Genomic DNA, 144,179 nt, shown 5'->3' on the forward strand with positions numbered 1-144,179 from the left:
CCAAAAATCTCAACATCTACTTCACCTCCATGGCCAAAAATCTGGTCAATAAACTGCCCGCTCCATCTGGGCTGTTTGGTGTTAGGCACATCTTGAAATTCTACAGGAACCTTGGGGTATGCAAAGACAATTTTAAACTTGCCACGGTCACAACTGATGAAATGTTTAAAAAACTGCGCACCCTACCTCAATTCAAGGCCGCTGGCCATGACAAAATCGCCCCCAAGTTTCTCATAGACTCAGCTGCCACCATTGCCCCAATCATTACCCATATTATTAATCTATCTATCAAGAAGGGTTATGTCCCCCAGGACTTCAAATTAGCTAAGGTAACCCCCCTGCACAAAAAAGGCAGTAAACTTGACCCTGGCAACTACAGGCCAATCTCAATCCTTAGTTCCATCTCTAAGGTAATGGAAAAAATCACACCCGTGTGAACTGAGCGGTGGAGTCTGTGCGCACGCGTGTGTGTGTGTGTGTGTGTGTGTGTGTGTGTGTGTGTGTGTGTGTGTGCGTGCGTGCGTGTGTGTGAGTGTGCCTTGCCTGTTCTGGCCTGGCCTGAACAACAGCGCCCCTCCCTTAACATGTGTGGTCAGAAAAGATACTACACCACAGGCTTGAGGCTACATACAGACCCACCCACATACATACATACATACATACAAACAAACATACATACCTACACACACGGCCACGCTATGGAGACGGTGTGACCACCGCTCAAAAATTGTCTATGAACAGGTGGCTAAATATCTTGAAGAGAATAAACTGATCTACGAGTTCCAGTCTGGCTTCAGAGAGTCCCATTCCACAGATACATGCCTCATCTATTTGAATGATTACATCAAACGTGAAATTCACGATGGCAAATATTGCGGCATGGTCATGCTGGACCTCCAGAAGGCATTTGACACCGTCGATCATTCTATTCTGATTGAAAAACTCAAAGCTATTGGTCTTGATAGCACAGCAGTGAGATGGATGCACTCTTACTTGGTGGGGAGGGAACAGATGGTGGAAGTCAACGGAACCCTGCCCCCCCCCCCCCCTCCCAGTAAACTGTGGAGTACCTCAAGGGAGTATACTAGGACCACTGTTGTTCTTAATATACGTAAACGACATGTCATCTGCTTGTGACTGCAATCTGTTTCTGTTCGCGGACGACTCGGCTCTCCTAGTCTCAGGCAGAGACATATCGCAGGTTGAAAAGGCCCTTAACTGTGAACTTAATAAGATCTGCACCTGGCTCAATGACAACAGACTATCAATTCACCTAGGCAAAACTGAATGTATCCTCTTTGGATCTAGTCAGAAACTTAGCCTAGTTGAGAACTTCACAATTAAAGTAGGTGACACTGTGATAGAAAGAAAAAACTACATCTGCTACCTGGGTTGCATCCTGGAGGCTAACCTATCCAGTGAAAAAATGACCACCAAGGTAATCAATAAAGTCAACCAACGAATTCGCTTCTTGCAAAGGGTTGCCCCACTGATCAATATTAAATCCCGAAAGACACTAGGAGGTGCTCTTATTGGGCCCCTCATTGATTACGGAGTCCTTGTCTGGTATCGCGACGCCCCAGCTGCCTTAAAGGAGTAGTTCACCCCCAAAATGACCTTTTTCCTATTGATTAGTCATGCCATGGAGAGTGGAGTTCAATAATATTTTTTGGTTTTTGTCACATTCCTAAGACAAAAATTTGATTCGAGTAAATTTACCCCCATTGATTCCGGATGGTGACCCGTTTCGAAACAGGTCACCATCCGGAACGAATGGGGGTAAATTTATTGTTATCACATTTTTGTCTTAGGAATGTGACAAAAACCAAAAAATATTATTGAACTCTACTCTCCATGGCATGACTAATCAATAGAAAATAAGTCATTTTGGGGGTGAACTACTCCTTTAAAGTTAAAGCTCCAAACAGCCCAAAACAAACTAATTAGGGTTGTGCTTGGTCTCCCTCCTCAGACCCACCTTACCGATCATCACCACGAAAGCGTGGGATGGCTCAAAGTAGCTGACAGAGTACAGCATCTTGCAATGGGCCTGGTGTACAAGATACACTACACCTCCAAGATTCCCATGTACCTGACAAACTACTTCTTAAAGGTCAAGGATGTTCACAATCACAACACCAGAGGCAGCTCCACTAATCATCATCATCGTAGATTTAACACTAAACAAGGCTCTAACTCGTTCTCCTGCTACACCATCAACATGTAGGAACGCCCTTCCACAAGCCCTAAAGGAGAGCAAATCCCTAGCCTCCTTCAAAATTGGTATGAAAAGTCACCTTCAGACAGCTGCTACCCGTGACTTGTAAATAGACTAAGCCCCCATGCCCCCCCCCCCCCCCTTTTCTCTTTTTTTTTGTTTTTGATGTTATGCTTTTGAAACTGATATCCTAGATAAAGTACTATGTTCTATCCGTCTGTCTTTCAATGTTATATGAGATACTTAAAGTGTGGTTCCTGTGGAAATAAGCCTCGGCTTTCTAGGATCTCCTTTTAGTTGACCTTGTACCAGTGATTTGTACTGTCATGAAACTGTACTTTTTTCTATTGCAAACTTCGAATAAATTCTTCAATCAATCAATCAATGATGTTGTGATGACAAACCCGGACTGCCTCGTGAGACAGGACAGCTAAACTACAAATAAATCCCTTTAGCGTCAAATGAGTAAATAATGTGGGAGAAGATAGTTTGTTAAGATACATTTTAGACACATAAGTAGATTTGGTGAAGAGGGACATGGGGGATATTCTGTAATCTGTGGAAAGGGGGTAGTTTGGGTGTCTTAAACACAAAATAATATTCACATCAGATAAGCACAAACATCTAACGAGCACAGGTCTCCACCAGGCCACACAAATCGGCCTGTTACAGCGCCACCATGAGGCTGATTTAAAAAATGTGGGGCAGAGGTTCTGAATTAGCATCCAGGGAGTGTGTGTGCTCAGTTTGGCAGCGATCGGGCCAACGGCGCCGGAGATTAGCTGGTAACAACCAGGCCACACAAATCGGCCTGTTATAGCGCCACCTGCCACCATGAGGCTGATTTGAAAAATGTGGGGCAGAGGTTCTAGATTGGCATCCAGGGAGTGTGTGCTCAGTTTGGCAGCGATCGGGCCAACGGTGACTGAGATTAGCTGTTCACAAACTGCGAGGACGCACGGACGGACGCACGGACGGACGCACGGACGGAGGGGAAAACATACTCTCCCTCAGCCTTCGGCTGGTGGAGACAATCATTGTTTGTTCAGTAATCAGGGGGCCCAAGGGGGATGTGATAGCCTAATCATTAGCCATTAGAGCCTATACTGATATGCACCCTAACCAATATCAGCATAGGCTCTGATGTCTGACAGCGAGAAAATCTGTATATGACAATGATGTGATTTCATTGTATTCTTCTGTTGTATATGGAGTTTCTGTTGTATGTATTACTGTCTCATTTTATTTTGTCTATTGTTAATGTACTGTGCGGGGTTATATATAGTCCTGCTGTGGATGTAGCCTAGTATGTATTGTTGTTGTAACCTAGAAAAAATTAAAACTATTTCATAATACTGACAGCGAGTCTCTGGTTTGATTCCCAGGCCAGCTGGGCCATTTGCTGCACGGCACCCCCCTACTTTCCTGTCTTGTTTATCTGCATAAGATTAGGGCAGTGGTAAAGTCCCTGTCCACCACCACGGAGGTTGTGGTGCATTCGGCGAGTGAGTTAGTAGTAAACAACAGTGACAACAGGGGAGGAATTAATTGGCATGACAACTAAGTTTGGGAGGAAAGAAGGGTAAAAATAAGTGGCTACTTTAAATTGTTATTAAGTGATATGTCATGTTTTAAAATAATTAGTCAATTTGTCAACGATGAGGTATAACTATAAGGTTCCATGAGAGAGCTATTTATAATTAATTTCCAGCTTCAAGTAGTCTGCTAGTACTGTATGTAATCAAATAATTAGAACATAATAATAAAAAGAAAGATATCAGTTTCCCATTGGCTATATTGATGCTCAGAGGCGGTATTCTGTATCTCAATTGTTCCATAACACAAGAAACCAAGCTGCATTCACGTAAAGGAAGGGATATTATGGCCTACCTACAGTAACATTAACAAGACAAGTTTTATTAGATCTTTACTAAAACAACCAGATTTGAGTTACTAAAAAAACATTAACTGCCAGTAAACAAGAGTGTTTCAGCTATTTCTGGGGCGTGACATGTCAACCACCTTAAGTAATCAAAATTTGTAAATCGACCATATGGCAATCAGCAGAAGCTTGGAGATGGAAGACTTCTTACTGACACTGTAAGATCCAACACACACCCACAAGATTCTGTTTACTGTTCAAAATGAATCTCAGAACATTTTATCAGAGATGCAGAAGGAATTTTTATATTTAGCTTGGAGATGGAAGACTTATTACTGACACTTACTGTAAGAATCTACACCCACAAGATTCTGTTTACTGTTCAAAATGATTCTCAGAACATTTTATCAGAGATGCAGAAGGAATTTTTATATTTAACTTGGAGATGGAAGACTTCTGACACTAAGATTCAACACCCACACGATTCTGATTGCTGTTCAAAATTAATCTCAGAACATTTTATCAGAAGGAATCTTTATATCAAACTAGCTATAGATGGCAAGAATCAGATAAACATGTGAACCCACGAATCCTTTCAAATGGAAACATTTTTTTTCCTTTAAACTGGCTATATATAGACGCACAACCGCGGTTGGAAACTGACCACAGTGGTTTCAGTTTGCACCTTGCAGAAGTTGCACAGGGCACCTATTTCATGCAACCTCTTTATTCTCTTTACTTGTTCTTATGAATGTTGGAGTGAGATCATTCTGATTGACATTAATCTCCTAGAGGGTCAATAGATTTTGCAAACACACAGAAAGACAGGATGTAGATTGATTACACACATTAAATCTTTTTTCATCTTCTAGCTTTATTCAGTAGTAGTATAAATGACTTGAATCAGCAGACAGTGAGAAGCACCACTGGGCCTCTCAGTGAAGGGACCGAACACATTGTTTTCACATCTGAATCCACTTGTCAAAAGGTTAGGGTTACGTAGGATTACAGGTCAACTGAAAAAAAACTAACATCAACTGAACAAAAACATCAACTGAACACAGGGGAAAAAAATAAGAAAAAACTAAATCAGTTTAAAAAAAGAAATCCAAAACAAGTTAATGTAGTGAGAGAACTGACTGAAGCTACATATTAACCACTCCATATTATCACTGTCCTCTTGTATTTGAACATGTAAAAAGCAGCTTTGAAATCAGGTTTAGTTCTACTTCAGCTAGTATGTAGTACAGTCATCAAATAAGACCACTCCACCTTACCAATTGCAGACAAGCAAAAAAGAAAAAAAGCAATCACAACAGTGTGTGTGAGATGACTGAATCAGCAAGATAACGCAGCAAGAAATGTTTCAGCATAAAAAAAAACTACACTACAGTAAGTCACAATCGATGGAGGCTGTGTTTAGAAGGGAACACATGAATGAACGGCTAAAATGATAAAATGTTTCTATATTTTATTCAGAGAACAGAACAGGATATAGGACCATTCCCACTGGGCCAGATAACGGATACAAAAATCTCTTTCTCCAGATATTTTTCCATTCAAAGTGGATGGTAGATACAGATAAAAAAAATATCTACCACAGATATTTGCCACAGATACTTTTATCTGTGGCAAATATTTTTTGTATCTGTATCTACCATCCACTTTGAATGGAAAAATATCTGGAGAAAGAGATTTTTTTATCTGTTATCTGGCCCAGTGGGAATGGGCCTTATGAGAGAATCTTCTGGCTGGAAATGAACAGTAAGTCAATGCAAAGAAACATGGCAGAAAAATAAATACAAGGAACACCATTAATGGAGCAAAAATAAAGGAGACAAGATAACTAAACTGATGCCTCCAAATGTGACCGCACAAGACATGCTTACACAGAGTGAAAATAGCGGGAGAATGGTTAAGTTGTTCATACCTTCACACCATTTAAATATTTAACACATCTTATTGTTTAAATATAATTCTTCTCTATATATCCCCGTTCGGAATGTGTATCGGACAGTGCATTATTCAATAGAATATTCAATAATATGCATCTTATTATATTTATTATATCTTCAGGTCTATCACACAAGTCGTTACAGATCCTCCTGGCATTGAAGAGCTTGGGAGCAGGTTAGGAGAGAGACAGATAGGAGACGTATTAAGTTACTGAAGGAAGGTGGAGAAGAGGAGAGGGTGGTAGCAAGAGGCTGGAGGGGTGGGTGGGTTATTTAGCAGGACACCTCCATGGTCTGGGGTCCGGCCTGACTGTCCAGAGCCCCAGTGCCGCCGGTCTCCAGCAGGCTGTTAAGGTTGCTGCGGCTGCGACTGCTGTCCATGGAAGTGATGCTGGAGGAGGAGGCGGTACGAGAGCGAGCCAGACGAGTCATTCCTACTGAGGGCACTGGGAGGCAGGCAAACACACGCACAGTCACATCCACACACACACACACACACATACACACACACACAGTCACACACATTAGCATTCCAGTCACACAGCACAGGCTCATTGCAGTGCACGGGGAGTGCAATGATGTGACTCGGCTGGTTTATGGGGGACACACAACGGCTGCGGATGGCAAGCGTCAAGACAGCAGCCTCCCATTATTTTCTCGTCCGCCGCTCCAATACGCCACTGTTCTATTTTCCGCCGTTGCCACACGGTGAAAAATGTGCGCAGCGCTCCCACAGCCGGTGTGTGTTCCCCTTTTGAGTCACATTCCCAGTAACAACAATTTAACGACACGGCCAATATTCACCATGCAGACAATTCTGAGCAATTGTCATTTTCAAAATGAATAAAAAAAAGAAAAAAAAAGAAAGAAAAATAAAAAATATATACACAAAGAAAATATATTGCACGTGGGGATGAACGATACAATTCACTCTTTTTTTTAAACAAACTGAGGCAACAAAACACCAGAATACACAGCATTGGCAATTCCACTCAACTGAAAGGAAGCAGCAGTAGCACCTCATGCAACAAAATAGGATAGATATAGAACTGAATCCATGCTAGGGGACGTAAATGAAACGCCTACAGGGAGATGAATGTGAGTCAAAGTATGCAAAAGATTTAGTTGTGGACAGTTTAGAAACGATATCCACCACAACCCAATGCTAAAACTCTTTTCAGCGGACCTTCTATGCATACATTGACATTCATCTTTTGTAGGGCAGAGGTGGGCTAAAGTGGAGGTTGGCATGGGGTCAGAAGCCTTCCAGCCTGGCAGCTAAGCTCAAGAACTTGGTATACCTGATTCGGTGCTCAGGTGACTGAGGAGAACGTAGGGAACTGTAAGTGTTAGTTAAAGACAGGAAGAAAAGAGGGAGAAAATAGAAAAGTTGAAAAGGTAGATTTTGTGTTGCCATTTAGCACGTTGGTTTGTGCCCGATTCAAACAGATGGTTAATGGGGTATTGTGCCCACCACAGTGCCTTAAAACAAAAGGGTTTAAAGAAATTGCAGCAAATGCACTCTAACACTGTGGCCAGCAGTATGTTCAAATGGCTTTTTCTTTTTTTTAGACAATAGGTAAGAGATCAAAGTATGCATTGAATCCCATCTCTGATACTTGTGTAACTCGCCTTCCCTTTTTTCCATTTCACACTGTTGGCAATGTGTTAAGGGGGTGGAAAGCAGCTTTCAGAAGCACGCTGAGGTGTTCCATTTATTTTCCACCACTTTCTCTGCATGAAAACAGTCTTTTAATTTGTACTAATCCTGCAATGCCATTTCCTCAACAGGGGCAGTGGGTTGGGGTCAGGGGGCTTGGTGGCCTTTATCGCAACACTGATCCATGGCATACTAGATTTATTATTTATCACCCATGGGTGCCCTCCCAGGCTCTCACTCTGGAGGGTCGGGGGTGGGTGGGAGGGATGGAATTAAGAGTAACAAAAATATACACAGGCATTACATATAAAGCCAGAGCAAAAGCAAATCTACATATTCATGAATTTATCCATCCATGGACCAGCCTCTGGCTTGTGCACTTGTGCAAATCAACCTGATCTAAAAATAATGTTTTTGTATTATTTGGTTTTTGTTATGTTTTTGCAGATGAATGGGAAGGTAAAACCTGGAGGCCTGTTTAATATGTACGTTGAATGTCTCTGGAGGACACTGCGTCATTCAACAAATAATAGAAAATAGGAAAGAAAAGCACCCAAGGCAGAATAAAGTGAGTGTTTTTCACTCCCACTCAGAGCTGAACAGGAAGTATATCGCTGTTCAGCTCACATCTGTGTGATGCCACCTTCATTTCAGACATGCTAGAAGCACCTCACCTACTGAGGATTGGGGGTGCGACACGCTGCAAAGAGCAGAAAGGAAATGGTGTTAGCGACCACAGAGGCGCAAAAGGCTGCCTCTCCGTGTCCGGGGTGACAAAAGCTGGGTCTTTTCAATCGTTGTTGGCCACGATCCACAGCCCAAAACTTTGCACCGCATTGAAAACAACCCTCATTCAAGCTACATTCGTCATTGCACTCACGTCAACAGGAAATTCACCTAAGGACACAGGCTTCCACCACAAACACGGCGGTTCACAGACTTGTAAATATTATTTGACAGTTAGTGCAGAACAGGCCGATACAAAACATGATTAACATAACACACATGACTGTAGCAACACAGACCTCATACATTATGACAAAACTGCACTGAAAGAAATGCAACATTTTGAGGACTTACTGTATCCCATGCCCTGAACAAAGTACTTGAAGGCCTCTGCAAGTTTTCCAGGCTGTGAAAGTAAACAATAACATAGAAGCCATGATTTAGAATTAATTCAGGAAACATAAATGGTACTTTATTTGATTTTTTTCTATAAAAAAAGAAAACCCACCTGCACAACCTGGGGCATGCCTCCACAGTCAGCCATCTTAGAAAGACAGAACAATTTGTTAGGCTTGGTAAGTGCTTGATATAGACAGATAACTGAAGGTTGCATCAATAATGTTTACCTTTAGCAATGTGGTCTTGACAGGATTTAATCTGGAATTGCACTCCACCTGAAACACAGCCATACATTGTGAATTACATGGAGCGATACCAAAAACTGAAATAGCCAAGCAGATCTTCAGACGAACTTGTAGATCTGCTATTTTCTCTATTATTTCAAAAGACTTCACCTATAATAATAGGCTGAAAAACCTTTCGGTAATAATAAGCATCCAAAGTTTATTGAGAGATGATGCCATTCAACTCACCACAGCCTCCACGGCAGGTGACGTGTCCCCAACCACCAGCAGGGTAGGGCATCTGGGTAGGAAAAGAACAGGGACAGAAATGACTAAAACAGACGCACAAGTGAAACTGATTAATTATTGCTGTCAGCCGAGTACCAAAACCTACGTTAGTGTGTTGACGGTATCCTCATTCAGACCTACAATTGGCCTCTCAATCTCCAGGTCCCGACGGCTAGTAAACAGAAGACACGTTGTTAGCTTGGCCAAGATGGACTATTTGATTATGTCCTAGAGTAGGGAGAGATTTGTATTTTTTGATGTGTGGCATTGATTGCCGTTGCTGTGTTTTGGGTCTGGCTTTTTGTCAGCATTTTATGTGCTGACAAGGCAGGAATTTCAAAATCGATTAAATAAAATACTATCTTTCGGCCCGAGCAGCTAGTGTAGCAGCCCGGGCACCTAGGGCTGCTATTGCAGCATGACAGTGAGTTGTGGGTTCGATTCCAGATCCCGACGACCTTTTCTGCCTGTCACTCCCCACCTCTTTCTTCATTTCCTGTCAGTCTACGGTTCACTATCAATAAAAAGCAGAAAAGGCTAAAAAAATATATATATATATATATATATATATATATATATAAAAATACTATATAAATATAATATAAAATAAAATACTCTCTTTCCAAGGGATCAAGAACAGTAAAATACTGATCTGCCATTGAAAAGGATATAGACCAAAAATGTATATGTTACTGTATACAGTATATTGTCATACTATTGGTAGGAGCCGCAGAATAGGGCCAAATTGTCCTGGTTGATGTCCTGGGCAATGTGTAGACGGTAGGTCTGGATGAGTTCCATGTTGTCTGTCAGCTCCTCCTGAATAGTGTAGAGTAGAATAAAACTTCATTTGTGTTTCAACAGCTTAAAATTCAACTTTTACAGGTGGAATACAGACATATCTAAAAGTCCGGGAACAATTCTGAGCCTGGTAAAATAAAATAAACAAAATAAAATCTGCATTTGAGGAAACAAGCCAGGCCAAGTTTGTAATTGCATCTCACTGACAAAAAGCAAAGCTAACCGGTAAACACAAAATGAGTCATCCTGCAATCTATGCTAATCTCCATCACACAGTGGTAAGAGGACATAAATAACAGTGTCTAAGATAAAGACAAGAAACATATGCAGGAACAACAAGATGTTACAGTCACCGTGACTAACAATTCACACAAGGGGATGACATTGACAGGACTATTGTGTTAAAAACTCACAGTGCTGAAGTGGTGAGCCATCACAATGTCCACCACGTTACTAGTCCATCCTGTCAGCTGTCAATATACAAAGAAAAAAGCGTCTAATTAAAGCATGGCGGAGTAAAAAGATACACGACTATGGTAGACATCCAGCAGGCCACTCAACGAAACGTAACTTAAGCCCCTTTTCCACTGATGTGGCCCAACACCAGACCACTCCAACACCAGACCACTCCACACCACCCACTTGAACCAGGTTTTCCACTACAAGGAACTGGGTAGAGTGGTGTGAAAGTGGTACTAAACGTGGTATTAAAAAGTATCCAATCTAGAGTAGGTCTGAGCTAGGCCAAACAGAGCCAAATACTTCATAATGACTCACTGACTTTTCATTTAGACCACCAGGATATAGTTGTAATACATGATAATAGATTCTATTGTGTTATAACCACCATTATAATCTATTATAGTGTATTATAATTATCATAGTAATACATTAATACTTTATAGTGTATTATAATCACAGTTATAATCCATTATAGTGTATTATAATTAGGATAGTTGTAATACACATTTATATTGTATTATAATCACAGTTAAAAGGGTCAATTTGTTTTGAGGTACTTTTGTGTAAAGGAAAATGTAGATATTTGTGTGTTGTGTGGTGTGGTGTGGTGTGGTGTAGTGTGGTGCTAAAGCTGCAGTCGAAAAGGGGCTTTAGTGTCAATTGAACCCCAACGAGAATATAAATGGAACCAAAGGGACTTTCATGTGTCCGTTTGGTTCCATTTGCTCTCTTCAAACCAAAGGTTACAAGTTTTGCACACTCTTCAGAGCTAAATTAAGACTGAGGATTTAACGTTGTGCTAACCTTGGAGGCGGCCCAGTCAATCCAACCCTCTGCACAGGGGTCTATATCGATCAAAACGAGACCTTCCACCAGGGTGGGATTGTTCAGCTGTGAAGACAAGGAAAAAGGTCAGTTGTGGATGAAGCTTTAACCTACTAAGACATGAGGATTCTACAAATTCCTTCTAATTCAGTAGTTCTCACACGTCCAGGACCCTCAACTTGATATATATGGCACAGGCCACCATCTGAAAACTGAACTTAAAAACATATATACTTGCTATTTTTGAGAACGACTGTTCTAAAAAAAATCTAAATCCTAAGCGTTTTCTGATGATCCTATATCCACAACTTTCCAACATCCCATCGTGCATTGCGCAGAAGGTGATCGACAAGCACACAACGGTTGCATCTGCGACGCAACGTGAGCTTGTTTGTCTGCTGTTAACCGGAAGTGTCCTGCAGATAATGCTACAGTGAATTCTCGCGGAAACAGGTGGATAGCTAAAATCTAAAATTATACAGATGCTTTCTAGGCTTTAATGAGTTAAATTAGCTTACTCTGCAACAATTGGCAGTTCACACATCTTTAAAAATCCAGTATTCAATGGGATGATGAGATGACTTTTACTTCTTGCAAACATACAGTCTTATACCCGATTTGTACTTGGTAGCGCATTGTGTGGAGCAGTGAAAATAGCCAAACAACAAGCTCACAATGCATTGCTATTTTCTGTGCCCAACTAGGCATAAGTCAGGCTTTAGCATCCACTGGGCTACAAGCAGCCTACATGCTTGACACACCAAACTACCATGGCTTTCTTCCCACAAACAACAAAATCAGCAAATATGTTTTGTTTGTACTGTATAGGTTTGAATCAACACTGTACAGCTTAAGCGATGCCCTTTACACTGAGACAGACCAAGTGCACAGATGGAGCTCCGTGTTGCTCAATGAGGGAATTAACCCTTTTAAAACGGGCACACATTAGTGTGTATCGTTATTTTATGCTTTAACTATTGAAGAATAGCAGATATAGAAGCTCACAGCGCGGCACTCGTGCGAGCTTGTAGATCTGCTATTTTTGAAAAATCGTGAAAATTTGAATTTTGACCCGATTCTATAAGTGTCTTTTGAATCCTTCAAAGGTTTTTTTGAAAAACCTATGTTATATGTCAGCAATCTGGCCAGCCATCGTCAAAGAAAAGGTCCTTTTCACTTAACTGGAGCTCAGTTAGTCTGTTCTTGAGAGACTACTATGTCAGTGGTTCTCAAACCTTTTCATGTGAAGGACCCCCAAAATTATATTTATTTGGCCACGGACCCCCATCTCAAAATATCTAGTTCCAGGGACCACCCAGAAGCAAAATTTGAGTTACAAACATTTGCTTTAAAAATCCATATATTCAAAGATTTGCAAACATGTTCACGACTTTTTTTCAAAAATAGCAGATCTACAAGCTCGCAGCGCGGCACTCGGTGCCGCGCTGTGAGCTTGTATATCTGCTATTTTTCACTGGTTAAAGCGTTCGATAATTCTAGGCCTGAATGGGTTAAATGCTTAAATTGCCTGTAGAGAGTGACTGAGGAAACGTCTGGGGAGGACACGCTGCGGTAATTGGTTTCAACAAAGATGCAAATTCAATGCAGCAACAGCTGCTGCAAATCTATCAAGTTAAGTGTAAAGACATTTTGTTCCTGGCCAGTAATTGCATTTGCAAAAATCAATCTGAAGAATTCAGATTCTGAAGAAGACCAGTCCCTTCAAGGAGTAAGTCGGCTCAGTGATTACTAAAACCACCTACATAGGCCATAGCCACCAATGCTCTTTTAGACACTTCATTTTTCAGTGCTCTTCCTCGACCCTGCTAGCTTTCGCTTCTTTCTGCTCCATTCTACAGACATCCAGGGGCGTCACAAGGGGTAGGAAAGTGGGACTGAGTTACTGGGGCCCAAGGTTGGAGGGGCCCTAATAACTTTATCTATTGAAAAATAGCAGATATACAAGCTCACAGCGCGGCACCGAGTGCCGCGCTGCGAGCTTGTAGATCTGCTATTTTTGAAAAGTTGTGAAAATGTGTGAAAATCTTTGAATATATGTATTTTTTTAAGCGAACATTTCTAACTCAAATTTTGCTTCTGGGGGTCCCTGGAAATAAATATTTTGAGATCGGGGTCCGTGGCCAAATACATATCATCTTGGGGGTCCTTGACATAGGTTTCTTGCACACATTTTCACGATTTTTCAAAAATAGCAGATCTACAAGCTTGCAGCGCGGCACTCGGTGCCGCGCTGTGAGCTTGTATATCTGCTATTTTTCAATAGTTAACATTCATGGGAGGCCCGCAGTGAATCCTTGTACCCAGGGCCCAGAATTGTGTGTGTGACGCCCCTGCAGACATCACGCCTACTAGCTATTCTGCATGGAGAGTGCAGCAACATTAAAATTCTCTGCTTCAAATAAATGACACTGAGAAATTGAAGATCACCTGGGGGTGTTTTTTAAATGGCAACGTTTGGTAGATCAGCTCCATGACCTGTGTGGGCTGCCCAACCCAACGGCCGGGAGAAGCTGTGGTTAGGGACCCTTTTCACAGTCCGTGAATGTAATAGATGGCTTAGCTAAGCACAGCTGAAGGCAATAACACCTGCACGGAATGGACCCAGAAATGAATGCCATTACCTTCAGCTGTATTATCTGCTCTATGAGAAAGGGATTTATTATAACAGGCCAGACAGAGATGACGGACAGCAGGGATAGGGAGGTGGAGACGAGGGGTGGGGTGAATCAGTGGTCGAGCGTGTAGATGTGTGGACGTACCGCAAACCGGGAGAGGATGTAAGCTCCCGCTCCGACACCGATGGCAATCACACTGTTCACCCTGCGGGGAGCACACAGCCGGTTATTACAGGGACTGAAATGAACAGTCAGCGTGCAATATGCAGATTAGCCCTATTCACGACCCGCCCACTCAGCATCCCACGGGTGCTGAAGTCCCGTTTTGAAGGGGTAAATCCTACCATAGCCTATTGAGTTGGCACAGAAATCGCAAATTTAATGCAATTTCCGAATAGTAAAGTATAAAATACGGCTAGCATGATCAAGAACACAAGATACTAAACGGCACAATGCACTATAATTTACTTTACTGTTAGAAATAATGATTTGTTGGCTTTAAGTCCAGTATAGTTTCCCCTTCTAAATTGAAGTCAGCACCCAGGGAAAACTGAAAAACGGAAGTAGGTGGGCGGGCCGTGAATTAGGCTAATTGCCACTGATCGTTGATCGATTCTGACAGCGGGGTGGGGGGTGCAGCATGCACGCACTCACTTGAGCTGAGTCAGCACAGAGGGCAGCATCTCCGCCAGTTCCTCCATGGTGGGGTACTGGTATCTGGAGATGGACAGTAGAGAGAGAGAGAAATTATAAGTATTAACCCATTTAGAACGGGTACACATTTTGTGTTTCATTATTTTATGCTTTAACTATTGAAAAATAGCAGATATACAAGCTCACAGCGCGGCACCGAGTGCCGCGCTGCGAGCTTGTAGATCTGCTATTTTTTTTAAATCGTGAAAATTGGATTTTTGACCCGATTCTATAAGTGTCTTTTGAATCCTAAGGTTTTTTGAAAAACCTGTGTTTCTGTGTCAGCAATCTGGCCAGCCATCGTCAAAGTTTAGTTACAAACGTTCGCTTTGAAAATACATACATTCAAAGATTTGCACACATTTTCACAACTTTTTCAAAAATAGCAGATCTACAAGCTCGCAGCGCGGCACTCGGTGCCGCGCTGTGAGCTTGTATATCTGCTATTTTTCACTGGTTAAAGCAGTCAATAATTCTAGGCCTAAATGGGTTAATGATAAATGAATCACGAGGAATTAATATTGAAGGGAATAACCTATCATTTATATTTACATTTGCAGCTGAATTCATTTAACAAATAAGCCCTTCGTTGGTCTGCACTGCAGTGACATACAGTTCATTTTGCACGTACGCATGCAGGCACGTGCACACATAGACATCAAAGGGGGCTTGAGCCCCTGCCCTTTTACCTGTCTGTAAAAAGTGCCCTCTCCAGACCATGAATGCAGTTTTTTACTATGGTGAAAGAAATGCAATTGTCTCCTTTCCATGCCATACCTGAAGGCAGCATTCAAGAGAATTGCCTTGTCCAAACTACTCTCCTGAGCTTGAATGCAGCATCTTATGTTGAAAGAAATGCCCTCTCTGAGTAGAAATCCATGCCTTACGCCACATCTCCAGTATTGACTTGATTATGCTTAGTTCAGTGTGGTATCGAGCACCGAAAATAGCCGACCTCCAAGCTCACAACGCGTTGCAGCGCGGGTCTGCTATTTTCGATATTTTCACCAAAAGGCCCTTTTAGAGATTTCAGCCCCTGCCTCTCTAACATTCTCAGCAGGTCCCTGTACGCATGCCTATGCGCAGACACACACTAAGAGAATAGCACTGGAACACCCACCCGGCGGGGAAGGGTGGAGCGCCCTCTTGCTGTCCAGGTGCGTCGACATGGACTACAGCAAAATGTTGGGTGATCTCCTGCATGTCCTCATAGTTGAACAAGGTGTTGAAGCAAGACTTGTCTGTGGACACGGAAATAAAAGGGAAACGGTCACAACCATGAATCTAAAGTCAACAGTAGGACCCCCAACAATAGGTCAGAGACAAATTTGTCTCATGTAAGCTTTCTGGTCCCTGTTAAACCCCCATGGCCCTGGCTATGGTCTCAACTAAACAGAACAAACAACGTGTACTATTTTGGACAGCGGGTGCGTGCGCCGACTCACGGTTGAGGCCGATGTCATGGTACGTGAGGATGATAGGTCGGTTCCCCTTGGGCACGCCCCTCATGGTCACATGGAGGACGCCATGGGGTGTCTCAATGTCATGCTCCTGTATCAAATCAGAGAGAAAGAGCACACAATTCAGGATATGACAGACTCGCATCACCTTTTTAGCATTGGCTGATGGACAATTTGATTCGCAAATATTATTTGCGTTCTGTGTGGATGTACTCATGTCAAACTATAGTTGAAAACAAATATTTTCATAGCTAAGGGCGATAAGAGCGTTAAAAAATAAAGAGGGTCAAGTGATATTTTCTAAAAAATAAGTGGTAAATAGTAATAGCTCTACATTCTGATTGTAATCATTACTATAGAGTGCACAGTGGTCAAGTGGTGATTAAACAAAAGGATGATACTAAACATTTGAAGCTGAAAAAAGAACACTTCTAGCACCTTTAAAACAAAGACCTTTTCTATGTGGGTGGGAAATGATTCAACACACAACATATCTTATCTATGTATGTATCTATCTATGTATCTTATGTTACAACAACATTCATCACATGGAAGAAACCAATGGTCTGAGGGACAATCCAGTTACCAAAACAACCAGCAGGGATGCGTTCATATTTAGGGACAATCCAGTTACCAAAACAACCAGCAGGGGTGCGTTCATTCATATTTAGGACTCAATATTCAGTGCATGCACGCCTTGGCTCCCGGCAACAAAGCCCCAATACCCAGAGACAAACAAGTGCCTGAATGCGCTGTCTGGGAGTCTTTTAATTTCAGGTTCCTGAAACTGAAAGCCCTAAGCCTAAGTATGACTGCACAGAAAATCCCTGAGTCATCATCGCCACTTGAATGCAGCTGCAGGAGGCTGCCATTAAAATTCAGCGAGCTGAAAGTTGCTTCAGTTCAGTCCCATCCATCTCTCTTAGAATAGGCATTTCTATGAAGCTGTCAATTACCAGCACCATGCAGTAACACATTGAAAGATTAACCGGGGCACACAGACAGTCAGGGCCTGCATTCATAATGCACAGTCCAACGTTTCGATGTTAATGCATCTTCATTTGCAGTCAAGCACCTTCTACACAGGCAAGCGATGAAACGGCTGGAAAAAAAAGTGGGTATCAATTCACAATTTCACATCAATTTGCATTAAACGACATGAGCATATTTTTCCTACGACTAGGGTCAGTCGTGTCTTGCTTCAGGAAAAATGGAGGATGACACAGGAAAAATACACAGTGGTCCGCATTAGTATTCAGAAGGCACGAAAGAGGAAGTGACGCAATATACGGTAACTGAGACACAGTCATTATTTTGGCATGCGTCCAAACTTTCCTCGTGCTCAGCTCTCTGCTGCCCGTATCTCTACAGATTCACAGCATCTTTTGACGTCACACACTTGCACGCACACATGCACGTGCAGCTTCCAAGGTCAGCGTGACTTGGCGCTGCACGCAAAGGTGTGTGTGAGGAGATGGAACGAGAGAGAAAGAGAGATAAGTGGCAGCAGTGGCTCAGACGGTAGGGTGGCTGCCTAGGCCTGGCTGTCACTCACGATTATTACATAATCGTCTAATTGCAATTATTTGAGATAATCTCAATTATTTTGTCATAATCGTTTCCATGTTGACAAATGTTCATATATTTTCAATAAGATGCAACGCGTTGTGAGCTTTTAGATAGGATATTTCCACTATTAAGTATGAAGTTATTATATGTCAGTCATTTCTTTGTATATTTAGTTTGTGTCATTATCTCCCACGAGTCTATAAGCCAAATAGAAATGTAATTTTCAATGACAAAAGCACAATTAAATTGCTAATTGCTATTATTTGAATGGTCTGTTCTTCGGCAAGACACTGAACCCCAGCAGGTTCCTGCCCTCCATGGTTGCCTCTTATGTTGGTGTGTCAATGTAACACACATTGTGAAGGGTTTTGGATTAGAGGCGCACTGTAGATAATTTGCTATGAATTTGCAGACAATTAATAAGAATATTGTGTCACACACACACACACATGTCAATGTGCATGCACAGCACTGTGCATGGTGTGTGAGTGGGTGTTGGGTGTGGTCCAGAGCCTGCCTGCCTGCCTGGACTCAAGGCCCACTAGTCATCAATAATACAGTGCACAAGCATTGAGTAGGGACAGACACTCACAGACAGAGTGGCACTGCACTGTGACGGTTGTCTGTGCGCCCTCATTCCCCATCTTAGACATTTGGCTGATGGATTGGATACGTGTCACAAAGCTCTCGGGAGGTGTTGTTGAAGGTTAATTCCCAAGGACGAGTGTCGCAGTATATTTTACATCTGTGACTGCAGTGGGACCACATGAACGTCGTGCTGTAATGGAAAAACACTTCTCACGGCCATAGAATGAGACATCGCCCTCCGAGTGGGTGTCTGTAATTACGCACAGTAAACACAAACAAGAGAGACAAAAAATGGCCAGGAAAAGCTAAAGGAAAAACAAAACGAAAAAAACACATTCAGACAAGTCCACATTGATAGCCAGCAGTAGAAATACGGTACCTCTTCAATTTATAACTATTATCATGTAATTATCCAACTCCGTTACGGAGGCTTGTTTTCCAGGGCCTTTTCCATACACCTCAAAATTATTTCTGCAATGCCAATGCGAGTGGCACAACAAGCTATCACGGATGGAAAAGAAATTCTCAGTTTGCAGTTTGCACTGCAGTTTTGGAATTTGGGGAAGGACGGTGTCAAGGACAAACCATGTGAGAGGAGAGGATTTGTTCTACAGAAACGGGGCACACAGACACACTCAGACTCACAAAATAACAATGAATGACGGTGGCATGAAAGGGGAAAAGAGGGAGAGAACACCGCAATGGCTTTAGTCTGAACCCCTCATTTTCGCTTATAACGCAGACGGCCATGCTGGCTGACAGCTGGGGGGGGTTTGAGACGAGGCGGGGAGGGAGACCTCACTGGAATACTGAGCAGGAGTTTGTTTCTCTGAGGAGAAAGAGGGGAGTTTTATTATTTTTTTCTCCGCCATTCGCCGGAGGCTGTCGGACGAGGAGCCTCTGCAGTGCAACCACCCACCAGAGACACTACTAAGGTTTCATAGACAGAAAGCACACGGTCACCATAATGAAGGAGAAGGGGCAGAGGAGCTGCTGGAGCATGGGGATGATGACAGGGTGATGAGAGAGCACGGGGCATTCTACTCAACAGGCAGAGGGGGCGGGGGGGGCGAGGGGGGGGATGGTGGTGTAAGGAGAGATTGAGAAAAAGGGGAGCAGTATGTCATGCTTCATCTCCTCCAGCAGCCAAATCCAGCTCCTGTCTACTCCCCCAACCTCAACCCCCACCCATTCTGTTTACCCTGCCGTTGTGTTGACATCAATCAACTCCACCAGGGAGCATCATTACAGGGCAGAATCGTAGGGCTTGCAAATGACCAACCCATGCCTGGACACACCACACATACACATTCCTCCACAAGCATTGATGGGTGGGTGTCCACACGTCACTGAAGGTCCAGGCTGTAAACAAATTCAAGGTCTCTAAAAGGAGAACAAATGGTGATTCAGGGGTTCTGCTCTGTTGTTACTATGGGAGTGGGAGGGCTTGTCCCCTGCTGGACTAATGCAGTACATGGTACAACATACTGAGGGACAAGGCCATGTCATCGGTGATATCTAAAGTCAACCACCTCATAGATATTAATTTACTCTAAACGTATCCAGGCACAAAGGCGCGCGCACGCACACGCACACACACACACACACACACACACACACACGCGAATGCATGCATAGAAAAACACGTGCATGTGAGTGCACAGTCTGCACCGTCTGCACACATTTACCCTAATGGATGGAGTCGTAAACAGACATTGAACACCCTCACAAATCCACGCAGCACTGACCCGACACAAGACAGGCACGTACACACACTCTGGTCGTGGCATTTGCAAATTCAAAGACACTTAAACACACAGATATGCATCTTTCATATCATCATGTTACAATGCACCACTGAACAACACCCCCGGGTATGTTTTGGTTGCGCTGATAGTGAACAAGGGTGCTGTACGCATCCCGACTTACAAAATAGACACACACATAATCAGACACACAGGTTTTCCTGTGTGCCCGGCGTGCAAACATGCATAACATCAAATCACGACAAAAGTCTTGCAGGAAAACAGTTCAACCCAACCCAAAGCACCAACTGCCCAGAAGAAAACAGCTCAGGCTGTCTGCCTCAGGCAGTGATGGGCGTGCCAGGAAGACCCTGCACTCCACAGCTGGCTTCTGTCAACCTGGAGCCTTGGATAACGTGCCACAGAAACACCCCCTGGCTGAGCCAACCCCGCAGCTCCCTTCCCCGGCGAGGTGTGTCAGACAGGACAAGACGCACTTCACTCACCACTCCATTCCCAGAGCATGCAATCTGGTCCAGGTCCAGAATAGCAGACATGTTTTCCCACGCAGGAGAGGAGTGTGTTATGCTACGAGTGCGTGTCGCCAGAGGAGCTTTGAAGAGCTACAGCAGGGAGGGAGGGCAGGAGTGGGGATGCAGTGTGAGGCAGAGCTAAAGAGGTGTGAGTGAGAGAGAGAGACAAGAGAGGAGGGAGGGCGGTAGAGGCACAGGGACCGGCTGCACCCCTTAAGACGGCAGTGGGCTGAAGCTGTGCAGCAGCGGGAGGGCGAGCGAGAGGCGGCGAGAGATGCAGCAAAGGGAGAGAGAAGGAACGGGCGAATAACCTGAATGAAAGGAAGCAGTAGGAAGGACAAGACACAGAGAGAGGTGGGGGAGAGAGAGAAAGAGAGAGAGAGAGAGAGAGAGAGAGAGAGAATGAAAAAGATATAGGCAGAGGCGGGGGAGAGTGAGACTGCAGTTTGCACTTGGTAAGCACAGCGCGTCCGTGGATCCAGCCAGGGGCTGCTAATTGGATTAGAGATGGTCATGTGGATGAAAGATGGGCGGAGTTAAAGGGAGAACGAACGGGGCTGGGGGAAGGATGGATGGAGGAGAGTGGTGGGTGGAGGCAGGCAGCCCAGGAAACAGCCATGTGACGTCATGCAGCTCCTTAACGTGATGCCACAGGAAGGGAGAGGAGATGAGAAAGGAATAGAGCATGGTAGAAGAGGAGAGAAGAGGGGAGGAGAGAGGAAAGGAGACACTGTTGACCCCTTGGCTGCTTCCCGCATCAACGGCTGCAAATAGCAAGTGATTTACCACTAATCGTTTTCCGTTCACCAAACACACCTCATCTTTTGGTTTCAGATTCATTTGAATGATCTCAAGGTCCAGTTTTATGTTCAGAAATCATTTTCAGTAATGTGATTTCACAGCCTTGGAGGTCACCTTAGTTAACAGAAATTATTATATAACATAAACCTCCTACAAAAATAAAATATATTGGTCCCCATACATGTGGTTCCTTTCCACAGTAGTACATAAAATGGTGAAATTTAAGAATGAGGTATGTGAGGGGACATTTTTTCAGAATCTTTTCCTCTAATCCACATATTTTGTTCTCTAATTCCCAAGTAAATTATGTAATTTACAAAGAGCAAACGTTAGCTGCTAGGGTGAAGCAGTGCGTGAAGCCCGTCCTAGGTTAAACCCCTTGAATCCCAGCATTCCTATTCAGGGGTAACAATCGCCAAAAGTAAGACGATCTACAAGCTCACTTGTCTGGTTCTGAGCTTGTACATAGATCGGCTACTTTGATTAAGAGATTTGGTGTAGATAGTGTAGATAGAAAAAAGTGGTTCAAGTACAGTTGTAACGTGTCTATTTTACTAAGACTCAAGGGTTGAAATGGTTAAAGCAGCCTAGGCTGCTGTGTGACCAATGATAATCCTGTAGTCGGAGCAAAACGGCTGGGTTGGTGGAATCAAGGAACATTCCATTCATTCATTGGTGCCAGCTACACCTAACTAACTAGTGTGCAGCAGCAAGCAAGCATGGTTGTGACTCATAGAGTAATTCTATTTCCAGCACTGCACTACAGGTGGTTACACCACCCTAAGGAATCAGTGTCCTTTGACTCGCCCATCAACAATGGCACTTTACAATTAAATATGTGTTAAAGGCCACGATATGTTGCCTTTTCCACCTCGTTAAAGCCGTTTAAGCCCGTATCAGAGTGTACGGTGGAGAGCTATCCACCGCAAATTAGCTTTCCACCTCAAGTCAGAAAATAAGTGCAGGCCATCATAGTCACTCACGGTGGAGTCCTGTACACCGTGACTGACTGGTCTAGATCGACCAATCAGTGAACGGGGTGTAGAGCCTGTCTGTCTGATAGTAAAAACAAGAGAGATGTGTTGGGACTCATGGTGGAAAGCTCTCCACCGTGAGGAATGATGTAACGTTGTAGTTTCATGACTCAAAAAGACTCGAAAAGACTACACCGCGGTGTAAAGCCTTCCACCGCCCAGGCGACTATGATGCCGGCTTTAGTCTCATTCAATGGCACACGATTCTCCATGGTCTGCTCATGACTTAAAACTCTGTGTGCATCCTCCATCCTACTTTTCCCACGTAATAGGTGCTTGGACCTCACAGGTACACATATTCTAGTTGCCTCCACATTCTTAGTGACAAAGTGCATACCTTCCACATCCAGCAAATCAAAACATTTCCTCAACTTCTCCACTGTGTATCTTGCTTGAAGGTCAGACTCAGGACAGGAGTTGACACAAAGGTCTCATTGTCACTTGACCGTCGGGCAAGTACAGGGCATGTTCAACTTGCCCAAAGGTCATGTCCACTTGCCCGAACTCATCCATTATAAAATGATTGGTAAAAATGGAATTACTGATCATTACTGATCAAACCAGAAGACAGCCATGTCCACGTTCAGATGTTTAGACAGATATCTGGTGTTGTGTTTATAGACAGTTGTTGCGTTCCCTCTTAAATGAGCACTTGCCTGGTCGGGCAACCTGAAAGCAAATTTCACCTGCCCGAGAGTTTTATTTACCTGCCGGGTGCATGTGGGCAAGTGTCAATGCCTGCAGGAAATGTTCAGAATGCCTTAAGTCACATTTGGTCCTAAGGCTTGGTTTGGGAGCCTTGGGCCCATTGTAAAACCAGCAATTCAGCGTTCAGGATAGTCTCTGTAGTCCAGCTGACATAGCAGACTGGTATCTTGGTCCTAGAAGAAAGTCCATTTCTTGCCCATTCTTTTCCAGAACAGGGTGTTTTCTCCATATCCATAAGGAGTGCACCACTAACCGAAATGTGTCATTGTGGTAAGTGGTGTCGTGGTACTTGGGTCACCCAGAATTGTTAGGAAATTGTGAGCCGAGACGACAATGATGTTGTTAAGTTCCTCACAGTATGCGAAAAGGTTGCCAATTGAAATTTGTGATAAGAATCGGTGGAACAAAGCCCCACGCCACCTGTAGCAGCCAGCCCGGACCTCGTTTCACCATGGAGATGAAGTGATGAACGAGCATCTTACAATTTACAATTTAGGCATTTAGCAGACGCTCTTAATCCAGAGCGATTTACAATAAGCAAGCTAATAAATCAATACATCAACATCAAATACATAGAAATATCAATCTAGAAAAAAGAATGTAGGTAGACCGAGCACCTAATCAATAAAAAAGCTTTATATAAAAAAAAAAAAAAAGCTATTTAGCTTTCATGTATGGTCATTGGGGCAATGTTATTTTTGACAGCAAATTTTGATTTAGTTTTAGTCATAGTCTTTTGAATACAATCTCATTAAGTTTTAGTCATAATTTAGTCTCCTAAAAATGTTTAGTTTTAGTCTAATCTTAGTTGACTAAATCTACAGTTGATTTAGTCAACTAAAATGTATTGTGGCAGGCCTTGATGGCATCGTAATGACTGATTTTACACTTAGTTGCATGCTGAAAACAGCCGATCTACAAGCTCACAACGCGTCGCTCTGTGACGCGTTGTGAGCTTGTAGATCAGCTATTTTCAGCAAGCAACACCTGAGAGCAACCAAACATAAAATAACTTTCTCCTCCATTAGTCCCTCCCTAACATTTTAGTCTAGTTTTTATTTTGTTGACGAAATTGTCAATATATTTAGTCTTAGTTTTAGTCATCACAGCTTAGTTTTTATTTCGTTTTTGTCAGTGAAAAAAACACAGTCGACTCGACACAAATTTTTCGTCATAGTTTTAGTTGACGAAATCAACACTGCATTGGGGGAAGGCGAGTGCTACGGTAAGTGCTATGGGCCTAGGTGAAGTCTGAATAGGCGAGTCTTCAGGCCACGGCGGAAGCCATGATCTCCTGTGCTCCTGTGTGTGAACAAAAATCATGGGTGCTACTCAGACATAACTAGTCTGTGCTGGAGTCCACAGAGTAAAGGGAACATAAGGGCTTATGCCTACAACGGCCAGAGTAGGGCTGAGAGGAGTCCAACTCACAGAGCATTGAAACGGCCACAGGTTGGCTGGCTCAGGCTTACCCTGCTTGGACTAGCCCCCAGTTAAGCTGCTACAAGCTTAAACTGTTGGGGGACATACCCTGTTCCACAGAGCACCTTGTATTCCCTCTCTATCTGTAGGTATTCATGTCCCATCAATGCTTGGAACTACCGTGACAGCTAGGGCTGTCACAATTATTACATAATCACCTAATCGCTATTATTTGACATCATCGCAATTATTTTGTGATAATCGTCATAATCGTTTACGTGTTGAAAAATGTTTATACATGTTCAAACATTTAAAAAATAGTGGAAATAGCAGATTTCCACTATCAATGTTCTTTTTAAAGTGTAAAGTTGTCAAATGTGTCCTTCATTTCTTTGTATATTTAGGTTATGTGTCATATCAGCCATGTGCAACTTCAAAGTCTACAAGCCAAACAGAAATGTAATTGTCAACAACAAAAACACAATTAAATTGTTAATCGCAATTAATCGTCATGTAAAATGTCATAATCGTGACAGCCCTGATCAGAGATCTGGCTGTGGATTGAAGGTTTCCATGGACTATGACTGTGGACTGTTATTATAGTAGTTATTCTTGTCCCCCCCCCCTCACTCTCAACCCAACTGGCCATGGCAGATGGCCACCCACCTAGAGCCAGGGGAGTTTTTCCTTGCAGCCATTGCCAAGTGCTTGCTCATGATGGAATTGTTGCGTCTCTGTAAAGGGTATAGTCTTGACCCGCTTTATGTGTAAAGCATTCTGTTATAATTTGGCACAATAATAAGAAAATACTAGATATCAACAGACAAGATAGACGTAAAGAAAAGTTGATGAATGTACTATACTACATATGATTGAGTAGATAGAAAATTCTTATGTATGCAACAATATATATTTTTGTCGGTAACAATTCTATAAATTTGGCACAAATACAATTGAAATCATTATAATGTTATCATTGGCCGATCAATGATGATACGTCGCTGCTATTATGATGTCACACTGATCAAAGGTTGCCCAGTTTTTAGGAATAACAATTGGTGGAACAACATCATTATGATTTAATGACTTTGGTTCCCTGAGCCAAAGAGGCATGCCTTCACAATGCTGCCAAGTAGGACAGCATAAGAAAATTGCACGACAGCATACAAGGGAAGAGAGGTACGGTTGAACTGGCTCTTAAATAGGGCCAGGTTCAATCATACAGGTACCTAGAATGAGGATCTCAACATGAGTGGTTGACCTTAGGTCAGCAGTAGACTCTGCTCAACCCCTTGGTGCACGCACGCACGCACGCACACACAGACCTTAAGGAGTAGTTCACCCCCAAAATGACTTTTTTTCCCTATTGATTACTCATGCCATGGAGACTAATATCTTTTTGTATTTGTCGCATTCTAAGACAAAAATGTAATTATAGTAAATTTACCCCCATTGATTTCAGATGGGGACCCAAATGCATTTATTACATTTATTGTAATCCAATTATTGGCTTAGGAATGTGACAAAAAACTAAAAATATGATTGAACTCAAGTCTCCATGGCATGAGTAATCAATAGAAAAAGAGTCATTATGGGGGTGAACTACTGGATTTAACAACATTGGTGCATAGTTTCAATAATATGAAGACTGGAAGTGTCATACAAAGCCACAATCCTATACCTAAATATGCCCACACACACATACACTGACAAGCAAAAATAGTACAAGACCCCTGTAACAAAGAACAGCCTTATAGTGCCCTCTCCTGGCCTTTATGATACAGTGCTGCTAATTTAAGAGGCAGCAGCACTGCTCTAATGTGGAAGCACGAGGCTATTTTCTGTCTTTGTGCAATGATGGTACAAGGACGTCCATTACAACCTTCATATTTTGCATAAAGGGCGGATTATGAGGCAATATGTTAAGAACCCATAAAAGACAGATTAAAATGAAACATCAAAAGGAATCATTGAGCTCCAGTACTCTTGTGCTCCACAGTGATCTACATCCACCCTGAGCAGTTCTACTTTTAAAAGCAGTTCTATTTTTAAAAGTGCAACGTCTGCCATTTCCTTTTCTATAAAGTGACCCAACCTTGAGTGTGCACAATAAACCATACAGCCTTGTGAGTGGATGGTTGCCTCTAACTCCCCCCCAACAAATGATCGAAGGACGCCTTATGCTTAGGGGATGTTGAGACTGCACCATTGTACCACACCCTATTCGCCTTTTCCACCGCTTCAGGTGTACAGGGGCATGACCGCGCCCCTTAGTGGCGAAAATGAGAAACTTCTGGGAACCCCGATTAGGGCATGACTGACATGACAGCTGCAGTGCTTGTGGAATTCCTCTAGTGGGAGCTCTGGTAGTTCTGGAACAACCACAGAAAGGGGGAATGCAGCAAGGATACTTTAGCCAGCGGCTGCAGCAACAACACTGGAACATGAAGCCCTGGTGATACAATATGTGAACTGTGCATAGATGAGACAACTGTGTATTGTAAGTCTTGCACTTTACTTTTTGCAGTGTACGTACAGTGCACGCGAGACCTCTTGTCATACTCGTGTGACATCAGTATGTACTGTGATACTGTATAGGTAGAGCAAAGCAGGGCAAGGCCAGGCTCTGTTCCAAACTAATTATTGTGCATCGGTTGTGCTTGGCGACTTTTCAACTGGTGTCGGCCAGGACTGAATCCCACCAAGTTCCTATGTCTTAGTTTTAGCAGCTTTATGTTCAACTGGGTGACTGACTACTTAAAGTTCCAACACTTAGGACTGGATGTGGAATGAGTGTTTGTATGCACCATGTCTATGCCATAAACATCATGTCTATACATAATTATATTATGTTTAAGTGACATAAACACACATTTTATATATACACACAGCACGCACACAAACATATATGGTATATAATATACGCGCACACACAACAGGACACAGTCATTTTGCTTTGCTGTGGGTCACAGACAGCAGATTTTGTCGGTCAGGGTTCTCTCCCCCATAGCCAAACATGCACGGTGCACCCAGTAGGCAATGAGGCACCTTTAACCTTCGTCCGCCTTTCGTCCCAGACAGTAGTAAATCCTTACACACTGTACTTTCCGCACGCACACGCACACGCACACACACACACACACACACACACACACACACACACACACACACAACTGTCTGGCCAAAACCTCTTAACTCCATTTTTGAGGTTTTTTGGCATAAATCAGGGCTATTGAAAATTCTACATCTGAGTGTTGGTTAAAATAATATTGAACCAATGGAAAGTAGTAAAAACTGCTTAGGACAAAACCTCCTAACTTCCCACTTTCTGCCATACCAGCTAACTCCACCCGATTGGCCCTCTACTTTTTTCATAAATATGTGCTATTGAACATCCTTTACGTCTGTGTGTTGGTTAAAATAATATTGAACCAATGAAATGTAGTAAAAAGCCCTTTGGTCAAAACCTCCTAACTCCACTTGAGCTCATTTTCCCGAAAATGAACATTTTGGAGTTAGGAGGTTTTGGCCCGACAGCAGAGATATACTAGTAAGACGCTACATGGCGACATGGGCCTCGCCCTAAAGGGTGAGGTTGCACCAATTCTTGGCCATCTGGCCAGTTACCCATATATGGAGATCCATATACTGTATCTACTATTACATTTTTCTTAGAGCCGCATCCCACTTCCACGCCCATTTCGCCTCCACTTCAACTCATAGCCAGAGCAGATGTCGGTAGAGTGTAGGGAATCAGAGCAGATGTCGGTAGAGTGTAGGGAACCACTTCCACGCCCATTTCGCCTCCACTTCAACTCATAGCCAGAGCAGATGTCGGTAGAGTGTAGGGAATCAGAGCAGATGTCGGTAGAGTGTAGGGAATAAAACCGCCCATAACTCTATCATTGGCCCCCCGTTGCCATGGTGACCGCCGTCCATTGGCTCGTATTCCCAGCTATGGGACCGGCGGATCCAATTTCAACCGAGGGGGGCGTAGCCAGAACACACACACACACACACACACAAATAGCTAATAGTTAGCTCACAACTTTCCACTTTTCTCTTTCACCTCAATCGCAGTAACATCCGTATACCACGTCATCGCATCACCAATACGTTTTATTTATTATTATAAAAAAAAAAATCCAATTTTTTTTTTCCAATTTTTTTTTTCTCAAACATTTTTTTTTCTCAATTTTTTTTTTCTCTAAAATTTTTTTTTTCTAAAAAAAGGTTTTTTCTCAAAAAAAATTTCTCAATTTTTTTTTTTCTCAATTTTTTTTTCTCAAATTTTTTTTTCTCAAAAAAGATTTTTTTTCTCAAATTTTTTTTTCTCAATTTTTTTTTTCTCAAAACATTTTTTTTCTCAAAATTTTTTTTTCTCAAAAGTTTTTTTTTCTCTAAAAATTTTTTTGGGAGAACATTTTTTTTTCTAAAAAAATGTTTTTTCTCAAAAAAAATGTTTTTCTCAATTTTTTTTTTCTCAAAATATTTTTTTCTCAAAATATTTTTTTATCAAATTTTTTTTCTCTAAATTTTTTTTTTCTCAAAAAAATTTTTTTCTCAATTTTTTTTTCTCAAAAACTTTTTTTTGTCAAAAACCTTTTTTTCTCATTTTTTTTTCTCAAAAAAATTTTTTTTTCTCAAAAAAAATTATTTTTCTCAAAAAAACTTTTTTTCTCAAATTTTTTTTCTCTAAAAAATTTTTTCTCAATTTTTTTTTCTCAAATTTTTTTTTCTCAATTTTTTTTTCTCAATTTTTTTTCTCTCAAAAAACTCTCAAAAAACTTTTTTTTTCTCAAAAAACTTTTTTTTTCTCAAAAAAATTTATTTTCTCAAAAAAACCATCAGATCGTGGCCACCCTGTACCTCAGGGATTTGTTTTCGACGAATATTTACTCCTATAGACGCAACGCGACGACCTAGAGGGGAGGCCGGCGCAGCCGGCCGACCTTCTAGTATAGTACATCCCTTGACCCTTTTATGCCCATACATGGAGATCCCTGTCTGAACCAGCCACGCAGATATGGGCTGTCTTCCTCCATATACAGTATGGAAGGAGAGGAACGCCCGCACACGCCCGCGTACTTTTATTATAGACTGTTGTCGCCAGTCATCACATTCCCTATTATAGTTGCCTATAATAAAAGTAAGTTTTTGGAGCATAAAACAGTGTGCGGGCATTCCTCTCCTTCCATTACCAGATACCTTGATGTCCAGCACCTGGCCTGAATAGGCTTGAGATGTGTACACAATTTTGTCAATGAACTGTTCCTCCATATATGGGCATTCCCATATGAAGTCCTGTTAGATATGGGCTTAATATTGATGACATCAGGGATCTCCATATATGGGCATAAAAGGGATTCTGTTAGAGTGGTTCCCATGATGTCACAACATATAATATCTTTTATGCCCATACATGGAGATCCCTATCTGAACCAGCCACGCAGATATGGGCCATGTCTTGGCCATCTGGCCAGTGATATATATCGATGACATCAGGGTTCCTCATATATGGGCATAAAAGGGATTCTGGGGAATACCCATATATGGACATAGGTGATGTCACCTGCATGTGATATCACAGTGATGTGTCAAGGGAACCACAGTGTCAGGCGTGACCTGAGGTTCCCTCATAAACGGCCTCATTCCCTCAACATCACAGTGACATCAGAGCATGATGTCAGAGCGGCAAACCCATAGACCGTAAAAATGTGTACACGACACGTACGTCTACGCGCGGACAAGCTGTGACACTTCTCATGGTAAACTGCAACCTTCGAGCGCATTTACATACTGTACATACACAGTAGATACTAGGTAGTGTGTACACCATGGGCAGTGTGTGTAGTGATTACACAATGAAAGAATATGCCCATGCCTATTTCAGTAACAAAATAAGAGGGGGCAGTGCAGACAGGAGCACATATGGCATGAAACACATGCACAAAGCCTGCTGCTCTGCACTGGGTGCTCTTCCTCTCCGCTCATACCTGCAGTAGCTATTTATAGCCCAAATGGGATGCTGAGAGCCGGCGTGACTGCAGAAAGTAAGGGGGGTGGGGGTGGATGGGGTTTAACCCCTCTGAGGCAAGTGACTGATGAAAAGCAGCCGTTGGCTACATCTATTGACTTAGAATGTAATAAATGGAAGCTCATCGCTGAGAGAAAATCTAATTATCCCTCACATTGCCGTCCTTCCCATTGTTGAGCGACATTGGCGCTAGTGTGGAATTTGGCTCAACATTCCCGTTCTGGATGTGGGGCAGATCCTTTCCAGAAAAGGATATCGATTGCTGACATCCATTGCCAAACATTATTTCCCCTTAAAACATATCTCACCATGGAAAAGAGTGAAGGTTGTACACAAGAATTGGCTAAATCCCATTTTCTGTTACATGTGCCCGTCAGTAATGTACCTTGTACAATATGTGGTTCCATGTTTAGCGGAGTACATTATGCTATTCTTTTCACTTGTTAGTTAGGAAAGTAGTACAGTGTGTAAAGATCTGCTACTGTCCGTGACCCACAGCAAAAAGAGTCCTCATATCCAATTGTCACAGCAACATGCAGCTCTGCATAGAAGGAACTAGAGAATAACAGAAACAAAACTGTCAGATGACCATCTGGATACACTTCCTGAAATTAATCTAATATCAGTCTTACTTCGATTACATATACACTATATAGTATATATGAAATGTGCTATATGAATAAAACCGCCTTGGCCACCCACCCACACACACCCACACCCCCACACCCACACACACAGGTTTAGGCGTGTGAAAGCTATGAGTTGCAAAAATGTGAATCTTCTATGGTGACCAGTGACCACTCAGCACATACTGTACAATATTGATAATCTAGATGTGCCCCAGACAAGATGTTATGTTCTACATAGTGTTTTGGGTTGTTCAGTAGAGGTAGTGGGGTTCCTGTAAATTTACTATTTACACATTTTTGTCTTACGAATGCGACAAATACAAAAAATATATTATTGAATTCATGTCTCCATGGTGTGAGTAATCAATAGGAAAAAAAGTCATTTTGGGGGTGAACTACTCCTTTAAGCATATCCCAGTTTATAGAGCTAATCCTGCTTCTTGAATTACAGCCACAGGGCCGGCAGACCAGTGCAAGAAGAAGGGCTTTAATTGGGTGTTGATCAGCAGCAATGCTTAATGAGGCATGACTGCGATCTGACTGAGCTTTGAGGCCACCGAGAACAAGGAGTAAACAAAACACAACCTGATGGTTGTTTGTTATTGCAGTTAGGCCTCAACCTCAGCCATCACAGTGCAGAGCAGCCTCCAGTCTCAATTTCTTCCTTAAAGTTGAAAAAATCGAACCTCTGTTCGAAGTGGAGCTGTGTGTGTGTGTGTGTGTGTGTGTGTGTGTGTGTGTGTGTGTGTGTGTGTGTGTGTGTGTGTGTATTGCAGTTGATGCTCAGGGCAGGCTAGACTCAACAGCACCTCTCTGGTCACCCAGGGTTACTACATACAGGCTACATACAGACCCACCCACCCACCCACATACCCACCCACATACCTACACACACGGCCACGTATAGGGTAGCTTGTGTTCCACACAGCTCCAAAAAACTAAAACGGTTGTGTCTGTCTGTCAGTCTGTCTGCTTGTGAAACACACATGCGTGCGCCCCGTCACCCCTATACTCTCCCTAATCAACAGGCTTTAGTCCAGGCCTGGTGGAACAAATGAATAATAGCAGGCTTGGGGAATTACCAGGGGTGATCCAGCAGAATAAAAAACTAAAAGCAAACAAACAAACACACATTATGCTTTATGTGCTCCAAATACTTCCATTACCTCAACAAAACTCATAATATATTGACTTTAGCCCAAATTCCCAGTGGAATTGCACACACCTGAACACTCTCATACACATAGTCTGACTAATATCACTGCATAGATATAAGTCCAGAGTCTCTGTATGGAACCTGCATTTCTAAGGGGCGGATTTAAAAAAATGCCTCTAGTGATAAAGCAGACCCATATTTGCATACTGGGCACCGATTAGGGGACACAACTTTGGAGGGATTGAAATCTGCTGAGGGCAATCTTTTATTCTTTTTGCAATGGCAGATTGGTATGGTTTCCAGGCTAACACACACACATCTAGGACAAGAAACTAGCCCGGTTCAGAATGGGGTCATGTACCATTGCACCACCCCTCAAACAACATACAGCTACTGATAACCAACACTCACCTGGCAATCAAAGTCTTGGAAGTTCCGTGAATTCTGCAAGAGAGAAGAAAACGGGAATCAAGAAATGTCACATTATAGTGTCTTCACAAACTAGCTGGCTGCATGTTCTGTGTGTGTGTGCGCGCGCGTGCGTGTGCGTGCGTTCTTGTGAGTGTGTGGGGCTCGCCATCTTGGTTGGTCATCAAGTTGATTTGGTTCTAAAATTCTTCTGAACTGATGAGAATCAATAACGCCAACGGTTAAAAGATATCTCGTAGGCAATAGTGTTTTTTTTTTTTTTTAGCTTTGACTGTTTCTTTCTCAATCCATCACCTTCCTCTGAGGTGCATTAAACTCTGTCCAACTGGGTGTTCTGTTGAGGTTATTCAGGGTACATTGGGTTCCAGAAGTTTATGTCTCAACTATGGCAAAGTTGCAACACTCCTAGTTTGATTCCGGCTGGCGCACAGCGTTACACGTCTGTCTAAATAAAATATAATATAAACACAAATACTACCCCCCACCTGACAAAAAGGCAATAAACTGAAAGCAGCTGCATCCCCCCCCCATTCCCCCTCCCTGGCTCATATATATTTTTATATAGTGACCTCCATGGACTGTTGAGTTGAAATGGCTGATGATACATGTAATACTGAAATACATTTCAGGAGTCCATCTTATTACAATTAGAACATAGTGGATTTTGTGTGTTCAAACAGGGCCAAACAAAATGTGTAACGCTGCTTGTTACAGATTGGCCATGGTCAAGATGTTTCGGTAGATTCATTTAGGCCTAGAATTATTGACTGCTTTAACTATTGAAAAATAGCAGATATACAAGCTCGCAGTGCGGCGAGCTTGTAGATCTGCTATTTTTTGAAGAAATCATGAACATTTTTGCAAATATTTGAATATCTCATTTTTAAAGTGAACATTTGTAACACAAATATTTTGTTCTGGGGGTCCCTGATACGATATTTTGAGATGGGGGTCCGTGGCCAAATACATATCATTTTGGGGGTCCTTCACATTAAAAGGTTTGAGAACCACTGACATAGTAGTCTCTCAAGAACAGACTAACTGAGCTCCAGTTAAGTGAAAAGGACAATGGCTGGCCAGATTGCTGACATAGAAACATAGTTTTTTTTTTTTTTAAACCTTAGAGGGATTCAAAAGACACTTATAGAATCGGGTCAAAATTCAAATTTTCACGATAAAAAAAAAATAGCAGATCTACAAGCTCGCGGCGCGGCACTCGGAGCCACGCTGCGAGCTTGTATATCTGCTATTTTTCAATAGTTAAAGCATTCAATAATTCTAGGCCTAAATGGGTTAAAGTGAGGACTGTATTTGCTCTCCACCAGGACTTCAGAACATGTAAAAATTTTCATTTGTATATTATATTTAACTCATTGACTGCTCTATCATGAGTTTCCAGAGTTACTCCCGTTGTTTGACGCCGCCACGCCCAAGTTTCCTGAGTTTGGGCCGAATTTTCATTTTTGTTTACAGACCTGTTAAGGTTCCATTTGGTTCTTATAGCTGGGGTACTCCTGCACAGGTGATTTGTAGTGGCGTACAGAACTATTGTCGACTTGTCTACAATACATTGTTAGACAAGAAGCAATGATCTCCACTCCACCTATGTGCTTACATTACAAACACAAAGGAGTGTCAATGACCTTAGTCTACTACACATACCTGTAGATTTGAGAGGGGGTACCATTGTGCGATGAAAACAAGAGATATTTTGGGTGCTGGGCCGTGCGAGGCTATGCAAGGCCATAAGGCATGATGAAACGCAGCATAAGGTGCTAGGTACCAAACATCTTTTATTTTCAACTTTTCAATTATTTCTTGGATCATGGAGGAACTCAATTTCCATTCTGGCAGACCCTGCTCTGCCCCTCTTATTGTTTCAGCTGTCCTTGTCCCCCTCTGTCCTCATGTCTCTGCTTGTGATGTCTTTTTAATGAGCTGGCCACTAGGTGGAGTGAGAGGTCAGCTCTGGCATCATTCACTCAGATGGCTTTTATGGCACTTTGTCCTGATCACCACTCAGGAGTCTTTGACGGGACCAGTCAATCAACCTGGTGAAATGCAATCTGTTCATTGTGTCCCCCTTTGGCCCACCACTCAACAGTGATGCAGTCCCCCCCAGAGCTCTGTGAACTTGCCATCTGTGACAACTGATCGGGAGGTTGAGAGAACTGAGCTGCAGAAATTGACCATGGAAGAGAGGACAGGTGAAGAGAAGTTTAATGTACTATTGGAAGGGAATGATTGATTGATTAGTTTTTCTTTTCTTAGGCTTAGTCTGTCAGCCCATCCATCCATCCTGCATTCTTTCATTTTTTTTTCTCTCCTTTTTATAATTTTTATCCCATGATTTTGCAACCCTTTTTCACCCAGTGCCAATTGCCTATGTAATCCTGGGCTCTGCTCTCCCTCTGCCGCGCCTGGGGAGACAACGGACTGACCTCATGCTTCCTTCAATGCATGAGTAGTCCAAGTTGTTTCTTTTCACCTGACAGGGGGGATTTCCCCGGGATGGACGTAGCACGTGGAAGGAACACGTTATTCCAACCAGTTCCTTTCCCCTCCATCAAGCGCCCCGGCTGGCCAGGGGGAGGCATTATTGAGACCAGGATTACTGCATGTTTTTGTGAGGGTATCAACCCTAGGAGACACGGGGAGAACATGCAAACTCCACACAGAAAGGCCCTATCGCCGACCCCACCTAGGGTGTGGGCGCTGATGACGCGGAGGGAGAAACACGCCCCCAGCACCCACAGCGTCCCCCGGCGGGAATCGAACCCAGGACCTTCTAGCTGTGAGGCGAAGCGCTAACCACTGCGCCACCGTGCCCCCTGCATTCTTTCATTTTTAAGACTTTCCTTCACTAGATATTGTCATGTTCCCAGATATAAAAACAAAATATGCCAGCCCTTTCTTTGATCCCTCCTTAATTCATTATCCATGTCCATCCACCACCCGATCACTCTTCTCTTGCCCCCCTTGCCTTAGTGTGCAGTCTCCTGATTTTTCCTCCCTTTCTGTTGTTTCACTCGCCTCTTCTCTCTTTTCGACAGTTATACAGATATTATGAATTATTCACTTTGATGAACGGAGCTGAGGAGTGTGCATGCCCTGCATAATATGCATTTGCATTGCAAGGTTCATTTTTTAATTGTGTGTTCTACAAAGACAACTGCTAATTACTGTGTGCAGCTACACACGTGTTTGCATTCCTGTCAGCTCAGCAGGAGGCCACAGTCCCCGAACCCTCACCTTGTTGGTCAGCAGGGGCTTGATTTCGGTTAGCTGTACATCCTGCAGCTCATCCATCGTCCTGTCTGGTCAAATGTAGACTGCTCTGTCAACAGAGAGAGAGAAATACAACAGTTTAAGCTTAGCATCATCCATAAAGTAAAAATACTGCACAAACAACACTGTTGTTTATGTAGCTTATTAGTTGGTATGTTGTGGAATGCACCATCCATTCAAAGATGTAAAATCACTGGTTTCTTTCAAAACTGTCCTGAAAATTCACCTCAGGAGACCACAAAGGGAGGTAAAGAGACAAATTCCCATAGAAAGGAGATGTCATTCTCTGCCACAGTTTCCCTAAAAATATAAAGAATCTGGGTGTCCATGCCAGATTTATATTTTTGGAAGAATGTGGGTGATTGATTGACTTAATATGGGGCTGACAGAGGTGTTGCCACCTCCTGCCATCGCTCTACTTTCTGATGGGTCATGTCACATGTAGGTTGGCTGGAGGACATCTGCTCCATCAGTTCCTACAGGGAAAGGTCACCCTTCCAGTCCACACAGGTGTTTTATGCATGTGCATTCAGACGACCAAGCACACATGTGAGAAGAGGTGTTCGCGCGCACACGCACACACGCACACACACACACACACACACACACACACCCTTGAAAGCAGCAATTTGTCCCTGCAAAAGTCCTAAAAAGCCCCTTCCTCCTTGCTCTTGTTCCCCCAGTTGCCTTTTAATGCTACTACGTACGTCGCCTGAAAGCCAAAAACTGAGGGTATCTGTTCATCATCATTTCAGCTATGAAAATGTATTCATATATTTCAGAATTTCCATTTCTGCTCATTTGATTGATAGGTGGCCAAATTTACACGACTGCAAAGATTAAACAGCCGTGGGGGAAGGTCGAAATCCATTTCTTCGCATTTTCAGTGCTGCCATTACACAGACTATGGCGGAGCAATTTGAAAATTGTCCTCCAACAGTCTGTCTCGAGACACTACCAGTGACCTGGTCAGCCTCCACAGGGTGAGGACAGGATGGGGTTTTGGGTTACCTGGTGTTACACCAGCTAGTGTTACCTTATGGTATAGAGCCTCAACTCCCTCATCTTTCTAGGTCAGTACATACAAGAGGCAGAAGGAGAACACAACCTCACAATACACCACCCACAAACTCCTGCCCCCACCCCCAACATGTACACAAACACCATTACATGCAAGACACTGACAGAAATCCTTAATAGCGAGGCAGATAAAGTGCATATTACAGGTGAATCGTTCACTTGCGGATACAAGCACCAAAATTGGCACACATACTCCTTAGGCATTGCTCTTTTCAGAAAACCATCTGGCCAAAAAAAAAAATCAAGATGGCGGCCAATTTTCATGATGGCCGCCTTTGAATATACAGTAATCTTGCATTCCGCAATAAAATCCCATAGACTTGTCCTATTTGAATGATTTTGGTGTCAAATCATACATTTATCACTATGTAGAATCCAAATTTGGACCCATGGACTTCCTTGTACCATATATCAGTCCACGAATCTTAATATTCTGCTAAATTAGAGGTTTGTGTTATGTCTGACTCGGGTAAAATGGGTGGTAGTGTATAGTATTGTTAGAGGTTTATAGTGTGTATGTGTATGTGTGTGTGTGTGTGTGTGTGTGTGTGTGTGTGTGTGTGGGGGGGGGGGGTGGTAATGTAGTAATGTAGGATTTCAATGCACAGCGGCTGACGCGGCTAAAATGCAGATATAATAGCGCCGTGGGATCACTCTTTGTCTAGTCTCTATTCTTCGACCTTTTCGACTTGGGTAACCCTGCCAGGAGTACAAGACTCCTGCCGACATAGCTCTGGGGGTCATGGAGACACGCAAACTGCCTCACCACGATAAGGTGATGATCCCATCGAGCTAGGAGGTAGTTTTTTTTTTTGTCTTTTCTTTTTTTCTTTTTCTTTTTTATTAAAGTTTTTTTCTATCTAGGGCCTAGGCAGTATAGTACAATAGTATAGTAGGCCTAGACTACAACGCTTCTAAACCTCGCACCTGCAGCTGCACAGTGCCGTGCAGGTCAGACCAAAGCGGTAGCATTTGCATCGACTGCAGCGTTCCAACTTGCATCCACACTTGGTCAGCTGCTGGCAACTCTCTGCAATGGGTGGGAGCTCAGTCCAATCAATCTGCCACAGATCTCCTTTCTTGGTCCAGCCCCAGTTGTCAGGAGTCTGCATTTCTGGTTGACATACTGTTGACTGACTCCAGATGCAGGCCGCTTGATAGGAAGCGCGCTTCACATGTTGCTTCAGTGCTGCTTGCGTTGGAGGAATGGCTTCGTATGGCCTCTGCTTCCGAGCAAACAAGTCCAACCTCGCATCATTGACACCTTCAGCTGTGCTGGATCGGTCGTACATCATGACCACAAACTTCTCCAAGGTTTTCAGGTCTTCATCATCCACTACAGGTGGGTAATGGCTGAGTTTGCTGAAGACCTCATCACAAACATTCCAGGTTTGCCACACAGACTTCTTCCCCTTTCCGCGGAATGCTGAAACAACATCGCAGCCAGTGAAGGCATGGAAGAAGAGCATCCCTTTGCTCTTTTCTGCAAGAGTGCAACACAGGTCATGAACAGGAAGCCACCCCAGCCACATTGATAGTGATGTTGCTGAGAGCATCTTCTTCCTTGGTCACAATGACCACATTTGGTGAGGCCACACATGCTATCTTATCAGCCAGAAAGTTGAATAGCTCAGCTTTGTTGTCATTTTCTCATAAAGTTTTGCCATTTTGAAGGAATTTTTCCCAAGCCTGTCACCCTGCGTCTCACCCCACGTCCACGCTTCGATCTAGTTTCAGCTTTCAGACTAGATGGCCGGTAAACATCAAACACAGTGGGCCCGATTCATCAAGCACTTAAGACCAAAACTACGATCATATTTTGTTCTTACCGGCATTTAGGAGGATTCTCAAGTTGGGGGTCGAATTCATCATTGTATTTTGGTCTTGGATTTGTGCTGGAAATAGGATGGAAAATACACCACCTCCGACCATGGTGTAAATCTTTGCCTATATTTAGGATGCTTTTTTCGGTCGGGAAATAAGCCATCAGCCCACGGTGTATATTTAGAATGCTTTTTTCTTCATGCAAAATCAATTTTAAATTATGCCAAACATCAAATAAAAATATGTATTAGTCCATTCTGCCCAACATGTGCCAACACATGTATTTAAAAAAATAAAATAATATGTCAATTGTCAAACAATTACATATTCAGTCGTGGATTAGCTGCCACTGAGTTTGTAACCAAATGGACCCGCCGATGGGGGACCACTCACGCACCGCATGATGACTGCCCGCACTCGTCCATTTGGTTTCATTTTAAAGAGTTAAGGATCTATAAAGGCCCAAGGGTCTGTTTGGCAAGAGACCACCAGAAAACCCCAGCACATCACTGTGGTCCCTGGACCACTGGTTGAGACCCACTGCACTACCTAGGCCTACTGTATTTGCCACTAGCCTATATTCTTACCTCTGATGAAGCAGCGTTTCACTTCGTGGATATTTCCACATAATTGTTTTGTGTATTATTCTGTGATGGATTGAACCTTGTAAACCACTGTATTCTATTACATTCTATACATTAGAGCATTACGTTCAGCATCCATTTTGAAATCTGCGGGATCAGAACAGTTGTATTTCATATCCTATGTTGTCAATGTGTCGCCGACATTTCTTTCTTTCCTTTTTTTCCTCTGTTTTTTGACGAGACAAGTTGAAGTTTTTATATGCAGCAAGTCCAAGTTCAAGTTCCGTCTGCCGGCGAGAAGGTGGGGGGCGTCACGACCCTCCACTGATTAGGCTTTAATTTATAATAGACTAAGCCAGTGTTTCTCAAATGGGGGTACGTGTACCCCTTGGGGTACGCGGAGGTACTGCAGGGGGTACTCAGAAAATGCCCTCAAAAAAGGAAAACTAGTATAAATCATGCTTGTTCATAGTTAAAGAATGAACTACTATTGAATTGGAGGGGGAAAAACATTGTTATGTTTAATGAAGACATACGGAGAAACTTGATATGAGCCTGAGTTGTTAACCCAAATTACATGGTACCAGGCAACTGGGATGTGTTTTAAAGTTATTGAAAACTTGACTGAAATGTTATGACCACAGTGTTGAAAACGAGAAAAGGAAGCACCGTTTGAAACTCTTTCACCCCATTTCTTATTTGCTATTTTATATTCTTGAAATGGGGGGTTATCATAGCATCATATACCACTATTTATTTATATTTGAATTGGAGTTTCATAAGCCAAATGTTGTTGTCGGGTAAAGGGGGTACTTGGATTCAGAAATTATGGAAATGGGGTACTCAAGCAAAAAAAGATTGAGAAACACTGGACTAGGCTACTGTAGGCCTATTGATCACATCAACACATAAAGCTACACACAAAAGCAAAATAAGTGTTACCTTCGGTCTGATAAGAATACATGTGGCTTTACAGGACAGTGTTGAAATATTAATCCAAAAAAAGAATTTCCCCTCAGTAGCCTACATATATAGGATAAATAATCAATAAAGCTCGCAACCTGCTGGTCTGGTCCATATCAGAAAGCAGTGCGTGTCACAGCTCATACTGTATATTCCTTCAACATTATCTTTTTGGCAATGTTCAGTAGAAAAGGATTATAATATCCATCCCATGTTTATTATTTTGTGATTGAGGACTAATTGTACCCTTGTAAATGTGCCGATCTATAGAGAAGAAAAAATAGGCAGCCTATTCTTTTTTTTTCTCCCTCTCTCTTTTTTTCTTTTTTTTTCTTTTTTTTGACAAGACAATTAAGTTCAACAGCATAGCTAAGTTTAAGTTGTGATTCATTTCTAGTAGCCTATGGTGTGAATAGGTTCCCAGATCATAAAGTGCTTAGTCATGCTCTCTACCATATATGGTCCTGCCATAAGTACTATGGAAGCTGCTCTCTCGTTTTTACCCTTGTTTTTGCACTTAAATTTACGTCCAAATTCATCATGACATACACCTGTGGATAAGCACAAAATGGGATATACACACTGCGTGATGAATTTGACTGACGTTTGGACTTACTGAAATTTAAGATGAAATTTAAGGAAAAAAATACACCCTATTTATGACCAGATTGATGAATCGGGCCCAGTGTCTGTTCTCTTGTACTTGGTAGAGTATGCTTTTATTGTAGGAAGGACATCAAGCATTGCGTACTCTTCAAACGTCTTTGAACTCCTTGGAGGCAGACTGTCCACCAACGCTGCCCCATCAACTATCAATCTGGCTGGGGTGGCACCATGCAGTCACGAAGAAGCGGACACACGGATCTTTGTGCATGCCAGGCATGCCACAGAAGCAGGCAGCAAGGTCATCATGGTCAAAGCCAACGACACAGATGTTGTTGTCATCGCAGTCAGTGTTCTGCAGGCACTTCAGGAGCTCGGTCTGCAGCAGTTGTGGGTTGCCTTTGGCCAAAGACAGAACTTAAAGTGGATTCCTGTTCATGACCTGTGTTGCACTCTTGCAGAAAAGAGCAAAGGGATGCTCTTCTTCCATGCCTTCACTGGCTGCGATGTTGTTTCAGCATTCCGCGGAAAGGGGAAGAAGTCTGCGTGGCAAACCTGGAATGTTTGTGATGAGGCTTCCGGTGTCTTCAGCAAACTCAGCCATTACCCACCTGTAGTGGATGATGAAGACCTGAAAACCTTGGAGAAGTTTGTGGTCATGATGTACGACCGATCCAGCACAGCTGAAGGTGTCAATGATGCGAGGTTGGACTTGTTTGCTCGGAAGCAGAGGCCATACGGAGCCATTCCTCCAACGCAAGCAGCACTGAAGCAACATGTGAAGCGCTCTTCCTATCAAGCGGCCTGCATCTGGAGTCAGTCAACAGTATGTCAACCAGAAATGCAGACTCCTGACAACTGGGGCTGGACCAAGAAAGGAGATCTGTGGCAGATTGATTGGACTGAGCTACCACCCATTGCAGAGAGTTGCCAGCAGCTGACCAAGTGTGGATGCAAGTTGGAATGCTGCAGCATATGCAAATGCTACCGCTTTGGTCTGACCTGCACGGCACTGTGCAGCTGCAGGTGCGACTCGTGAGGTTTAGAAGCGTTGTATTCTAGGCCTACTATACTATTGTACTATACTGCCTAGGCCCTAGATAGAAAAAACTTTAAAAAAAGAAAAAAGAAAAAGAAAAGACAAAAAAAAAACTACCTCCTGCCTCGACGGGATCATCACCTTATCGTGGTGAGGCAGTTTGCATGTCTCCATGACCCCCAGAGCTATGTCGGCAGGAGTGTTGTACTCCTGGCAGGGTTACCCAAGTTGAAAAGGTCGAAGAATAGAGACTAGACAAAGAGTGATCCCACGGCGCTATTATATCTACCATGCATTTTAGCCGCGTCAGCCGCTGTGCATTGAAATCCGCTCTGTTGAGTTACTACATTACTACATTACCCCCCCCACACACACACACACACACACACACACACACATACACACTATAAACCTCTAACAATACTAAGATATACACTACCACCCATTTTACCCGAGTCAGACATAACACAAACCTCTAATTTAGCAGAATATTAGGATTCCGGGACTGATATATGGTACAAGGAAGCCAGTGAGTAAGTCCATGGGTCCAAATTCGGATTCTACATAGTGAAAAATGTATGATTTGACACCAAGATCATTCAAATAGGACAGGTCTATGGTATTTTATTGCGGAATGCAAGATTACTGTATATTCAATGGCGGCCATCTTCAAAAATGGCCGCCATCTTGAAATTTTATTTGGCCAGATGGTTTTATGAAAAGAGCAATGCCTAAGGAGTATGTGTGCCAATTTTGGTGCTTGTATCCGCAAGTGAACGATTATTTCTGTTATCTGCCCGGCTATAACTAGACAAGTGTGCTCCTCAGAACACAGGTCTGCAATCAGCACACCAAGAAACACTGATGTTTCATACATGTGTGTGTAGGTAGTTAATAAAGCGTTGAAGGTTTAATGACAGAACGAACATCAATTGTGTCGGCAAGAACACACTGCTATGGATCGTTTAGAAGCACTCAGCGCGCTACAGTGACATAACTGGGTTATGCATAAAGGGACTTTTATACAGTTAAGTGGTCCCCTCTCTTGCATTGTTTTAAATCTTAGTGGGGCTATCTGTAGTCACGGTTATAGTCTCAAGTCTGTACTAGATAATACATCTGTGTGTGTGTGTGTGTGTGTGTGTGTGTGTGTGTGTGTGTGTGTGTATAGAGCAATTGGTCACTGATTTAAAGCGTCTGGTTTTCGGTCAATCGGCCGTCAGACAGTCATATTGGTGCCATGGCATTGGTCTGAAATCTCATTGTTCCTACATCCCATTAGTCAGAATCTGGTGACGTTAACCTGGTGAAAAATACTATGCCTAAGCCTAAACCTAACCTCAGTAAAACTATGCCTAAACCTAACCCTAAAACTAGGGATGGTCCGATCAGGTTTTTTGGAACCGATCACTGAGCACCGATGACAAAAGTTTGATCACCCGATACCGATCAATCACCGATCCGATCAAGTTATTATTTATATATTATTTATATTTTCTAAATGTTAATGTTTTAACTTTAATTAATTAATTCACTCATGAATTCATTTATATATTTGCCTTACAGTTATTTACCAGCATTACTATGTATTTATTATCATAGCAGTAACTAATTATTCCTTCAGCACTGTGGAAATCAATACCCCAAAATGGCCTCAAGTGGGCATACTGAACGGCTGGTTGATCGGATGCACCGATCGGATTGGATCGGTGAATTTACCTTTTGATCTAAACCACCGATTATCGCCGATCACGCTTTGATCGGCCCGATCCGATCCATTGCCGATTGATCGGTAACATCTCTACCTAAAACCTAACCCTAACTAAATTCGGACTAATGAGATGTAGTAGGACTAATGAGATTTCTGACTTATGGGCAGTCCCCGTCATATTTACATGCACACGCAAATAATGGTTAGGTCACGCACACACCAGAGCAGAAAAGAACAGTTTGATTGAGTAGTTGAATTGCCTGGTAAGTGGCAACCACCATTAAAACAAGGAAATAATTGTTATTGCTTCACGCAACATTTGTGTGTGTCGCTGGTCAAAAAGATTAGATCTACAAGCTAAAATGCGTTGGGAGATGACGCCAGTGTTATCTTGAAGATCTAGTAAGTGTCGCCTAGCAGGCTAGCAATGACATCATCGAATGACATCAAATCTGTAACCTCTTGGTGGGTTTAAAGCGACAGACATACCTCCATGTCACTAACATATACCAAATTATTAATTTACTTATTGAAAAAATATCTTTGATATTTAGCACATTTTACCAAACTAAACATTTTGATATGTTCCAAGAATTAATTGAGTAAAGGAGAGAGACATGGGTGATTCTGGCCCAGCAGAGTTGATCTCTGACATCTGTCATACAGATGTCCAGAACCCATTCCCTGTTTTGGAGAATGGAACCATAAGCCCCTGTTTTAACCAGCTCATCCTGGGAGCCCTGCCTCATGCTGGCATGGCATTCTTCAGTGTCTACTACCTTTGCATACCCAGGAACAGACTCCCTCAGGGGTCTACTCCATGTAGCTGGATACTTAGGGTGGCATCGGCCCTGGTAGTGACACTGTTCTTCATTGGAGATGTATTAGTGACAGCCCTTCTCAAACAAGATGACATGTACCTAGATATTTTGGCTGATTGCTGTGCCATCTTGGCCTGGCTGGTACATTTTGGCACCATGATAGTCCTCCGAAGGTCCATACTCAGGGGAACGAGAGGCCCTCTGACTTTACTACTGTTGGTTTTTCTCACTGTTCCCAACCTTATGATCACCTTGATCGCTTATTACCATAGTGAGGCATATCTAAGCAAAGCACCCCTCAAAATCACACGATTAATACTTGCCTCAGGTCGGACATTCCCTCTCACAGTTTACATCCTAGTATTTATATTTCCCTGCATTGGTGACAGAAGGGAAACCATGTATATCGACACCGTGGATGGCACTGACATCATTCCGGAGAGTTCTCATCTGGATACAGGTGAGATGGTCGCAGAGGATGGTAGCAGCTGTGTCTCTAGGCTTCTGTACTTGTGGCTGAATCCCCTCCTTCAGCGAGGGCAGCGCGGGGAGCTGGACACAGCAAGCGACATCTATCACCTCCCTCAGAAACTGCGCACTGCTGTCATCCAGCGACACTTCTACCACTGCTGGGAGGCCAGCCAGAAGGATGCAGCAGCCCGGAGCAGAAAGCAGGATCAATGGCCCAGCCGAGTTGACAGAAATGGGGGGGAGGAGTTGGGGCTGGACAGTGAGGTAGTTTTGGTGAGGGTGCTGCACAAAGCCTTTGGGCTGAGGTACTACATCTTGGGCCTTCTGAAGCTTGTAGGTAACATACTGGGCTTCGCAGGTCCCCTGCTCCTCAGCAACCTGGTTAGTTTTGTGGAGGATGAGGGCGCCCCCGTCAGCCGAGGCGCCTGGTGTGCCCTGGGACTCTTTGCCAGCACCCTCCTTTCAGCCGTCCTCCAAAACATTTTCACATTTCAAGTGTCCAAGGTGGCATTGTCCGCACGCGCTGCACTTGTGTCGGCAATCTATGAGAAAGCCCTGCGAGTCAGCAGCAGTGGGTTGGCACGTCTCACCCTGGGAGAGTTGGTCAACTTCATAAGCATCGACACGGACCACGTGGTCAGCTTCTTCAACAGCTTCCATGAGCTGTGGAGTTTGCCCTTCCAGTTTTCCATAGCCCTCTATCTCCTTTACCTGCAGATGGGCGTGGCTTTCCTAGGAGGGCTCGGCGTGGCCTTGCTGCTTATACCACTCAACAAGATCCTCGCCTCCCGTATCCTTGACAACAACAAACAAATGCTCAGGTACAAGGACAGCCGCGTTAAGCTGATGGCAGAGGTCCTTTTTGGAATACGTATCATAAAGTTATACAACTGGGAAACTCATTTTACGGAGAAGATTGAAGACTGTCGCAAACAAGAGCTGTCCCATCTCAAAGCCATCAAGTACCTGGATGCTGTGTGCGTCTACACCTGGGCTGCCCTGCCTGTAGTTATCACCATCCTCACCATTGTCACATATGTGCTTCTGGGACACCAAATGACCGCAGCTAAGGTATTCACCACCCTGGCTCTGGTGGGCATGTTGATCCTGCCACTCAACAATTTCCCCTGGGTCATCAACAGCATCCTGGAGGCCAAGGTGTCCCTGGAACGGATCCAACAGTTCCTCAGACTGTCCAACCAGGACCTCTATGCATACTACACTCTTGTGTGTCCCGAAGACCCTCAGATATCCGTCCTGTTGAATCAGGGTTCCTTCTCTTGGCAGGATTCTGGTGGCACAGATAACACAGAGCAACATTTAGAAATGGAGACTTGTATCACTAAAGGGAGTCTACCATTACGCATTCTGAATCTCAGCATCACCAAGGGCTCCCTTGTGGTTGTGGTGGGAAAGGTTGGCTGTGGGAAGAGCTCGTTACTGGCAGCCATCACTGGGGAACTCAACAGGCTTGGTGGTACAGTGTATGTTGAGGAAAGAAAGAATGGCTTTGGCCTGGCCTCTCAAGAGCCCTGGATCCAACATGCAACAGTACAGGACAACATCCTGTTTGGAAAACATTACAACCCCACCTTTTATCAGACTGTGATCGATGCCTGTGCACTCACAGATGACCTCAACATTCTTCCAAAGGGGGACAAGACAGAAGTAGGTGAGAACGGTGTGACTCTGAGTGGAGGACAGAAGGCTCGCTTGGCCTTGGCCAGAGCCGTTTATATGGAGAAAGACATTTACCTCCTTGATGATCCCTTGGCAGCAGTTGACAATGACGTTGCACATCACCTTATGCAGAAATGCATCATGGGAATCCTCAGGAACAAAACCAGAATCCTTTGCACACACCGCATAGAGTTTGTGGACAAAGCTGACATGGTGGTCCTTATGGACAACGGGACCATCATTAAAACAGGCACACCAGCAGAGGTCCTGCCAATGGTGGGGGCAGTGCCTACAAACCGCAGGAATGACACCAATGACGAAGAAAAAGAGCAGGTGGAGGACTTGGGTGTGTCCAATGAGCTGCAAGCAGAGGAGGAATCTGACCTATCGGGGGAGGAGCAGAAGCAGGTGGGCGGGTTGGAGTGGAAGGTTTACCGGAGCTACTGGGTGGCTGTGGGCAGAGTGCTGTCTCTCTCCATCCTCATGTCTCTGCTTCTCATGCAAGCCTCAAAGAACGTGTCAGACTGGTGGCTGTCCAATTGGATCTCTGAGTTGAAGAACAACGGTCCCTCCTGGATGAATGGTTCCTCTACAGTAACCTACAGCTCACCACACCTGCTGCGATCACCTGGAGGGCTACAAGTGTCTCCATTGCCCTTTATGAAAAGCTCTCCTGTAGCCAAAATGAGCTCAGAGATATTCTATCTGACAGTGTACAGCTCCATTGCCATTGCCAACACATTGTTCACTGCAGTCCGTGCTTTCCTCTTCGCTTACGGAGCCATTTGTGCCGCAACGGTGATTCATAACAGACTTTTGGACACAGTCCTTAAGGCCACCATGACGTTCTTTGACACCAACCCACTGGGACGGGTCCTCAACCGATTCTCCTCAGACCTGTACACCATCGATGACAGCCTGCCGTTTGTGCTCAACATACTCCTGGCAAACATCTTTGGCCTGCTGGGAATGCTTGTTGTGATGACATACAGCCTTCCCTGGATCCTGGTTGCTCTGCTCCCCCTGGGTCTTCTTTACCATTGTACGCAGAACTTCTACAGACAGACCTCGCGGGAGCTGAAGCGTCTCTACAGCCTCACACTCTCACCCATCTACTCCCACTTCTCTGAGACACTGAGCGGGCTGGGCACTATCCGGGCCAGTCGAAGCTCAGCCAGGTTTGAGCAGGAGAACTTAAGGCGTCTAGAGCAGAACCAACGCTGCCTGTTCCTAAGCAACGCTGCCATGCAGTGGCTTGACATCCGCTTGCAGATGATTGGAGTCGCCGTGGTGACCGGCATCTCCATGATCACAGTCATCCAGCACGACTCCATAGACCCAGGTCTGGTGGGTCTGTCTCTGTCCTATGCCTTGTCGATCACAGGCCTGCTGTCTGGCCTCATCTTCAGTTACACACAGACAGAGATGCAGCTGGTCAGTGTGGAACGCACTGAGGAGTACTGCAGCAGCTTGCCCACTGAGCCACAGCACCAGAACCCACAGGTGCCACCATCATGGCCTCAAAAAGGCAGGCTGGAGTTCTGTGGAGTTGTGTTGGCCTACAGAGAGACTCTGCCCAACGCCCTGGATGGTTTAAGCCTGGTGGTGCATCCGGGAGAGAAGGTCGGAATTGTAGGCCGTACAGGGTCTGGTAAATCCACACTGTTCCTGGCTCTGTTCCGGATGGTGGAGCTGAACCAGGGACAGATCCTCCTGGATCACCTGGACATCAGCACTGTGGGCCTGGCTCAACTCAGGTCCAAGTTGGCAATTATCCCTCAGGATCCCTTTCTGTTCAGCAGTAGCGTGAGGGAGAACTTGGACCCCAGAGGGCAGTACACAGACCAAAGCCTACTGGAAGCTTTGGACCAATGTCACCTCAGCCATGTGGTCGACAGGATGGGTGGTCTGGATGCTGAGGTAGGAGAGAAGGGGAAGACATTCTCTCTGGGTCAGAGACAGCTGTTGTGTCTTGCCAGGGTTCTGCTGACCCAGGCCAATGTTTTATGTATTGATGAAGCCACAGCCAGCGTTGATCACGAGACTGATAAACTACTGCAGCAGACAATTAGACAAAGGTTTCAGAACAAGACCGTTCTAACAATTGCTCACAGAATCGACACCATCATGGACTCTGACAGGGTGCTGGTGATGCATGCTGGGAAGGTGGTGGAATTTGACACACCCTCTGCGCTGTACCAGATAGACAACTCAGTCTTTCACAGGCTAGTTGATGGAGGAGGAGACCATGGGAAGACATGAAGACATTTAGAAGCTTTAATTTGAAGGCAGCATTATTTATTTTCCAGTGAAGGAACCTGTACTTTCGACCCGTTCCACATTTACACAGTTCAAGTTGCTGAAAAGCAGTAATAATATGTAACAATAACTAGAAAGATACAATTCTGGGAAATTCCGAGTGTGGTTCCCGTTTTTACATTTTCCCATTCAAGTCAATGGGGTTACTTTATAGAGTAAAGTTATGCCAATAAGCAAGCAGCATAAAGATGACGTATACAACTTTAGAGTAACTTTTAGCCAGTGAGGAAGCTGCATAAAGGTGACGTCACAGGAATGCTGCTTCCTCATTGGCTAAAAGTTCCTCCATAAACTTGGAATAAAATAGGCAACCACACTAATTATGTGCTCAGTTTAATATGCTATTAACCAACCAGACAAATTTGAATGATTCAAATATTGTGAAAATGCAGTTTTCCAAATTTCATAGGATGCACGGTGGCACTCAGAAAATGTGGAGTTGTTTATATTTGTTTGGATATGGGAATGCGTCAGGGTTTTTAGGGATTGTTGTTATGGGACTTTGAGTGTAGTGTTGCATCATGGCGTTAATTTGGTGATTTGCGTTTGTTTTCTCTAGCCCCTCTGCCTTTTCCTTGAAATTGAGTTGCTGTGGTTGTGCCATGCATTATTCTTCGTTACACAACGCAGTATAAAATTGAGCTGATGGTGCTCGAAGGACAGTCATTGCGAAGCTGGCTGCCGCTATGTAACTCTCGTTTTGTGTATTATTTGAAATCATCACAAGCAATTAGCATATTACAGTATGAGTAGGAGGACACTGCTTGCCTGTTTTGCAACAAGCAGTATAGGGGAGTAATGCATATAGTATAGGGGAGACACTATAGTTCCTATGTTGAGCCCTAATGTACTGTAAAAATGTAATATGGCAAACCGGACAACGGGCGGACCTCCATAAACAAACCAGGGCCACGTCACTATGAAGTAGTAAACTGCCGTCCAACTTCCCTGCCCTCTGAGTACACAGCGGTGCCGGCATGAGGGAAAAAGTGAGGTGACATTGGTTGGGGAGGGTGTAGAGGGGGAGGTTGGGGAGGGTGTAGAGGGGGAGGGCGGAGTCAGGACGCTCACTGTAAGTTTTGGTGTAGCTCACGTCAAGTGATCTTCAGACTTTCTATTTAAGGGAAATTAGCCTATACTGAACTATATACTGACATTTAGAACAACATGAAACATTGCATTTCAATAAACATCACTTAGAAATAGGGAAGTCAGAACAAAATAGTGCACATATCAGATATTATACACACAGAACTCTTATGGGTTTGAAATGACAGACCCAAACCCTAATGGACCCCTGAATTTGGTTCCGAGATCCGAGTGGAGAAATGAAAAACAGCACCCATTATTTTATGGACCATAGGCATATAGGCGAGATGCCATCTATACTCCATAATCTAGCCTAGCTGTAGCAGTCTACAATAAGAGACATTGACCTTGATGAATAAGGAATCCATGATCACACATGCCATTGTGCACTTTTGATTCCACGATGCGCCATGTGTGGTGCTGTGTGCGCACTCTTGGCTCACCCTTTAACCAACGGGGGAATAACTTTGTTCCCATAGCCTATACTGCACGGCTGCAGTAATCTGATTCATGGTAAGTCAGCCTATCATAGCAGCACTGGATTCGGGTTCGGGCATCTGCTTCCTTCACTCCCACAGCCAGCATTCAAAGAACAAGAATTTGGAATGAGCGCCTCTATTCTGGGTAGCAAAGATGGCAGGCTTGGCTGGTAGGATGGATTATTCTTATTTGAGACACACTGATAGATAGATAATATGATACAGTAGTGCATCAACCACATACATGAAACTAGTTTGAGTGTAGAGAGCTGGAAGGACATGTAAATACAATATCTCCAGCCAGAATCAATTATCTTGTTCAAATGCCATCATAATCAGTGTTCCACCCCTCTGGACTGGTGCTGGTAAACACACACACTGAATTACAATCAGGATGTCATTAATTCAATTTCCCTACACAGCATGCAGCTACCAGCGGAGCCTCAACTCCAAAATGCTAAATATCACACTGCTTGCCACCACAATAAAGTGGCAATGGATGACAGACAGGCTATGCTGGAACTAACACCATGTGACATGCGACCAGGGTCAGCCTTCACAACACCATTTTTGCCACCTAGTTGATCGAGTCGAGAGCACAACCGCATGTAGACAGTAACAATCATCATTGCAGCCAGAGGCAAGCATGCAGCCAATACACAACAATGATTGCCCAACACAATGGGAACCCAAATATGGGCACATAAATAAATAAATAAATAAATAGACCAACAGTCTGCAAGTTTGACAAGTCGATTGCTAAAGAGTGGGGGCCTGGGGGACATTTTCAGGCCCTTCTGACCCCCCTTCCAGCACCTATGACTGATGCACGACACGTGTACTATGGAAAACACTGCACATACATTTGTTTGTATATCCAAACCATTTGCCTTCACGAACAAAACAACACCACTTTCTGTGGACACAGCTCCTTAGAAGCCAACCAACAACGGGAGGTTCCTGTGATGACGCATTCCAGGTTGCAGTCAGCAGGAATCCTGCAACCCTTCCAGTCTGCAACTCCCTGAAGTGAACGCCTGGTGGACAAGCCACAGCTGCCTGCTGACCAGCCCCACACAAAAAAAAAGCAAAAAATACATAAAAAGCAAAGGGCTCAGAGTAGGGCTGTCACAATTATTACATAATCGCCTAATCGCAATTATTTGACATAATCACAGTTATTTTGTCAAAATCGTCATAATCGTTTACATGTTGAAAAATGTTCATATTTTCAAACATTTTGAAAAATAGTGGAAATAGCAGGAATGTAATTGTCAAAGACAAAAACACAATTAAATCATTGATCGCAATTATTTGACTGACAAATACAATTAATCATCATGTAAAATGTCATAATCGTGACAGCCCTATTGACGAGCCACACTCACACACAAAAAAAGAAAAGCTAAACTAAAAATAAATAAATTGAAAAAAGCAAAGAGGTCAGAGGTTACAGTATCAGGAAAGCAGATGGGACATGAACAAGCAACAATCCTCAAATTACATAAAACAATCAGTGGGGGGTGGGGCCAACAAAACCCCGCCAACAAATCCAGCTCAAGGGGAGGGAGGGCACAGGGTAGTGACTAAATAATGTTTAGACAAGTAAACTAGGAAAAAACAAATACTCTGCATGCTTGAGCAGATTGAGCATATTGGCCGGATCAATCTCAACAACTTCCTCAGGCTGTCACAGAAAGTGGGACGGAGGCAAAGGCCAACTATAATCGTAGCCTGCTAACCGGCTAATTGAGGTGTTACCCCAACTGACAGACTGATGGCTCAACCCCACTGACCTCTTTACTACCGGCTTACCTAAGCACCACCAAACACGAAAGAGTAACGAAAAACAATGACATATGAAAGAAATCACAAAGGATTCAAAAGACAACTCAAAACAAGACAGCGCGGGTCATTTATGTCGTGTTATCTCCTAGTTTTTAAATGGATCAACACCCCTGCAGAGAACTTGCTAATGTTTGAGAATCAGGGCCTAAATGAATTTCAGGCCCTCAATGCGATTAAAACAGGCAAATAAGTAGTTTAAAATGTTAAAAGTTTAGATTGATCCCTTTCATTAATGTGCATAAATTGTGGTTGGAAACACAGTAGTTTTTTAATAACTATGAAAAAAAGAATGTGGTTCCTGGTTGGAGATGAAAAAGAAAATCACATTTTCAGAGTCTGTGATCAACAATAACGTCACTAAAGAGATCCATGTTGGTTGAAATGATCGTCTTTAAGAAAAATGTAGCTCTAATGTGCGTTTGCTTTAGTTTCAACCTGAAACAAACACTTCATAAGGCTCTAATGTGGCTCAAGAGTCGAGACCCATTCCATCCCATTTAGCCTGGTAACAAATAACCTGATATAACACCAGGCCCCATTATTCCACACTACCATCACCATCCACCTCCGTTTCCAACACAGTCACTTTCACCATGCTACTGTACAACATGCACTGCCGTTGCCATGGCGACAAAGCCCGTTGCCAATGTTTATTCTAAGCTAGTCTAGCCCCGAGGGACAAACCTGAGGCACGGAGACAAGAACACAAATGAGAAGAGGCAGGCATTCAGTGGTCTTGAAAATATATCCTTTCAAAATATGGTGCAGATTCTGTCTGGATTTGGCAACAAAGCTGCGATTGCAGTGCGGAAATCAGGAAAGCATTTTGTTTCTGTCCCAGATGACAGGAGATAAAAGTATTTGTTGTCTGTGAGATTTGCGGGGTTTGCCCCATATTCATCCCATACCATTAGCATGGATGGAGATTAGGGCAGATGGTGGGGGTTGGGAAGACGGACTACAACAACTGACAGTGTGGAATGAGCGCCTCTATTCTGGGTAGCAAAGATGGCAGGCTTGGCTGGTAGAATGGATTGTTCTTATTTGAGGCACACTGATAGATAGATAATATGATACAGTAGTGCATCAACCACATACATGCAACTAGTTTAAGTGTAGAGAGCTGGAAGGACATGAAAATATAATGTTTCCAGCCAGAATCAATTATCTTGTTCAAATGCCATCATAATCAGTGTTCCACCCCTCTGGACTGGTGCTGGTAAACAAACACACTGAATTACAATCAGGATGTCATATTGATTCAATTTCCCTACACAGCATGCAGCTGCCAGCGGAGCCTCAACTCCAAAATGCTAAATATCACACTGCTTGCCACCACAATAAAGCGGCAATGGATGACAGGCTATGCTGGAACTAACGACACTGTGTGACATGCGACCAGGGTCAGCCTTCACAGCGCACTCCTGTCTGTGTTGCTGCTGTAGCAACTTAAACCTACGGTACACTGTGTAGAACACAAGCCACCGACTTCCGTAAGAAGTTAATTTGCATTGTTTCTAAGGGGAAAATGCGCAGGTTGCTCAGTTGATCTCAATAAGCTTTGTTAACGGGGCATTTGTGTTGAAAACACTGTATCCACTGCGTGATTAAAATGTAGGCATAGTCTACTTTAACTTAAAAAAATATATATTTAAAGATTTTAACTACAAGCAAAACTTTTTGACAAGGGTTACTAGTGAAATGTATATTTGAAATGCAGTGTTAACATGAGTTCTTATTCCATAAGCCTATGGAGTATGTTAATGGATACTCACAATATGTGGGTTATTAGAACTACACATTAAACTTGGGGTGCAGATTGCTGAGGAGACTGGTATAATATTTGTAAGACAGTGCAAGGCCACAAGCTCTAGAGTGTGGAGGGAATTTTGCTGGAAAAAACGCCATTAGATATTTCATAACTCCAAAGATCAGAGGAAAAGTCACAGCAGAGAAACAACCACGCTGTAGATTATGCGGATACATGGATGCTGGCCACGAATTGTCCAAAAATTGAAGGTGCTGCTGGCAGCAAGCAAAAAAGCAATAACAAGATTGTGGTATAAAAGTGAGCCTCCAACTGAGCAGTGGCTGTGCATTGTGGAGGAAAGATATTGATGGAGAGATTTACACCCAAACTCAGGATACAAGAACTGAAATGGGGGAAATGGACTGAGAAAAAAGCAGGGGATGAGATGGACAGAAAATGTAGTCGCCTACAGTTTTAATATTGATTTTAGATCAGTAGAATTAGGTGGGTTAGGTATGAGGTCTACTGTATGCATTTCATATAGTATGTCTCCAACTGTACATCCTATGTACTACTCAGTGTAAAGTGCATGAAAACGATAATTTTACACGTCATGGAAACAGAGATACAGTAGATAGGAAGTAGGAATTAAAGAACAAGGCAGGAAAACGCTATGTGGAAGCCTGGATAGGGAATAATAATAGAGACTACAGAGAGATTTGGACGTAGAGGAAATAGAGACGTTTGCTGGTCTGGTGTTTTTTACAGTGCGGGACTCCCTTCAGATGATGTATTCAGTTCACGTTTAAGTCTGATTTATCCTGCGTCATACAAGCTCACAACACATCACCATAGAGCAGTGCATGACACCACCATGGGGAAGTATAAATAAAGATTTCCAGCGGTGAGGTAATGGGGAGGGGGGCTCGACTCGTTGCCTGTAGAGGCAGGCGCTCTGGAGAGGAGAGAGAACAGAGTGCAACAGTCACACTCACAGCCTTTAATAAAAATCCAAAATCAATATGCCGGCAATTTTTGAAGAATTCTGGTATTGAAAATGATATCTAACATATACATCAAAGTATTGTAGTGAAGTTAGAAATTCCAGTATCGTGACAAAGTGCGTTTTGAAGAAAACAACATTTTCGGAATATCTGGGTGGAAATGGGCAGGGCCTACAGTATATGGGGAGAGCCAACATCATCCCAATGAACGACTCTGCAGGAAGAGTCACCAACGTAGTTTTCTCTACCCCGCAATCCTTGCCCAGCATATACATCGCACTGGGTGGCAAATTCACACCGGAGGTTCGGTGAATAACATTAAGAGTCTATGAGAGCCAGTTGGACTGCTCAATGAACAAAAAAAAGATTCAGACGCAGACCTATATAAAATACTCAGGAATATGAAACACACATTGTTTTCTGCTGTGTTGCTTTTCGGTGTGTACGCTGTATAACTTTATAAGGTTTCTAAAGAGCACAAAGGTACGTTTCTGAACTAGCTAGTATCGCGAGACTCTCCACCATTTCCTGTCTGGAAACCATCTCTTGTGATAGCGCTGAGACAGAAACTATACCTGCCGCCGTTTAGATCCCTAAATAAAATGATGTGCTGTGCACATCGAAAAGCAAGTGATTGTAGAAATACCTGTGATATGTCTTCTTTTATATTCCTGTTATATGACAAAGGTCTCAGTCGTTCAGAAATAGTTTTTGTTCATGAGCTGGTCTAGCTCTAGTCAGCTCTCATAGACTCTAATTTGCCACCCAGTGTGACGAATCTGCAGACTGGAATCAAGTGGTAGTCATGAGTATCCTTTCCTGCTCATCTTGTCCCTAGCATCATCCAAGGAATCCAGGTACAATCCTTTTGATTGTACAACCTATGGTTCAAGAGTTATGGGACAAAACAAAGCCAGTTATAGCACCAGCATGAGGCTGAGTCAAAGAATTTGTGGTTGATGCTCTTCCTTAGCCTCCTGGGAGTGTGCGTTCAAAGTCTCATGTCAATTGGTCCAGTGGTGCCCGAGGTTAGCTGCTCAAACAGACAGACACACAGACTGGCGAACAAGGGCGAAACATGATCTCTGCCCCCAGCTGTTCCAGCCTGGTGGAAATAACAATCAGATACTTTACTTATTGCAGTCCTTGTTTATGAGATAAACCTGGAAAACCTTGAGCAAACCACATTTGTTGGGTCAATGTGACTCAACATGTGTGACAATGGGTTAGCTGTTCTTCGGCAGGAACTGAAAAGGTCATTGGCCGTTGCCTTTCATGGACATGACGGCAAGAAAATCTAATAGTTTTGATGTTATCACAGAGTTATCAGCTGTTAACAGCACTCATGGTCATGCGCTATGCCCTGCCTGTGATTTTCATAGCATAATTATGTAAATGAAGGCCAAGACTTAAAATCCTAGGGAAGATGTGTACATGGCATACTGTATTACTGGTCAAGACCTCACAGACATCGTCCAATGCCAAACATGGACACACTTGCCCAGGAGCACAGAGAGACAGAACGGCTCCAAGCATACTTGCTCACAGGAAGTCATAATCGCACCCACGCAGACACACAGCATATGCTGAGCTAAAAGGGAGTTGTGTTAAGCTCCCATGTCAGGAGCAGGTCCCGCATGATGAACGACGACTGGAGGATATCCTCCCCACAACCACCACATCTTTTGTTCTCTGTGTGTGTGTGTCTATTCATCTCACCTCGGGCCATCAAGATGTCTGGGAAGGCTCTGTGATGGAGGACGCAGACTCGGATCTCAGCCTTGAGATTGACCCCCACACCTCTTTTTTATCGCGTTCAATAAGTCTCCATTTCTCCATGGCAACGGTGACTTTAAGCATCCTGCTCATCATCACCATGGTGACTTCTGCGTCAGACGATGATGACCAGGGAAAGGCCCATGGTGAAATGTCACCGTTGTGACCTCATTTTGACCCGGCTGCATATCTCTGACTCAGCTATCAAACAGTAGGCTAAGGATGGGTACCTTTCACATTTGAACAAACGCGTTATCTGGAATTCGATATGGTAGCCTTTTCTGTACTTTATATACTTTATATATTTGTGTACCTTTTTTGGTATTTGACATACCATATTAACTCTTTGAGCGCCAGCGCCCTCTAGGGGCCAAAGAATGCCAGCGCATCTCTCATAGGCGAGCGCTTTAGCTTCCAGGACTTCAGCTTCCAGGACCTGACGTTCTCACGTTCTTGCACGGCATGGAAATGTCCCGGATGAAGATGCTAACAGAATGGCTATTCCCATTTTGTCATCTAAAAGATCATTTTTGGGCGATTTCGCCGTAAATAAACCTCGCGCCGCTTTCCTAAAACACAAAAAAGAGATATAAGCCTTTAAAGATGCAGTCTTTCATTGGATTAGGCGGAGATTGGCGATTGCGTTCGCAAATTACGGCCGGCCGGGACGTTGTTAGCTTTCGGCTAGTAGCTACAAAAATCAAGCCAGGCTTCAGAAGGCCTCTTATCATTTTATTCATTTAATTAAATAAAGCCGAACTACTTCGGGATCGGCACACTCGTGTACTCATCGGAAGCGGCGCCGAACATCGGGTGAACATTGGGGAGCTCAAAAATGTATTTTAAACCATTTTTAATGGAATATATCGTCGGACAGAGTAGAACGGCTAGCTGGCTAGCGGCTAGCGAGCCAGGACCACCCACGACTCTACAAGCAGCTCGGGGTAAGTGAATTAATAAAAAAAAGATTGTATTGGATTGAAATAAAGCCGAACTAGTTCGGGATCGGCACCAGATGAGTTAAGTTATAGAGCGTCGCAGCGGAAGTGGATTCCTGGGGTCACTTAATATTCCCCATTCATTTTCGCCATAGACTTTTACAAATATATTTATAACAATTATGTTAAGCCTCGAACCAAGCCATCCAGGATGGAGGTGAATCATGATCATAAAACCTTTGATCCTATGTGAAAACATATTTTAATATTACATTATTTGATATACTACATTTAATAACTACCCTTTGTTTAGCGATTTTCAAAATGTTCTTTTCATAGACAAAAAGGTTATATGGTCATGATTCACCTCCATCCTGGATGGCTTGGTTTGAGGCTTAACATAATTGTTATAAATATTTTTGTAAAAGTCTATGGCGAAAATGAATGGGGAATATTAAGTGACCCCAGGAATCCACTTCCGCTGCGATGCTCTATTATGGCAAGTTTTTAGTTCTCATTTTCTTTAGACTAGAGCAGGCAGCTCAACATCACCTTAAACTTGCCTCAATGTTGAACCGCTTCAGAACTACAGACATCTATGTAGCATAACTAGACTACCTTACCTTTTTTGATACGATAAACAATACTGAAAAAAGTTAAGGATTGAGCAGATAATTTCTCTCTCACTCACGGTCTATCACTCAGATGCGTTCAAGAGTACCGGAATTTCAGTAGTAGTCAGTAGTACAGACATTATTCGGTCGGTACTGGTCAAATACAAAGTTCAGTACATCCCTCTCCCTCCCCAACCCTTGTGAGTAGGGATGCAAATTAATAGTTGATAACCTTATCGAACGATTAATCGATTCATTTATTAAAGTTTCGTATTAATTGTAATAGTTTAAATTAAATAGAATTTATTAATTGCAATTAATCAATTTAGATTAATTGTTAACACCCCTACTTGTGAGTAATTAGATGAGTTTAGTTTTGAGAGCATGAAACACATTGATCTAGAATGCACTGCTAGACTCTCTTATAGTTTCATCTTGTCCAAATCTCTCTGTTCTGTCCACATAGTCCACATAGTACGTTTCTATTTTAACACTTCAGATTTTCTCTTGATCAAAGTAAAAAGCAATATGCTCCCAATTGGAAGAGTTGCATAATATGCTCGTCTGCTCCGGGCCTAAAATTATTTTAATGAAAGTTTAAAGCAAAGCTCATCTATACTCGTCTGGAGTTTGAATCTTATCACTCAGCCTGGCATTAAAAACACAAACAGAAATAGGCATCTACAGAGGTGAACCAACATACTGACCATGTTATGACTGAAAAAACAAAACAAACTAGAAAAGTGTGCTCCTCAGAGCGCAGATCCTCACCAGGCCAAGTTGCCTACCCAGGGCTATGTTGCGACCTGTTATAGTGCCACCATCTATACTATAATTTTGCGAATGTCTGAGTGTCTGAGTGTCCCAGCGTTTCTCCTCGGTGGCTGGAGCAATTGATCTGAAATCGCATCACCATCAGCATATGAACACACCTGACAAAACTGTGAAGCCCGTTTGTCACTTTCACAAATCGTATGCTGAAGATTAGCATTTTTATGGTGTATCTATATCTATATTTAGCCTACAGTACCTTTTGTGACCACACATGTTAAGGGAGGGGCGCTGTTGTTCAGGCCATTAGCACAATCACACACAAACCCCCCCACACACACACACACACACACACACACAGGGGGGGGGGGGGGGGGGGGGGTGTGCAGGCAGGCGGGCGGGCGGCGGGGGGGGGGGGGGGGGGGGGGGTTTCTGGCCCTGTTACAGATGTTGTCCAAAAATCATGCAGATCGGTACAAATGTCTGACTGAGTGAGTGAGTGAGTGAGTGTCTGTCTGTCCCAGCGTTTCTCCTCGGTGGCTGGAGCAATTGATCTGAAATCGCATCACTATCAGCATATGAACACACCTGACATAACTGTGAAGCCCGTTTGTCACTTTCACAAATCGTATGCTGTATATTAACATTTTTATGGTGTATCTATATCTATTTAGCCTACAGTACCTTTTGTGACCACACATGTTAAGGGAGGGGCGCTGTTGTTCAAGCCATTAGCACAATCACACACAAACCCCCCCCCCCCCCCAACACACACAGGCGGGTTCTGGCCCTGTTACAGATGTTGTCCAAAAATCATGCAGATCGGTACACAGTATCTCTGTATCCGTTAAATGGAACGGGTATTTCTTACATTGATGCTCCTACATATTAGCATGCAAGCACCAGTTAAAGTTACTTTCCATCCCTCATATACTGTGTGCACAGTGCACATCCCATAACCCACACACTGCACATCATTTCGGAGCTCATATCTTTGAACGGGTAAGGGCTAGTAAGGCTGATTTGAAACTTTGTGTTAGCGGTTCTTCAATGGCCTGCTGGGAGTGTGCATGCAAAGTTTCGTGAAAAGCAATCGTAGCCAATCAGAATGGAATCTGAAACATCTGACAGATACGCCTTTATCACACACTACAGAGATAATGTGTACTGATTTGCGTGAGGTTTGGACCAAGTCTGTAGTAGCAAAATATTTGTTTTGCAAAAAGTCGGACTCATGGTGGCACTATAACAGGCCAATATAATTGGGGTGGAGGTTCTTCCATGGCCTACTGGGAGTGTGTTTTGTGTGCAAAGATTCACACCAATAGGTTACCAAAACATTATCCCTCACCTTTGGCCGTTCCGGCCAGGCAGCAATAAAGGTATTTTACCCATTGTATGCCAAGTCCACTCCACCCAAAACTACACAACTAAAAATGTCTCTTACTAGCCAAGACACTATTTGCAGTGCCCAATCTGCAGAGGCAGTAATCTGCGCTTGAGTAAAACTCAACAAGTTCTCGGTTCCAGATTATTGCTCTAACCCGGGCCGTTTGGTAAGAGAATTAGAGGAGGCAAATCTCTTGGCTTGGCATTTTCACTTCCTCCCCATTCAGGGTACAAACACCAGCCGGGAAAGACCACATGTTGTAATTTATTCAGAGACAGATGGATACACACAAGTAGGGGTGGGCAATATGGTGATAAATATTGTTGAGACGATATAATGTCTCAACGATACAGTATACCTTTTCAGAGATATCGTATATATTGTGATACAAAGAGGAGCCAAACCAAAATTCCTGTTGAATTGTTGAGATTAATTGCGGAATTCATTAAAACCTGCATTTTGGTCTGCTTTTGGTTACTCTTTTCTTTTAGTTTTTTTTACCTTGTAGGTAGGTGGTTCACCGTGGTTGTACTGTTAAGTAACTTGAAAATAACCATAAAAACCATAATGAAAAAGAATCATGATAATATTGTGTATCATGATACAGCTTGAAAAATATTATGATATTTCCATATCACCCCCCCCCCTACACACGACTGGCATTAACCTGGCCATAAAGGAATATTCTTTTAAAATAGTCTAAAAAGGTGACATTTTGTTCAGATCCACTGATCTGAAAACAGTAGAACAGACAGCATCCTGCATTGATGCACTCAGCACATGAGCAAGAACTGAGAGCGCTCACAGACAGACACACACACATACTGTACATGCGCGCGCACACATACACATACACAGATTACACACACACACAGCTCCCTGTGCTCCCAGTCTACTTAATTAAAGGTAGGACAGCATGTTCTCTTGAGGCACCATCATCATCATGATCGTCACTCACTGCTCATATAGCTCTCATGATATAGGCAGTCAGATCCTTTTTCATCTTCTGAGACGAGAACACCAATGATCATGACAGAACCATTTTGTCCACTGATATACCCATTAGATCCCACATTACAAATCCAGCATCCTGGCCCAGGTTTACATCTGGAATAAAATGCTCTACTTAAAGTAGGCGGACACTAATCCTACTGGGATAACGCATATAAAAACACATAATGCAAAGATATGACCAGTATGGGTACTGATCTTTCTGATGCACGGCTCATATGCAAGACAAGATACCAACTCAGAGTAGCTATTTCAAGCCTGATATTAATAAGAACACCACCACCCCCACCTCTCTTCGTGACCCTCTTCTTGGATCACCCCATGAATAAAAGGACTAGCATACGCCGTGTTGTTGTACTCGCCCAGGCACGGTTGTTGAAAAACAAAACGTTGCCCACATTTAATATCTTGAGCCTTGAGCAATAACTCAAAATACAAGCAATAAAACATAACACGCAGTTCAGGTCACGCTTGGATGCTGGATGAATATTGGGTACAGCGGATGAAATCAAGATATGTATGAATGAATTATGCACACACACGCTCATGGGACATGTGACAGGTAATAAAACCCTGACCTTGAACGGTTGTGTGACGTAACGTCAGTTTCTCTACCTGCATGTTACTTACACATTGCACATAGACAAGGGAAATAGACATGTGATTTTTTATATTTTTTATAGATAGTGCTTTTTGCACATTTTGACACTGTTGCTAAAGATATACGTCTGCTGCTCTTGCACATCTTGACACTGCTGCTAAAGTTAATCATACAGTTATAGTATTTTTTATCAGTTATAGTACCTGTATTCTTTTTTTTATCATAGGTTATACTGTTCAACATGTACTTTAATTTTATTTATATTTAATCAAATTTTCTTTTCTTTTTTTACTTTGTTAGATTCAGTATTACCACCTTTTTGGCAGTCTCTGTGGAATGTCCGACCAAGATTTCGCTGCTTGTAGTTGTACCTGTATCAGTAATAGGGTTGGGGGCGGTAACCGCCGTACCGCCGTACCGCGGTAAACCGAGGCCTACCGCGGTGTCATGGTCCTTACCGCGGTCAAAAAAGACAAAAATAGTATATTTTTTTATTGAAAACAAGCGAGTTTTAAAACAGGGGAGAAGCGAGGACCGCATGCGCTCCATGCCGCTCTGCTCTGGGCCGTATACCACAGTTTGGAAGCCACATACAGTGTACGTCACTCGTGACTGTCCGAGTGGCCACTGGCTGCTGCCCTGCAGCAGCAGCAGCGTCGTAGGAGAGTACGGAACAGAGTAAACTTTCTCTGTAATCCACGACACAAGTATGTCAATACATACCTTGTGTTGTGGCTGTTTCTTTTTTTATTCATACGGATTACGAGCGGAGCGCGGGCCGCGTGGACTAAAACCGAAAATTAAACTATTTTACTTTTTCAACCGCGACGCGCGATGAGCCCCGTCGGCGATTTTATAACCTTTTCTGTCAAGTCTTGTAACTAAAACCTGTATCAGCACTCAATCACTGCGTTTTGAGACGTGAGTTTACCATAGAGTTATGGAGTTTACAGAATCACTGTAGGCTGTAGCCTACACGATCCTGACTACCCGTCTCTCTCTTCTGGTTTGTTCACACACAGTAGCGTCAGTTCAGAAAAAGCTAAGGTATGGCAACATGACTGGTGTTGCCATACCTTAGCAACAGGCATGATATATTTATTTTAAGAAGTACATATAATATATAATTATATATATATCTATAACATAATTATAATACCTTGTTAAAGTGAACATTTTGTTACATTTTGCATTTGTAGTTATTTTACTGTAATTTACCAACATATTAACCAGTACAGATAGACAAAGAGACATTTATGGATTTACATTTAGAACTAACTTTTATCTTCCCCCCCCTGGACCCAGGGTAAGGCAGCTGCATATCCCTGCCATACCCAATTGACGCCCCTGTTCACACGCAGCTGTGTGAAAAGTACGGAGCCTATGTTACTATGGTAACCCGACAGGGCACAGATCTAAAACACGTCGCATCCGCGACGCGTTCTGAGCTTGTAGATCTGCTCCTTTTAAAGCCAGACCCGCTGTGCTGTACGGAGAAGTATAACTCGGGCAGTCAGGCTGAGGGGAGGCGACTTTTGGGAAGATGATTGCAATATTTTGGCTTATCGCCGAACCTTAATTAATAGATACGGGGGTGCGGTAATTACCGCAGTACCGGCGGTAAATGGGAAGACGGTAATCGCGGTAACAAAATGTCGGTACCGCCCCAGGCCTAATCAGTAAGTGGCAATTAAATCCTTCTTGATTCTTTCATGTCTGTCCTGTGGTGGAAAAATCCATATAAGGACCATCCAACTGTCTGATACAGTCCTTTACAGTCTCAAATGAGCCTGATTCAAGCTCCCAATTATCATTGGCTTGCATGTATTGGCATGCCATGCACTAGCCTGCACAATGTTTATCTTTTCACCTCTCCTTTTTTTGTTACGATTACCAGTAGCTCCATATTCTGAAGGTAATTGTTATAAAGTATTTCTTCACTAACAGGGGTTCTCCTCATCTCTCCAAATCTTTAATAAACAGAAATTACATGTTTTTATATATACCAATTTCAGCCAGTGAGGAGAGAGTACATATCGTATCAGCTTCAATTGTATAGTATTAGTGTTCCAATTTCAATTTTGTCTGGTCACTTTGTGTCAGCACTTCCAATTTCACTTGTTTATCCTGTAGGAGTTCTCTCCTGCTTGGATAAGATTACCATCCCGACCTGAAAATGCATTTTCCGGTGAGACATGGAAACCTATTACTGGACAAACACTAGAACAATGATTGCTATCACAATATGGAGCTTTAACTTTCTAACAAAATAAGTTTATATTGTGCTTGTCTGTGTGCATAAAAGGGAGCCCCATCCACCACTCCCTAAGCTCACTACACACTGGGGACAAACTGGCACATTCACAAACACTCACACAACGTACCCAAACCCCACAAACAAAGTGGGCCGCTGCAATACACTCACCTCAACTCACCAGTATGGTATGCACATTACAAGCGCACAAATGGGAAGCATACAGATAATATTAGTCACATAAAAAACAATCCCTTCTGCTGCATGGCTACTTACTGCAAGACCAATTTAGGCATAACATAAGACGCTCTCGTTACTCTCTGGGGGCTTTTATAGAATTGCATTAATCCTTGCGGTCACTTTATCTTCCTAATGGTCTTACGAGATTAAAGAAAAGAGCATCATACTGATTTATAGCCTACTATCCATTGGCATCATCAGCATGCTTCACCTTCTATCTGCCTCACACACATGATACATACAGTAGTACACCCCCCCCCACACACGCCTGTTGGCTTCAGGGTTTCCTGCAGCACTTTACAGGCCAGAAAACCCCCCCGCCCCCCCAAGGGTATAAAAAAAAAAAAAAAAAAAAAAAATTTTTTTTTTTTTCAAAATTTTTTTTGGACCTCCAACAATGTACTAGGCATGATCGCGATCGCGAAATTGCATGTTTAACCCCCATACCAACCCTATCTTTCAAACATGGCAGCCATGTTTGTTTACATTTGAAGAAAACATAAGGGCTGGTATCTCCTGAATGCCTGAACGGATTTCCAAGCGATTTTTTTTGTTTGAAAGCTGTGAAAAGCGTGTACATGCATAGTGCATCATCTGTGCACGAATTTGTACACCAGCGTGCACACTATTTTTTTAACCCTTTGGTGGCGAACCGGCAATATAAGTTATTCAATGTTGAATAAATGTGGATGATAGCATGTAGTTGTGTTTTCCGTCATCATGGGCACATTCATGTGTTTTTTATAGGGCAAAAATAAGAATTAATATTAAAAATTAAGTGAATTAATTACTCAAATTAATTAATTAATTATCAAAAATGTTCGGCGCACGCGCTTTGCGCGTGCGCCATGAGATCCCCCCCTGGTCAAGACTTTTTCCTGCAGGAAACCCTGGGCTTCCTTTATGGTCCACATGATCATTTGCAGTGATTTCCAGGATAACTTCATGGTAAATTTACTGCACTGCTACATGGTCTGCAGACCAGCCCACAGTCATTTTTTCCCCTTTCATAAAGTAATGTTTCAGTCCAGCAACCTGGAAACTCAATTTAACCATTACATCAACAAGAAAACTAAAGTAGCAGCTATGAATCATACAGTACGTGTGATGCTGCCTCTGGAGTGTCTTTGTGGGGGCTGCAGGTTGCATGTGAGCTACAGTGTATATAGTATGAGTAGTACTGCATGTCGTAACTCGTTGCCGTGTTTTTCCATCAATAGAACATCCATGCCCTCAGTCAACTAGCCTCTATTTTGGTCTTCTTCATGCATAAATCATGGAGAGGTCCACGCATGCACTAAGCTGCATATCAATTTTATTTAAGGTGTTCACACGTTGCTACAGGCGCAGGTGCTTCAAGAACACTGTGGCAAAACAATGTGGTGCACCTGTGGAGCAGGTTATGTTTAGGGTAGTCACACATTTGCACTGAAAAAATTAGACCATTTGAACTTTTATTCATGTCTAAAATCAAAACTTCAAGAAAAGACGTGACACAGAGCGAGTGTGAGTTTTTGGAGCGGTGAAAGCGCTCCCAATGAACAGGTATGTCTGTGGGTATGTCTCTGGGTGGCTGGGTGGGTGGCTGGCTGGCCGTGTCCGTAGTCTGGCAATACCTTGAGTGGCCACACACAAAACACTAGTTAAAGGAGGGACGCTGTTTTGTGCAGGCCAGGCACACTCACCACTCACTCACAGGCACAGTTTACACTCACTCACTCACTCACTCACATAGGGTACAGCTGCTCAAATTCACCGCTCCACTTCGAACGGAGGTTTGATTTTTAGATGTGATTTGATTATACATGCTGCTTGTGTCGACTGCTTGCCTAGTGTTCTCTCCCTAATCTGAGGAACATTGAATTCACAATAGGCTTTTGCACAGATCCTTTAACACTGCAGCGATATACAGTACTGCAGACGTTCATAATAACTCCTCTGCTTCCAAATAAGCCCTGTAAGGCAATGCTGCATCTCATCGTGATAGTGATGATTAAAGGAACTTTGCAGACACATCCTATTCCTAACACTATTGTGAGGGCTTAGAAAATGGAAATATTAATAATATATGTAGAAAATCACCACCAGCCTACGTACAGTACAACTCATTATCCTTAAATGCGGAAAGAACGAGCTCTTGGCTAACCGAGTGCATGGGGAAGTGTTCCGTCAGAATTTCACTAGTCCTCACATCACAACATGACAATAGGATTCACATTAAATATCAGTTAAGTTGCCCTTTGGGATGGAGGTTGGACCAGTAACAAAATGGAGACACAAGCTGGAGGGTGGCAGCTACAAGGCAATGCATCATGGATAAATCAATACAAACAGACACACACAGGTTTCACATCACATGAATTCTGTAGGCAGATGAATCAAAAGAATCCAACAATAATATACTACTAACTGCTACCACTACTAAAGAGCAGACAACAGATGGATGACTCCCGATAAATCTGCTGTGATCTATAAGGAGGGGGTCAGAGAGAGGTGTGAAGCCGGATAAATGATTTGCTGTTTTGACCGGGCTTCCCTCGGTACAATCTGGCAATAAATCGGGCAGAATGGCTCTGCCCGTCGGCCCTGCTCCCTGCACCGCTAATAGACTACCTGCGTGCCACTGATCCGCTAGGGCTGTGTCGCCTACCACCCCGTCTATGGGGATTTCCTCGCTGCCACGCTCACTCGTTACAGATAGTGGAGGCAGAGCAGGAAGGAGGAGGGGAGAGAACAAGAGAGAGAAACAATGCGAGAGAAAAGAAATGGCTGTGTGTGGATCTTGAAAGTCAGCTATCTGATGTAGATGTACAGTATCAGCTACAGTACAGACTACAGACCACCTGGCTGTGGCCTCCTGGCCATGCAGGCGATAGATGAGGAGGGCCATCTGTGCAGCCACCAGCACAACAGCAGCAGTACACTATCGCACAGTCACAGATACATAACTATCTCATTGGGGCTGTCACAATTATTACATAATCGTGTAATCGGAATTATTTGACATAATCACGATTATTTATAATAATCGTCATAATCGTTTCCATGTTAAAAAATGTTCATATATTTTTTTAAGTAAAAAATAGTGGAAATAGCAGATCTACATGCTCACGAGCTATTTCCACTATCAATGTTCTTTTTTAAGTATAAAGTAGTCAAATGTCAGTCATTTCTTTGTATATTTAGGTTATGTGTCATATCTACCATGCGCAACTTCAAAGCCTAAAGGCCAAACAGAAATGTAATTGTCAATGACAAAAACACAATTAAATCATTAATCGCAATTATTTGAGTGACAATCGTCATGTAAAATGTCACAATCGTGACAGCCCTATATCTCATACTCGACTCTCTCACAATTACGTCACCAAGCTAGACAACTTCAATCCATAGTATAATAAACGCTAAGGACATGAAAACCCTTAAGACCTGTACGGGCTGGTAGAGGTCTTTCTACTACCTCTTTATAAAATAAAAGCCCCGGCACACTGAAATGATACTTGTATAAGGGTTAAGACTCATTCATAATACATCAAAGGTCTGTTGCAGAATGTTTGTGCATGAAGAAGCAGTGCTTCCGAGCTGCCTGTTGCCCAGCAGTAAGAGAGCCTCTTGTTCAGTCATAGACTCATCCTAGAGGCTGTGCTGGCAGTCACAATGACTGATTAACGACAACTCAATTTCCCAGAGAGAGGCCGAGCTGCTGAGCCCTCCACCTCATTACAGGTTACAGCACCGATCCGCTTCCCTCCCAACTCCTCTTCTCAGGTCGGCCACGTCCTTGGCAACCATGGCAGGCCAACGCAGCCCAGGGGTTGACACTAAGGTCTCAGAGGCACTTGCCCATCGGGCAAGTATAGGTCATGTTCTACTTGCCCGAAGGTAATGCCCACTTGCCCGAAAAGTAAATCGTCCATTATAAAATGATAGGTATTTTAATTACCGCTCAATTTAACACTTATTTCTTTACTTTCTGGGGCTGTGCGATAAAATGTCATACCTCAATACCTCCAAATCCAAATACCAAATACTTTAGCTATGATTCAATATGTCTATGGTTTCACACTTGTTATTTTATATTTTTAAATGTAGCAACAGTAAAAACTTATTTTACATTCCACAGACCAGAAGACAGCGCACTGGCCACGTTCAGGTGTTTAGACAGATATCTCGTGTTATGTTTATAGACATTTGTGTCCCCTCTCAAATGAGCACTTGCCCTGTCGGGCAACCTGAAAGCCAACTTCACCTGCCCTGATGTTTTATTTACCTGCCGGGGGCAGGTGGGCAAGCCTTAGTGTCATTGCCTGCAGCCCCAGTGGCGCCATGGAGATCCGAGTAACTATCACTTTACATTAAGTCATTCTCTGGTCATCATGACAACCCAACACATTGGAATGCACCACCAGTCAAGTTGAGTCAACATAGCTGTAATTGGCATTTAACACACGTAATACTGAAAACATACCGTTTTGATCCAAGATTAGGGGGAAATCAGAGATATAGGCTAAGTCTAGTTGATACCACTGTCAAGGGAGGTGATTCATATGGGTGATTGCTGAACTCTAATTGTAATGAAAAAGCCAGGAACAAGTGCTTCTTTGAGGGAGAAGCTAATAACATCACACCCACCATCATTGGTCTGTTAAGTTCAAACTTGTCAACATGAAAGGAAGTGCAAGGATGATACTTGATGATTCTACAATCTTGGGCTATGGATGCTTTGTACCTCATTCATGAAACTCTTTTATTGTAGCCCTCCTCATAAATAGAGACTGCAGTTGGAGTCATCAAATGTGTGTACAGCCTTGATTTGTGTGCAAAACAGTCCATACAGGTTTATCAAATGGTGGTGAATGCCACTCGTTTGTATACTGGTTGCTATCATTTAACTCCACAAAAGCTGCAACAAGACTGCCCACTTTGGCTACTGACCTACCGTACTAGGCAGGGGCAGGGGGCAACAGCCCTAGCACCACCAGGGGTCCCTAGGGACCTCCAGGGCACATGGGCCGACCCTCCGAACCCTCTAGCCCGACCCAGCTCATCTTTTCGGGGCACTGAGCGGCAGGCGCCGCTCCCTATACCTCCGTGATGGAGGGTGTGGACTCTATGTCACAACGGTGTCACTAGTCATTGAGAACAGATGTGCAAACTTGTAGTTCTGGTGTTTTTGGCAAGTGAATTACACATGCGATGGATATATAAACTGAACTTTTGTGAGAGTGAAAACAGTATTTCTCAAGTGCAAATGAGAAGAAAGTATATTTCCAAAGTTTAAACAGCGATGCCCTGGAATGTGATGATAATATTCTATTATATAGAACTATATAGATTGTTCTACTGAACAAGGTAAAAAAAATATATATAAAAAGTTGTTTGATGACACCGGACGAGCTATCCGATATATCCTTTAAGAATTTGAGCTTTATTGATCACTGAGGTGGAAATGCATCCTTGCATTAACATATTCTGTTCTATCCGGAGTCCTAAATCGGGAAAACAAATAGTGTATTCAGGCTGCATGCAGGTGAAGTGGCACCAGTGCTTTAAGATAAAATATGATCTTAAGCAGGTTGAATATTGCCTCTGATAGCTCCATATAAGTGTTCTCTTTACTGTTTTGGTAGATATTTCATTTGGTGTTTCCCAACACCAACAGTGTATGAGATGAAACAGGTATACCTCAACAACACCTGTACTCTTCTTAAACTAGGCTAGTTCCGGTAATACAAGACTAATCTGGGTCTTTTGTTCATCAAAATACCTCTTTCATCTCTTCTCTTCGCAGTGTGTCACTATTTACTGCCAAGCTACGCTCACTCAGGGATGGGCACAATCTCTCTCAAGTGCCATTCACTGGTATTGTGGTGTACCACTGGCACTTTTATAAATAGAAAACAAACAAGCTGCACAGGCTGGAAACAGCCCGAGAAGGCAGGCTACTCAACCAAATGGGGCATTGGACTTGCCGTTTTCTCCATTTCAATTGCATCCATTAATGAAAGAAAATGAAGACAGATCGAGTTGCTCTCCAACAGCGGTGTGATCCAACAGTTTGGCATGTCAAACAAACCACTGTCGACTCGACTGTATGCCACTGACAAGCAGCTGAATGCCTCTGCTCGTTCAGAGCAGTGCCTCTTAACACTGGTCCTGGGGACCTAAAACAATGTTACTTAAATAATATCTGAAATGTATATAGTGCTTTTCTTCTGGGGTTTGGGGGAATGTCAATTCTATCAATCTCAAACTTGGTCAAATTTACAACCGGGTCAACAGGCGAATGCATTTTTTTTAAAGCTTCATTTTGAGTTTAAATTAAAGTATGTAAACATTTTAATAAAAAATGTATACGTATATACTTTTTTCCTCCTGGTGGTTAGATGATATAGTAGTCCCATATCACAATATCAATTGGCTGTATCAATATCACCCAGCTATAATATATGGGACAAAACAACAAGCATCTTTTTCCCCTCCTGCTTTGCATGATTCATATGTATATAGCAGCACTGTTGTAAGCACACAGCTTTGATTATATACTATAGAAGTTGGGGCTGGTGAGTGGCCCTAACACCTATGGTGCACCGCCGATTCGACTATTATGCCCATATATGGAGATCTCCCATTTATGCCCATTATGTTGAGATCTCTTTATCTGTCAGTTTTTGTCCCTTTTATGGCCATATGGAGATCCCTGATGTAGATGGACAGATACCTTTGGGGGAAATTCAGCCGCCCAATGGCAGTGACAGCACAGCAGTTAAGGCCTATTCCCACTGGGCCAGATAACATACAAAAAATCACACCCGTGTGAACTGAGCGGTGGTTGTGTGTGTGTGTGTGTGTGTGTGTGTGTGTGTGTGTGTGTGTGTGTGTGTGTGTGTGTGTGTGTGTGTGCGTGTGCGTGCGCGTGTGCGTGCGTGTGTGTGTGTGTGAGAGAGAGAGAGAGAGAATATTGCAGTTGATGCTCAGACTAGACTCAAGAGCACCCTCTCTGGTCACTGAGTGGTAGTTCAGGCTACATACACACATACATACACGGATACATACACGGATACACACACGGCCATGCTATGGAGCGGTCTACCACCGCTCAAAAATCTCTTTCTCCAGATATTTTTCCATTCAAAGTGGATGGTAGATAGATACAGATAAAAAAATATCTGCCACAGATAAAAGAAATACCTGTGGCAGATTTTTTTTTTTATCTGTATCTACCATCCACTTTGAATGTAAAAATATCTGGAGAAAGAGATTTTTGTATCTGTTATCTGGCCCAGTGGTTACAGAGTTACAGGTAAAGAACTGTTGGGTACTGCAATACAAGGCACAAAAAAAAAATCAAACCTCGTTCGAAGTGGAGCTGTGAATTTGAGCAGTTCCAGATCTATGCTTTTGATTCTATGTGTTTTAGATCTATGAATTCTAAGTGTTCTATATATAAATTCTATGTGTTCTAGATCTATAAATTATGTGTGTGTGTGTGTGTGTGTGTGTGTGTGTGTGTGTGTGTGTGTGTGTGTGTGTGTGTGTGTGTGAACTGTAAACTGTTCCTATGAGTGAGTGGTGAGTGTGCCTGGCCTGCACAAAACAGCGCCCCTCCTTTAACTAGTGTGTTGTGTGTGGCCACTCAAGGTATTGCCAGACTACGGACACGGCCAGCCACCCACCCAGCCAGCCAGCCACCCAGCCACCCAGCCACCCACATACCCACGGACATACCTGTCTATTGGGAGCTTGTGTTCCACAGCTCCAAAAAGAAAAAGATTTAATCACAGTCAGCCTGTGCCAACAATGTGGAGGTACCATGTTGGCCTACTGGTAGTGTGCACAAGAAACATGGCACCATCCAGTAGTTTTGCCACACACACACACACACACACACACACACACACACACACACACACACACACACACACACACACACACACACACACACACACACACACACACACACACACACACACACACACACACACACACACACACACACACAGTTAAAGTGACTTTTAGAGTGATGTACATTCCTGGATATTGGTCAGTCAGGTGCAACAATGGCTTTCCAAATACTGTAAACCTTTACGTTAAGAGGTTATCCTGGAACAGAGATGCATGCATCAGCTGTTTTTGTTCTAAAAGCTCCAAGCTGCTGTGCAAGGCTTGTTCTGTAACTCTAGTCCTCCTGACAGAGCTTGTATTACAGACACACTTCAGTTACAAAGACAGAGAAACAGTGGAGCTCCAGCATAGGCCAGGCTGTGTATTATTCATCTACAACAGACAAACACATTTATTCACAGCAGTCTTGCTGTGGTTGTAATTAATGACAACAAATGACAGCCAGTATTACCAGTTAATAACCAGGGAGGAGCTGTTGATAGTGGATACAGGTTTCAGGGTTCCCACACATCCTTAACAATTAATCTCCAAAACTTTTCCAAAACTTTTCCAGTATATTTAACATGATTTACAGGACTATATAACAATAATTCAGCTCAATAACGAGTCGCTTACTCCTACGCGCAATGCCCAAAGACAGGTAGTGTATGGCAGTGGTTCTCAACCTTTCCTGACGACCCTGACGAGCACTAACGCAAGGCGTTGTGAGCATGTAGATCTGCTATTTTCACAATTTCTGCCTCTAATATTTGACATTTTGGCCAATGTTTAATTTGTCATTTCAGAGGTATTAAGTTAATAACAAAATCAATAACCAAAGACAATGCATAGCTATTTTTTCCAGGGCCTTTCAGGACCCTTGATCAATTCCAAAACTTTTCCAGTACTGGAAAAATATTTTTCTAATTTCAAAATATTTCCAGGAATTTCATGACCATGGGAACCCTGAGGTTTTGAGCTGTGAGAAAAAGTCAAGTCAGAGGCCTGTCTCCCAGCTTGCCACTTGTTTTGCCCTCCAGCACTGATTGGCAGATCTATAGGCTGATGCTGAGGTGAGAGAGTGAACACTGGGCTTGCTGACTGTCAAGTAGCACTGCTTAATGACGACTGGCATCTCTCCACTGGACATTCCCCAGCACGCATCTCCAAGAATTCCTCTTGGAAAACCTGTTCCATATAGGCACCCATAGTAAAAAAAATAAATACAAATAAATAAACGTAATTACATGGGCATACTACTAAGATATTGGTCCGTCATGTATTTGCTTTGTCTGCTTTTAACTTTAAAGCATCAGACATGAGCCAAAAGTTAGCAGGTTTGCAGTTAATTTCCACTAATGCATGGTGCAATAAACAACTTTTAATACTCTAACCAGCAGTTAGGCATTTACCTTGGGACCTCTTTGGACCAAGTGTGATAATTAACCAGGTTGGGACTACTTCAAGGACATGGGCACACCAACCAATACCATCCACTATATTCTCTTCACTCAGCTGTGGCAAGCAGCTTGTAGAAAGCATTTATCTCTAGGCCCACACTGTTTGTTGTGAGTTAAAACAAACGGCAGTTTATTTTCTTGTTGTGTAAACTGTATTATAGGCATACTGATCAAAAGATAACGTGACCCCTATGAGATCATTGGGGTATATTTGGGGGAGCCATATATTATCACCTAAAACACCTGATGCCCACTCCAAACCATTCGAGCCTGTGACCTTCGCATGGCGACGAGTGCCAATGTCATGAGCAGCATTGTAGTATGCGACCACTGACGTTATGGTGGCAGCAAGACGGAATCCCCCAATCCCCAAGTCCTATCTGTCAGTAGAGTTAGCATGGCGTATAGGCCCTACTTACAGGTTTCCTCACCCAACTTCAGATAGGAAACGCTCATTACCAACGAATCTTGTGTAGAGAATCGTGACAGAACGTCTGATCAACGAGGCCTTGTTAAAGTCTCACAGATACCTTGAGTTACAATTAAAACGTAAACCAACCAAAAGTAAAATGTACCCATTTGAATTTAGACAACCTCAAAACAACATAGCATTATTCTGTCGCATGACGGCAACGTGCGAGCAACTCCGTTCAATTCAGTTACATTTATATGCACCGCTCGCTTCGTCGTCTCAAATGTTGTATATGGTTACGTATCGTCGTTGAAAACCAGTGTGCGAAAGAACCCTGTTGGCTTTCATGAACGATTCACTTTACAAAGAGAGCAACACCATCAGACTGACAAACAGCGATATGTGATCATCATCTCCCGCTGTGGCACCGGCGAACACACCTGTAAGTGATAAAAAACCCTCAAATATACAGCCTCGGAAATGATCTGTTTAGACTTACCGCCTTGAATATAATGGTATCCACTCGATTGTGGTCAATTCCTCTCGGGGTTTTGTATGAAATGATAGCAGCGATAGACTCAAGTGCACAGTACGCTCCTGCCTGCCTGCTGCTTCCTCCCTCAACTAGTATTACAGTCGTCACAATGTGGGCGGAACCAGCGGTGGGGAAAAAGTACTCAAATGTTTTACTTGAGTAAAAGTATCGATACTGCTATTATGTAGAAATACTCTGTAACGTAACTGTAAAGTAAAAAGGCTATCGGCGAGTTGTGAGCTTGTAGATATTCTATTTTCAAATATATTATGTATAAAAGTGGGCTAAAGTGGTTCATGTATGTTTTATAATATCATTTATATCTGCAAAGTAGTAAAGGGAAGACCACCCAATTTCAACGGTGTCGGTGTAATCAAGTTGTAGAGTAAGGTGGGGTAAAAGGCCCCCCCTAAGGAAAATGTCTATTTTATGACCAATTAAAATACATTTTGATATTAATTCAGTATGTACATGTTAACAATGCTTTACCCAATACACCTATATGGGCACCATGTTGAAAAATTAGATACATTTGATTTTATAGTACAAAAAGAAAAACATGTAAAAAGGGCCTATTGCCCCACTACTGGGGTAATAGGCCCCCCTCTATGGGGTACTAGGCCCCCTTCTATGTCCTGGAGCAGAATAAGTGCTACAATCATGAAAATTGCCATGAGCATTTTCCATGGGTCACTTGACAAGATAATTGTCAGAGGAATTTGAATTTTCAAGATGGTGGCCATTTTTCAAGATGGCTGACACCTTAGTGGAGCAGTTATGTGATATAATAGTTTATTTGGTGATATAAGTATGAAAATTGGCATGAGCAGTCTCTGTGGGTCACTTGACAATTAGCCACCCACAGCTACTTGAAATTTCAAGATGGCAGACATTTTTCAAGATGGCCGACACCTTGTGGAGCAGTTAAGTGATATAATGGTTTATTTGGTGCTCCACTAAGGTGGTGGCCATCTTGAAAAATGGCTGCCATATTGAAATTTCAAGTAACTGTGGGTGGCTAATTGCCAAGGAAGTCTGGGTTTCCGAGGCTAATTGCCAAGTGACCCACAGAGACTACTCATGCCAATTTTCAGGCTTGTATCACCAAAATACCCAGGGGGCAAAGGAAGGTGTGCTGCATTTGCCCTGACATAAAAAGTTGTCCACCAGAAATATTATCTATGACCCAGTAGGATCACAACCTATATGGACAACCCGGTCAATTTGTACAACAAAGTCCAATATGGCCGCCTCAATATTAGCCCCTATTAGTTTTAATGGGGGGTGAATAGGGCAAAATTTTAAACTGAGGGATATTGCCACGAAACTTCACAGGTTGATCAATGGTATACATATGAACATCCATGAAATCCAATATGGCCGCCACAATATGGCCGCCATAATGTAAGGACCCAGAAAATAGGTTTTGCCTCTAACTTCTGAACCAGATGAGCTAGAAACGCATACTTGGTGTCTATTTCATGGTGTCTGACCATGGGAGACTCAATGGAATAGCTAATTTTATTATTGGGTGTGTCTGGACCTTTATTGTGCATATTTGCAAGATGGTGGACTCCCAAAATAGAGCTTTAACATAATTTCTACCATGATTGTTGACTGCTTTTGCAAATACAAGCAATATGAATCCATTTGCTAAGATTTATGGCACAGAAGGGACTTATACCTGTATTATTCTTGAGTTTGCATGTTGTCAAAATGGCTGTAAACGAGATATTATATTTCCTGTCCGATTCTACTGTATGTAGTTGTAGCAATGACTTCAGATAAAACCAGTAAGACTCCCTAATCGGGAGATAAGCGACCGTTGGTCGCTTATCTCCACAAATAGGCCAAAAGTTTGTTTTACCAATTATCAAGACATACGGGCAGTTGACAGTTTGCCATGGTTACTCATTGAAGTTGAATCTCCATATATGGAGACATAAGTTGCTCATACCATAGCAACCATGTTTTTTACAGGGCCTGGGATTGATGACATCAGAAATCTCCATATATGGGCATGAAAGGGATTTTGTTTCTGGAAATATGTCTGTGGGGTGCCACATTTGGAATAAAACACTTACATCACACATCTGGATATCCATACAGCCCATCTAGTTTGCCTGTGTCCATTTATGCCCATATATCTGATGACATTGGGACAATGATCTCCATATATGGGCATAAAACTTATGTTAATTAGTAAAGCCTGGGGATCTCCATATATGGGCATGAGGGGTACCCTAAAAGGGCATCATCTGGGAATAGCAAATATAGTTATCCTAGAAAGTGAAAATCTTACATCAAAGGCCATAACTACCTACCTACCACCATACTGCATTCCTCATTAAACTACCTACCAGTAAGATGCCTATAGGGAGAAAAGCAAAGGGCGACGTTGCACCATTTCTTGGTCTTCTGGCCAGTGATGTATATCGAACCATTTAACCATATATGGAGACATCTGGTACCCAAAGATATTCACAGATATGGGCTTAATATTGATGACATAAGGGATCTCCATATATGGGCGTAAAAGGGATTTGGTTCCCCTGGCATCACAGGGATCTCCATATATGGGCATAAAATGGATTTGGTTACCCTGGCAACACGGGGATCTCCATATCTCCATATATGGGCATAAAAGGGATTTGGTTCCCCTGGCATCACAGGGATCTCCATATATGGGCATAAAAGGGATTTGGTTCCCCTGACATTACAGTGATGTCAGTGGCTGGTTCTACAGAGGGGATCTCCATTTATGGGCATAAAAGGGAATGTATGTATGATGATGTCAGATATCATAGACGTCATAGGACTTTCACATAACGAATAACTGAGTAAGCATGTAAACCCGTAAAATCTATATTTGGGCATGGCTGATTTATGACCTCATCATGATGACACGAGCAAACACAGCTGAATTGTATAAATGATCAGTGCAGAAACCAACAGAAGTATTTGACCAAGACTCTTCGATTTAAACATCAACAAAGGTGTGACGTTTGTTGATGGTCACAAAGGTGTGACGGACGGACGGACGGACGGACGGACGGACGGCCGGTGGAGGTTTTCATAGTAAACTGCTCCCTGACGGTCGCAATCAGAGACCAAAACAATGTATCTTAGAAATTATTTTTTTATTTAAAAAAAAAAGAAAAAAAGAGAGAGATTATCTCAATGAAATGAATGCAACTGCCTTTTTGGGTCTTTCACACATAGACATGCACATGCTTTCCAACAACTTCAGCTTCAGGGAAATTATAATGAACACATGATTAAAACAGGCTGCATTATAATGCAAATAATTGCTAGTCACTATCACTGTCATGTGTACCTATCCTGCTGCATCTTGTCTCCAGTCCTTGGCAACGACACCCCAAGTAGCATGCAATTCCCTTCTTCGCACATGAAGTTCAATCACCCGAGAGAGACTTGGAGTAGAACCGCTGCTCCTTCACTTGGAAAGGAGTCAGCTTAGGTGGTTCGGGCATCTAGTACGGATGCCCCCCGAGCGCCTTCCTAGGAAGGTCCTCGATGCACGTCCCACTGGGAGGAGACCCCGTGGCAGACCTAAGACCAGATGGAAGGATTATATATCCAGACTGGCCTGGGAACGCCTCGGTATACTCCCAGAGGGAGTGGAGGAAGTTGCGCAGGATAAGGAAATCTGGAAGTCTCAGTTGGAACTGTTACCCCCGCGACCCGATTCCGGATAAGCGGTTGAAGATGGATGGATGGATGGATGGCACATGAACAGTTTTTCTGGCAGCCTTTGATACAGCTACATGATATTGCCTTGTCCATTGATATAGGCCAGGCTGGCTCTGTAGATGTACAGGGGACTGCCTTCCCATCACTGAGAGACCATCCATATTCAGTGAAGCAAGGGATGTCTGGCTTCGCGATGTGTGCAGTTTTATCTATTATGGCTGCAAGAGCAGCTCTTTTCAGGTGCAGGGCATTTTCTGTAGGTGGCAGCAGCTTCAACAGGGTTGATCGGTTATTTAGGAACTTGTACACTCTCAGCTTTGCCAGGTCAAAGTCCTCCGAATGGTCAGCTTTTGATGCATATACAGCTATTGTGAGGTCTCTAGCCTGATTCTTGACATCCTCTGAGAGGGAATAAGCGGATTCCAGTGAAAAAGGGATAGCTGGTGGTATCTCTGCCACTCAGGCTGTGAATAAAGGGCAGGGCACGACACTGTGCGAGTCCAAGGGCTGAGACCATGTGATGGATAGGAAGATATGCATCCTGCTCTGTTCTCACCCACAGCTCTGGAAGGTCTAGGAGGTGGGTGGCAGCATGATATAGATGCCTATATCATGCTGCCGCCATGGGAAGGCAGTCCCCTGTCCATCTACAGAGCCAGCCTGGCCTATATCAATGGACAAGGCAATATCATGTAGCTGTATCAAAGGCTGCCAGAAAAACTGTTCATGTGCGAAGAAGGCAATTGCATGCTACTTGGGGTGTCGTTGCCAAGGACTGGAGACAAGATGCAGCAGGATAGGTACACATGACAGTGATAGTGAGTAGTGACTAGCAATTATTTGCATTATAATGCAGCCTGTTTTAATCATGTGTTCATTATAATTTCCCTGAAGCTGAAGTTGTTGGAAAGCATGTGCATGTCTATGTGTGAAAGACCCAAAAAGGCAGTTGCATTCATTTCATTGAGATAATCTCTCTCTTTTTTTGTATTTTTTTTAATAAAAAAATAATTTCTAAGATACATTGTTTTGGTCTCTGATTTTATCTGAAGTCATTGCTACAACTACATACAGTAGAATCGGACAGGAAATATAATATCTCGTTTACAGCCATTTTGACAACATGCAAACTCAAGAATAATACATGTATAAGTCCCTTCTGTGCCATAAATCTTAGCAAATGGATTCATATTGCTTGTATTTGCAAAAGCAGTCAACAATCATGGTAGAAATTATGTTAAAGCTCTATTTTGGGAATCCACCATCTTGCAAATATGCACAATAAAGGTCCAGACACACCCAATAATAAAATTAGCTATTCCATTGAGTCTCCCATGGTCAGACACCATGAAATAGACACCAAGTTTGCGTTTCTAGCTCATCTGGTTCAGAAGTTAGAGGCAAAACCTATTTTCTGGGTCCTTACATTATGGCGGCCATATTGTGGCCGCCATATTGGATTTCATGGAAACTTGCAATACAAAAAATGTTCATATGTATACCATTGATCAACCTGTGAAGTTTCGTGGAAATATCCCTCAGTTTAAAATTTTGCCCTATTCACCCCCCATTAAAACTAATAGGGGCTAATATTGAGGCGGCCATATTGGACTTTGTTGTACAAATTGACCGGGTTGTCCATATAGGTTGTGATCCTACTGGGTCATAGATAATATTTCTGGTGGACAACTTTTTATGTCGGGGCAAATGCAGGTTTCCCAAAAAAAGGCTGGTTTGCCCCCTGGGTAAAATAACCCTTTATATCACATAACTGCTCCAATTAGGTGTCAGCCATCTTGAAAAATGTCTGTCATCTTGAAAGTGTCCATTTCAAAGTGACCCATGGAAACTGCTAATGCCAATTTTCACGTTTGTATCATTAACTGAACGATTCTGCCAAAAATAAGCAGTTATTCTCTCCATGGGGCAAAAAGCCTCCGGGGGCTTCTTACCCCACACGAGGGGGGGGCCTATTACCCCAACGCTGTCATTGCAAAGAGTGTCATCTTAAATCTTAAACCTTTTTTATTTTTTTATTTTTTTAAGTTGATAATTTATCATAAGGCCTTCCTAATGATATACAAAAAATAAGTGAAGAGGTTCAACTTATTTACACCGAGTTTGGAACATTTTCACAGTGACAAAGAATTAGATCAGTTTATCTTAAATGTTTTTGATTGAGAAAGTTATGACCTGGATTAAGGTGAGACAATGAAATTTGGTATCCATGAAGAGCTAAGGATGCCAGGAATGTGCTGAAATCAAGATTTTTGCCACCTTGTAGTTCTGTAGTCAAATACAGCTGGGGGGCTTATTACCCCAGGGGGGCCTATTCCCCCACTCTACCCTACTTTACAGGGGGGGGAGACTTTTTTTCTATTTCCACACAACTCCTCTAAGTTATATTAAATAATGACAATGACATAGTTCAATATTGAAAATGGGTGGTCTTCCTCTCTTTAACTAGAAGTAAGCTTTTTTTTTTTTTTTTTGAAAACTAAAGGTTTTCAAATAAATGTAGTGGAGTAAAAGTAAAATATTTGCCTCTGAGATGAAGTGGAGTAGAAGTCAAAGTATTGAAAATGGGAAAAAGTACTTCAAAATTGTAATTAAGTACAGTACTTGAGTACATTTACTTAGTTACTTTACACCCCTCGAAATACAGATTGCGTCCTAGACATGACGGAGGACGAGCCCAGTAGCCGCAGATCTTCTCCAACGCCCCCTAGAGGAGTGGGCGAAGATGTAGGACAGAAGGAATATAGGGGTATTCCATCTAAATTAGTTCACTACATTAGTAAGTAGATCAGGAAATACATTTGACCTATCAGCTAGAGTGGTGGACGTCACCTGCATTTGCTGCAGCAGTTTCACGATTGCTAATGCAGTCCACAACTGAGGGCTGAAGGGTCACAGGCATTCTTACAATTAACCGTTAATTCGTTTTGGTTAACAGTTATATATATAAATAAATTATATATATATATATATATATATATATATATATATATATATAATTTATATATATAACAAAAAATCGCACCCGTGCGAAGTGAGCGGTGCAAACTAATTCCTGCGCGAATCAGTGTTGATAGGCATGCATGGCAATATTGTTTTTGTTGTGTATGATGTCAGTCTAGAGGTCTGCTCAGACTATATAAGTCTTTATCGTCATTTCTCATCAGTTAGTTGACCAAGCTACGGATTGTAACTTGTAAGAGTGTCGTAGTGTAATGATAAGTGACCTTATTTACCTCCAGAGAGGCCTCCAGAGAGGCGAGAAGAGGCCAGAAGATGAATATTTTAGTTTTTCAAAGTCTGTTCATTTGTATTTTAAACTTGTATTAGCTGCCTAGTGCCTATCATTTATAACCTGTAAGATTTTCCACAGTCTGTCTAAAAGTGTGGTTATTTTATCGCTTATAAGTGATATTCATCTAATACAATTTTGAAATTCAAGGTTAGCACCGCTCAATAATTTTTTATGACGTATTTTACGCAGCCTAAACGCGTTATGACGTATTTTACGCGGCCTAAACGCGGTATTACGTCTTTTACGCGGCCTAAACGCGTTCTAAATCAGGGTTAACCAATCGGGTGCCTCTGTGACTATGACATCATGGACAGATCAACAGAATCGAAGTGTTTCATTGGTCTAGCGAACTCATGTCATCATCATTTGTGACATCATAGTTTTGGTAAAAAAGCGGGGTCTTTAGGAGCGGTTAGCACCGCTCAAAAACATCACAAGACAACATATTGTACAACCAAAAATCCAATCAAAATGTTTTACATTTTATTTTAGCATTGGGATATGGAATGTGATGGAATATCACAGCAACACACTGAATATTTTTAGGCTATAGGCCTACCTGGTAGATAATCAAGAAATACATTTGCTGCCCTATCACATACATTATGCTGATCCAATTTGAGATGAATTAGAATTCACATTATTTAGTTTTCAATCAACTTGTGTGAGTTGAGCAGTGAGCACAAATATGGGGAAAGGTTACTCTAGAGATCAGCCTTATTCCAAGCAGTATTTCCAACTGTACCAATGAAGTGAAGATGCTGGCTTATTAATACATACAGTACATTTGCTTTTCCTAAGGAGTAGGTGGATAACTATGATTTTCTTTTTCTGTCCCATCACATTATGCTGACTCAAATTAGAGATCAAGTGACTAAACCTGACATCAACTGGTATCTCCAGCTGTACAAATGAGGAGCTCAGCGGGGCCAGTTTGTTTTTCACAAAGGTCAAGCCAAAGTCATGTCATGTTGCAAAACTACATAACTTGGAATTAAGAAATGTCTTGGACAAAATCATGGTCCACACAACAAGTAGGCTATAACAATGATAGTTTATTTATGTACCGGTAATTCTGCTTGCATTGTTTGACATCTCCCCTGCTTCTAGGCCAGACACATAAACCCAATTTATGCTTCGTCACAAGACTGTGTCACTTAAAACTGACATTTTCAAAATCATCATCAATCTTTGTGAGACACAGTTATGAGACAACATATAAACTTGGCTTTACAGTACAGTAGCATACAATGTTATCCTTTTTTGGAGAATAAGTTTTACCTTTCAATACAAAGATCCCGAGAAGAGCACATTTTTTCAATGACGTTATTTACAAAGAATACAAAATACTGCAAATAAACAGGTGAAATAAGAACAAGGAAAAAGAATTACAAATCATTTGAGTATAGCTTGTCACTGACAGAGTACAAGATGCTAGGTTTAAAACAGACAGTCCACATACAGCGAGTCATAGATCAAGTACTACAGCAACGATGCAAGAGCAAGTGGGAATATGGAATACTGTAAATGACAAACTCTTAAAGATTAACTTATAGAATAGATACAACAATGGGAATACCCTTTCTATATGAAATATGAAAAAATAACGCAAAAAATAAAAACTGAAAACCAAAACTCTCTCTTGTCACCATCTCTATAGCCGAGTTTAAGATGTCTTTGATTCCAGACAAAAAAGACCTTCACAGTGTTGCATAACAACTAACCATTGAAAAGTAATATTACTGATATGATTATACAGTGCTTTTATATGTTGAATGTCTTCAAGTTACACTCTGTTCACACTGAGGGCAAACAGAAGTTTAAACACAGACATGAGGGGATGTTGACTTAACTACTTTAAATATTGGTAAAGACCAATAAAAGAGTGATCTTCTTTTTAAAGACTATTGCAAAGTGGCTGTATAGGTTACATGGATCGGAATTGAGATCTTTGAATGTAAAGCTTTTAAACATAAAGCACTGTGTGTATTGGAGTTAACGGGGTAGGCTCAAACAGTAGCTCAGACTAAAAGGCATTCATATGGTTTTGGGAGTTGCACTGGAACCATTAAAATTGTCAACCTGGCCCTATGCATTTTCTCCTGCACATAAGAGGTTACTTTTGTGTGTTAAATCCTGATACACGATGCTTGCTTTCCATACATGTTCATATGTGGTTACGTCACTGTCCGTTGCGTTGGATCCCTGCACACACAACCTTTCAAGGTGGACAAACAGCGGCCGACTTCATGTGAAGAAAAAAGCCCTGGGCAATTTGAAACAATATGCACTTGCTTTTTCGACATCTCGACATTACTCCAACCCGAGGCCACCAGGTGTCTGCTCTGGCTGCTTCCTCTCTGGTTGCCTCAGTAACTTGTGGCCAGAACCGCTCTCTGACGCCCTCATGTGGAGCTATACAGGGCAATCTGCTGCACCTTGCCCAGTTCAGTCAACAGCTGCTTCATGCGGTGTTTGAGCTGAGGCAGGCGGGCCAGGGGTTCCGGCGGCTCCAGCTCCCCAGTGTAGTCCAACCAGCTCTCCAACACTGAGAGGGAAGTAAAATAATGATTTAAGTAAAGTATTATACCTGTGATTCATTTGTATATACACATCTAATCAACACAGAAATAGAGGTAAAGTTGTAATGCAGTCTCCTCTGTATGATGTATATGGGCACCAGGGAAAGAAAAAAATGGAATAGACACAGAATTAAATGTGTTCTACATTTATGCTGAAGTAACATGTTCATTTCCTTCAGTGAATTCAGGCACCTGATATGTCATATATGATTATGTTTTATTTACTTCTTTTTGTTGAATTTAGCAGTCAATACTTTTTTACAGTTTTTCACCACAATTTAGCAATCACGCCAATTCATTCCTCCCCATACCCATTTCTGTGTTGTCACTGTTATTGTATGCTACTGACTACCGAGGAGGTAGAGTCTTTATTCTACTCCTCCTGCCCAACATTCCCGCTGACAGGTGCCGCCCCAGCCCATGGGAGTACATGCAATGACCAATATCACTCTGCCCTCCCGGCTTCCCTCCCCCAGCCTGAACATGGGTCAATTCGAACCCACAACCTCCATGGTGGTGGGCAGGGACTTTACCATTGCGCTACCCGAGCGCCCGATAATGTCATGTTTAATTAAATCAGGATAAAGAACATGGTGGTATTGCAATGAGACATGTGAAATTAAAGACCACTAGTGCAGTAGCCGTCAGTCGCGGGTGTCCGTCAACCACCAGAGTACCAGGAAGCCAGAGTATGACATCAGTAATATGACACCAGTCGTTTCCATATTTGAGCATATCAGGAGACAGATACACACAGAGATTTCTGGAATTTGATGAGGTGATCAGTTGTTGCTAAAAATAAAAATATTGTGCATCCCTCGCTGAGATCACTCCCCCACATGTCTTACCATCCAACTCCCTCTCAATGATGTCCATTCTGTGAGAGACCTCATCCTGGACCGCATCGATGTGGTCCAGCAAGTTCATCTGCCACTGCTGCTGCTGCCGGCTGACGTCCGGTGATCCTCTGGAACAGATAACCCCCTCCTCCTTGGCCTCTGCCAGTGATCGCCGGCCGGCATTTGAAGCCTGAGACATAAATGTGAGAAATGTTCAAAGTAACACAATTGAGATTAAAATTTTCTTCCACCACAACGTCAAACTTCCAGGAGCACATGATTAAGTACTTTCCTGCGCTGGCCAAATGCAGTACACTTGATACAGTGATGTTGTGGAAAGGGGCAGACCACCAAGCTCCACCTGCCAAGCTCCACCTGACAAGTCAGCTGATGTCACATACATTGGAAGGGAGGCGTAAATCAAAACATAATCCCAGTTCCAACAATGGACCAAGGGCGGAGCGCTTGTTTTCGGTGGAGATGACAGAGGCGCGCCGTCTCAGGCGACGGTCGAATGAGCCGACTCAGCGCCGTTACCGAGTTATGTGCCGTTATGGACAGAATAGTAAAACTTTCGGCACCTCCGTGCGGTCCAGGCGAACACAACGGAGCGCTCCCTACCTCCGGTTCAGCCAATCACAAGCTTCCACTGCTGGAAGTGGGATGGTGTTTTGATATACGCGGATGGGAGACATACTGTAAGTTGGAAAGTGGAGATGGACACTGGACAGGAAACAGGGAGAGAGAGATGAGGTCAGGGAGAGACACAGGCCCGGTGACACAGGGGAAAATGGGGGCCGGGCCTCCTCACGCGGACCACCTTGCCCCTCCCCCGCGCATCAGCGAAACCGGGTTTTACCATTATTTTCGAGTTGCAAATAGTCGAAAACAGAGACTTGCTTGAAACACACATTTGCATATGGTCGCAACCTTCACTTAAGCCCACGGCCCCCTAAGCAATTGTTCTGGCGCAGGGCCTGGAGAGACATGCAGTAAAGATCGTCAGGAACGAGACTCGAGCCCATGATGCATTGTCAGGCTAATTTAGAGCGTAGGTGCTGCTAAACCACGGTCCAGGGCCAGGCCAGAAATGGATTCTACACACATCGCAGAGTTCTCAGGCAACAGTCATAGTCGTGTACTCAACCACCAATGTGGCACCATCTGAGGAGGTGAAGTTGTATGAGGACCTTACAACAGCGGTGCGAGATGATCTTGAACCGCTGTTGCAAGGTCCTCATAGAACCTTTCCACCTAGGAGCCAATCCTGTAGGTGCTCGGGAGCTCGAGCATCCATGGGAGACAGCAAGCACCCACTGGAAATACGTAAAAATGCATTGTAATGTGAGCACTGCGCAGAATGCATGATACCGGGTCTTATAACGCACGTAATGAACAGTTTTTGATAACCCACCATAAATCTGCGCCCCTACTACGAGGCAAGCACGAGCCCTTCCCTGTGGGCTGGCTATGCTTATTTATACTTGTCTGTGCGTTGACAGCAAACACTGATGAAAACAACAATGGAGGAAGTAATAGCTATGGCTTCTAGACATGGCTAAATGCTTGCCAAACAAGGCAAGACGAGTGTTACTGCCAGTCATTGCTGCCAGTAAGACGAGTGCTACTGTCAGTCATTGCTGCCAGTAAACTGCTTTTATCTGACACCCGGCCGGCACGCAGGGCCAGTGTAAGAAGCAGTGAGGGACAATACAGACGATGGAGATGCAAAGAAACAATACATTACATCACCGCCAGATCTCAAAGAGAACGCCTATAAGCTCTATCTTTGGTAGCTATGTGTGGGCTGGGTCTTGAATGATACTAATTAAGTTGTGTCCCATTCAAGTCAAACGGAGTCAGGGTGCTGCTGCTATGCATGTTGGTCCATTTAAAGTTGGAATGTCACGAAAAAACAAGGTAAATCGGGCTATTTGTTTGGCTAATATTGTTGATGACGTCACGCCGTGCCTCTACTGTACCTACTGTCTGTCACCCGGAGGGAGAGCTGACGGCAGTGAGAGAGCGAATTGTTAAAACAAAGATTTAAACTAGCAGTTGCAGCTGTAAAAATGATAAAGATTCCGCAACTTCATGACATATTTATCGCTAAAAATGTACACGTTTTCAAAAAAACAAGCCATCGAAGATAAGTATCCAGGCCAGGGTCTCGCTTTCTCCACCCATGTTCTGGACTTTTTTCGCGGCTGTGTCCTGCTCTCTTGTCGGTCCAAGCAACCAGAGCGACCACGGAGCTGTTGTTCACTGTTGTTCAGCAGTGAGCACTTCTCCTCCTCTCCCCCCAACACTAACATGTGTGTTTGTGTGTGTCCGTGTGTGTCCGTGGCGACACTTTTTTGAGCTGGTAAATCGTCTATTTTCTGTGCACGGCACCGTACGACAGATGAAGTATACACTCACTACTAACTATACAGTCAGTCACTCTGTGCAAAGGCTGATACGGTTCCTCCCTTTTCAGACTGTTTGGAGAAAGACCACCTGACCTACTGTAGCATAATGTAATATTTTGGTGCGTGACATCACACTTTTAAATTATTATTGTCAACACCTGTAACATTACCCTACAACACCTATATGGCTGCTGTGAAAAGAGCTATGGAATCTGGCCCATGACCTGTGCTCCATATCATCACCTCTCTCTCCAATAATGCAGAAATGTCTTAAAAAAGAAAAAGGAGAAGTGGAAATAACAGCTAAGCATTGTTACGAAAGAGTGAATAACATTTTAAAGAAATGTTTCAAATTATTTTAATAAATAATTGATTGCTTTTTGCTCTGAGCAATAATTCTGTTTCAGTAGACAGAATTTGGCCTTTCTCCTCTTTTTTTCAAATGGCAAAAATTAAGCCAACAATGAAAATTGTTTGACTAGTAGCTCACCAAAAATAACCAAACGGTTGCAACTTGAAAATGCAAGTCCCTTGTGGAGTAGACACTTACCCTGGCGGTAGCATTGAATGCTTTAGGCCGGTCCGCCTCCAGCAGTCCCCCGTAGCGCTGCTCTCTCTCCAGTAGGTCCTCTGTGCTCCGCATGCTGTCCTCCAGCTCTGAGCACTGTCGAGTCTCCACCACCAGCCGCTGCTCCACTGCAGGATAGTAAGCCCGTGGCTTCTGGTAGCAGTGCTCGCTGATGATGTACGAGTCCTGGAACGATGGGTATGGCGAGGAGGAAGAGGAGCAGGATGAAGAAGAGGACGAAGAAGAGGAGGAGGAAGCGGCAGCGGCGGCGGCCCGACTCAGCTTCTCCAGGGCGTTGGACATCAGGATCTCGCCGCGCGTCATGTCTTCGTCGTAGGTGGTCGCGGGGGACGGGGCTGCGTCCGTGCTGGGACACGAGTCGTAGCTCTTCCACGGCCGCTCCGACTGCTTCCACGGCTGACACCACAGCCGCAGGTCTGGGTGGGTCGCACTCCTTAATTATTATAAAAAATAATATCATTGCCAGTTATCAGACCACTATCGCCCCTCCAAAATGTGAATTACATATTGTGGCTATAGGTAAAAACAATCTGCTGGTGAGTCTATTGTTATCCTTTTAACAGTTTTTGTTTGAACTCTTTATCTATTGTCACTTTTACCGGTTTCCCATGTGTATTCCTTTTAATTATTGTTTTCTTACATGTGTTAGCATCTACGGCATGCCTCTTTTTCACAGTACTTCCTATTTATACTCTATAGAAGCAGTGATGTTGCTGTTGAAAACAGTTGTTTTCAATAGTCAAGTCCCCAAAACCCACCTGTGATCAAGTCCCCAAAACAATTTGTGTTTTGTAAGAAATTGTAGTTTTTTTTTTTCTTCTTTTCTTTTTCTTTAGAGTAGCCAATTACATTTTTTTCAGCTATTTAGTCGCTAAACCTCCCCACACACATGCGTGTGTTGTCACTGCTGTTGTATCCTACTGGCTCATCAGCCAGTGAGAGGACCCCACAGGGAGGACGTAGGCTCCACCCAACAGTCCCTGCTGAAAGGTGCCATACCAGTGCATTGGCAAATATCACCCTCTCCACCCGTCTTCCCTCCCCAACCCTCAGAATGTATTTATGCATGTATGTATGTACACTACATGCATGTATCAATCAATCTATTCTTGTACTCACTGTAAGACACTCATTTTGAGCTGCAGCCCACTAAGAATCTCCACCACGTGGTGCACATCCCCCAGTAGTTGGTGGGTAGCAGCGATCTTCTTTGCATTTTGGTGTGAGTAGTTCTCGTCGAGGAAAGATAGGCCGTACATGTGGCCATTGCTCAGCCACTCTCTGTCATACCAATAGCGCAGGCTCTGCCTCTGGCCTGGAACACATATCACACACACACAACATGAATGTAAGGACATTGGAAAAGGGGAGGAACTGTAATAGTTAAAGTGAGCATCATCAAACTTTAACTTCAATACAAAATAGGAAAAAGATACATTCATAGAACAATTAGGGAAAAGAAAACAAAAACCAAACTGAATTATTTGACATGCAATTTGTGATCAGCTAAGCCTGGAGGTCAATATAAGGTGGTGTTGTGCTTGGTATACTCATTATAGAATTAATGTTAACTCTCATAATAATTCATGCTCATTTCCAAATACTAGCTGCCCCATTTCTTAAATCAGCTGCATCATACCTGTCCACTAGATGACAAATAATGAATTCCTAAGTCAAACCTCATTGATGCTATATTAGGGACCATATAAAAAAATATATAAAAAAGATCTGTGTCTAAAACTGAAAGTGCACCTAAAAGCAATTATGATCAAAACATTTTGCAAACCACCATTATACTTACATGCTCAATTAAAGGGCCATACCAGTGTTACAAAGTCATTGTAAACATCGTCCACATCATTCACACAAACCTTGACAAAGTTGCTCTTTTGGGGTATATTGTTGTGTTTCCATTTTGTCCATATTCAATAAACGTTACAGAATGTAACTGAAAGGTTTTGTCAACATAAGCTAAAGCTCACTGTATCATTTAAAGCTCTCTTCAGGCTAAATTGTAAATGAGCAATGAGAAAAGATGCTTTGTACCAGACTTAGCCACTAGTTGATTTAAAGCTAAATTAAACTGTTCCATCGTTTAAGCTCACCTGGTGGGTCTCTGCAAATGTAGCAGGCATATCTCTCAGGAACATTCTCTTCCAGAAGGCCCATACACGTCCCATGCTGCCAGCACAAACACTCCTCACACTGTGGGGAGGATAAACATGCAACTACTGAACAATGGTAACTACTTTTGGAAGATGATGAAATGTTCACAATTACACTGTGACACAGACATTACATTATTCACACCAACGCCTGGTCTGCAACTCATAAATTATAATTTACTTGTGCGCACGTCATACTTTGGTTTCATGAGCACCTATTAGGTGAGATGAGAGAGCGAGGTGTAAGCCACCACAGATGAGCAGCTCACCTGGATCATGAAGTCATTCTCCTCTTCCACCTCACAGACGCACCGCACAATCTCCTGGTCGCTCATGTCCAGAGCAACAGAGTCCACGCTCAAGGGCGGAGAAGCGGAGTCCAGATTCTCCCCGAAGTCGTCGTCACTCCATCCACAGCTGTCGGTCGACCAGTCACTCATACTATCCTCGTCTACGGCAGCAGCAGCAGGGACAACATGAACAAAAAGTGAACCACTTAAACCCCCATACATTGTTGCCCGGAGTCCCTCATTGCTCTGTGCTAGTCTATTTTCTGTTTTCGGTCTACATTAAATACCTGAAAACTGAAATACCTGAGCTGAAAATAGCTTGTCGATCTGCTATTTTCTGCAAAGGTTTCCCCAGAATACGGAAGTTGGTAATTAACAACATTGACATAATTTGTTCCAAAATAAATTCAGTTATATCAATTACATCCCCCCGGCTTTAACAAATGTCAATTATATCTCAACTTTACATGAATCACGAGGAAGGAATTGTAGAGTAAAGCAAGCCACAGCAGGAAAAATAAAACCCACTTCAGGATTCAATCCAACCATAAAATTCACATGTCATTTGTGACAGCTGCTCAAGTCAACTCCAGTGGAATGTGGAGAATTGAGTGTGAACATTTAGCCAGATACCGGGAGTGACAGGGATCAAATTGAAAGGACGGTTGGCTGATGGATTGATTCCCAGCGGGCAAGACAGCAGAAGGAAGAGAAAACACTTAACAGCAAATAGATTCACACACGCACACCCACTCACAAAATATACCCACCATCCACATGTTTCTGCTCTGATTGGCTGTATCCGGGCCTGCAGCGGTAGGCCTCAGGGTTGTGATTGTGTGAGAGGGGGAATTTGATTGGCAAATTCAATTTGGACTGAAGACCCAATACTGAGATGTCAATATTCTCCTCACTACCTGTATAGTCTGTTAATACAGGGAAGGAGGGGGGAGCAGATGCAGAACAGAAGTGTCAACTTAGGAAACAAGAAAAGTCTACAGGTTGACAACCTGTGGTACAGCAAACACTATGGAGAGGTACATGACAATAATAGGCACCAGTCAGAGACATTCAGTGAACATAGCCCATGTTAAAAGGCAGTGTTTTCAGAGTGTGAAATAACAGTGGATGCCTGCATTGTGAGCTTGTACATGCTCTGCACACTTCTCCACATCAATCTTAACAAACTATATTGGATGCTAGTGTTGGGTTAGGTATTACAAACTGCACGACAACAGCTGAATATTAACCAGGAGCACTTTCAGAAATATTGTATTAGAGTGACGCCAGGGAAAGAATAACCCCAGTTGACTTCAAATCAAGCTGCAATATCAATTAGATAGAAAACAATAACAGGCCGAATTGTTGCACGCACGCACGCACGCACACACAGACAGTATGTGATTTTTCATTAGTTTAGTTTTAGTTAGTTTTTACCATTTCTTTTATAATTCAGTTAAGTTTTAGTTTTCATACTTTGTCAGCTGCATTTAGTTTAATGAAAATGTTTTTCCAATTTGAGTTTGTTATTTAGTTAGGTTTTCGTTAACTATTAATAACCTTGACACACACACACACACACACACACACACACACACACACACACACACACACACACACACACACACACACACACACACACACACACACACACACACACACACACACAGAGAGAGAGAGAGCTTCAGCCACCACAGACTGGTGAATGGAGGCCTTTATGTGCCACGGGCCAATCCACAATCACCATGTCACAGCAAGTGCGCATGCAGTATAGGAGCAGAAAGGATGGGAGGCCCCATGCAGGTCCACAGCATCCCCCATCTTACCAGATTTGGCCTTCCTTTTTTTCTTCTTCTTCTTCAGTTTAATGCGGAGGAAATCTTTCTGTTTGGGCTTCTCTCTCAATCCGTCTTTCATAGAGGCTGCGGGGATAATCGAGTGCAGGGGTCATCAATATGTCGGTACACAGAAAAATATATCCTTGGCAAAGACTTTTTCTTCTTTTAAAAAAAACCCCACACCATTATAATATTCTTATTTTGATCTTAAGACCCAGTTACTGAATATCACGGCCGATTTACTATGACAGATTGGGAGTCAACCAGTACAGTGCTTCTTAAACGTTTTATTTTCAAGGATCTCCATAACTCTGAGTGTGTACAAATGTACAAATGTGTGTAGGGTCCATTTGGTTCCATTTGTACACTCTCAAGAGTTACAGACCTGTGATGGTCCATTCGCCTTCAAGCAACCCTGAAGGTCCCTCAACCCACTTTGAGGACCACAGCACTAGTAGTATACATTTAGGGCTAGCCGTTTCTCGTATTATTTGCATGTCCATGGCAAAGATTGCATTTTGACAAAAATGTCCACCACAAGCCGGTAAACCCTGATGAAGTGGCAAGAGGTAAGTCCCACGTGGGCTCAGTTAACTTAGCAGGCAGTGAGCTCTTTCTAGTGGACAACTGTGAGACCTTGACTATCCATGTCATTTCATATCATCTGCTTCTTTATTACTAAACCGTGAGCTTTTTATGCAGTCACAGACCAGAATGCCTACAACAGTAGTCTCTAACAGTTTCCCACTTTTAACATTACATTCAGAATACATTGAAAGAAAAAATAAATTCTCATCAAAATCATGATTTACAATTATGTAACCATGAAACTTTATATAACCAAAACATTGTTGAAAACCATCTCCACATCCATCAAGCTCACAGATGATAGGAGAATTATAATCATTATAACAAAAGCCGGAGACAATATGAATTGTCTCTGGCTTCTGATGCAGTGATGAGTCATTTTATATAAACAGTCGGAGGCACTCATTTCCAACTACAAACAGCTTTCTCACCATCATACTGACCAATATCAAAGCTGCTGTTCTCCCCATCTTTGTCCTGCAGTTGGAATCCATTCCTTTCCAGCTGGTTCTCCTTGCTCTTCTCTCTGAGTAGCGCCCTCTGCTGCTGGCCCTGGGTGTTAACAGCAGGGGGCGCTGATGTTCGTCTGCCTGCAGTCTTAACTTCACTGCGGGATGTTCCTCCAGGATCTGACATGGAAAATAAAAATAATTCATATTTTAGCAGAACCAAGCACAATGTTTTTTTTCTACAATAGTGTGGAAAACCTGTAAGCATGTGATAATTATTTATTACATACAACTGTTTACCCAATCTGGCAGAGACCTGTGCTGCGAAGAGCACACTTTTCTAGTTTTCATGACAGCTTTCTGCCATAATGGCAGCGTAAACAGATACAACATGACTCTGCCACGCTATAACATTCAACCTTGTATAAACTTCACTTCAAGCCTTGAAATGACAGGAACTCACGCATAGAGGCAGAGATGGTCCGCCTTCTCTTGGGACTCTCGAGGCTAGCGATGGCCTGCTTCTCAGAGGCCCTGGTCTGGATGCTCCTTGTGGGGCTGAGGTCGGCTTCCGGGGGCTGGTCCTCCCCGTGGTAGTATTTCATGTGATAGTGCAGCAGCTTGGCCTTGCGGAAGGACTTGGTGCAGCCGGGAGCACTGCACTTAAAGGGGTTGTGGTCCAGGTTGATGGACAGGACTGGTGGAGGCTGGTTTTTGATAACTCTGTACACTGAAAACAGGCAGCAGGAGTTCACAAGGAGGTCAATGGAACGGTTTAAGAGAACACTGCTGAATTGGTGCAATATCAGGAATGTTAAATACTCACATGGTTCTCTGCTGAATCTGTTGGGGTTGTGAAAACCTTGCTTTCTTACAGCTATTAAAAGAATGAAATACAAGTCAATTAGCGATCGACACTCAAGTCTCAAGAGCATATTTCTCACAAGAGCATATTTCTCACAAGAGCATATTTCTGCACTTGATTTCACTAGAAAACATTCCCTCTAATCCTTCATACACACTTCACTTACATTTTAATGGCTGTTTGGGCTGTACCTCCCCCGTGGGTGGAAGAGGCTTATCTGACTGGCCGCTCGGCTTCTGTTCCACGTCACCATTGGATTCTGGGGCCGTCACAGCGACACACACTTGTCCCGGCTGTGCCAACGTCTGACCGGGCATCTCTGTACATGGCTTGGACACTTCTGTATATGGCTTAGTTCCAGTCAGTTCCACTTCTACTTCCTCTTTCTTCACATGTCCATTTAAATGACAAGCGCCTTCCTCAGATTTTCCATTCTCTTCCACTTTGAACCCGTTATTGAGTCCTGGTTCCTGCTCTACACCATTGAGCTTGGTGTTCTGATCATTGTGCTGCTTTGTGTCCTTTTCACATTTAACGGTGGGAGACTCTACGATAGTGTCCTCCCTCTTGGCGTTCTTCGTGCTTTTCTCGTCAACCGCCCGGTCCGCCCACTCTTCGTCGTCCTCGTCCTCACTGTGGCTGTCGTCGTCCTGGTCCGACGTGCTGCGCCTGGCCCGCTTGTTCTTAGGGCTGCCGTTCTCCTGAGAACTCCTGTCTCGTCCATTTTGGACCTTCCTGACCATGTTCTTATCGGTGGCCCGAGACCGCCCTCCAATGACACTGCCTTTCTGTTTATCAGCAGGGGAAAACAAACACGAGTTTACCTGGGCACGATGTAATTAATGGCCATGCATAACATTCGATTCTGATTGGCCAGTGAGTATGCATTACTTTCAGATAACTACACACCTCTCACATAGTGGCCATGTCACCGTTCTAAATTCATAATAAAGATTGTGCTTTATTGACAGCTCTGTGTGTGTGTGTGTGTGTGTGTGTGTGTGTGTGTGTGTGTGTGTGTGTGTGTGTTTGTGTGTGAGAGAGAAAGATGTGACTATAGTCAGCCGATTGATTCAGTTGGTACTTATTTCTAGGTCATTGCTACGGCTTCTCCCTCACTGGAGTAGTAAGGTAACAATTTATGGTAACTATACATTGAGAGAATAGAATCACTACTTCCAGTTCTTTGATCACAGATTTACAATATTCATATTGTAAAATCTATCCATATCAACCCAAATTTCTAACAAAGTTCAACAACATCACTTTAATACACCTCTCAAACACATGTCCCTAAACCTTAACATCCAACATAGATGCAAAGCCATCATGCTGTACCACTGGTGCTGAGGAATTCTGGGTAGTTATTACCACTTTACCTCTTTAACAAAAGGCTTCACATGAATCCCCTTCACTGTCTGGATGACTCCATCGTAGAACTTCACAGTGTAGGACGCTGAAGAGGGTACGGGAAATCATATTAATGCAAAGTACATTTCCACAACCGTTGGCTGATATTTATTACACTTTATAAATGGCGTTATAAAGAGGTCAGAGGTACTCACCATCTTTATTTACTGCAAGAACCTTTGCAGGGTAGAAACGGCAGTCTTTCCAGCTGGCCAGGACTTTGTCATGCACATGAAACCCCTGGAAGGAGGACACAGGTAATAATCACTTCACAAGTATTGTATGCTAAATGTATTTATGTAGGCACTCTGATGCCACCTTCGCCACTCACATGCGCAGCACTCCCACTGCCCGTCAACGGATATAAGACAATAATTGGAAAGACTGTTTTCAGAACTGTGTGTCACATACATACTATATGCTCTTAACAAGTGGCTGTTGCAAAATATCACACTGATAAAAAATATGACAAGTATGCAGGAAGACGCAGAACGCAAAAATTAAACAAGCTTGAAGCAGTGCTGAAAAAACATCAATCCGTGTTCTCCAAGTGGGGAGAATGATGATCGTGATGTTCAGGGCAACTCTGTGAGCAGGCTTTCTCCGTAATGAACAAATCTAAACTCTATGTGTTGCAACCTCTCAGGTGACACTGAGGGCTCTATTATGATCCAGGTCTTATGCCTTATGCCTTAACTTCTTTGCCTTTTTTTTACTATTTTGAAAAACATTTTTAAATACTTCAAATGCTGATCTACATCTGCACGTTGTGAGCTTGCAGATCAGCTATTTGAAATATAAAAAATAAATATGTCTATATAGTAAAAAAAAGGCAAAGCAGTTAAGGCATAAGACCTGGATCATAATAGAGCCCATAGACTCTAAATTACATTGTGAAAATAAATAACCGCTTAGAAACTCGTCCATGCTGTTGACAGGCTGGTTAAAGCCAAGAGATATCGGCCGTCGGCCCAGACTGCTGGCCTTACGGTCCGGGCACCTAGGCTCGCTCCTAAGTAGCCTGACAGTGCATCACAGGTTCGAGTCCCAACGATCTTTACTGCATGTCTCTTCTCGTCTCTCTCTCCCTTTTTCCTGTCAATCTCCACTATATGCTATAAATACAAAGGCATAAAGCCCCCAAATGTATTTAGATACAGAACCCTGAAGTGGAAGTTTTCAAACAGACTTGTGAAGACAAATATCCCTTCAGGGACAAGATAATTATTATTATTATTGATAAAGCTAAGAATAAAACAAATGTTCTTACCGGGACAGGAGAGTCCTCCAGCAGGCCTTGTCTTCTCAACTGGATCCTCTGATTCCTCTCAATAGGTCTCAGGTAGGGACTGGTCCACTCAAACCACTCATCGTAGCGGTGACTCCACTGGCGGTAGTGGATCAACACTTTCTCGTCATCATAGTCAATCTTCTCTATGTTGGCAGGATACCTACGTTTTAGGAAAGGAAATGGGGCGGCCTTCAGTAAACACCAGCAGATTTTACATTTAATTTGACATCCACAAATTCATTTTAATGCCTTATACAATAAAGCTTATATAGTAATGGTTTGTGGATTATTCTGGGTCACAGGCTGGGCTGGTGCCTGCTCAAAGAGCCCGTCAGCGTGAAAGTGTCAGTGATGCAACCACACAGCTCTCCAAGCATAAATCAATCTGAGCCTTCACAACCACTGCTCTGTATTTTCTTACTGTATGGTAAGCACAACAAAAAGCTGAGCATAGCACAGGTGGGAGAGAAAGAATCAAGGAATGGAAGAAAGAAAAAATAGGAATTTACTGAGGAAAGAGGAAGATGGCACAATTTGAGAGACCGAGAAACAGCAGGACCATGACTCACCAGTTTTTGAGGTTGTCTCTGGCCTCGAGCTGAGCTCCCACCTCAAATTTGATCCCTCTTCTGTTAGGGGGTGTTTTACTCATAATGCCCACATCAAGGCCTGCCTCCTGGAGACACACATACAAATTAAGTTAATCTGACACAGCCAAATGACACTCGTGTACATGACCTTAATGACACCACTAAGAAAGATCAATAATATTGTGTCTTGCCCAGATTACCATATTTTGTATTCAATTGAATTTATTTATTCAACCTTCGTTTCTCTAGGCTGGCGGGTCACTTAAGAACAAATTATTCTTCACAAGGACGCCAGCCTGGCAAGAGGTAATTTACCTCCTGATAGGGAAGGGAAATGTGACAGACAAAACATTCAATGCTGAGGTATAAACAAGACGATAAATACTAAAATAACAGGGATGGGGAAAGAAAAAACAATGAAATAAAAAGCATAAGAGAACTTGAAGAAAGAAAACAAAAAAACAGCGGTTAAAAAACATGACAGATCATGATAAAATATGCCATGTCTAAGACTACTCAGCTTTCATTTCAGGTCATCACAACTATTGGTTATTCAGAACAATACCAAAGGTCAGGCTTTGCATCTGAAGGGTTATTTTGATGATTGAAGTAGAAGGAGGAAGCCAGATAGTTGGGAAGGTCTACAGTTGAGGCAGCTGTTTAATGACTAAGCTGAAGCACCAACAGTCACTTCCACAACAGAGGGCAAATGACTCTTTCGCATTAAAGACGATAAATATATTTTAAATCATGCAAAAGAGATATTTGCTCCTCTGTCTGTCATACAGTAGCCCCCGTCATTAGATGGTGCATTTATATAGCGCTTTTTATCCAAGGCGCTTTACATAGATTGTGCATTACATTCACCCATTCACACACACATTCATACACCGATGGCAGAGGAAACCATGCAAGTCACCAACCTGCTCAACGGGAGCAACTAGGGGTTCAGAGTCTTGCTCAAGGACTTCATGCTCTAATGGTGGTTTCTCTACCCCTGAGCTATGCCGCTGTAACTCAGAGTTAGCCATAAATTATAACTACCAGGAGAGGATGCTAATATGCGGAGGTTATGTCTCTCCTGGAGTTATAAGCCAGAGTCATATGGCTCTCGCTGGTTGAGCCCCAACGTCCATACTACGCTCAAAACATGTACATATCAATAAGTTGCTCACCGATCCGTCGAAACAGCTTTATATCTACCGGACGGCACACTCGTTGGCATGTGTCATATGTTGCTAATAAATTAATGTTTACTAAAACTTCACCGAGTCTCATCGCTTTCCTTGTTTTTGAACTGCTTGGGTAAAAATGGCCGAACATATCACGTGACGTTGATCGCCGTTGCGATTCGCTCATACTGTCTAGGACATGACGTTTTTGTATGCGGAAGTATTCCAACGTTCTGTAGTTCTGAAGCGTTCTGAAGGCGACGAGGAAACGTGAGTCTCGGAGAAGTTTTAGTAAACATTAATTTATTAGAAACATATGGACTAACACATGCCAACGAGTGTGCCGTCCGGTAGATATAAAGCTGTTTCGACGGATCGGTGAGCAACTTATTGATATGTACATGTTTTGAGCGTAGTATGGACGTTGGGGCTCAACCAGCGAGAGCCATATGACTCTGGCTTATAACTCCAGGAGAGACATAACCTCCGCATATTAGCACCCTCTCCTGGTAGTTATAATTTATGGCTAACTCAGAGTGTACAAATGGAACCCAAAGGGGGGACTGCCCATTAGTCCGAAGGTTCATTAGTCCGAAGGTTCATTAGTCCGAACTTAGTAACAAATTCGGACTAATAAACCTTAGGACTAATGAACCTTCGGACCAATGCCATGGCACCCCCAAAGGACCCTCAGAGTTAAATTAACATTGATTTTACAACATAAATTGGTGTCTCAAGAGATAAAAATGCCATTAAATGCGGGACCACTCCATAGCCTAATGCATGTCAAACTGGGGGTCCCTGAAATTGAAATTGGTTGGGAATCACTGCTAGAGCTGTAAACATCTTCTCTTACGGGGGTCCCTAGCATATATTTTCAAATGGGGCGTCCGTGGGCTTTGGTGGTCCTTGGCATGAAAAGGTTTGAGAACCACTGCCCTACATTATATTAGCATAGCACACCTCTGGCCTGAGGAGAAAGGCTGCCTACTACTGCATCCTGCAAGTATCAATGCGACCTAGAACCGGATATGTTCATGCTACTTCACTTCACTGATACACGTGGTTTCTGGTCAGGCGATTTTTGTATCGAGACAATGGAGCACAATAGAAAGAAAACAGTTATCCGCTGGGCGGCCGGTCAACCTCGAGGCGTGGTATAAACGCACAATATCAAATTCAGCGAAATGTTTAATAACAGCTGCAAAACGTGAACGTGTCTTGTGAGAAACGAAAGCGATGTTTAGCGAAGCATATATGATATGACGCACATCACTGACCGCTCGGATACAAGTGTCTGTTCGGAAGTCACCGGTGATAGAAAATTGAAATAAACAATTAAAAATACAATAAGGTCGGAGGACAATGGGATTTTTTAAGGTGATACAGCTCAAACGGATACAGAAAATTGTAACCTCTAGGCAGAAACAAATATAATAGTTTATAATAAAAGGTCTAGTAATAATGTATAGATATTATATAATAATAATAACGAAGCAACCGTTCGAGTTTTATTAAACACACCCCGTATAAACTCCAAAAATCTCACAAAAAAAATCACAGCACAAGTTAAAAAGCCAAATTAAAGTGTAATAACATACTTCCAGGTCACCTATATTGTTGACTACTTGCATCTAGTAGTTATGATGACAGCTTATTGTCCGGTGTTTTATAACCAGAGTGGGAGTGGTGAGAAATATACCAGCTCATACGTCAGTACCTCAAAGCCCCAGCTGATAGGCTGCCCGGCCCAGAGAGGGCGGTCTAGAGCGGCTGGCGCGCATCTGACTGGTCGGCCGAGCTGTCGCTCACAGAGATCACCGCCCGGGGCCTCGCTTTCAAGGCCTGCATCTTCATACTTTGGCTTGCCGTAAATGCGAGTCGGCGGCGTGGACACGCTGAGCTTTAATAAACTTCCCCCAAGTGGGAACCGAAAGAAGGCTCCGGAGCAAAGCCCCGATCGTTAAACTCGCGCCCACACGAACAAAAGGATCCGGCGAGAAGAACGTACACAACAACGCAGGAACGTACTTCGTCACATTTGTTTTGAACTCCAGACAGAGCCGTGATCAGCATCAAGGCAAAGCCACATGCGGCATCACACACACAATCTAGGTTGTTGATGATTCATGATGCCTTTAACAAATGGGCCTATTGTGCGATTCACTCGTGATACACACATTCTCAGTAGTAACAAGCGGGCATTTGGGTTTCTTACCTTGCCTTCCAGTCACGCTTTCTCCGTTGCAAATGCGCGCGATCCAATCCCAGTGTGCAGGTTCCAGCGCCAGGCTCCTTCTCTCTGTCTGTCTGGATCCAGGACACGCAGTTGAATTTCTTTCCGTTGCATTCACCACCGGCGCGGGTAGAGTGGCGCGCAAGTACGCATGTGCGAGGGAGGACCTTTTCATAAATTCATGATAAAAGCTTTTACAGTCTATGGATAAAAGACTAGGGTACAGTCAGTACAGGTAAATGCCTGCTGTAAAATCTCACACCGACCTGCCTTTGTATTTGTAATCTTTTTACCTAATTGTAGAGCCTTAAACTATTCTATATATACATGTATTTAGTATTATTTGCATACTTTTGAAATATTATTAATGCTTTCCCCTCATGGACCTGTATGAGAGAGAGCGACAGACAGACCTTTATCCTTTATTCATTCCGTGAGAGAAATTCTGTAACTTGCCATAGCAGTACCGCAGTATTTATGAAACAAAGGAATCAAGGATACATGCAGGAAAAAAAGATACAGGTAGTAGGCTTAAAGAGTAATAACAAAAATATCAAAAGCACGTAGTAACGCAATTATTCACAACTGTATATCCAGGATGCTACTACAAGATGTGATTATTTTAACCCAAGAATAAAATGTTTAAACACACAGATAATAGCTTTGCACATTATGAATAAAAGTGTTTCTAGTGCTCTGATCTCGCCTACTCCTCTTCACACAAGTGTGCGCATAGCACCACCTACCGCCTATCCAGTGCAACTGTTGTTTACAACTGTTCTAGGCTCTTATCTGCGACCCAAATATGCAACCTTGGACTGAAAGCTGCCAACATGTAGCCTACAACTTTTTATTTGTTTCCTTTTTGTGCGTCAACGTGAAATAAAAATGTTGCATGTACATAATCGCATATTTTCGTTTTAAATTGGCTAGTTCTTAATGCAATGATGTAATCCCATTTTTAATGATCAAGAATCGATGAAATTCAAATTGTATTTCATATTTTGTTTAACTGGACTAAAACTATGGCGTGTTTGTGGCTTGATAGCATAGAGGCTATATCTCATGACTAATCTGGTCTACTCTGGACCCGAAACTGCACTGAGAACTAGGGGGAGAATATGTTGACATTTTATTAACTTGATGTGGTTAAGTGTCCACCAGCACACTGCATGATGTCAGACTGAATGTGACTGGGGTCCTGTCAGACTATGATTTGAAGCTTTCCCACTGTCATATTGTGTGATTGACAGTGGACGTGTTCAATGTGTTCTATGTAGGCCATACGTGAAAGCTTGTGATTCATGTACATTTAAGCAACATTTCCCTGTGATTCCGTAATACAAGAATAGCACTACCAAATGATGTATGATTTATGTAAATAAAATTGTTGATTACATACATTTTGTGCTGCTTCCTCTGTCAGTTGTTAAATAAACAACATATGGGAATTTTAACCAACTCTTGGGTAATGTTTATCAGTCTCTGTTCTATTGCAGTTTACAAACCCAAATAACTCCAAATCAAAAAATAATAAATAAAAATACATTTGAATGTTGATTTTATCCCCAAGTCACAAGAGGCTGAAATATGTTCTTTGGAGTTGCCCAAAGGTGCAAGCTTGCTGGTCTTTTATACATAAAAGATAATTGGTTAATTGAGTCACCAGAAAAACATTTTCCCTGGTTTTCCTGGTTGGAACTTCAGCCAGGTAACCGTTGTGAGAGGACAATGGGACTGAAAGAATCAATGTGATCCGTGGCCCAGGAACTGCCATCTATGAATGGAATCCACACTAATGGCAGTCACAGCCTGGTGATTAGTGGAGAAGGAGAAACGAGTGAGTAAAGAAGAGTGTGTCAGTCTAAACTCAGCCTAAACAGTCGCTGGTGAGAGAATCCCAGTTCCATGGGCCCTGCTCCCGCCTCCCACAGCTTGTACTGCTGCCCTGCGCCATGCCGGGGATGAGCCGAGCTCCTCATCCGTTTCCCCATCTTCTTCAGGCGCTGGCCTCGGGTCTTTCAGGACGTGACTGAGAACACAGCCTGCTCGAAGTGCTCCATGCTCACATCCATCCTAGATGAGAATGTCTCCTCCGGAGGCCGCCGCAGGGAAGTTGGCTAGAGGCACAGTGCTGTCGGTATGTGCTGGCTGGACAGATGGCCATGCACTGCCATGAGAGGGGCATGGTGAAGGTCCTGCCCCAGCTGAAGGAGTGCTTGGGAAAGGGTGGATGGGTAAGTATTCACACAATGGGATATAAGTATACATTTTGGTACAGTATAGACCTTACAGGAGCGGTTTTCACTTGTCTGTAAGATGAAGTTGATCCGCTCTGTATAGGAATTATTTTAAGGTAGGATATTGGGTTTACAGTTTACAAAGAACTTGTGGAAGAAAATGTCTTAATCAATCTTGCCGCCTGGTGGCCATAATAGTACTGTAGTAGTATTTAATAGTATAAAATCAGTTTGACCACTTAAAGTTTAAACCCATCAGCTATTTGAAAATAACCAATCTATGTTGTGAGCTTGTAGTTTTGCCATTTTCAAAAAATCTTGACAATGTGTCAATTGATTATTTTGCTGGGGCCCCTTGAAATCTCTTCAAGGACCCCTGGGACAGACCCCACACAGGCACAGACACAACAAATTAAATAAATAATACAAACTTGTCATCCAAAGAGACAATTTGTTGTTACATACTGATGAATTATAAACACTACTGTAGCTGAATCCCCTTCTGAAGGCATATCAAGTCACCTTTGGATAGCATGCTTAGAAATAACAGGAGTTGGTAAGTAGGTAGGCCAAGTCAATTGACTTTAGTTTTCTCCACATGATGTGCACCACATAATAGAACAATATAGAACGCTAAAAATCTGTAAAGTTGCCCTTAGAATCCCTCTCTCAAGACAGATTCTTATTATTTACAGATTAGACTGAATACATGATTTAATACTTTAAATTATTAACAGTACAGGTATTATAGTGGAAGGTTATGCTAAAAGGATAACACAAGCCCCAGGGGCTTTCTAGAGCCTTTACCTGTAGCTACTTCTGCAAGGGGCAACTGGGTTGACTTTAGTCAGACGTGCGCATGATCAATTCAAGGTCCAGAACTGTTGTATCATTTTGGATATGTCAATCCATTTATTTAACATATACATTCTTTCCAACATTCAAAACCAGAGATACACTCAAAAAAAAAAAAAAAAACTCAAAACTCAAACTAAAAAAAAAACTCAAACCATTAAGTATTGAATGCAGACTTGCATGACAACATGATCTGTCAAAAACTGTGTGGCCTTTTCCCATTTCACACCTGGCTCTCATCATCACCTACTGCCAAGTATAAATTAGTAAACCCCTTGCATAAGTCTAAACAATATGCTATCAAAATTAATCTGTACAAAGCATACCAGGTAAATAGGTAAATATGAACCTAGTATCTGTTTAAATAACCTGCCATCTAAATTACATTCTTAACATTATCAAGAAAAAAGGAAGCCTAAGTAACAAAAACATGAGAATGAATGACCTGGATGGTAGCCATGTCTCAGTCAATCGTTTCAATCATTCGAGGCAGACATTGGCATGAAGGGGTACTTCACTGGAGGTAGTGGAAAAGGGTAACAGGAAAACTCGACCCAAACTTGTTTCCCAACGGGTCTGTGGCCTAAACCGCGCCGGTCGACTCCTAGATCGACATTGTTATTATGGACGTCCCTGCCGATCGACTTTAATCGACTTTTATATAAAAGCATTGTTTAAGCTTTTATTTGGGTTAATAGACGGAGCAAATCGGTTTCCTTACCTTCAGCTGGTAATAACACGAGACCGTGAAAAAAAAAAGGATACGATTATGACGTCACCGCTAAACCAGGCCTTCCTGTTTACAATAGCATCTGCTAGCCGTTAGGCTCAATGCAAACCATCCGACCCTTACGCAGCTTCACTAGGTCGGATTTTGATTTGGAAATGTTCTGTGTGGCGTCTGTATACGATCCGCTGCCCAGACCGATGGTGGTTTTAGACGATCAAGCACGAATTGAACAGGATTGAGCACAGATGGCGGGCCGCGGATCTCCCATTGTGAGTCAATGGAGCGACGTCACTTTCCCATCCTTTAATCATGGTTTAAACATGGTTTCTTCTGAAGGTTTTAGTGTTACGATGGCGCACTCTAGTGGTCTTTTTGTGGTATCATCATGGCTTTGAAAACAATGAAATTATACCCTATCATGTTGATAAAATATAGCTATTTCCTGGCGTTATTAGCGCACATTCATATTTTAAGTTGGCTGGGAATGGGTTTTTAAGCTAGATGCAGAATTGACTAAAATCAAATCTTTGCTTCTGGGGGTCCCTGGAACAAAATATTTTGCGATGGGGGTCCGTGGCCAAATACATATCATTCTGGGGGTCCTTGACATGAGAAAGTTTGAGAAACACTGATGGCAATTGGCAACATAAGTTTTTTACAGAAAATTGTTAGGATTTACTTAGAAGACATTTGTAGAATGTGCCTATCAGTGGTTAAGGACCCCCAAAACGTGTTTTTGGCCACGGACCCCCATCGCAAAATATTTTGTTCCACGGATGGACCCCTATTGCTAAATATTTTGTTTCGGGGACCCCCAGAAGCAAAGATTTGATTTTGGTCTGTTCTGCATCTAGCTTAAAGGAGGACTTCACCACTTTTCAACCTATCTTCATATAATAGGTCCTTTACTAATGTTCATAATAAAATAGCGAATTCTTTTTCTACTCGGTCCAAGTCTCCTAGGAGAGCTGTGGGAAGTTCAGAATCCATCGTCTTGTGACATCATCATTTAAAAAAAATTTTTTTTTTTAAATAATCAATATTTTTGAAAAACATATTTAGATTTTTATTATCGCGAGACTTTAACATTGCAACTTTTCAGGAATAGAAAGCCTGCAGTTTCTATTAGCTTGGATTCCCAATCGATGATGTCACAAGACGTTAGTGAGGACTAATTATATGAAGATAGGTTGAAAAGTGGTGAAGTCCTCCTTTAAGGCCACAGACCCGTTGGGAAACGAGGTTGGGTCGAATTTGTTTTAGGTCGAGTTTTCCTGTATTCGTGGAAAAGGGTGGAGCCGTGAACATTTCGGCTGGTTGAAGTCCAGGCATGCTGCAGCATTCTGGATTTAAGTGAGCATGCCGGAAGGCCAATAAGGAGGGAGTTACAGTAGTCAAGTTTAGAGATGATGACGGATGCCTGGATAAGCAGCTCTGGCCAACCAGTCTGGTGCTGGAGTAAAAAATATATATACGGTAATAGAAATTGTCTTACTGCAACGTAAATAAAATCTGCAAAAAATGCATTCTGATGTTCGATCCACAAAAACAAAAATATGAAGAAATCCATCATCTGAAAACAGAAATGTGAGTATTGCCTCTTTCTTCCTGTCCAGCTTGGAGTCCTGACACATCACTGGTCCTGACATGGGCTGTATTCGGCATCTGGAGGGAACAAACAGACAACATGACATTAGGGTGGTGGAGTGAGGGTGATGCCACTAGTTCAGCTTCCTTGCAAAATGCATTATTTACAGCACAATAATGACTACAGTGAAAGGCCAGGGCTCCACTGGGGTCGTCGCGTTGCTCTGCGTCGTGACGGCTTCATTGACGCCGCCACGTTGACATCCGACCGGTTCCACCAAAGTGGCTGTGAGTTATTCATTTGGCAATATCCCATTTCCAACACAACATGAAAATCACTTTCAAACAGGAATAAAACTATTTGTGACCGACCTGAATATTCATGTTGTCACACAAACAGCAGAGAGCAACAATGCACAACTGACCACTTTGTTTTGTCATGATTATAGCCTGTTGTGCTTATACATAATTCTACCAAAGAAGACCACTGTAATTACATAAAAAATATTCTAGGATTTTTGGGACATCTAGTCACCCTTGTGAATGACGTGAATGGATAGCCAACTGCAGAAAAGCACGTATATAGACATTTAAAAATACCAGTAAGACTCCCTAATCAGGAGATACGTCACGGTGCATACACAAACTTTAGAAGGCAATCGTAGGCAATCAGGAGGGAATATCGGAAATGGGACAGATCCATGTTGATGACATGACTTTAGAGATACTGTGTACCGCTTTGCGTGATTTTAGGCCAAGATCTGTGGATAGCCAACAGCAGAAAAGCATGTATATACATTTAAATATACAGATCATATTTTATACATTACTGGACTGTTGTGGACTGCGTCAAAAGTTTTAACCGGGCAATTTTTTGAGTTTGGACGCAGTCACCGTACGCAGTAACCTGACTGCGCCAGATGGTGGCAGCAGTGCGTATGCCTTTACCATCTGAGATCTCTCGGGGAGAGTTGATAACACTGGTAAAGTCCTGGGCCGGACGAATCAGCGGCAGCTACGGGCGGGCTCTGAGTGGCTCTGAGCGGCTCTGAGCCAATAGAGTCTGACTGCAGACCACGTGGAAACCCAGGAGGCGGATTCTGGGTGAAACGTCATGCAGACAGGCCAATATGAGTGGTTGGAGTTGGCACTCCCAGACTGTGATAGAGACGGCCCAATCACCTGCTAAAAATTTGAAAAAATGGCCCGCCCCTTACATCGGGTCTGCCCGAGCAATCCCAGATGTAAGGCAGAGCGTTATGCAGGCATACGCACTGCTGCCACCATCTGGCGCAGTCAGGTTACGTACGCAGCATACAGCAGTGCAACGTCTGCAGTGGAGCACCCTTCATTGATTAAAGCGGGAGCGTTCCCAGCGTTGACACGACGCTCAACACGCCCGGTGGAGCCGGGGGGTTATACATTTAGTTTGTGATCATTGCACACCCATTCCTGTTTCCAGCTGAGGGATGCATATTTAGTTATTTACAACTTTGTTATACCTTTCAACCTGGAACACCATCTGTGTCACATTATTAATTTAAATTAATTTAAATATCTGTCTACTCTAAACCAAGTTTCTTTTTTCTTTTTTTTAAGGTTAAATTAACCATTCTATAAACCGATTGTCATCAAGAGAAAACTCCATTTGTATAAATCAGCTGTTCCATTTCAAGACCAAGCTTTTAGGCCCAGAGGACAGACATAATTGCTGTCCTCTGGGCTTCTGAGTTGCAGTTCATAACATACTGAAACTCCTACTAATCTTTAGGATAATTTGACATTGCTTGACTGCCCCTTTCTTCTCTGCAACCCAGTCAGTTAAATCTACAGTGCTAAAAGGCTGCCCACTCTCTAGTAGGCTACAGCTGCTTCTGGGTGAAGGTCAGCTCAGTGAGACGTTCTTTTTCATTCTCCAGTGCCTCCCTCAGCCTGTGGTGTGAACAGAAAATAAGGACAAAATGTTAGTCTACAATCAAAATCCTGCACCACCCCTCTCTGGTTTAATTATGTTATCTACTTCTCCTGTAGTTTTAAGCATATGAGTGACTGTGTATTGAAACACTTTGCTGTCCGTATGTCCCCATTTATTATTTTAAAAACCTTTTAAAATAGTGTGAGCTTTGTGAGCTTGTGGATCTGCCATTTCCACAATGGTTGTGTGACACCCTAGCTTGTATGATGGAGTAAAATATAAAATGTAAAAGTAATAGCAACAATATACAGTACAGTATTTCATGTCAAATGCTGTACAGAGAAAAGCAAGCAAGAATGTATGTAGTTAGATACAGAAATAAAAACTAGAGCCAGCTGATCTATACAAGGTCGGACATGACAAGCACCTTACCTCTGCAAGCTATTTTGATGCCAGTGGCTCATAACTCAGTGAGCTCACACACTCGTTTCCTTCACAGCAGAGCTCTGTTCTGAATAGATCAACAATACAAAGGGGGCATTGGCATAATGAGTCACATGATATTTTAAATATAAAATAGTTCTTACATAGTTCTTCTTACATTCAATGATGGTTTGATAGTTTCTTTTGGGTCCAGGAGATTCCATTTCATGCTCCAAGAACTACTTATTTCTAATTTAACTATTATAACTAAAGTTAAACTCTAAACCATATAAATAAAGTAACAGAAAAAGGAAAATGTACAGTGTACTGTACTGTAAGCGCATCCATGGCATGCGGGCCAGGAGCAACTGTTGGGGGGTGGTGAATGTTAACCTCTATACTATGCCTAAACCCAACGACCCAAACCCAACCTCAGTAACCCTGAGTACTAGCTAACCTGCCGACGCTGGTGAACCGAAAACAAGCGCTCCTTCCCCCAACGTCTCCTACGGTTGTTTCAGTCCTGATCACTCCTGGGATGTCACGGTCTCACGGAGCAGAGGGGAAGGAATCTGTTCCGTGAAATCTTACATTTTCAAATTTCAAAAATGCCAAAATTCCTTTACCGTCAAATCCGTAAAATTTTACAAATCCAACCCCCGCTGAAAAGTCAAAATGTTCAGCCCCCTAAACGGCGTCTAGGGAACTCACGCGGAGGTACGTCAAAGGCCAACCGGCGACAAACGTCTTCCCCCCGGCGACGCTGAGGCCCGCGGGGCGAGCGGAGCGGCCGCCTCGGCGCCGGGGGAAGCTCCGGGGGGAGCAGCCGTTGGTTCTCAGGGTTTTTTTTTGATTGATTGAAGAATATTATTAGAAGTTTGCAATAGAAAAAAGTACAGTTTCATGACAGTACAAATCACTGGTACAAGGTCAACTAAAAGGAGATCCTAGAAAGCCGAGGCTTATTTCCACAGGAACCACACTTTAAGTATCTCATATAACATTGAAAGACAGACGGATAGAACATAGTACTTTATCTAGGATAATATCAGTTTCAAAAGCATAACATCAAAAACAAAAAAAGAGAAAAGGGGGGGGAGCATGGGGGCTTAGTCTATTTACAAGTCACGGGTAGCAGCTGTCTGAAGGTGACTTTTCATACCAATTTTGAAGGAGGCTAGGGATTTGCTCTCCTTTAGGGCTTGTGGAAGGGCGTTCCACATGTTGATGGTGTAGCAGGAGAAGCAGTTAGAGCCTTGTTTAGTTTTAAATCTACGTTGATGATGATTAGTGGAGCTGCCTCTGGTGTTGTGATTGTGAACATCCTTGACCTTTAAGAAGTAGTTTGTCAGGTACATGGGAATCTTGGAGGTGTAGTGTATCTTGTACACCAGGCCCATTGCAAGATGCTGTACTCTGTCAGCTACTTTGAGCCATCCCACGCTTTCGTGGTGATGATCGGTAAGGTGGGTCTGAGGAGGGAGACCAAGCACAACCCTAATTAGTTTGTTTTGGGCTGTTTGGAGCTTTAACTTTAAGGCAGCTGGGGCGTCGCGATACCAGACAAGGACTCCGTAATCAATGAGGGGCCCAATAAGAGCACCTCCTAGTGTCTTTCGGGATTTAATATTGATCAGCGGGGCAACCCTTTGCAAGAAGCGAATAGGCTCTATCAGAGCAGTATAATCAGAGAGTGGTGTCACCGCGGGGTCAGAAACAGCGCTGGTCACGTGGTTCATTGTCACTTTACACCTCATAGACTTCAATGCATTTTGTAAACTTCCGGTTCGCCGTTTGTCACTATACGCCAATAGATGTGTGCGTAGAAGACCTGGCCCCATGAAGTGAACGGGAGTGACGCAACTCTCCATTCTAGGGCTCTGGGCTCTATGCATATACTCCATTTTGTTCTACTTCCGGGTGTCTTTCGACTTCCTTCACAGGTGTTACCGATGATACTAATGAAGGGTCTGTTCCATTCTGGTCAAACAGAGTCAGGGTGCTGCTATTGTGCATGTTGGCTCACTGGAAACACTCTGCTACACCAGTGGGTCTCAAAGTGTCCTTGAGTGGGTTCCAAATGCCCCCATACAGGTGTGTAACTCTGAGAGTGTACAAATGGAAGCAAATGGACCCGCAAGGGTCCATTTGATTCCATTTGTTGAACCACTGTACAATAAATCAAACAGAGCCTTCATTAGTATCATCAGTAACACCTGTGAAGGAAGTCGAAAGACACCCGGAAGTAGAACAAAATGGCGTATATGCATAGAGCCTTCGTTGGTTGACTTTATTGATTACCTTGGTGGTAATTTTTTCACTCCTGAGAACCATGCTCTCCAAAAAAAAAGTCCAAACGATAAGAGTATAAACGCACGAACGAGCGCGTTTTCTGCTGTGACAGTAGTAGTAGGTAAAAGTTGTAGAAAGTAAAAGTCGAGAAATGTACAAGTTATGATGAATTAATAAAATATATAAGACAAGCAAAGATGAAAACAACTTACAGAAGCAGCAAATCCTTCGTATTGGTGTCTCTGGCAGAGCTGGTGTAAAGCACGTTTGATCCCAACAAAAGTCTCAAGCGCACTATAACGGCCACCGCCGCCCTGTGTTCCCATTGGCCCGCTGCTCGCACGCGCAGTGACGTCACGCTGCTGGGACGCATTTTCCGTTTGTAATGGTCAGATCTAGAAGCCGCTTTTTCAATTTGGTCAATCTAAATTATTCCTTTAACCTCAAGGACATCATTTGCTACTACAGCAACTGGAAGAACCTCTCTCCAAACGAGAAGAACAAGGCTCGAGGCCCGAGCCTCTCTACTCCGCCTAAGTTGCACTAAAACTTCAGAAGGTGAGGTTATGCGTAGAACAAGAATGAGTATGGATGTGCCAGTGAAATCAATACTAAAAACAGGAGACTTCTATTTAAAATAATAGCAGTTAACTTTATTATATCAATACCGTTTGCACAAATGGGCTATTCTAAGTTCTAAGTAAAATCTATGTAAGGAGACAAAAGAGAAAATAATCCAAGTACCGGTACCAAGAGGTTCGTTCAGTAAAGCACACAACAGCAAGCTGTGGTGTTCTCGTAGAGACGGACGCAAAATGAAAGTAACAAGAGTCTTTATAGTATTTCGCAGGTCTTCAGCAGGGGAGGTGAGACTTTCTGATTGGTTCGTGGGAGGAGTCCCGGGCTGGACTCTATTGGCTGTTTCTTCAGCTGAGCAGGCATGATTGGGCCACACTCTCAGAGGGGCAAGGCTGTCTGCCTCCGCCCCATCACCACGTGATCTTCACTCCTCCTTCCCCCGCCCCTGGGCTGTGCCAGGAATCGTTGGGTTTCTCTTTACAGATAACAGAGAAATGTAGCTTTTCCAAGGCGGCTGAGACCCCGCAAGTGCGTGGGTGCGGGTATCTGCACGTACAGGCTGACTTGTGCAAAACAGGTGCAAAACATCATTCACAGAAGATAACAGAGAAATGTAGCTTTTCAAGGCGGCTGAGGAGTATCGGTGCGCACAAGCTAACTCATGCAAAACAACATTCACAGAGCATGCACTACTATATCATTGGTGACATGAGGTGAGCATGAGCTGATCACGCTCTAGGTGCATGCTGGCGTGCGTGTGAGACAGGACTGTGCGTGAGTGGATGAACCTTAAAATGAACTCTAGTAACCTGACTGTGGGACAATACTGTAAAACATTGGCTTTTGGTACTTAGATATAATATAAAAATATAGATTTACTTAAATCAGCTTAGATCAGATATTTAGCAAACGTTTTGGTACAAAAAGTATTTACAATGTCATCACATCATATCATCAAATCCCCCTTTGATCTGCCTCCAGGGCAGATCACTAACTAGTGATGTGATACTTGGCACATTTTTCAGAAAAGTTTAAACTCCCCCTTTGGACTTCTTTTAAGAAGTCCACCTAAACTGGGTAACGTTTCTGAAAAATATGGTGAGCGGGGGTCAACAGAATCAACACTTGTTTTTTAATAACTTAGAAACAATAAATGGCACCCCCTTTGGGATGCAACTAACACATAAACAATGGCACAGGATTCTATGTTTCTGATGACATCTATTTCATACTTGTCAGTTTCTATCTTTTGACCATAAGGTCAACTTGGTCCCTGAATCCAGAGTTTTCACTTGGTTGGACAGACCACAGTTTTTAGCCACTGACATGTCAGTCTATAGTGGGGTATTGTTGATCAGATTCCCTAACTTTTTCTGTTACAATTGTGATCAACATACCCCTGTCATTCCTGTGTGACTGTCCAACTTTACTTTTTTGGTTGTAAGACAACATCCATAAGATGACATCAGAAAACATGAATTGACACAAGACCCCCTTCGGGGTAAAACAGAAATCAGTGCAGAAAATACCTAAAACTATATCACCTAGTCCTTTGGGGATGCTAGGGATTCACACAAGCAGGGAAAAACAATTTCTTATAGAAAACAACGGGTTCAATGTGTAAGTAGACTGGAGGCTGGTCTATGCGTGGGTGGATTAAACCATCAGTATGTAAAAAAACAAAAGCTCACTCAAATGCCTCCTCGTAAACAGGAGGTGGACGGACCTGGTCCGTAACAAGATCCAGGAGAGGTTGGTGGACCTCTCCTTCGGTCAGTTGGGCTAGCTGGAAGTCAGTAGAAGGGTAAACAGTGCGGACAGCTTTGTTAATCATGCATTTCAACATTGGTATGGCTACGAAAATGATGAGCCCTACGATCAACAGGACTGGGAGAATGGTGGTGACAAACCAGTTGCTAAAGCCCCCTAGTAAGCTAAAGTCAAACCAAGTGTTTGGAATCTGGGGCTGTGGGATGGTAGCTATGGCATCACGAGAATGAGAGATGAGGGAAGAAATGTTAGCATGATTATTAGGGATTAAGAAACAACATTTTCCACCTAGCATTTTGCACACACCACCTTCCTTAGCCGTCATCCAGTCCAGGGCAGCACGATTTCTGAGGACTACTGTCCTGATTTGGGACTGTTCGTTGGTTAGGAGCTGACCTGCCAGCTGGAGGTCAGAGAGGGAGTCATGTAACATTAGCAGTTCGGCAGCTAGAGTGTTAATCTTTTTCAGGGTGAACTCTTCAGTCACACCAGAGGTGATAAAGGTGGTGGCACCTAGGCCATAGGCCATTTGGGAGTCTGAGTCAGTCCATGGGTCCTTGAATGTGTAACCTGGGTACTTGGCCCTAATGTATTCTAAGTTAGTCTGAGTCTGGTCTGGAGTGGCCCAGGCAGTGGTGGGTGTTAGGCTTCTCTTAACTCTATTGTGGGCATTGTCATCTTCTGGGGGAACAACAGGGTAAATTATAACACTGGTAAAAATATAACCCGGGTGGCAGCAGCCGTTCCATTTGGGTGGGAGAAAATGTCTTGCGGCTCTGCCGCAAGTCCACACAGCTGCATAGCTGAGGTGAGAAACGGATACATTAAACCATGGACATGAGACATTTAGCAGGGTGCCATCTAGAGCCATAGAGGTGCAATAACCGTCATTAAGATGGATATTGCGTTCGCACAGAGATATACCTAACGCTACAGTGCCTGGGGAGGTGTCGTGGGAACACAAACATACGGGGGCCTTGATGGGTTTGACAGGTAGAACGTGAGTACGTTGGGTCATTGATTGGGCTGGTTCAATACACTTCAGGGTACCATCTAGGGAGGAGTTGGTGATGGTTATGTTCCTGTCTATTAAATGGGACATTGCTAGTAGCTGGAGCATGTCACGGGGAGAGGTGCAGTTTTCAGTGGAGCTATCATGGTCAGTGAGAGAAATGGGGGTTACCCTAAGATCAGGACGGTGATGGACACAGACCCAACAGTCAGCGTCCTGCATTGCATGGTGGGCGGCAATCGCTGCCTTAACACATGCAGTATTACCTTCACACCTCTCCAAGTATCCGTGGACACGATGTTTGGTGATGTCTGGCAGTTCAGAGTTGAGGTCTCTAGTAAGCCATTCATCGAGCTCCTCCTCATCATTGATTTCTTCTTCATAAATGATGCGTTCAGGAAGTTTAGCTGTGGCGTTAGGTTTGGGAGAAACGTCAATAAACAGTTTAGCATAGGAGTCTCGTCCGGTCAGAGTTAAACCTAACCATAATTGACCTGTGTCGCCAAGTTGTGGGTTTCTTAATTTCATGATCACATAAGGACCAGCCCGAGCCAGAGTTAACCTTCCGTTAGCTCGCCCAGTTGAGTCACCATCAAAGGATCCCCAATGTTCCCTTTGGGCTCTGCAGTCTCCGTTATGGCGATTGGACAGGGGGCGGGATCCTGCAATAATTTGACAATTGTCCTTGCAATTTCCTAAGCATGCGTATACATGATAACCAGTGCCGTAGTAAGTATACCAGTACCCTTTCACGTGAGTGGAACAATCCACTCCCTCAGTACAGAACATGTAATGATGATAATAATCTGATGCTTGGTAACTTCCGGATATGCGGTTTGCACTTTGGACAGGAGTTAGCAAGTGTACAAACATCCATATTTTGAGGAGCGTAAGTACAGTCAAGAGCATGGTATACTTCAGACGGCTGGGCTTGGTGTTCCTATATATCCTAATATCACTCTCTGACTTACTATATGTTTTCAGATCTTTCTTTTAAATCTGGGCGTAGTCAATTTCTAAATTATGTGTAGGTGTAGATACTTATCTAAACGCCCAGATCTTTCAGTTATCCTTTCTGGTGTCAGAGGTGGTGTTCATGTAGTTATCAATAGATGATTTCTGTGGAGACATAGAACAACAGACATCAGTACATGACATTACAACAATTAACGGACTTACTATCATTCGAGAGCTACATAGAGCAATATGGTACTCTAGAGAAGGACTGGTGTACTAAGTCTAATCCTAATCCTCAAGACCTCGGTCTTGCTCTTCTGCCACATACATGTGTTGGCACATTGCCAAAGTTGTCTCTTCCTTCCTGTTCAGTTCCTCTAAATCTAATTGGACCTGGTCCACACTTCTTGAGTTATCTCCATCTGGCATGACTTAGACATATCTGGTGCATGGCAGTTGGGCTTTCTCATCGGCTGGCAAAGTTTTTTAGTAGTAAGCTATTACACTTACATTACACTACGTTCCCCACACTATGTTCCCCACCATCCCCCTTATGTTTCTGAGAAGGACGGCAAAATGCAGTCCTATATCAGAAACATCCAAGATCTAAGGTTGATGATAGTGGTCTTCCATTCACTAAGAAACTGCATCAGTGATTCGGTAACCCCCTCCCCTGTTACCTCTATATCCTCCCCCTTGGTTCTGCCCATATCCCTGTTGCTGGTAATGCTGGGTCTGGTTTTTTTCTGTTTGGACAGGCTCTGGCAAAATGATCTGGGGCCCCGCACTCGAAACAACAGCCGTCATTTTGTTGATAGTTGGACTGGTACCCATTACCTCTACCCCTATAACCTCCCCGGTTATATCCACCCCCTCTGTTATATCCTCCCCTAGATTGCTGTGTAGAATTTTCTCCAGCCAACATCAGATGGCTTTGGGAGCTTGGCAAGAATCTCTCCTGTTGAGAGTGGATTGTACATGGGCAGGGGTGCACCGCTATTAGGCTGGGGTTTGTACAGAAGTGGGGCCTGTAAAACAGGGGCTTGGGTGGAGACCTTCTCTTTACATTCAGCAGTGTGGCGTCTATCTGGGGCTGGTTTGCCACAGTAGGGACAGCTCCCCATGGAGCGGTGGTGGGATTCGTTGTTGGTAGGAAGGTGGGTGTGTACCCCGTGGCTCCAGTTTGCTGCTGGCCTAGTGGGACGGACATGGAGGTGGAGAATGTGAGGGTTTGCATGGTTTGCGAGAGGCCATTTAGGCCTGGGGTAGTGAGACCTGGATAGGGAGGAAGACCATTTGGATTTGGACGGGGCGGAGGTGGCCCCTGCTCGTGTGGCTGAGATGGGGGAAAACCATAACCAAATTCTTGTCTTCTTCTTTCCCCAACTCTTTCTGCTTGCTCCCGCCATTCTAACAGTTTTTCCCTTTCTGACTCCAACTTATCAATTCCTTCCTGCACTTGACTGTTTGTCCTGCGTGTACTGTCCCCTGCTGGGTACGTGTCTCTGGCCTTTGCTCTAGCCTCATCTATCCGATCCCGCTCCGAGTCCTCAGATGAGTGAGCATTGTCACTCATCCTTGGCCTCGTGTCAAAGCTTCTCTTTGGCTTACTTCTCCTGTCTCTGCTCCCATCCTCACTGGAGGATGTACTACTATCCATACTTACAGTTCTCCTTCTTCTCGCATGCTTTTCCCTTTTCTTACTTCTACCTTGCCTCCTAGGTTCTCCAGTCTCAGTATCGTGAGCAGGGGATCCCCCTGCTGGAGGAGCGGGCTGAGGAGGATGCTGTAATGGTGGCGGTAGGCCCCTACTCTGTCCCCCACCGTATCCCTGGGGACTGCTCAGAGCATGGGGAGGGCCTGGATACTTACCACCTGAACGGTATCCCGCCCCTCTCCCTCGTCCACCCCCTTTGCCTTGGCCTATGAATTGGCCATCCCGATAGTTTGCAGGATTTCTGAAACATTCATTTCTATAATGTCCAAGCTTGTGGCAATGATGGCATCTAATAGTTTGTTTGTTTTGAGTGGGACGAAAATTAGAAGATCTATTGGCTTGTTGATCTGTTTTGTCCACTGCCTGGGCGTTCATATCTTTTACTCTTTTGTTAGCGTTTAGTGTTGTCTTACAAAATAATCGATTCTAACATTTATGAGTTCAGGAATTTTATGAGTTTTGAGGGATTGGATATACGGGGTATAGGCCAACCTCTTGTAGCATGCTCCAGAGTAACAGGCTTCCGGTTTTATTGTCCGAATGCGAACAAGGGGTTAATGGATGTTCTTGGAAAGGTGTGGACTTCCAGAATTTCTCTCTGTATTGATCTAAAGGTTGCCACTCACCAATGTCTGTTAGACAAATGGGACAATCCAGCTGGAACAGCTCTTGAATACGGCGATGGAGCTGATCGTAGTGGGTTAGTTTTTCAGTGAACAGAACTTTGGGACCTATTTTTATTTTAAAATACCACTCTGGGCTTAGGTGGGCACCCCAGCTCTGCAGTATACCTTCTAATGAGAAGCAGGCATAGTAGACTAATGGATGTACGCTTGAGGCCTGCATGAATTTAGACTATTAAATGTTGAAAATCCCCAAATTATATAGCCTGTAAGGTTCCCTGCCTCCACTCAAAAACGTAGGGTCAAACACGTTCGTTAGCACAGGTTCATACATATACAGTTCGCAGGGATGGTGTGTGCAGACAGGCTCTTCAATTGGACGAAAAGGATCAGTTCTGTAATGTATGAATACAGTACGCCCTAAAAATGGCCCTGTTGTCATCCAGTGCCCTCTTTTAATGAAACAAAGGCAACATTGGCGTGTCTCTGTCTCAATTATTCTTGTTTCTAATTGTGTCCTGTTCTCCAGAATTTCTATGAACCAATGTTTATGATAATTGACGGCAATTTTAAAACACCAATCGAGACTGGGAGATGAACTATAACTTGTTAGTACACCAGCTTCAGTAAAATAGGCTGTTACTGTAGTACACATTGACAAAGATATTCTTACTTTAGCTGTTCGTCTTACAACAGTACACAGGCAGGAATTGTCAGACTTATACTAGGTTTAATTAATGATTTAACACTGTTTAAGTATTTTTATCCAAACCATCTAATGTTCGGAAGCTTCTTAAGACTTTCTAATTTCTGGACTCTTTGAGACAGTCAAGATTGGTTTTTATTCTAAAATGTTCAAAAATGGTTTTAATTCAAAAATGTTATGCTCAGAAGGAACGCTGGGATGTATTCTATCTACTAAAATTATTTAGAGAGCTTACAAAATTGTTTAACTATTTTTAAAACAGTCCGTTATACATTGAGTTCATTCAAATCATCAATCATTCACTTTATTCCATTCGCTCTCACAATCTCTCACAGTCCCTCTTGTCCTCCAGAGACACTGTTTAAACATTCACAACACGGCGGAGACACCGTAACAGCCCCCCTTGTACTCCAGAGACACTGTTATTATTTACAATACGGCGGATACACCGTTGTGTTATTGGGAAATGCACTCCCCTCACACTTTTACACATAGGCAACTTCTTTATACTGCGCTCCTTACAGTAGGCAACTTCTTTATACTGCGCTCCTTACAGTAGGCAACTTCTTTATACTGCGCTCCTTACAGTAGGCAACTTCTTTATACTGCGCTCCTTACAGTAGGCAACTACTTTATACTGCGTTCCTTACAGTAGGATGCAGTTATACTACGCTCCCAAGCAGTGTTTGTCCCACAGATTTTACTGTAATATTCCTATCGAACTAGAATGTTTGACAGTTCATACAACAGCACAACTAAATTTAGAACCTATGCCAATGTGCACAATTTCAGTTTAAGAGGTTTGTGCTTACCTTTTTAGAAGATGTAGTAGGCGGCCGCCCGTTGTACTGGATGGAACTGGAACACTCGGGGAAAGCAACAACGCGTTTTTTCCGAAAATTTTGAATCTCGAAAATTGTTAAAAAGGCACAAAACTCATCACGTCGGGGTCACCAGGTTTTGGAAGAACCTCTCTCCAAACGAGAAGAACAAGGCTCGAGGCCCGAGCCTCTCTACTCCGCCTAAGTTGCACTAAAACTTCAGAAGGTGAGGTTATGCGTAGAACAAGAATGAGTATGGATGTGCCAGTGAAATCAATACTAAAAACAGGAGACTTCTATTTAAAATAATAGCAGTTAACTTTATTATATCAATACCGTTTGCACAAATGGGCTATTCTAAGTTCTAAGTAAAATCTATGTAAGGAGACAAAAGAGAAAATAATCCAAGTACCGGTACCAAGAGGTTCGTTCAGTAAAGCACACAACAGCAAGCTGTGGTGTTCTCGTAGAGACGGACGCAAAATGAAAGTAACAAGAGTCTTTATAGTATTTCGCAGGTCTTCAGCAGGGGAGGTGAGACTTTCTGATTGGTTCGTGGGAGGAGTCCCGGGCTGGACTCTATTGGCTGTTTCTTCAGCTGAGCAGGCATGATTGGGCCACACTCTCAGAGGGGCAAGGCTGTCTGCCTCCGCCCCATCACCACGTGATCTTCACTCCTCCTTCCCCCGCCCCTGGGCTGTGCCAGGAATCGTTGGGTTTCTCTTTACAGATAACAGAGAAATGTAGCTTTTCCAAGGCGGCTGAGACCCCGCAAGTGCGTGGGTGCGGGTATCTGCACGTACAGGCTGACTTGTGCAAAACAGGTGCAAAACATCATTCACAGAAGATAACAGAGAAATGTAGCTTTTCAAGGCGGCTGAGGAGTATCGGTGCGCACAAGCTAACTCATGCAAAACAACATTCACAGAGCATGCACTACTATATCATTGGTGACATGAGGTGAGCATGAGCTGATCACGCTCTAGGTGCATGCTGGCGTGCGTGTGAGACAGGACTGTGCGTGAGTGGATGAACCTTAAAATGAACTCTAGTAACCTGACTGTGGGACAATACTGTAAAACATTGGCTTTTGGTACTTAGATATAATATAAAAAATATAGATTTACTTAAATCAGCTTAGATCAGATATTTAGCAAACGTTTTGGTACAAAAAGTATTTACAATGTCATCACATCATATCACAACCCAGACAATGACGAACTTGAGTTTATTTTTAATTTCATTACTCTTTATGCCAAATTTGTTATTCACAAGCAAAAATTCGCCAAATCCCCACCTATTTTCACCCACTTCAAATTGGAATTCAATCTGCTAATCAAATCACACAAAAAAAATGTAAAACTCTTAACTTTGTATAATCTTCATTTTCACGATTTCTCTGTTTAATGTTATCAGATAAATAGGCCTACTGCTGTTTTTTGTCTTTTTTCTTTCCTGTATGTCATGTTTTTATTGTCTATTACCTGTGCTGTTTGAATACCTGAATATTTTGTAAATTGCATATTCTTTAATAAATAAATAAAAATCCGTTTGTAAACAACAAAACTCTCTCAAGCCGCAGGTATACACAAAACAGTGTTTCCAAAACGTGGTTGTCGCAGAACAATTTGTCGGCGTCGCGAATAAATTCCTTAGTTATTATTATGAGTTTATTTTTACATTTCCAACAAAAAAGTTACTTCTTCTGTAACCTCGCGTCACCAGGCTTTCCGCTGGGGGAAAACCTCTTCTGTACTAGACTAGAGACCATTGTCAACAGCAGAGGGCGCCAAACGCTTGCGCACTTTGTAACTTATTAAGTTAATGATAATGTATTATCAAGGCATGATCCCAGACTATATTATTTGTCAGAAATGTATTATTTTTAGATGTTAGATATGGTTATGTTTCCGGATATGGTCTGGTCACTGGGTAGTGGTTATTAGGGCTTTGTTAGCCGTTGCTAATCAATTTATGCTATGGAAAAAGAGTAGGTCTACCTTATGCACAGAGCACCCCAGTCTGGAAACTGGCCATGAACATAAGCGGAGCCTGCAGCACCACCATGGGCCAGGTGGAGCCTGTACCATTTCATTAGTCAATTATTTAAAAAGTTGATTGTAGTTGACAATCAGTAGTTGACAATCAGTTGATTGTACACTAGACTATTTGGAGAGTAAAATGGACTATAATAGGCTTTTATTTGTGTTTATTAATTGCCTAATATTTGTATATTTTCCTAAAATGTCAAGTTATGATGTTGTCTGTCTGTGTTTAAAAATGTCAGGGTCTCCGATATATCACACCAATGCCATGTCACCACAATTTTATGAGTAGTATTATATGGCAAAAATAGTGATATGGTCATAAATATTGTGATATTGGATTTTGTTTTCAAACTCTGCGTATCGCCAAGGACCCAAGGGTGTGATGTGTCAAACTTGTAGTGGGTTAGATCGGTGGTTGTCCAAAAGGGAAAAGGAAATCTGCGAATCCTCCTATATATGGAGTACAGTACGTATTCTTATATTGTGAGAATGGTCGGGCCCTTTCTGTCCTCACAGCTCTAGTTGTTATTAGTCTTCAATCTATTCAAAATCTTGTAAAATATACATTTCTTATCATACATAATATTTTCCCAGCTCAGAATTAATGTGATGCCATCTTAATGGATGTGCCATCTTGGCCACATTTAAATTCAACACATACATAGTTTTAGACAGAAATAGACAATCAATCTACAATTGAACAAACCTTTATTTATGGACAATCATTCCATACTACAAGGGGATATGCAAACATACATATACACACATGAATAGTGGTTTGAATCAGATCTATCTCTCTAAGGCAGACGCTCACAGCAGGTAAATTAACTAATTACAAAAAACACTTGTTTTTTTTTACTTGTCATTTCACAGACACAAAGCTTCACTTTTACTTTGGATCATTAGAATACACTCATTAAAATACATTATTTACAAACAGATTTTATTTACATTGGCAAAGCCGTAGAGGAAACCGAAAGCCTTATGTACATTCTGAGAGTGCTTGACAGTTGAACAATGCTCCATCCTCATCATCGGAGCCTGTGTTAGTTATCTTCTAATGCTCAGTCTGCAGGGAAGGCCAAGTATAGTTATCACATCCAACACCCGTTTTATTTTTACACCTGAGCCAGAAAGAATTACAGACCGCAACAAAAATAAGAGAAGGTAATCTCAGTTTGGGATATTACATACAGATAAGAGAGGGAAAGGCTATCATCAGTGGCATAACCAGCTCCCATGTAACTACTACATACAGAACCACGCAGACTGTAATTTTATCACCCTCTGCTGGCTTCAGTTCAGTGTTATGAGTTTTGAAATCAAAGCCCTCCTCGTGTTTATTTTGTGTCTGATCTCAGCACAGAAAAAAGCTTTTGACGCAATCTCAAAACACATCCTTCCAGTTTGTGCTTTGAAATGTCAGCTCTGTACAGTTTACCAAAATACTCACGGCAGGCAGTACTACCCTCACAGCTAATTTATACTGTATCAAACTACAACATTGACATTAACCACATTAACCATTAATCCCTATTTTGGCTATGTCTTCATAGGCAAAATCTTTCAAAAAAAATTCCAAAGAATTTAAAAAAGAAATTAGAAAAATAATCAAAAATTGCGTCACATTGCAACTTGTGAGATTGTGGGTAGCTATCTTTGCAATTTGTTTGTATAGTAGAGTACATGTATAGCAGTGTTTCTCAAACTTTCTCATTTCAAGGTCTCCCCTTTACTCTGACAGCATACAAATGGAACGGGTTCATTATTTGGACCCCACTAAAGAGTCCCTGGAATCCACTTTGAGAACCACTGGTGTATAGGGCCTAAGTTCGGTTTTATGTTGACGCATTTTGTGTATTTTTAGTTGAAAATACATTTGTGTCATATAGGTTGTTCGACAAAGTATAAATTAGCCCTTGTGCCATGAAATTAACATGAGGAGACTGTGACAGCCAGGATGCATTACAACCACTAACAACCAACGTCACTGGCAAGCATATGAATATGACAGTATAATATATTTGTCATACTCATCATTTGAACATTTTCTGTACATAATAAACAAAAGGTTGTGTCTTTTACCTCTCTCACACAAACACACTAGTATGAAACCAGACAGCCAGAGAAAAAGCCAAGCATCAACATTCTGTTAGTAGATATAAATAAGGCAGTTGACTGCACTCTTTTATCGGATACAGTTTCCTTGTCCATTTTGTGAATATGTCAGAATCCTTACACATCACGGTTTGCAAATGAAATTGTAGCACTTTGTATTCAGTGAGTATAACGAAGAAGTCTTTTTTCACATGCTGTTAAAAAAAAACTCTAGTCCAAAGAACATGAGTTGCCATGAGTCGAGTTGTCTCTGGCAAAACCATCCATCAATGTGGATTTGGTATCACATAAGTACAATGGGTAATGACCTAAAATGAAAGCAGGACAGCCCCATTGGTTCAATTTCCAAATTTCCAAACTATTGTGTTATGTATTGTACAACATGGTTAGACAAGGACATCTTGTCTTCATGTGAGTCCCGCTTCTGTTGTTTCGCCCTCAACGTTTCCAGTGTGCTTTTGAAAAAGACCATGTACACGTACGTGCATGACTGTAGAAGTCCCTTGAACCTGTAGAACTGTACAGACACCGTACAGACACCGGAAGGGATCCAGCGAATAAGTTAGGCCTCTGTGAATTGATCCGTCTACACAACCCCCTCTATGAAACTGGTGTCCAGGTGGACAATGAGCATTCTGAGGAAGGACATCTCCTTGCGTGTGTTCTCGAAGATGATGCGTGGGTCATCAGATTGACAGCGGAGGCAGTTGGGGGCCATCACCATGGCCAGGTTGTTGACGTCCATCTTAGTGACAGACACGTTGGCAGGCTGAGCAAACACCTAGAACGTGTAGAGGAGGAGAACAAGCAGTGAGTTAAGAGACCCCAAATTGACCTTTGAGCTAAACTGTCTGGGTCATGTTCAGTTTGTCCTGAGAAACAATCCACAGCATCCATGGAACATATAACCATAGGTACAAGATTGTATATATAGGTCATAAGCACCCTACTTCCGTGTTCAGCAACCTACTTTGCAAGGGGAGTGGGACCCAATGACACTTATTACTATTTATACAGGGACCTGCACATGATTCTGAACAAACACATCACAGAGGTTTTCTGTGGATTGAGTACTTCCTCTTCTGTGTTTGACACAGAAGTACAGCTTTGCATTGCTATGAAGAATGGAAATGGCCCTACTTCACTATCTATTTCTATGCAACTCACATTATGTTTCCAGCATGTTATGTACTACAAAATATTTCTGTTGCATTTTAGCAGCATTCCTAGGGCTGTCACAATTATTACATAATCGTCTAATCGCAATTATTTGACATAGTCGCGATTATTTGACATCGTCGCGATTATTTTTAATAATCGTCATAATCGTTTCCATGTTGAAAAATGTTCATATATATATTTTAAGTAAAAAATAGTGGAAATAACAGATCGGCTATTTCCACTATCAATGTAATTTTTTAAGTAGTAAGTTGTCATATATGTCAGTAATTTCTTTGTATATTTAGGTTATGTGTCATATTTGCCATGTGCATCTTCAAAGCCTAAAAGCCAAACAGAAATGTAATTGTCAACGACAAAAACAAGATTAAATCGTTAATCGCAATTATTTGAGTGACAATGAATCGTCATGTAAAATGTCATAATCATGACAGCCCTACCAGCATGTTATGTACTACAACATACATACTTCTGTTGCATTTTAGCAGCATTCCAGTGGGTTACCTGCAGAAAGTGAATGAAGTAGCACAGCACCAGCCTGTTGAGCTCAGGCAGAGATTGCACCACGGCGATGGCTTCCACCGGGTCGTCGTAGTTAGTGACACACTGCTTGTAGAAGTTCATGGGGATGAGAGGCTCCTCCAGCTCTCGGTACCACAGCTTCATTAGCGAGGCTGTAGGAGACACATCGGCCGTTAACACAACCACACAAAGATAATTTTCTCTTCCTTTTTGTCCACCTTTCCCCATTTTATTTGCACTTAACTTTTGTAAACTCAAATTCCCCATGTCCCTTCAACTAAAACTAACCCTTGTATCACTGAATTGGAGAGAAGATGTGCTAATCTGGAGGAGAAGCTCGTCATAGCAGAAGACCGGAGTCGTAGGAACAACATAAGAGTGATTGGGATCTCTCCTGGGCTAGAAAAGGCTGACCCAGTGGCCTTTATCCAGTCTTTTTTGCAGAAAACATTCCCCGACGAGTTTCCCGACTCCCCCCCGGAGGTGGATCGTGCTCATCGGACCGGCAATCCACGTTCTGATAAGCCAAGGGCTTTCCTGGCAAGGATCCATTTTTTCCGGGTAAAGGAACGCATACTCCAGCTCTCCAGGAAAGCAGGCCAACTGACATACAATGGCAAAAAGGTGTATATTTTCCCCGACTGGTCTGCTGAAACATCAAAGAGAAGGGCAGCTTTCGGGCCAGTAAAGGAATTCCTACGTTCCATCACCGCGGAAGGAGTGAAATACGGAATAAGGCACCCGAGCAAATTCTGGATAACCGTGGATGAGGCGACTTCTACTTTCAACTCACCCAAGGAAGCTCTGGCCTTTTGCAAGGATAAGTTCAAGACTCCAGGTGCTGCGGACGAGACTCTAGCTACGCAGGATGATGAGACGACAGTTACAGAGAACTAACTTTTACCAGGGACACTTTTGCTTTCGTGATCGCGTGCTTTCAAACACATTCTGCCGATGTGATATCCTTTTGCCTTTAATGGACTGTTGGTAAGCTGGCTGGGACTTTGGAGATGACTTTTACGCAGCGTCTTTCTTTCCTCACTCTCTCCTCCTCCTCCTCCCCAAAGGGTGAGTTGTTAATGTAAGCCTACTTATTGTTTTGGACTCATCATCTGACTTGACGTTGTGTTTTCAAGTGTTTCGTTTCATAATACCTATTTTATTTGTATCGAAGAATAAGATATATTTTATTTTTTAACAAGATCTGTAAGCAGATGGGTGTTACTCGTTTTAATTTAGGTTACCGCAAGGAGAGAGGATTTAGGGCTGCTAAAGCTATAAGCATAATTCACTGTCTTTTTTGTTTGAATATAATGGACATTGTTCTTGTTATTATTGTATTCCTTTTCTTTGCTCTTATTGAGCGTTGTGCTGCTTACTATATAGGTCTAGAGGGTTTTATCTCTCTCTGTTAAGCTTTGTCTAACGGGTTCCGTGTCGCGGTTCAGACGGAGCCTGCTCTCTCTCTCGTCTTCCCTCTATGTCTCTCTATCTATCTCGGCTTTCCCTCTCTCTCTCTCTCTCTCTCTCTCTCTCTCTCTCTCTCTCTCTCTCTCTCTCTCTCTCTCTATGGCTCTCTCTCTCGCTGTGTGTGTGTGCGTGTGTGTCTCTCTCTCTCTCTCTCTCTCTCTCTCTCTCTCTCTCTCTCTTTCTGTTAGGTAATGGCGGCTATGTTGGTTGTTAGTTTATGGTTCGTTTATGCCTCCTAAAACGCTACTTTCTCGGGTAGGAGGGCGAGACTGGGCTTTGGCCTTTGTATTGAGTAATGTAGCCTACTGTTTAAGGTGAAACAGATATAAATAATATGGTCTAAATTGTGAAGGCTCCGCGGTTCCAGAGACCACTCGCTCTCCCGCCCTTTCTCTATGTCTCTCTACCTATCTCTGCTTCTCCTCTCTCTCTCTCTCTCCCTGGCTCATTGACTCGTTCTTTTTTTTCCTTTTTTTTTTTTTTTCTAATCTCAATAGCTGGCGGATGTACGATCTCGTGGCGCGTTGGCTCTACGTGCTTGTGGATCCGCTGTCTGGGGGGGGGGGGGGGTAGTTATTTACCTACTTTACTTGTTGTCTTCTAAAATGTTAATTTCTTGATGGGGGGAGAGGGGAGCTCTGTATTGGGATATTTATATTTATTTTGTAGTCGTGATTGGGTAGGTTCACTGTTTGAAGTATGGTAGTTTACTGTTTAAGACGGAAACAGACTTAACTAATATGATTGACATTTATCTAAGTTTGCACTGGCCTTTTGGGCATGTACAGGGAGCTGTATATGGCGCAGTATGCATTATGTGTGCTGTGTTGTATATGGTTTCCTGATCATACATAACTGTGTTTTATGTAAATACTTATGTATACAGACTTTTCTTTTCTTTCTTTTTTTCCCTCTTCTAATTAGTAATTGTGGTTTGTATGCATGGATGCATGGGGGGGGCTGTATGTGGCGCAGTATGCATTAACACTGTGTGTGCTTTGCTGCATATGGCCCCCCGGATGTGCTTTTAATTTCTATTTCTAACTACATATATAAGTGCATATATTTTTTATATCATATACACTGATTTCCTTTTTATTTATTTTTATTATTAATATTATATTAGTGCCTTGTCGTGGTGACAGCCTTATTTCCACTTATCTGTCACAAGTGTTTGGTTATTTGCATTAACGTGGCTTATAGGGCTTTATCACATTCTAGGTGGGCCTAATGCTGGACTGATTATTATTATTACAGTTGTTATAGTCCCCTCATTTTTTTTCCCTTTATTCTTTTCTTTTTTCTCTCCCCCTTCTTTACTAGAAATGTTAACATACCATTCTCATTTATTTAAGTGATATGAAGTGGGGAGATTGATCATAATTTGAGCGGATGGAATGTTTGAGAGCTATTCAGCCACAAGAAGGCACTTTTTTGTTGTTGTTGTTTTTACTTTGGTGATCTGTTATATATTTACATAATCACCAGAGGGCAATGTATGGTTACTTTTGGGCAGTTACTTGTTTGCACTCTCTGACAGAGTGAAATGAAGGTTGACTAATAGGTTGATAGGGTGGGGAACTGTTTTTGTGCACTCTGATGCTAATGGGGTTTTCCCCCTCAAGCTTCAATGTTATGTGTTTTTTTATGTTCGTTTGATGTTGCTTTTTCCTTTCTGTTCCTTTTGGGGTTGTTTTGTTTTTCTGTGGGGAAGGTTTGTTGTGAGGGACCAACTAGGAAATTCTAAAATGTTCTACTGTGCTTGCTGTGCGTATGGTTTGAACCACAATTATGACAGAATATAAATTTCTAAGTTTCAATGTAAGGGGAGCGAATATACCGCATAAGCGAACCAGCATTTTGGGGGTTTTGCGATCTAAATCAATTGACTTTGCATTTATACAGGAGTCTCATCTTTTAAAAGAGCATTCCAACCGATTGGCTAATAAACATTATCGTGTTTTAGCCTTTTCAGCTGCTTCTTCCAAAACCAAGGGAGTAGCCGTATTGGCTAGACGTAACCTTAGGTTGGATTTTTTGGGTGATTGGTCTGACAGTGACGGGAGGATAGCTGTTGCTAAAATCCGCTTGGAGGGTAAAATGCTAGCACTAGTCTCTGTGTATGCTCCAAATGTTTTAGACAAAGAGTTTTACAAATTACTAACTAAAACCTTATTGGAACTGACGGATTTCAAAATCATTGTTGGTGCTGACTTCAATGCAACATGGCAACATAACCTAGATAGATCCACTGGGGTAGAAAGCAGAGAACAAGCACTAGCGTCTGCAGAACTACGTGCTTGGGCAAACTCAACTGGCTTACTCGACATCTGGCGTTTAATGAACCCAACGGTTAGAGATTTTTCTTTTCTGTCGGGTAGGCATGCTTCATTCTCTAGGATCGATTACGTTTTTGCCCCTGTTAGCTTGTTTCATAAAATTGCCAAGGTAGAGTTGCTCCCAATGTCACTCTCGGATCACAAGGCGGTGCTGTGTGTTGCTTCACTGAAACAGGTTATAGATAGAGCTCCTAGATGGCGGTTTAACACCACACTGCTGCGCGATGCGGCATTTGTAGCTCAGTTTCAAACTGGTTTGCGCGAATTTATAAATATCAATACAGGCTCAGTTGAGGATCCCAGAATTCTTTGGGATGCAATTAAAGGCTTTATCAGGAGTAATACAACCCTCTATGCGTCCACTCAGAGAAAATTAAGGTCAGCCAAACTGGTGGAATTGGAATCTCGGTTTTCTACTTTGGATAATTCTCTCCAAAATAACTTTGATGTTAGTACAGCAACCCAGAGAGAGCTAGTTAAGAAAGAAATTAACTCCATTCTCAAGCGCCGCTCAGAATTTCAAATGAAACGCACAAGGCAAAACTACTATTTTAATAGTGCAAGACCCAGTCACTTACTGGCTTTACGTCTTAGATCCAATGAGCATTTTGCTGATATTGTTAGTGTCAAATCAACAACGGGAGCCATGGTTACAGAACCCAAAGAGGTCAATGCCACGTTTCGTGCTTTTTATGATGAGCTCTACACCTCCGAGGTCATTCACGATGATGCAGTATGCAATGATTTTTTATCCAACATACAGTTACCAACCCTTAGCGAGGCGGATGCGGAAGCCTTAGATAGACCGCTCCATCTGGCGGAATTACAGGAAGCTGTGCTCGCAATGCGTAGGGGCAAGTCGCCTGGTTTGGATGGGATACCCCCTGAACTTTATGCCATCTTTTGGGAAGATCTAGGTCAGCTGATGCTAGACATGTTTCGATATGCAATTGAAAGTGGCTCTTTCTCCAGGGATGTGAATGTAGCTATTATATCATTATTGTTGAAGAAGAACAAGGATCCCACAGATTGCGCAAGCTATAGACCGCTTTCACTTTTGAATTCTGATCTAAAAGTTTTTGCTAAGGTGCTTGCGCGTCGCTTGCAGGGTTTTATGACCACCTTAGTACACTGTGATCAGACAGGTTTCATAGGAACAAGACTAGCCTCTGATAATGCTAGACGACTATTGCATATCATCGATAGGGCTAAGGAGCTGAGGACCCCCGCCGCAGTGTTGTCGCTCGATGCGTTGAAAGCATTTGATCGTCTGGAATGGTCTTACCTGTGGGCTGTACTAGATAAAATGGGATTTGGTGCTTCATTCATACATTTTGTTAAAGTACTTTATTCTAATCCGTCAGCGATGGTCCTAACCGGTAAGATCTGTTCGCCGCTATTCACGATTGGCAGATCTTCAAGGCAGGGTTGTCCCCTTAGTCCTCTCCTTTTCGCACTTTCACTCGAACCCTTGGCTCAGACAGTGCGTCAGTCTGCAGATATTACTCCTGTTTCGATTAACAACACACAGCATCGCATTTCCCTATATGCTGATGATATTCTACTGTTCATTGAGAATGCACCACAGTCAATTACTCACGTCCTTCAAATTTTTGATCAGTTCAGTTCCATTTCCGGCTACAAAATTAATTGGACGAAGTCAGCCCTTCTACCTCTAAATGATCAGATGAGATCTGCTATCCTGCCGCCCATAATCCCAGTAGTAAGCCAATTCAAATATCTTGGCATAGATATTTTCCCCTCTCTTCAGGCTATTGTTAAGAACAACTATGGTGACACTCTAAATAAGATTTGTCTTGATTTAGATAGATGGTCATCTTTGCCCAACTCTCTCCAAGCTCGAGTTTCAATCATAAAGATGAATGTTCTTCCTAGGGTTAACTTTGTAAGCTCTATGCTCCCTTTGCCACCACCGCCGCAATACTGGAATAAGCTTCACTCTTCGATATCTAAGTTTGTGTGGAAAGGGAAACGCCCTCGTCTTAAACTTTCTCTATTACAACGTGCTAGAGATGATGGCGGCCTTTCATTGCCCAACTTTAAATTTTATTATTGGGCCTTCACGCTCCGCCCCCTTTTAAATTGGTTTAACCCAGCAAATAAGGTTTCTTGGAGAGAGCTTGAGGAGAGTTTAGTGCAGCCTGTTGAATTGAGAGATCTTATCTATTCAAACATAACTACACATCAATGCAAAGTTCGCTTTGGACCTATCATTTCTCATTTAGTGGCAGTATGGAGGGCAGCTGAAAAGATGTGTAAGATTGATTGTAAATGGAACTTATTTTCCCCAGTGTTCAATAATCAAAGACTTTTAATCGAGGATCGCCCCATTCGCTTTCCAAGGTGGAGGGCTAAGGGGATTCGTACATTAGGGGACTTATTTGATAGAAATGGTTTACGACCTTTTCGAGATTTGTGTGACATCTTCAATCTGCCTGGAAATACCCTTTTTTTCTACTTCCAACTGAGAACGTCCATGAGGACCTACGGGGTCCCATGGCAAGCTCCCCTTAGATTGCACCCCTTCCATGAGTTTATCTGTGATGGTAACAGAACAAGAGGTTTGGTTTCCACCCTCTATGGTTTTTTATTAGACTGTAGTTATGGGCCCCTATCTGTTGATACTGTTTGGAGGAATGATGTACCAAATTTGGACCCTGACTTTTGTTGGGACACAGTATGGTCTAACATTAGGCTATCTTCTAGAAATCCAGACCATCAACAAATTCATTTAAATTTTGTTCATCGGACTTATTTAACTCCCCGCAGACTATGTGCTATGAGGATTTTGAATAATCCCAACTGCACTCTCTGCGCCTCAAATAGTATTGGTACCTTCCTTCACATGGTTTGGGAATGCCCAAATGTGTCGTCATTCTGGAATATGGTTGCCTCCAAACTTTCAACTATTTTTAGTATTAATATCATATCTTCTCCTTCTTTATTTTTATTAAATGACGTCTCACAGTTGCAACTAAACAATATACGCAAGCGCATCTTCTTTGCTGGATTAACGGCGGCGAAGAAGATGGTAGCTACGCGGTGGAAACCTCCTCATACGTTAACGTTTCGCCAGTGGGCCTTGACCTTTCTAGATATAGTATATTTAGAGCAGTCGATAGCAAGGTTACACGGAGCAAAAGAAGAAAACATTAATATGTGGTCGGACATTGCAGATAAGCTTAAGGCTATGATTCAAGAAATCACTATATAGTGGTAACAGCCTAGCACAGGCATGCACTATTGTACATTCCGTGTTGGTCCGGGGAAAGGGGGTGGGTGGGTTTTCTTTTCCTTTTCTTGTTTTGCTATTGTTTGTGTTGTTTGTCTGTTAATTGCATTTTTCTTTTGATTAATGTTTTACTTTTTCTTGTTCTATTCATATGTATGTCTCTAATTTCATGTTATGGAAAATAAAAATAATTGATAACAAAAAAAAAACTAAAACTAACCCTAACCGTAAACGCAAGTAACCACTCCTAAATACCTAGCCTGAATCTTTTCATAACTGTATCCATAATTTCAATTAATTTTATTATTATTATTAATATTACTATTGTAAATAAAATAAAAATTACCTTATCCTTATGGAAAGCAGGGGCAATGTCCCTATGAGGTTGATTTCTTTCTTGTTTACAAACATTATGGGTACTACTACTCCCCCACCCACCCACCCACGCACGCACGCACGCACGCACCCGCGCACACACACACACACACACACACACACACACACACACACACACACACACACACACACACACACACACACACACACACACACACACACACACACACACACACACACACACACACACACACACACACACACACATTTATATCATAGAGGAGGGTAGAGCCTGTCTCACCAGGAACATTGGGGTCTGACAGGTTCTCGGGGATCCTCCACTGGTCCACCTGCAGCTTCAATGCATTCACTTCATCAATGTCTCCAGGCACCCTGAGGATCATACACAGAGGAATAGTTACTGTACATGCGTTGGCCAGAAGGGGGAACCCTACTCCCAGTGATCCAAATGATCCACGCTTTGCATGAGCCTATAATCTCATGCCCACCCAACAGCGTCCAAATGTGCGCGGTGACTTTGGAAATATACTGTTTCCTTGTTGGTTTATTCTTTTATAGAATAAAGTAAATATGTAGGCTATCATTTGTGATGATAAAACAGCACACTGTTCAGGCACATATCCAAGCGTGAGTTCAAGTTTTATGGGGCGAGGAACTGGGGTCAAAAACAAATGAAAATCTCCCAGAATGAAAGGAACTGACAGAACCCTTTGAGCAAACAACTTGTTCAATGTGCAGTGCACATGAAGACACAAGCAATGCAAAGCTTGTGTTTTCATGTGTGTGTAAACCTCAGCTTAAGCAGCAATGTAAACCAAATTATGAAGCTTCAAACTAAACAGCAGCGCTAGTCTCCGGAGTAAAGTGGGGGCCATGTTTGTTCTGCTGTCCACCCTGAATATTGCAAACAGCCTACGTTAAAACATACTAAGCCACCCTGGACCACCCACACCTACCTACATACGCACACAAACACACACACACACATAGGCTTTTAAACCGTATACATACAATGTGTCACCGTACACACCCCTAACTCAGACTCAAACAAGTCGTGTCATGGCATGTCAGCCGACAGGAGTTTTTGTTCATCTCACCTGAAGATGCCCTCCGTCTGGGCTCCGCCCAGCGCTAGGACGTACTGAGAGAGCTGCACCTGCACCCAGGGCAGTTTTCTGTCTGGGAACAACTCGCTCTGCCGCTCCATCACCTCCTCCAGGGAGCTGCCGAACAGCGAGGGAGTCACGATGGCCCGTCTGCTGTGGTCTATCTCCTCCAAGGTGGGCTTACGGAGGCCCTAAGGGCGGTGAGGAGAGGGGAAGATTAACACCTCTGTCTGTCGGTGGGGGGGGACGACGAATATGATACTAATCATAGTTGTGTCTATGGCTGCCTGAGATCTGTGATTATGTCTGGAAGGCAATATGACTGGGCCTATGTTTAGGTCTCACCTGTGACTGTGTCAGCTTACCTGTAATTATACGTCTGCCTATGACTGTGTGCTACATGAATTACGTTGCGCAGTACATCTTTAAATGAGTTGACTGATTTTGCAATAAAAGCTACCTGTTTGCTCTGCTATACCATATTATCGTCACTGTCACAAGTTTCAAATGTGTACGTTTTTTCGTAAAGTAAAGCCCTGCTTCATCATACAAGACTGTCGCACAAAACTAGTGAAAACAGTAGATCTACAAGCACACAACGCCTCACATCGTGTGCTTGTAGATCAGCTATTTTCACTAGTTTAAATCCTTTTTAAAATGATAAATACAATTAAAACGGTTTTGGACATACAAGGTTTCCACCCGAAAACTAAGATATTATACTATTAGTGTATATTTTGTTTGACTCACCTTTTTTCCTCCAGTTATTGCAACTTTCTGTAGTTTCCGATAGCAGAACTTGGCATATGTGCTGATAGGCAGGCCTGTTAGGAGACAGGAAAGCCAACAATTGAAACGCAACACCTCAAGAAACAGCGCTCCCATTCCTGCCATTGATTTGTCACATAACCCAAACCGGTGCATATGAGGACCTGACATTAAAGAACATATAAACTAATGAATGGGTGTGTTTTCCCCTCCCAAGCGGTGGCAGGCAGGCAGTGGTAATTGGAGAGACAAATGTGGATGGTGTGATTCTGACATTATGGGGATTGGAACAGGCTCGTTTAAACTGTAAGGCTGGAGAAAGATTTACTCCAGAACAACAAAGGCTTTACAGGCAGGAGGAGCCGGGCCTACACATCCTGTTTACAGGTGATTCATCAGACATATACCGGTAGGTCATCAGAGGGAATGAGGAACACAGTGCTGTCTTCTACTACCTGTCTTATGTACTTTACGGTTGGCTCAAATCTATTCCTGAGACGTGCCACATCAGAGGAATGACGTTCTCTATTTTGGAGGTGGCACATGTATCCAAGAGACGTCACAACAAAACAACACAGCAGCAGCCCAGTCTGCCATCATCACCGGAGAATTAAACTTGAATTTCAAACGCCTCCGTTTGTAAGAACAAAAAAGGTGAACAGGAAATCACAATTTACCGGTCACCGTCTACACTCACAAAAAGGAAATCTTCCCCATTCCTCATTTCCGTGGAAACTCAAGTTTACACCAAACACCGGTTTCTCCACTTCCTCTGTACAGTCTGTTCAATTACACCCACGGGGTCCCCGAGCCTTCTGTCTCAGGTACCTGAACCAGTGCCAGATGGAACGCCACGTGCTGGGGTAAAAAAAAAAGGAAAAAACATCCTTTCCGGAATGTTCCCCTCAGCCAAAGCCCCCAGATTTATAGCAACCAGGTGACTCATATGCATGTTCGCAACTGTTGTTAGTCTGACCAAGTTCAAATATAATTACATCTAATTAAAGAGATCATACCAATCATTTGCCCATGATCTGGAAGATTTACTTTCCCATGCGTCTCAACACAGAGGCTGTGTTCCGTTTGCAGTGAAGAAAGCAAATGCGGTGAGCCCCATTCCTTTCCCTGCCGCAGTGACAATAGCACTGAACACTCATGGTGGTCTTCGTTTACATGTTGCATGATGGCTGTGGTACCACGAAAACGATGATGATGATAACAACAAAGAAACGAAAGCCCAGGAGAGATCGTCTCTTTTTGGAGTGGTGAAAGCACTCCCAATAGACAGGTATGTCTGTGGGTGGCTGGCTATGTGGCTGGCTGGCTGGCTGGCTGGCTATGTCTGTAGCCTGGCAATACCTCTAGTGGCCACACACAACACACATGTTAAAGGAGGGGTGCTGTTTAGCAGGCCAGGCACACTCAACACGCACGCACGCACGCACGCACGCACGCACGCACACACATGGTATAGCTGCTCAGATTCACCACTCCACTTCGAACCGAGGTTTGATTTTTAAGGGTTTGAGTAGCGTCTGCTGCAACTAGGCTGCATGGGAACACGAAGACACCTGTTTAACGATGAAACACAACGCCCACTGAAGGATGAGCCGATGACTCTCACTCAGGGGTCTTCAACAGGGGGTCCTCAGAGTTACTACAGGGGGGCCGCCAAATCCTTGTGTGGTAGGATCATTCTTTTAAATTAACAACTTGAACCCTCGCATCCCTATTCTGAGGAGAACTTTAGCCAAAGATAGCAGATCTAAAACTCTCAACGCCTCGCGCTGCAAGGCGAGACGTTGAGAGCTTGTAGATCGGCTATTTTCGGCAAATAGGTTTGGTGTAGAGGTAAAAAAGAGCGAAACCAAGTACATAGTGAAACGTCAAGTTTACAAAATATCGACGATTTAAGTGATTAAATGTCTGAAAATACACATTAACATGAATCCAACATAGACTGATGACAGTGCTGTCAAACAAGTCTATGAATCTATCTATGAAATCAATGAAAATCTGCATCACACATTTATACAATATGTAGAGAGGTCCCTGCTTCATGTCTCTCTCAGCTAAGGGGTCCTTGGTCTGAAAACGTTGAAGACCCCTGCTCTCACTCAACACGGTTAGTGTTTTTGTCCCTGAGCCTAGACGATGACACTTGTGTTAAGTAAGTCCCATTGTTTACCGAGCACCCTCAAACACACACACACACACACACACACACACACACACACACACACACACACACACACACACACACACACACACACACACACACACACACACACACACACACACACACACACACACACACACACACACACACACACACACACACACACACACACACACACACACACACACACACACACACACACACACACACCCTGAGACCAAAGGACTCGAGACTCGAAGCCCATTCCGATGTCAGGCCCGGGACTGACAACAGGCCTCCAGTTCCCACACACGACTCCCACCCTTTCTACTCACAGCTGCTCCATACTGTGGTCAGATGCACCGCACTGCATTCCAACTCTCCTATCCATCAGGCAGACAGCAGCTCTCATTATACTGTTTGCGTGGATGGCCTGTGTATGGACTTTTCTTTTTTCTACTCCCGGTGGTTAGCCTTCATCGAGAGCAATAATAGCCCCCTTTCCCTGAAGACATGATTCTTCTCTCGCTAAAGGCATTTGGAGTTAGTCAGCGACTCGTGGAGGAGGCTGTCTTTTTGGGGCTGTTCTGCAGTGTATGACCTCGTCTGAGTCATCGCTGTGACAATATGCGGGACCACCGTTTGGGATGACAGCTACAAGATAGCTGGGCGACATCACCAGAGTGGGTCATGTGGCCTGCTCTAATGAGAGCATGTGCCAGTGAGTAGGCTTGCTTTAAACGGGTGACTGCCATGCTATGTGGGCATGCTAAATGAGACCACTAGTGTGACTCACTGAGCAGTTCATTGTGTGTCTATAGAGCCACTCAGAACTTTTCATCCTACATATTTCTCTTCCCAGGCCGGCCTTCTTTTCTTTCTGTGAAAACCATCCATTGTGTCTACAAGGGAAGCCAGTGCACAGCGTTTCATGTATGCACAGTCAGCTCAGTGCAAAATGTTCCATCCCACTCCTGAGTGTTCGCCCTACAGGGAGCGATATGTTTGATTTGTTATGATTTCTATCTCTTGCAGATCCAAGATAGCCTTTTTCTTTTGGAGAGTAGAGAATAAACATTGTTGAGCTCTCATTCCAACCCCCATCGCCACCCTGTCAAACCCAAGGGCACTGAATACCTAAAATTATTAATTTCTTTATTATCATTTATCAATTAACTTGTTTTGCAAACTCCCCTTCAACAATGACCAACAACATGGTCATCTTGTCTCCCCCATGGTACAAGTGGAGTCACCATCCACTTCTTTTCACCAGATAATGACGAGTGTCACACACAATTTCTCCCAGTTCCCCTGCTGCTCCATGCTAACAGGTGCCCGGCCAGCCAGTAGGAGTCACTAGAGCTGTGACAAAGACAAACTCCTTTGCTGGCTTCCCCACTCATGAGCCAATGGATATCGAATACCTCCGCCTATCTCCATCTACCAATCATTTGGATGCATCTAAATTAATTGTGGGCTTGGATGGCCGGCTGAAGGCGACTGATGACAGTCGTCACAGATTCTGTAACGGTTCTGCATTACAGTTGTTTTTTCCCCGAATTGTTACCACACACCTCTACTCTACCCACACCAAGTTATCTCAGTCAGCAAACTGAGGTGTCGAAGCAAAAAGAAAACTGTTATTTATTTACCCTCTTCCTCGTCTGTATTCTGTTTTCGCTTCTTTCTGGACTTTGAGTTTTTCTTCAGCTTCAGCTCCTGCTGTTCCAATATGAACTGAGTCACTATAAAACAGAAAGGAGAGCAGAAAGTTAGGAAAGTCCTCAGAGTCCAACTGATAAGCACAAGGCCCAATTACATTCACCAGGCTCAAAATAAACAATGACTTCGGTTGATGTTATGCCCATACTAAATTGATAATATTAGATTAGAATTCCTACAGGAAACAGGAAAACATTAGAGAAAATGGGGGAAATGAGTTAAAAAATAAAATAATTCCATCAATCAACTCAAGTCACAGGTGGCGAAATGAGATGATGAGAAACACAGAGGGAGGGACGTAAAAAAGAGAAAGGTGACCCACCCTGTTGCTCAGTCTGAGACTCACATTTCTTGTCGCTGGTGGGCTCCGTGTGTCTCTGGATGTACCCCTCCAGGTAGCACCTGAACTTGGGCGACGGAGCAAAGAAGGCCAGGCTGACGGCCGTGAGCTCCCAGCCGGCTGCCAGGCTCCTGGGGCTGGTGTTGCCCGTGGTCTGCCGGACCAGCTGGATGTACAGCTCGTCCCTCAGCCCCGGCATGTCCCAGCACTTGGTGACAATGAGCAGGGCGCAGTGGCGGCGGTCCAGCCGCGAGGGCCGGTCCCCCATGTAGGCCTGCACCAGTTTGAACATCTCGCACGCCTCCTTCCGAATGGCGCGGTTGCTGGTGACCAGCATGGGCTTCTTGATGGAGCCGCGGTTCCACGAGAGCATGTTGGCGATGGAGACCCGGCGGCGGAACAGGCCCTGCGTGTGCATGTTGAGGTGCTTGCTGGCCCAGTCCTCCATGCCCATGTCTGGTGGCGGGGGCTGCCGTAGGGTGGCGTAGGAGAGCTGGTAGGCGGAGCCTCCTGCCCTGCCTCCGTCCCCGGCGGCTGCCTCGCGGTTGTCATGGGCGGCGGGGCGGTGTGGGCCCAGCGAGCTGGTCCGCCCGTCTACCATGCCTTTCTTCCTGCTCTCCAGCTGAGCCTGCAGCTCTAGGGTGTTCACCTGCAGGGATGAAGAGGAGGAGGAGGCAGGAGAGATGGACAAGAGAGTAAGTAAGGGAGAACAGGAGTTAGGCAAACAGAAGTTGAGCAGGAGGGAAATGAGGGAGGGAGGGAGGGAGAGGGGACAGTGCAGCAGAACTATAAACTGTGTGAGGGCAGCTGCAGTATCTCTTTTGTGTGACGGCAGGAGCTGGGCTGCTGTTCTCCAGCTCAGCTCTGCTCTGCAGTGCTAGGGCTCAGGGGGGCGATTGAAGCAGGATCGGAACATTCATTTCCTAAAACTGGAAAAGACTTATCCCTCACTGTCTGCGAGGTATGGGAGTTGGAACTGGTATGGGTGCCATGTCCCTCAGAAGCCCTGGCTTCCAGTTCCAACTCCTCTTCAACACTGCTGTGGTCAAGTCTCACACAAGTCCTCTCTGTGATCCCTAATGTGGGGCTTTATGGTCATAAGGAACCCCTCGCCGCCCCTTGCAGAGAAAAAGCCAGCGGTTCCGATGCACTCTCCAAATAGCCAGGAACAACACACGACCGGAGCCAAATCAAAGCTCAAAATTCATAAAACACGACACGTTGGCGTATCGTTTGAATAAGACTATGACGTTATGCAGACTATGTGAGTGCCAGACATGCTGGACTTTAGATTTAGGGTTTCTCCGTTAAATGGAGCAGATGATCACTGCGGCTTGGCAGGGTTTCGGCAGCGGTTTCTATACGCTTATATGGAGTTGATGGGTCTTAAATAGGTGGCTAGGGGTCAAATCCAGAAGACCAAATTCAACCAGGGGCATTTTTAACTAGGTACAGTCTATTATTCTTTTCACTCTTTCCATTACTCTTTTATACTGATAGCTTACAGATGCACCAAGAAAGAGTGGTGACTTAGCGGTGTAATAAGTTAGTAACAAAATGTCAGTTCTCCAGAAGGCTCTAAAATGTCAAATATCCCCACTGAGTTGTACGGTAAATTGCTTTTTTTGTCTTAAGTCTTCGTGTTTCAATTGTAAGCCTTTTAACGAAGGAAGAAATGAAGGAAGTGCTGAACATTAGGACATGAAATGTATGGAATAACATTCCACACGGTCATAGACGGAAAGCCATAATCTGTATGAGTGATTACATGTGTATGTGTTGTGTAAGCATGTGTGCGTGTGTCACGACGATAGAACAGCAGGTATGAAGAACATTCCAGGACAGGCTTAGAGGGGTCAGTCAGAGCGCTTTGGCCAGTGTCTTAATATTGCTATAGCGCTGCCAATAACAAATAAACCGTGGTACCAACTCTCACTTCCCTTCCCTTCTCTCATTCAACTGCCAAACCTGGGCCATATGGCCCGCAGCAGCCTTCCTTCCTGAACAGGGGAAGCCATGTCCTGAATATCTCTGCCTGGGCATGGGCCCCTGATGCCCCGCCACAGAACTGGCATGTGGGTATAGGAGAACTGCTGCGTGGGGCAGATGGAGGATGGTAAGCGGGTGACAGGTGCTGCGGGGATTGTGGCCATTATACTCCGCGGTGCCCACTGTCTCTAATATCCAGGACCAGTTGTGCATTGAAGATTGGAATGTAAGAGGCGTTACCCACAAAATGGCTTCTGTTCCTTCTCTCGCAGCCAGATAGGATCTGTTGCCCTTATTGTTTCCATCCCAGAGCGCTCTGCAGAATTAAACAGTCGCTCTATGGTTTCACTGGAGTCCTGGAACTCATTTCTGACAGGCCAGACCGTAATGTATGGAGGCATGGGTGTGATTTTGTTGAAGAGGCTTTAGAGATTAGGAGTAGCAGATCGTGGTGCTCTGCTGTGTTGCTTATACAACTCTTTGGAGAAACTCGAATACTTCCCTTAATTCAAATCATGCGCACCTGTCGTAACAACATTTGATGACGAGATATTCACCGTTGAAAGGCTTTTTGTGTGTATGTCCATGTTCTGCCAGGTAAAAAAATATATATTGTTGTTGTCGGGTGGAAACCTCGTATCTCCAAGTTTCATATGTGTACGTTCTTACTTCTTTCGCAAAGTAAAGCCCTGCTTCATCATACAAGGCCGTTGCACAAAAGTAGTGAAAACAGCAGATCTACAAGCACACAACACCTCGCGGTGCGAGGCGTTGTGTGCTTGTAGATCTGCTGTTTTCACTAGTTTAAATCATTTTTAAAATGATAAATGCAAAACGAACGGTTTTGGACATACAAGGTTTTCACCCGACAACAACGATATCGTAATCAAATTTACTCTTGTTACGTTTAGGACCCAAGGTGCTTTTCAAATCTTATCGGACCATTCTTTCATTTAAGGATCTCACAGGAGGGAACAACGATACAAAAAAGGGTAAAACATGTTTTTGTGGAGCAGAACTTGGCCTCATGTGACACGCTGAAGCAGAATTCACAGAAAATGGGCTCCTGGACAGGCACCAGCAAACTTTAGTACTTCCAGACCAAATTAAATTGAATCCATGTAAACCCCCATGAATAAACACAGCACAGAATATTAAAGACACGATTGAAATCTTAACCAAGCAGGAAAATGCGATAATATTGGATTTATCAAAACGGATTACAATCTCTGTTGTTATTGTCCTCAATTAAAGCTGCAACCCGTAACTTTTATGGCCTACCCGGGGTATGAGCACGGGTCCCCCTGCACGTTGGGATGGGAAGGCAAGACGTTTCTATTAGTTTCATGCAATACCTCTTGCCAACCAGTAGTGGTTCTACCTGGCCACAGGATCAAAGTCTCAATATAAGAGTAGGGAGACCACCTCCAGCCACCGCAGTTGTGGTAGTTATATTGAATTAACATACTTATACATACCATATACAGATGAAATGGTATGCACTTAAAATAAAAAAAATCACACTAGGGTGAAGTGAGCAGTGCTATTTATTGTAGCCATTGTAGCCGCGCTTCAGTTTACTTAAGCCCGGACATTTTTTAACGCGTTTTCCCATTGGTTTTTGCCCGGACAAAGCCAGATGTTGGAGCTATAGCTCCTGTTCCAGGAGCACCGCTCAAAAAGGGTAAATACATTGCAGCTTTAATAACATGCAAACAGGCTTGCATGACTGATTACCCAAGGGACTGAATGTACATAGTGCATACATGCAGAGATAAGTAGTGATATAGTCTCCAGGTAATTAATTATATGTCAATATATCGTCACTGTCGGGTAAAAGTAAAGCCTTGCTTCACCATTAACCTCGCCTCACCAGGCTTTCTGGGGGAAAGCCTGGTGATCGTTTACAACGGCCGGTTTGATCCAGTCTAGGTGGAAAGGGTTAGGGTTAGGGTTAGGTTATGCATTTGTTTGTTTCCCTCTCTCTCTCTCTCTTTCTCACACACACACACACACGTCACACACACACAAAACACACCTGTGAGGATGGTCCTGGGGTCTCCGGTGAGGAGAGACTGGCCTGGCTAGTGATGCTCTTTTCCAGGGTGTCCACCTTCTCGTACGTCCTCTTCTGCCTCCCTTGGATCTCCAGGGAGCTCAGAGCCGGGTTGCAGTGGTTCCCTGTCCTGCTTAGCGACCGGGCACTGGCCCCGCCGCCCGTGACGTCCTCTCGCGACGAACACCTGCCCGTCGATCCCCCTCCCCCTCCGTACCACCTGAGCGAGTCGGCGGGGGAGCGTGTCCGAGGCACCAGCGCCCTCTCATTGCCCATTTCTGGCTCCAGCACCGCCCTGACCTCCCGCATGGTGTTGGAGCGACTCACCACCTCCCTCATCTCCGCCATCAGCCGCTCGTTGAGGGCACACAGCTCCCCGCTGCTACCCACGGACCCTGGCCTGCCACCGGCTCCACTTCCAGCGCCCACGCGCCTCCTGCTCTTCCTCCTCAAACTCGGTGAGGGCCCTGTGGAGTAGCCGGAGTCCTGGTAGGTGGCTGTGGCCTGTGGCGTGGAGCTGGGGAAGTCCTGCGAGGCCTGGCTGCTCTGCCTGCTGTGTCGCGCCTCCATGGCCCGTTGCACGGTTGCCTCCAGGGCACGCCAGGTCTGCTTCTTCTCTAGCGTACCTGGACCCGGGGTCCCTGGCTCCCTGTCCCGTGGCTGCCCCCGGGCCTGTGCCTGAGGCTGGAGGTGTGGCTGATGTTGTGTCACGAGAGGCTCTTGCCTCACGGTCGGGGAGGGTGTGCGTGATGTGCGTGTGGGGACAGGAGAACCGGACAGGTGCCCCTGCTTGGGGTCCACGTTGACCATGTGCTTGATACACTCCAGGCCTGCTGGGCTGTAGTCAGAGGCAGAAGGGTTCCTCT

General features: G+C 43.2%; 4 protein-coding genes across 8 annotated transcripts in view; 1 reads left to right on the forward strand and 3 right to left on the reverse strand.

Moving 5' to 3' along the window:
* Nucleotides 1–5,015: 5,015 nt before the first annotated feature.
* Nucleotides 5,016–75,403, reverse strand: ndrg3a (ndrg family member 3a). The gene is made up of 16 exons (XM_080727436.1): nt 75,284–75,403; nt 36,133–36,217; nt 32,863–32,895; nt 16,215–16,320; nt 15,890–16,010; nt 14,731–14,793; nt 14,221–14,281; nt 11,420–11,506; nt 10,567–10,623; nt 10,068–10,171; nt 9,459–9,524; nt 9,314–9,365; nt 9,068–9,115; nt 8,950–8,985; nt 8,796–8,847; nt 5,016–6,501 (listed from the first exon to the last, which is right to left on the reverse strand). The coding sequence occupies exons 2-16, from the start codon at nt 36,187–36,189 to the stop codon at nt 6,329–6,331; spliced, it is 1,116 nt and encodes a 371-aa protein (XP_080583562.1). The 5' UTR covers nt 36,190–36,217; nt 75,284–75,403; the 3' UTR covers nt 5,016–6,328.
* Nucleotides 44,590–49,206, forward strand: LOC308287236 (ATP-binding cassette sub-family C member 10-like; the record flags this gene model as incomplete). The annotated part of the gene is made up of 1 exon (XM_080728351.1): nt 44,590–49,206. The coding sequence occupies one exon, from the start codon at nt 44,590–44,592 to the stop codon at nt 49,204–49,206; it is 4,617 nt and encodes a 1,538-aa protein (XP_080584477.1).
* Nucleotides 75,404–83,987: 8,584 nt separating the features above from the next.
* On the reverse strand, nt 83,988–101,734 carry phf20a (PHD finger protein 20, a). Of its 4 annotated transcripts, none has more exons than XM_080727425.1 (17): nt 101,644–101,734; nt 98,233–98,339; nt 97,643–97,823; nt 96,528–96,612; nt 96,342–96,418; nt 95,129–95,750; nt 94,924–94,974; nt 94,561–94,827; nt 94,092–94,277; nt 93,049–93,144; nt 91,993–92,148; nt 91,202–91,383; nt 90,873–90,972; nt 89,887–90,082; nt 88,729–89,200; nt 85,777–85,957; nt 83,988–84,894 (listed from the first exon to the last, which is right to left on the reverse strand). In XM_080727425.1, the coding sequence occupies exons 2-17, from the start codon at nt 98,313–98,315 to the stop codon at nt 84,752–84,754; spliced, it is 3,078 nt and encodes a 1,025-aa protein (XP_080583551.1). In that variant the 5' UTR covers nt 98,316–98,339; nt 101,644–101,734; the 3' UTR covers nt 83,988–84,751. The 4 variants fall into 4 exon arrangements, with proteins under 4 accessions (XP_080583551.1, XP_080583550.1, XP_080583553.1 ...); XM_080727424.1 differs by having other exon boundaries at nt 94,080–94,277; XM_080727427.1 differs by lacking the exon at nt 91,993–92,148.
* A 20,924-nt stretch (nt 101,735–122,658) lies between these two features.
* The window catches only part of arhgap46a (Rho GTPase activating protein 46a), a 58,074-nt gene continuing 36,553 nt past the window's right edge, over nt 122,659–144,179 (reverse strand). Inside the window, exons 3-10 of one of the 2 annotated variants that reach the window (XM_080727423.1) lie at nt 143,296–144,179; nt 139,275–139,917; nt 138,859–138,951; nt 135,031–135,104; nt 134,272–134,471; nt 133,455–133,546; nt 125,738–125,907; nt 122,659–124,835 (exon numbers count right to left, since the gene is read on the reverse strand). The exon at nt 143,296–144,179 is cut by the window's right edge and continues 551 nt beyond it. In XM_080727423.1, the coding sequence (XP_080583549.1) occupies nt 124,641–124,835; nt 125,738–125,907; nt 133,455–133,546; nt 134,272–134,471; nt 135,031–135,104; nt 138,859–138,951; nt 139,275–139,917; nt 143,296–144,179 (2,351 nt within the window). In that variant the 3' untranslated portion in view covers nt 122,659–124,640. Of the gene's footprint in view, nt 124,836–125,737; nt 125,908–133,454; nt 133,547–134,271; nt 134,472–135,030; nt 135,105–138,858; nt 138,952–139,250; nt 139,918–143,295 lie in introns of both variants that reach the window. The other variant, XM_080727422.1, reaches the window with a different exon arrangement.

Source organism: Nannobrachium achirus (assembly GCF_963921795.1).
Source record: "Nannobrachium achirus genome assembly, chromosome: 6".
Classification (NCBI taxonomy): Eukaryota; Metazoa; Chordata; class Actinopteri; order Myctophiformes; family Myctophidae; genus Nannobrachium; species Nannobrachium achirus.

Bases quoted from the DNA above. Each gene is read 5' to 3' on its own strand.
- ndrg3a (XM_080727436.1), bottom strand. From the start codon at position 36,189: ATGGATGAGCTGCAGGATGTACAGCTAACCGAAATCAAGCCCCTGCTG. The intron at 11,507-14,220 runs GTACGTCCACAC...TTGTCTTCACAG, and splicing joins ACATCCTCTCCCGGTTTGCG to CTGAACAATCCCACCCTGGT. The intron at 9,525-10,067 runs GTATGACAATAT...TCTGTTTACTAG, and splicing joins TTCTGCGGCTCCTACCAATA to CCGTCGGGACCTGGAGATTG.
- phf20a (XM_080727424.1), bottom strand. From the start codon at position 98,315: ATGAGTAAAACACCCCCTAACAGAAGAGGGATCAAATTTGAGGTGGGA. The intron at 97,824-98,232 runs GTGAGTCATGGT...CCTAAAACGTAG, and splicing joins AGAGACAACCTCAAAAACTG to GTATCCTGCCAACATAGAGA. The intron at 84,895-85,776 runs GTAAGACATGTG...CTTCCCTCTCAG, and splicing joins CATTGAGAGGGAGTTGGATG to TGTTGGAGAGCTGGTTGGAC.